Raw genomic sequence first — 144179 nt, 5'->3', positions numbered from 1 at the left:
TATTGCTGTTATTAAAGAGATTCATGGGGTTGTTTGTTTCGTTTCCCTGGCCTGCATGTATTCTGACGCACTGATCAGGAAGATGAATAGTAGTCCAAATGTCAGACTTGCCTTGCTTAGGTTTTGTGCTGTAAATACCTCGTTTTAGGTTCTTTTCCACATCATTGACATCTCCATCATGTCGCTAGGCTACCTCCCGATCCCGCAGTTTTTTTTTTAGCCGCCCATTCCCGCCCGCAGCAAAGTTCAAACCGCTCGCTCCCGCGAGATTTGCGTTGGGTCCCGCGGGACCCGGCGGGACTCAATCCCAATGCAGCCCTCTACTGTGCTGGTTCGTCGTATATACACTGAGTGTTTCCCTGCTGTGTGCTTCTGTCAAGTCAAACCTAGTTAGTCAAGTCTGTCTTGTTTCCCCCTCGGGGTAATTTTTGTTGTCTGTTTTGTTTTATTTTATTATCATTAAAAGCCCATCAACTCTGCACCTGAAGTCCTCGCTTCATCCCTCACCCACAAACCTGACACTAGTAAACTATCAGTATACCTGTAAGTTCACTTGTAGTATAGTTGCAGTACAAATGAAAAACTTAGTTGTAAACTAGTTTTGTACTCAAAGTTTACTACTGTTACACTTAAAGAATACTTATACACTAAATACACTTATACTTATATACACTAATGAGTGGGTCAATTTAGTCCCAATTAGTATACTTCTAGTACATTGATATTAGTATACTTATTACATAAAGAATAGTTACAATAACTTGAACTTTACTCAAGTATCCTCTATAAAACTTGAAGTATACTTATTTTGTGTAAAGGGATGCAAGAGCTAATCCATTAAAGGATTTAAAGACCTACTGGTCTTTATGCAAATGTTTTAAAGCAACACTTTAAAATAAATTCTGTTGCAAACTGGAAGCCATTGCAAATAAATTGAAACCAGATTAATGTGCTCTTGTTTCCCCTCTTTCTTTTCCCTTCCTTCCCATGTTATAATATCTTTAGAATTTGCCATGCTGTTTTTTCTCACGGACGTAACAGCAAAGTTTGGGACCACCCCGCATCTTAAACAGATTGTCATCGGACGGTGTTATGAATATGTAACCCTGGTTAATCCCCACCCCAGGTAAGATGTATAAGCATTTTGCAAACTAATATTGCTTATTTAAAATGTCTAAATAGGAAAATGTAATAAAATATTGTTTCATGAAGTCTGTATCATATGATTTCATTGATATTTGCTGAGACAGTTCAGCTCTGGCATCTGGCTCATTACTTTCACATTCATTAGCTAATATTGCATTAAGTCCTTGAAAAATGTAATTATAAATTGGAGAAATTTTCTCTCTAACAGGTATAATTGTGAGGAGATATGGCAGGAGTTTGAAAAGGCTGTGGTTAGAAGATCACCCTGCGATGTGAGAGTTAAAGATTACCAAAAAATGTTCCGGGCCATCACTCAGATTTTACCATGTGGCAAGGTGATTTCTTTTAAGTGTTTTTACATAAGAAACTAAACAACAGTATAGGAAGTTATTTTAAAGATGTATTCAATCTTTAGATTGACCCTTTAAAGCTAAGAATAAAACTGAGCTCAGAAGTTGGCTCAAGCAAATAGTGTGAATGGGCTTTGTATTTTAAGTAAAGAAATAAAGCAAAACAACAACAAAAACAAGCCTGTAAGGAAATAGACACAGTATGGTACATGTTGCACAAAGCTGGTTTCAGTGGCTAGGTGAATTTAGTTTGAGCAATCTTAGTTTTTTGGTGCTCAATAAATTGGATTGGTTTAAGCGGTGTTCGTTACGATGGTAACTTGCGTTACATGTCTAACCTGCTCCAGAACAGATTATTCTGGGTCAAGGAATTTTGTTGTTATCTCTGAATTATATTATTAATTTAATATCCTTAATGCATTACACAAAAGCAATAATAAATAGTATATTAAATTAATTTAAAATATAATTTTAACTTGAATACATATAAATTAAAGCTTTAGAAATATATATATATATATATATATATATATATATATATATATATATATATATATATATATATATATATATATATATATATATATATATATATATATATATATATATATATATATATACTGTAAAAAAAAAATCCCGTAAAAAAAACTGTAAATCTCTGGCAGCAAAGTTTCCAGACGGATTCCGTTAAATTACAGCAAATAACCATTTCACAAAATGACATGCAAAAACTAGCCGGGTTAAAACCAGACCATTCTCAGTTGTAACTGAGTTATGGTCTGGCAAAGCGTCTTAGACAAATCATTTCCAGAGGGCGTCACCAACGGATGTCGCGGATAGACCTAAAACCAATCAGAGCGATGAAGGAGATGACGTATGCAGAGCGGCGGGAGTGTTGTTCTTTGCTCGGTTTTTAACAAAAAGGAAACGTTCAAATCGCTTAAAACAGACGCGATAGCTGATTCGAACGAGTGATGTTCGACGGTGGCATCCATCTTTGTAATGTAGGCTACAAAATCTGCTTCAAAATCCCAGCGCTGTCGTCATCGTGTAAAGCCCGCCCCAACGTTTCTGATTGGTGCCGCGATTTCGACGGATTGGAAATGGGCTTGAATGAGCTCTTTGCCAGACTAACTTTCAGAGCAAATCTAAATTTGCCGGAAGTTGTCTGGGTTTTCCCAGGCTATGCAAAAACCGTAAAAATACAGAGTTTACTTTACAGTCAAAATTTATTAAATTACAGTATATTACTGTTGATTATGGCTCATTAAACCGTGGAAAAACGGATAAAGGATGTCAAATTACATTAAAAAGACATTTAACTTTCAGGTTAAACTGTAAATTTAGGGTTTTATAAAGTTATTTTATATAATAATGGTGTCTTTCTACAGTAATTTTCTTTTAATATATAGTTTTTCTGTGTAAAATAACAATGAAATTATGTATAAAAATTCAATAAGTACATACATTTAATACAAATGTTTGTAAATTTAGTTTTAATTTTTATTTGTACAGATCCAATTTCACAACTTTGACCAATCTCTAATTAAGTACTTAATAATATAAAATTTACAGTCAATTTCTGTTGAATTAACTAAATGTATGAGTATAGAATACCTGCACATTTACAGTATTAGTAATTGAACAAACACTGAACATCAAGATAAGTGATTGATAGGAAATAGAAGCTTAGTATAATTTAGAACATGTAAAAATATCCACATTAAAAAGCAATTGCTGTATAGCTTTATACTCATAACGTATTATTTCAAACATTTACAATTACATTTTATCCAAAGTGACTTACCAATTAAGATAACAATAGTAGCAACAAGTGCAGTGACAAGTCCCAGTTAGTCTAGCACAGTACACATAGCAAGTTTTTTTTTTTTTAAACAAAGATTTAGTATTATTGGGTCAAGTGTTTACGAAAAAGATGGATCTTTAGCGGTTTCTTGAAAATGTGTTGAGTTGCGCCGGTCATTCCACCTGCAGGAAACAGGAAACAGTCCAGGTCTTTAGTGGTCGTCAGTGAAAGTGGTTTTGTGTCTCTTTGGGATGATGGCACCACAAGGCGCCGTTCACTTGCACAACACAAGCTTCTGGAGGACACATAGATCTAAAGTAGTGAGTTTCCGTATAGGGCTACCTTTAAAGACCACTCTTGCTGCAGCATCTGGATCAGTTGCAGAGGTTTGACTGATGCTGGAAGGCCTGCCAAGAGAGCATTACAATAGTCTGGATAGAACAAGAGCTTAGACCAGGAGTTGTGTAGCTCCGATAGGAAGGGCCTGATGATGTATAAGGCAAATCACAGCAAGTATGGTTTGGCTGAAACCATAAGCAGTTCTGTCTTGGCAAGGTTGAGTTGAAGGTGAAGGTCATTCATCCAGCAAGAATTTTCCATCAGCTAGGCCGAGAGGCTAGCAGCAACCGTCAGATCATCTGGCTGGAATGAAAGCTAGAGATATGTGTCATTAAGATAGTAGTGATAGGAAAATCCATGTTTATAAATGACAGAGCCTAGTTATAAAAAAAACAAAAACTATAGATGGGTGGAATCTAACACAATCATGGTCTTACTGTAGCAAAACCAAACCTTGTGCACACTTTTAGTGCAATCATATGGAATCAGAAGACTCGGTCATTACGATTTTTTTTAAAGTTAATTCTTCCCATACCTGATTGAGTTAACATTACGAAAATTAGCAATGGTTTAACTAGTAACTACAAAGAAAAAAACACGGTAGGCCTATTTTTAGTAAAACTGTGGTTAGTAAAATGATAATAAATTTGCCAAAAATGTGGTTACTACAATTTTACTAAAATAAAATCAAGGATGTTTTTTAAGAGAAGAGTTTTCAGCTTTCAGACAGTGTTTCAAAATGTCCCGCCATTTAAGAGATTGATTGACTGACTATCACTACGAAGATTTTATACACAATTGGACGGACTTTGATACGCATAACAAGTCTACTAAAGCTTGTTTTAGGTCTTTAGAGATGTGGGTTCAACTGATCTTTTTTAAAACAGATGGAAAATTAAAAGAAGCATGCAGCAGTGTTTTGCCCTCATCGATGCCAGTTATGACTGAACATTTAAGAATGCTAACGTTAGCTTGGAAACTTGGTATCGTTCATATGTAGTATGAGACTCTTACCTCAGCCGGTGATCGGTTGTTGGCATGATGTCCGCTGTGACGAGCCAGGCTCACTGAAAAAGTGCGCGTTATTTCCGAATGGACTGACTGACACCCGGACTATAACTCATGTGTTCAGCGCTCCTGCTCACGGCTGCTCCTGAGTCCTGACGAATACGATTATAGCTTTGAACCACTGTGATCACACTTCAGGAGAGTAGACTGAATTCAAATCTCCCGCTTGCCCTGACAACAGATCCAAACTTGACAGATATGACCAGCTAACCGTTGTGGGCGGGACTAAGCAACGGAAAAGTAATGGTGGATAATTTGAATCTGCGCCATCGCACGCAGATTCTGTTTTTGTGTAAATTAAAGGCCAAAACGCATAAAACGGTATTAGTTGAAAACGGTGTCGAGTAAACAGCCCCTTAGACGAAACCAAACAAAAGAACAGAATAAAAATCAGGGCTTAAATACATGGGAAACGTAATCAAGGTGAAAAGAAACAGGTGTGTACTAATTAACAGCCAGGGAAACTAACTGGGAACTCAGACAGGCAAAACAGGGACCGAAAACAAAACTAAAACAGACTATACGTGATACATAAACACACAGAAGCCATTGGCACATGAGGCTATGCTTAGTGTTTGTCATTGGCATGTGCCATTGGATAGTGGCATTCACTGTATAATGACAAAATGGCAAAATTCTGTAAAAAAATACAGGCTGTTACCTGTAAATTTACCTCTTTTTTTTTACAGTGTATGTATATATATATATATATATATAATTTTTATTTTTTGTTATTCAAGTTTAGTTCAGTACACTTTATTGCCCCCAAGGGGAAATTTGTCTTGAACTCATGGCGCCCACATGCTCATACACTGTCATTTAATCCCTCCATGCAAAATGTAATACATTCAACGGTCTAACACATACTTATCAAAATACCAAAACGGCTAAACCACAACACAATTTTAAAATGCAAGCATCATAGAAAAATCATCAGCATCATACAAGCATAATAAGAAGTGATTTCATATTATTTAAAAGTCTGATTGAAGTAAGTACAAAAGATTTCTTGAAACGATTGTACCTACACACTGGCAACCTATATAGTCCAACCTATATAACAACTCATATTCTGGGCATAAGGTTTGGATAGTATCTTGGTAACTTCCTTAATGAAGGACTGCTCATATAGTGACTCCAGAGATTTGTATTATTTTTTCCCCATAATCTTCATAGCCATCTTTACCATGCGGGCAAGTTTAGCTTTAGATTGAACTGTAATGTTGCCAAACCATACAGTATATTTTTAACATATTATACTTTCAATTACAGCCTGGTAAAATAAATACATAACTTTTTTGTTGTTTACACAGACTGTTTTCAAAAACTTTCACTTTGAAACCTGTTTTCAAAAGTTTGCTTTTCAGGCACCCAAAATGCTGTTTTTGTGTAAAATAAAGGCCAAAACGCATAAAACGGTATTAGTTGAAAACGGTGTCGAGTAAACAGCCCCTTAGACGAAACCAGACAAAAGAACAGAATTAAAATCAGGGCTTAAATACATGGGAAACGTAATCAAGGTGAAAAGAAACAGGTGTGTACTAATTAACAGCCAGGGAAACTAACTGGGAACTCAGACAGGCAAAACAGGGACCGAAAACAAAACTAAAACAGACTATACGTGATACATAACACACAGAAGCCATTGGCACATGAGGCTATGCTTAGTGTTTGTCATTGGCATGTGCCATTGGATAGTGGCATGGTATATATATATATATTTTTTTTTTTGCGAACGTTGAAAAGCTTCTCCTCACGGTTGGATGGAAACTCAGCTAATGAAATGGAGAAAGAAGACTATTTCAAGACAGTTTTGAAAAAATACAGTACGATGACTACTATACCACAGACCAACATCATTCACGAGAGGGTGCAGTTTCATCAACATCAGAGACAGATTAGTTGTAGGAATTACCTGTCAAAAAGATTACAACTAATTAACTCTTTCCCCGCCAGTGTTTAAAAAAAAAAAAAAAGTTCCCAGCGTTTTTGATCATTTTCACAAAGATTTCATGGCCCCCAGAATATTTTGTTGTATGAATATCTGAACATGCAATATATCAACCCGTTGTACATTCTAGCTTTATATGCAGTCTTTTTTTAATCAACACTTGAATATGGGTAAGTTTCATAAAAAAAAAAAAAAAAAAAAAAACTTTTTGAGCAGAAAGCTGAGAAAATAAAATTTTTGTCAAAGACTACGTCTGGATGGGATTTAGAAAGATTATCTAAACATAGATGGAGTAAATCGAGTCCATCAACACCCCTAATGCTTACACAGTCCTGTAACTCATCCTGGGCCCACATTTCATTCAGTAACATTAGGCAATTTTGATTTATGTGCTGTTTAATGTTGATGATCACGTTATTTTACATATGCATATGATTACATATGAGATCGCTTGTTTCTGCATCTTCTTCGCATGTGTTTTGATCAGGAGTTTCAGTAGTCTTTCAGAAGAATAGCGCCCCCTAGCATATAACAGTGAAAACACGGAAACCCGTAAAATTCTTATCCCTGAAAGAATTAAAGATCTCACACTGGACGTTGCAGTACAAATGGTGAGAAAAGCAGAGAAACTAACTAAACTAACTAACAACTAAAAGGAGCGCTTATGACATTGGACAATGAGATTTGGATAATGTACCAATCAGATGCAAGAGACTTTTACTCAGACCAGGGCCGGCGCTAGCCATTTGGGTGCCACAAATGCTTGGTGGTGCCCCCCCCCCACTCCCAACCACCCACTCACCCAAGGAATAACAAGCATTCAGAATTTCTTAGTTAGGTTCTCTTTACTTCCAAAATAACTGCTGCACAAATAAATCATTTTACAATAACAATGGCACCAAATATGAAAATAAATAAATAATATAAAGGTTAAAATTATAAATACCAAAAACCACCACAATTACTAAAAACACAGATTTGGAACATGAATGATATATGTGTGTACTGTGCATAATTATTTTGTATATATATATAAATACACATTTGCATGTATGTATTTAAGAAATTTTTGTTATTTATATATAAAATATTTAAATTTATATATAATATAAATTATATATAATTATATACATGCAAATATTTCTTAAATATATACATGCATATGTGTGTGTATTTATATATACAAAATAATTATACACAGTACACACACATATATCATGTAGACACAAACTTTTATTTTGGATGCGATTAATCTTTTCCCAGCCCTAATAATTTGACAACTCTGTGAATATGAAAATATACAAACACTGAGATTGTGTTTTTTTTTTTTCTAATTGCAGTTTCACCAACAGATGTCGCCCTTGGGCCTTGGCCTATGAACCTCTTGAAAATTATCCGCATAGAACAACAACGAAAAAACTTATCTAAGCGGTCTTCCTCTTCTTCTCAAACAAACTAACTGCATCTTAAACAGCCCAAGTTTCAAAATTCGAGAAACCCCAGGACCCTGCATGTTGAATAAAAGATTCAACATGCAGGGCTAAAAAAGCCCCGGATCATTTGCACTACTAGCGACGCCCCCCTGGACATGCATTCACAACGCAAGGGCGCCCGCGCTACAAAACTAACATTTTTATTTAAAACATTGTCTACAAGCGACGCGCGAGTATCATCCCGCTGTCTCTTCTTTTTCCTTTTTTCCGCCCCCGACTCTTGGTGCCTTTTCGAGGCCATGTCTGAGGTCGGTGTCTGCCAAATTTTACATTGATTGAGGCATAATCGAACAGACCACTGGGAGGTGGGGAAGGGGGGGCACCAGAGGGAGACTGGCAGAGGAGATTCACCTTTTTCTCGACTAATTTGGTCTAGGCCTATATTACTTTTGTATTGCTTTTGTATATTAACATGCTTTAGACATATTTTATTTGTTATTTATACTAGTAGCCTATTGTGATGATTTTTCACGACCCAGATTTTTTGGTGCCCTACGCGCAGTGCGTGAGGTGCGTGTGCGGAGCGCCGGCCCTGACTCAGACTAATGAGATTCAATGTGACAGCTGAGTATGCTCCAGGTAAAACACTTGTTGTAGACACCTTATCGCGAAGCCCACAAAGAAGCACAATGGAAACATGGTCACACTGTTCGAACAAATGCCTACTAGTGAAGAATGGAGAGTAACAAGGTCTGGTAGAGTGAGTAAACTAGTTGAGAAACTGAATTTGTAATACTGTATGTAATGTAAGTAGTGTAAGTACTGAGGTTAACAGACTGTTCAAATGTCAATGTTAGTTGTTAAAGTAAAGTGAAGTAAAACGTTAGAAAATGTGAGAAACATTACTAAATGTGTTATGTAAGTCATGCATACAGTTAAATTCTGTCAATTTTAAGAGCAACAGTTGTTTAAGTATACTGTAAGTTGAATCTTTAGAACACACAGCCTTGTGCTAATGAATGTAGAGGTTATATATACTATGTTCATTGTAATGTTTTGATACAAGTTAAAGTTTATAGCAAATTCTTAAAAAGGGGAAGATGTCAGAGTGTTGTGTATGTGACTTTAAAGGATTAGTTCACCTCAAAATGAAAATTACCTGATAATGTACTCACCCCTATGCCATCCAAGATGTTAATGTCTTTCTTTCTTCAGTGGAAAAGAAATTAAGTTTTTTGAAGAAAACATTTCAGGATTTTTCTCCACACAATCAAATCAATGCAGTTTCAAAGGACTTTGAAGAGCTTCAAGGGGCTCTGCACGATCCCAGCTGAGGAATGGGGTATTATCTAGTGAAACGATCGGTCATTTTCAAAAAAAAAAAAAAAAATGTGTATACTTTTTAACCACAATTGTTCGTCTTGTGCTGGTATGCGACGCACCAGGCATTACCTAATCACGTTGGAAAGGTCACGCTGGACGTAGGGGGAGGCCCTTTTAAGAAAAATGCTGACAAGAAGCACTTGTGTACCTGGATCGCTGTTCTTTTATTATTTTCGTCATTAAACTAAAGAAAGAGTCATTGTCTGCCTCCTTTCTTGACAACGCGCCACTAAAACTTGTGATGTGCCGATGGATTGCGTCATGTGCCACTGACATTGTTGCAGAGCATGTTGCCGTATGTTGTGGCACCTCTAATAGTAGCTGTGTATTTAAGCCCTGTGTTTTGTTCAGTTCTAATTTTCAGTTAAAATGTTCTACCCAAACAGGTAGAAACTATTAAAGTATGTAAAATATTTGCGAACGACAGTCAAGAAATTAACAGTCTTTATCGCTCACACACTGTAAAATAAAAAATGTATCATTCGTGATCAAAAATGTATCATTCGTGTTTAAAAAATGAATGACAATAATAATAAAACTATTGTGTTGTACTTTAACTTCAAACAGAACTACAGTATCTTGACCCTTGTGAAAAAAAGTGCACTTTAGTGTACTTTTATAAAGGGTACTTATACTTTAAAGGAATACACTTAAGTGTGAATTAAATGGAATGTTTTCGGTGCACTTAATGCACATTATATGTAATTGATTTCAAATGTATCACAAATTAAGTTCAAATAAAATGCAATAAGTTGACATTAAGAGTGATTTTTTGGAACAACTTAAGTGGGACTTTAATAAATGTTTATATGGACTTTGAAATATGGGAAAAGTATACTTCCAAATATACTGACAAGCAATTAATGTGAACTAGAATATACTTTAATATAATATACATGTATACTATTATATAATTAAATACATTTGTATTTACAGTTTTTAATAATAAAGTTGCAGTTTAGTATATTTCAAATTTGAATAAAAATATATCTTAATAACCTAGTTACAATCAACACAAATTCAAATTTAAACCCTCTACATTTACTGACAAAACAATCACTAAAATAAATACACAAAAACCTTTCTGTTTATGCACAAGAAAAACCCAAGAAACACTATACATAAACACAAACAGTTACAGCACTTTAACTCTCATTTAGAAAGAGTCTGGAGGACAATGAGGCTTATATGCACAATCATTTTCTCCCTCACATACAAAGGTACCTTCCATCAACCTATCCATCACAGAAAACATTCTGCATTTTTACATTTTCAGAAAACATAATCCAGTATGATTTATAAGATTGTTTCCATGTAATTTACTGGTATTACTATACTTCAAGTCAAGTCAAGTCAAGTCAAGTCAAGTCATCTTCATTTATATAGCGCTTTTAACAATGGAGATTGTTTCAAAGCAGCTTTACAGAGATAAACATACAATTTACGGTAACAGAGATTGTTTTGGCTTTATAGCGATTTTGAATAATGTTATTTCCGGCTAAAGTTGGGTTTGATTGATTCACTTCCAGCAAAATTATCATTTGTTATTACATTAGGGGCCACTAAGACGACGGCGTTCTCTCTAAACAGACTTTAAACGCGAACCTGTGACCTGATGGCATTCACATGCGCATTAAAAATTGATTCTATAGTTATATTCGTTTGAATATGTGTGCGCAGGTTTGTAATTTCCCTACAAACCATGCCTAAACAAACTACTTGTCTTGCCTATGAATTTGATACAGAATTGTATTTTATCACTTCGGTACGCGACCCGGATTTTCAACAACGCTTTATCTGTAGAGTGCAAGGGATCCTCCATAGGGAGAGGATAGTTGACACTTCAGCACTGCATTGTCATCGGGTCCAGGCGAATCTCCTTCGTCAGATCTGGATACGGCCTGGATCCGGCAGGCTGCAGGAAAACCTCGGGATAAACAAAGACACTAAAGTTAGCGTAGATGCCATTCTTCTTATGATGTAACGAGTACATCTGGATTTAAGGGAAGTGTTCCCAGTTCCGGCTGACCTAATCTATGCAGCCTAACATTGAATTATCGAAGTCTATAATGTATTATGTGTATGCTAGGTCAAAGAGATGTGTTTTTAGTCTAGCTTTGAACTGACAGAGTGTGTCTGCTTCCCGGACAATGGTAGGAAGACTGTTCCAAAGTTTTGGTGCTAAATAGGAAAAGGATCTACCGCCAGCAGTCGATTTTGATATTCTAGGTATTATCAACTGGCCGGAATTTTGAGATCGCAGTAGACGTGAAGGACTATAATGCGTTAAGAGCTCGCTCAAATACTGCGGAGCTAAACCATTTATTGCTTTGTAAGTAATCAACAATATTTTAAAATTTATACAATGTTTAATAAGCAGCCAATGCAGTGTTGACAGAACCGGGCTAATATGGTCATATTTCCTGGTTCTGGTAAGAACTCGAGCTGCTGCGTTTTGAACTAGCTGTAGTTTATTTATTAAGCGTGCAGGGCAACCACCCAGTAGAGCATTACAATAATCTAGCCTTGATGTCATGAACGGATGAACTAATTGTTCTGCATTTGTTAATGAGAGCATATGGCGTAATTTAGATATGTTTTTAAGATGGAAAAATGCGGTTTTACAGAAAATGAGAGATTTGTATCAAAGAGCACACCCAGGTTCCTAACCGACGACGAAGACTTAACAGAGCAGCCATCAAGTGTTAGACAGTATTCTAGGTTATTACGTGTGGAAGTTTTTTGTCCAATAATTAGAATCTCAGTTTTTTATTTTTTTATTTTTTTTTATTTACTTTTTCTCATATAAACATTACACTTCAATCAGATGTAACTCAGATACTGTACCGGGTATCCTCAAATAAAAAAAAACGTACACAACATACAAATATATGCCCATACAAACACCATATAGTCGTGTTTGCAGTACATCTATTCATCAGAAAAATAAACTTTTTTTTCTTTTTTTTTTACAAAACAACAAAAATGAGAAAGAACTATGTACATGTAGGGAGTAGTTTTTCTGGGCATTCTGGATATTAACTAGAGAATAAAATCAGGTCTTTGAGATGTTGCATATTTGGTCCATTTATCCCAGCACAAAGTAAATTGTTCCAGTTTATGATTTACAAATGCTGTTATCTTCTCCAATTTGTAAATGTCCATTGTAATTTCCATCCATGCGTTTAGGGTAGGGCTCTCGTGTGACAACCATTTTTTGGTAAAGCTCTTCTTTACAGCCACCAGCAATATATTCATTAAATATTTATCTCTTTTTAACCATTCTTGAGGTATATATCCAAAATATAAGGTTTTACTATCAAATGGTATTACACATTTAAAAATATATTGTAAAGCATTATGTATTCCTCTCCAATATTTCTTAATAACGGAGCAATCCCAGAAAACATGGTAATGGTTTGCATTTTGGTTTCCACAGTTTCTCCAGCATATAGAAGCATTACTACCAAGATAGGATTTCTGAGAGGGTGTAATAAAATATCTTATCAAATTTTTCCACCCAAACTCCCTCCATTTCTGTGACCTGGAGCATTTCCATTGATACCTCCATATTATTGTCCATTCTTCCTCAGATATATTTATTCCTCCTTCCTTCTCCCATTTTGTTTTAATGTAGGAAGTTGAGTGTGTTTTAAGATTTAAAAAACATTTATATATGCATGAAATAATTCTACCAAACAAATCTGAGTTGTACGCTTTTCTGAACAGTTCTATTATAACTTTCCCTGTCCCAGCCACATTCTTCATCTTCTTATTAACAAAATGTCGCATCTGTAGATATCGGCAGAAGTCTTGTGTTTCTAATGAGTATTTCTCTTTGAGTGTTTCAAAACTAGTTTTTGTGCCACCTTTTATTATATTACATAAAACTGTTAATCCTTTATCCGTCCAGTCCTTAAATCTAGTATCTAATCTAGTTGGCGTAAATTCTGAGTCGTATGCACACCATTTAAGAGGCACAATATCTTCTTTTAATTTATATTCTATTATAATCGTTTTCCATACATTAAGAGTGCATTTTACCCATGGGTTATCAATAACATTTGTGTGACCTTGTAAGTTGCTATCAGCAAGGATTGCCTGTATAGGGATGGAGGATAATTTCTCCTCTATATTTTTCCATTGGGCTTTATAGGATGGGTTGCACCAACATATCACGGCTCTCATCTGTGCCGCAAAATAATAATCTCTTAAAGAAGGTAATCCCCAACCCCCTTTTTCTTTAGCTAGCTGTAACGTTTTAAATCGAACCCTAGGCCTTTTACCCTGCCATATATATCTTGACAACATCTTTTCCCATTCATTAAATTGATTTTGGTTAATCATTATTGGTAAGGTCTGGAATAGGTATAATAATCTAGGCAAAATATTCATTATCAATATGAATGCGCGATTAAGTTACCAAATATGGTTCCTCGCCCGATAAAGGGTTAATAGATTCAATCCTTGAACTGAGGCTAAAGAAAGGAATTAGGTTCCATCTTCCTATATCTTCCTTAATTTTTTTACATATAGGTAAATAATTACATTCAAATAGTTTTGAGAGATCCTTTGGCATGTTGATGCCGAGATACTTAAAGGATTCAGTTTGCCATACCAAGGGGTATCTGTTTTTAATTTCTTTTGGTACTCTATAGTTATACGAGAGTAACTGTGTTTTACTAACATTAATCTTATATCCTGATAATTGGCCATATGTTTCAAGTGACTGCATCAGTTTTGGTAATGAATATGTTGGCTGCCCTAAGTATATCAGAATATCATCTGCATAACAAGCGAGTTTGTGTTCTGTTCCTTTAATGTTAATTCCCCTAATATCCTCATTCTGTCTGATGTATTGAGCTAATGGTTCCAAATATAGTGCGAAAAGTAATGGTGACCATGCACAGCCCTGCCTTGAACCCCTTTCTAGGGTAAAGCTATTTGATAGATATCCATTGATTTTAATCTTAGCAGTGGGTTTATCATATAGAGACTGTATAGTTTTTATAATTGTATCGTGTAATCCAAATCTGTGTAAAACTCTGTAGAGAAAAGTCCAATTAACTGAATCAAATGCTTTTTCAGCATCTATGCTTATCACTATTGCTTCCATATAATATTTTTGTATATGATTCATAATGTGTAGTGTCCTTCGTATATTATCTTGTGTCTGACGTTGTCGTATGAAACCTGTCTGATCATTATGTATCAATTTAGGTAAAAATTCTTCTAATCGTTTGGCCATGATAGAGGTAAATAATCTATAATCCACGTTAAGAACTGATATTGGTCTAAAGGATCCACATTCTAATTTATCTTTGCCTTCTTTTGGTATGGCTGATATTATCGCCTCCTTCCAGCTAGGTGGTGTTTGTGCTTTTTTCAGAACCCAGTTCAATGTAGGGAGCATTACCGGAATTAAATCATTTTTAAACTCCTTGTACCACTCCGCCGTGTAACCATCTGATCCCGGTGATTTATTTAATTTTAGTCTACTAATTGCAATCTTTAATTCATCTTCAGATATGTCAGTGGTCATCCTTCTATTTTGCTCTTCATTTAAAGTGGGTAGCTCTAATGAATTTAGGAAAGTGTCAATTTGAGTTACATTTCTCCCTGGAACTCTTGAGTATAAAGTTTTATAGAAAACCTCGAAAGATTCCTGAATTTCCTTTAACTTACTTTTTATCGCTTTTGTTCTTGGGTCTCTAATTCTATGAATTGTATTTTCTGCAGTTTTCTTCCTCAGTTTCCATGCCAATATTCTCATTGCATTAGATCCCCCTTCATAATATCTCTGTTTTAGAAACATTAGATTCTTCTTTACTTCTTGTATAGCTAAATTGTTAATCTTGTCCCTAACTTTTTTTATTTCGTCTAGTATATCGTTCGCTAAACTTAATTTATGTCTTTTTTCTAGTTCTCTTAAATTATTATGTAGTTCATCTAATGTTTTATTTCTCCTTTTTTTCTTATATGAAGATATTGCTATGATTTTACCTCTTAAGACAGCCTTCAAAGTATCCCATAAGATAGGAGGTGAAACCTCACCATTGTCATTAAATTCTAGATAGAGATTAATTTCTTTTTTAATTTGTTCTTTAAAACAAGGATCATTAAATAGACTCGAGTTTAATTTCCATGTATTGTTTTTTGGTGGTAGGTCAAAAACAATGGATAAATCTATTGGTGCATGGTCACTTATATCTATTGACCCGATTCCACAGGAATGTATCTTATCTTTATCTCTTCCAAATGTTATAAAATAGTCTATTCTGGTATATAGAGAATGGGGGGCAGAGTAATAAGTATAGTCTCTTCTGTTAGGAAAGAAATCTCTCCATATATCAATTAGACCAACATCTTCAAAAAGTGCATTAACTTTCTTATGTAGAGACCCCTTGTCATAGTTGTTTCCACTAGAGGAGTCTAATTTTGGCTTTAAATGTATATTTAAATCTCCGCCACAAATCAGAAAACCTTTTGTTTCCATTGTCATGATACTAGTAATTCTCTGGAAGAAGCTAATATCACTTCCTGGGGGCGCATATATATTTAATAGAGTAACTAGATTATCATAAATTTTGCCCTTTACTAGGATATATCTGCCCTCCTTGTCTCCCATTTCAGATATTTTTTCAAAATTTAGTTTGTTTGAAATAAGAATAGCGACTCCCCTTCTATGTCCTGATTTATATGAAGAGAAAAATACATCAGAGAAGCCCATTCTCCTCAGTTTTTCATGCTCTTTATCATTCAGATGTGTTTCCTGTAAATACACTATATGCGCTTGTTCTTTCTTCATTTTAGATAAAATCTTACTTCGTTTAATTGGATTCAACATCCCGTTGACATTAAAGGAAATTATTTTAACTTTGTCCCTAACCATATGTATCTAAAAGCAATGTATTAACCAACTCCGCTAAACAGAACTTAATTAATCTACTCCCTGAATAAACAAGAACAATAAAACATACATAACAAAACAATGAGAAACAATGATATGATTCCAAGGTTGGGGTCTCTAATAGATGACCCTGAACTGAGCTAGATGGAACTTCTAGCTGTGGGGGAAAATCTCTCTCCCATGTGGGTCGAGGGCCCCCATTGCAGCATTCACCAAAATAAATGGAAAGTTCAGTGTACATTTCACCAAAAAAGCTTGTATATTCCTCCCTTCTATATATTTTCATTTAAATTGGGGAGAGGGATGTCCACAACATAAATAATAAATGACTTGAGAAAAAAACTAAAATTAGGCAATGGAAAAATTTACATTACCGCATATCTCTCAAAGTGAATATTGCACCATATTTTCCAGGTTTACTTAGCTCACCAGAAGTTTGAAATTAGTCCAAACTTAAAGCTCTTCTGGAGGGGACAGGGGCCTTCTTCTGAAACCTTGCAGTCTCTCCCTTATATTCTTCTCTCGCTCTTCTTCCGCTCCCTGTTGTCTCGGGCCTCTAACCATTTCCCAGGCGGTACGGGATAGCTGCTCCGCTAGACTCTCCCTCGGCGTGATTACACTGATGGGAAGTCCCCTATCTTTCATGTCTGCGGTTGCCTCCTCTGCCGACTGGTACAGTCGCGTCCCGTCATCATAAAACACGCGTAGTTTGGCGGGGAACGGGGTCTGAAACCGGATCTGTTTCTGTTTTAATACTCGTTTAGCTTCAGAGTATTCCTTGCGTTTCTGAAGAATTACCGGGGGGTAATCTTGGTCAAAGTATATTGGTCTCTCATTCAAAAACACCTTCTTTTTTGCCCAGGCTTTGCGCAGAATCTCTTCTTTAATTTTGTAGCGGTGGAATTTGATTATAATTGACCGTGGTTTATCTCCCCCGTTGGCGGAGGGTTTTGGGGCGAGCGCGCGGTGAGCTCTCTCGATGCCAAGTTCCGTAGTCGGAGGGATCTCCAGTGTATCTCGTAGTAACTTTTCCACAAACATCGCCGTTGACGTGCCCTCTGATCCTTCGGGAACATTGTAGAGCCTTATGTTCTCCCTTCTAGATCTCCCTTCTAGGTCGAGTAATTTATTTTCTTGTTGATTGATGACTTTTATCATCTTGCTCATCACCTGCTCCACATTTTGAACGCGATCTTCTACTTTTCCGATTCGCGTTTCTGCCTCCGCCAATTTTTGATTAACACTGGTGATTTCTGAGATAATTTCGGTTAGTTGTTGTTTTGTGTCTTTGCGAAAGTCCCTTATCTCCTCCAGAACTTTTGTTAAACTTGCCGCCTCATTCGGTTGAAGGCTCTCGTTAGCTTCGCCATCTTGTACCTGCGTAGAAGAGCTGTTCCCTGCGTTTTCTTCGTTCACAGTTTCTCCAGCGGTGCATTTTTTGTTTCCATCTCTTCTTCCCATTCTTGCCCCACTTTTCGAGCTAAACAGAATTTAAAAAAAGTTATATCTGATAATTTTACGGGGCAGTTAATCGGTTTTCCCGGAGGAGCTGTTGTTTAGGCTGCCATTCAGAGTGATGACGTCACCGGAACCAGAATCTCTGTTTTTTCAGAATTTAGTAGTAGGAAATTACTAGTCATCCAATTTTTTATATCGGCTATGCATTACGTTAATTTTGTGAATTGGTAAGTTTCGTCAGGGTGTGAAGAAATATAGAGCTGAGTATCATCAGCATAACAGTGAAAACTAATTCCATGTTCCCTAATGATATCTCCTAAGGGTAGCATGTACAGAGTGAACAGCAACGGTCCTAGTACTGAGCCTTGTGGTACGCCATACTGAACTTGTGATCGAAAAGACATATCTTCATTTATTGCTACAAACTGATAACGGTCAGATAAGTATGATTTAAACCATGCTCCACTAATGCCAACATAATTTTCGAGTCTATTTAAAAGAATGTTGTGGTCAATAGTATCAAATGCAGCACTAAGATCAAGTAACACTAATAGAGAGATACAACCACGATCGGATGATAAGAGCAAATCATTTGTGACTCTGATGAGAGCTGTCTCGGTACTATGGTACGGTTTGAATCCTGACTGAAAATCCTCGCAGATATCCTTTCTTTCTAGAAAGGAACACAGTTGTGAGGATACTGCTTTTTCTAATATCTTTGATAGAAAAGGCAGATTCGAGATCGGCCTGTAATTGACTAATTTTGTATGATCAAGTTGCGGTTTTTTAACAAGCGGTTTTATCATAGCCAGCTTAAATGTTTTTGGTACGTATCCTAGAGACAAAGACGAATTAATGATAGTAAGAAGAGGATCTATGACCTCTGGAAGCATCTCTTTCAGTAGCTTAGTCGGTATAGGGTCTAACATACATGTTGTCGATTTAGATGATTTAACAAGTTTAGAAAATTCGTCCTCTCCTATGGCAACAAATGAATCAAATTTGAATCAAAACTTGTGGGGTCATTTGGTCCCCATAACATAGGGATCACCAGTACACACATAATTTTAGAAGCAAACACACAGTACCTCACACAGACACAACAACCCATGAATTAATACAAACAAAATGTAAAGAAAATCCATGTACAACACTAAGATTCAAAACTCTGGGTAATGCTTTACAAAAAGGTATTATTAGTTAACTACTTCAGTTAACATGAACTAAGAATAAATAATACTTTAAGCATTTGTTACATCTTAGTTAATGTTAATTTCAACATTTAATAATGCATTATTATATTCAAAAGTTGTGTATTGAAATTAGTTAATGCACTTTGAACTAACATGAACAATGACTATACATTGTATTAACTAACTTTAACAAACTATATTTGTATTAACTAATATTAACAAAGATGAATAAATACTGTGAGTTTTTTTTCTTCTCATTGTTAGATCATGTTGGCTAATAAATGAACTAATGTTAACAAATGAGACCTAATTGTAAAGTGTTACCGAACCTTGTTACTTATAAGCTCTTAAACCTTTCCTTGCACCAACATTAAACAGGACCAAAATGTTTCTTCTAAAATCTTACTCCAGCATTACAGTGAATGTAAGTTTGACTAAAAACAAAAAACAAAACAAAAACTGAGGAAATCCAAAGGCACAAAAACAAGAAAACCAAAATCGTTTGTCACCAATTTTTTTTTAGTTGTTGGAAAGTGCTGTTTGTCAATGTCCCAGCAGCATCTCTCCACAGTATATGTGAATGGAAATGTTCAAAAGAGGCAGGAAAGTCAGAAAAAATACCTTGAGGAAAGAAAAAGAGAAAAACAGAAGGAAAACAATTGTTTATAAAACAGATCCAGTCCATTATTATAATTGGCTCAATCGAATGAAAGCGATATACAGATGCACTCCAAAGTTTATACAGCTTGCTGTATCTGCAAAATGTTAATAATTTCAGCAATAAGAGGGATCACAAAAAATGTGTATGTTCTCTTTTTATTTAGTACTACCTTGATGAAGCAGTTTATTCTGCAAGGTGTACGTAAACGTTTGACCGCTACTGCATCACCTAACTGATGAATTACTTCAGTCATCAGGGCCACATCGTAGTAGAAAGCTGGGAAAGGTTCCTTCTCATTTCCCTCAAACACCAGGATTCCATTGACCACACCATCTTCACTGACACTGAGCTTAAAGTGATTAAAAATAGAGAACATTTTCATTCCTACTTTACAGGAAATTAAACATAACGTTATCAATTACACAAATATAGATAAATAACCCAAGACCCATGCAAATTGAGAAAGATAATCTTCAATTTTTCCTCATCTTGCCTTCTAAGGTTAAGCTTACCACATGCATATCTTCATGAAGGATGTTCCTGTATTTACCACGGTTGACACAACAATGCTGCTGCCTTCTTCCTTTGGTTTGTTACCTGTAAAATATATGATGATTAGAGGGAGATCTGTAGCCGGACTGCCCTCAAAAAGAGCTTCTCTAGAACTCACAGCTCCCTGTTCTCTTACGAGAGGTTCTCTCGTATTGCGTAAGTTTAGCTTACGCTACGGGTAAAGTTCATCTTTGCTCGAGATACTGAAGCCAAAATTATCCTTAATTTTGTATATATTGTCAACGCAGTGCAGCAGCTGCAGACCTAGAGCAGGCTGCCTAGCGTGCTCATTGGCTGCCTTGCGGCAACTGCAGCAGCCTACCAGTGAGCCTGGCATGACGTCACGCCCAATGGTGTGACGTGGGCTGTGACCACTACGCGTCACAGCCCGCGCGAAGGGGTGTGGCTTAGCGTATAAATACGGGGCTCAGAGGCTGCTTCCCTGATTTTTCATCTCTTCAGCGAAGCGCTTCATTTTCGCTGGATCCGAGAGAAGCCGCCGCCGTTGAAACCAGCGACTGCAAGCAGAGGAAAGCGCCTGAGGAAGCCGGTCGACTTCTCGCCGCCTTCAGCCTTCCGTGCCAGCAACGCTATCCGGCGACAATATCCTTTACTGCTCTTGTCTGTTTCTGTGTACTGTGTGTGCTCGCCGCCGCGACACACACTTCTACTAAAAGAGCGCGAGCGTTCTTTTAAGAATGCCTCGCACGTCCTGTGGCTCGTGCCGAGCCCCGCTCAGCGCCGGAGACCGCCACGTGATTTGCGCTCTCTGCCTGGGCCAGGACCACGCAGCCCTCGCACTTTCGTCGGGAGGCTGCGTCCACTGCGAAGAGCTGTCCATGGCGACCCTGCGGGCTCGTCTGGAACTCTTCAACGCTGAAGCTGTCACTCCGCCCTCCATTTCACCGCGCAAGAAGAAGCGCCGTGCTCAGAGGATGCCGGAGCCCGACGCGGAAGACAAACACTCGCCGGACAGGCTCCCTCGAGTGTCTCTCTCGCCTTCCCCTCCCCCCCTCACCGACGCGCAGATGCCGGCTTCCGCTCGCACTGCCGTTGCTTCAGAGGACGAGGCGGACAGGGGCGCCGCGGGCGACAGCTGTTCCATCCTGGCCTCGGACAGCGAGGAATGGCCTGGATCTCTCCACTCCTCCTCTGCTTCCATCCAGGAGTCCGGACGGACACGTTCGGGTGTGGATGCCGAGCTGATGCGTCTCCTGGTGAAGGCCGTCGACCGCCTCGGCCTCGAGTGGTCACCGCCCAAGGAGCCCGCGCTTAACCGCCTGGACGGCTGTTTTCTTCAGCGCCGCCATCAGCCACCGGCTTCAAGGCCTGCTCCTTTTCTGCCGGAGCTCCACGCCGAACTCTCTAAATCGTGGAATGCACCTTTCTCCGCGAGGCTCCACTCCAGTTTCTCCGCGATGCTCTCCCACGTGGACGGCGCCGCCGAGAGGGGGTATGTTTCCATTCCCCAAGTGGAAGAAGCGGTAGCAGCGCACCTTTGCCCGCCCTCCTCTGGATGGCGCTCAAAGTCTGCGCTCCCCTCAAAAGCCTGCAGGACCACGTCAGCTCTCGTCGGCCGCGCCTTTTCCGCCGCCGGACAAGCTGCTTCCGCCCTGCACTCTATGGCCGTTCTGCAGATCCTGCAAGCTGACCTCCTCCGTGAATGGGACGAGAAGGGCTCGGATCTAGCTGTGATCGCCGATCTAAGGAGCGCGACGGACCTTTCCCTCCGCGCCACGAAGACCGCAGCCCAGGCCATCGGCAGATCCATGGCTGCGCTAACCGTCACAGAGAGGCACCTCTGGTTGACGCTCGCAGACATGAGGAAGTCTGAGCGCGCCACCTTCCTCAACGCGCCGCTCTTCGGCCCAGCGGTCAACGGCATTGTGGATCGCTTCTCCGAAGTACAGAAGACCTCGCAGGCCATGAATTTGTTTCTGCCATGACGCTCTAGCTCAGCCACAGGCCGCTCACGTGACAAGCCGCCTGCTAGAAGCTCCACTCAGCGTCCAGCCAAGCCTGCCGCTTCGCAACGTCGACAGGGCGGCCGCCCTAGATCGCGCTCGGACAGCCGCCGCAGGCCGCCTGCCCCGTGGGGACCCCGGCCAAGGATTGCGTTGAAGCCCGAGCAAGCGAAGCCCTCCTAACATCAGGGGAGAAAAGACGGGTGAGTCCCGCTGCTGCCGGACCACCGTCAAAACGCCATGCCTTGTCAGTCCCCCCACAGAGGGCTACTGCAGGAGATTATTTAGCAGCCAACGAGCCGGTTATAATGCCTTCTCGCCTGCACACAAACGCCGTTTTTACGGCGACCCACAGAGATCCCATAAAGAGTGTAATTTCTGTTTATCCGGCTTACGCCGCTGGTGTTTTAAGTGTAGGAAATGTGCCCACGCCCCAGTGTTCACCCCTACACACAGGCACTCAAGCACCCACTCTCATAAAGCTGGCAAATGCCGCTCGAGTGTTAGATGTAAACATCGCGCCCGCGAACTCGCGCTCGCGTCCATCTCATGCCCGTTCTGTCACACGGCCATTTCATCCTCAAGTCAGTCAGGTTATGAGTGTAAGTCACGTGCCCGCTCACAAGCGCTCACTCTTACTAACAGACACACTGTCTCCGGCGCTGCTCGAGCGTCACAGAATGTTCATGGCACGCTCCCCGTTCACGGTAACCGGGTTGCCTCATGTAAAACAGCCAGCTGTTGCTGTCAGCGAGCCGCCGCATACAGACACCCATATGAGTCAGGCTGCGATTGTAAGTCACGTGCCCGCCCCAGCGCGCTCACGCTTGCCAATAAATGCCTCGCCTCCGGCGCCGCTCACTCGCTACAAAGCTCTCAGAAAACGTTCCCCGCTCAAAGTAACCGGGACGTCACATACGAAACAGCGTGCCATCGCTGCCAGCGAGCCGCCGTGTCTAAACACTCATACCGGTCAGACTGTGAATGTATGCTACGAGCCCGCTCACGAGAGCTCGCGTGTACTATCAGTCGCACCGCCTCAAGCGCCGCTCGCGCTTCAGAAAGCCATTGTAAAACGCTCCCCATTCAATGTAATCGGGTCGTTATGTGCGAACCAGCCCAAAGCGGCTGTCAGCGAGCCGCTTCGTCCAAGCACCAAGGGCGCGCGCGTGGGGCCCACGTCTCCGTTTCAGTTCCCAAAGCCCACAGTGTCCGGCGATCGGAACCCGGAGGCCATTCTCCCCCTATCCACACATGCACAAGCATGGGAAGCCATTCCAGGGGTTTCAGAGTGGGTGCTGAGCACAATAAGACAGGGCTATGCACTACAGTTCGCTCGCCGTCCCCCGCGTTTTGACGCTCGGACCGAGTCGACAGTGAGCGCGAAAGTAGCACATCTACTCCGCGCAGAAATAGCCAAACTGCTGTGCAAAGGAGCTATAGAACCGGTGCCACCTTCTCTGAGCGAGTCAGACTTTTACAGCCGTTATTTTCTCGTACCGAAGAAGGACGGAGGCCTGAGGCCTATATTAGATCTGAAATTTTTGAACAAAGCTCTCATGAGATCGTTCAAAATGATTACAACCAGGCAGATCCTCGCGCAAATTCGCCCGAGGGACTGGTTTATATCTCTCGATCTGAAAGACGCATATTTTCAGATACAGATTATACCCCGTCACCGGCCATTCTTGAGATTCGCCTTCGACGGCCAGGTATATCAGTACACTGTCCTGTCCTCCCGTACATTTACGAAGTGCATGGACGCGGCGCTCGCCCCCCTCAGATGTCAGGGTGTGTGAATTCTGAACTATTTGGACGATTGGCTGATTCTAGCACAGTCAGAGATAGAGATCGTATCTCACAGAACTATGCTTCTCAGTCACTTGGAAAGATTGGGTCTTACGGTCAATTGGACCAAGAGCTCAATGCGGCCCAGCCAGTCAATCTCCTGGTTCCTCACGAATCGTGATTACAGAAACATAACAACATTTTTCAAACTCTAGTGAAGTAGTCATCGTGACGTACTAGTATTTCTGTCTCATCCACATTAAACAAAGTCCATATATTTCACGCATGATTAAATGTTTTTTCAGCTTTTTCATTTCTGTTCAAGTTAAAAAAAACTAATTGTGTTGTTAGACTCTGTAAGTTCACAAAACTTGACTCATTCACCTAACTAAAAGTCAATAATTTTTATAGTGTAGTGTAGTCTAATTTAAATTAAATGTTTTTAACTGAATTTAAATGCAAATTAATTTTGTTTAGATTTGTTTAACTTTGCTTGCAATTAATGCAATTAAATCTGTGTTTAATTGAATTAGAACAACATGATGATATTAAAAGTATTCTGTACACATGTAAAGTACAATACATTACTATTACATTTAGAACTCCTCTCATAAATGACATTTTATTGTCAAATATTATGTAGAAAACTGACACTTTTATTTGAGTTTATAGAGCAGGAGCTGGTGATTAAAAATTTCAACAATAAGTTGTACTGGAGTATACTGTATAAGCAAATGTATTGCAGTTTAGAGGAAAAATACATTGCAAGTGCATTAATGCACACTGTATATATTATAGACTAAACACATTTAAAATACATTAACCAACAAAATTTGGACAACACACTTGAGTTTAAATTAAAATCCATTATTTTCCATGTTTTCCATTAAAATTATTATTTTATTTAGTATATTAGTCAATACATCATAACTGTACTTATTTAAAACACTATAAAATCATAATGATTTAAAATGTATGTTTAAATAAAACTTAATTACACATGTTACAATTACAATTTAAAAAGTGCACTTAAGTGTGTTTAGAAATATTGTCATGAAAGTGTACTTTAAGTAAAATTTAATTCGATATTTCAAAGTGCATTTTTAAAAGGTGCACTTAAGTGTGTTTAGAAATATTGCCGTGAAAGTGTATTCCCTTTAAGTACACTTAAGTGGTCTTTAATTTTAATTATATTATATTATCTTCAAGTGCACTTTTCAAAAAGTATACTTTTATGATTTGAAGCACACAAAAAGTATGCTTTCAATACAAATAAGCACACTTCTTTTTCATAAGGGGAAGTACAGATTGTAGTACATAATGGCAGAACTTACACTGTTCCATATCGCGATTAGATCAAAGCACTTAATAAAAATAAAAATTACTATTCACAATCTTCAGATGGATCCGTTGCTCCTCGAAATGAATTTAAACCAGCACTTCTGAGGTAAATTTCCCAGGATTATTCCTCACAGCCTCGCAAAACGACGTAAAGTACTGTAATCTGATTAAACTTGGTGTGTTTTATCGAGTTGATGTGGGCATTGACACATTTGCATGGATCGCCTCAGATCATTTGCGTTTGAATTGCGCGCGCTCTCCGTGGGCGTGATCACATTAAAAGATAATGAGCTATAATGAGCTGAAATGAGAACGACTGACACCTCTCTCTTTTCATATAAATTACATGAACAGAATATTTGTTATTTTTTATGAATTAGATCATTTAAAAATACACACTTAAATGATTATAAATATATATAGCTCATGCCTGGCTGAATAGTATTCGCTGAGTTTTGTTTAAGTTTAGAGAGGTGCTCCAAAAAAAAAAAGCCAGAAAGCACACCCTGTTTATTTTCTTTATTTTACAAAAGCACAATGTTTTATTTCGATTGTAAGTGGACACATAAAAAAGAAGACATTTAACAGTTTATTTTGTCATATTTCTTAAGTCTGTATGATCAAAAATGACGGAGTATTTTAAGTCTATTTTGCTGCTATGTGAAAAAAATTGAGCCGGCGCGTTTGCCTACCCCAGAGGTTTAACACCCATTCAGAGATAATGCTCAAAACAGAGTCAGCTTTCTGAGCCTGTAGCATATCGTCACTATACACACCCAGGCATGTCACGCTGGAAAAGGCAGAAAACGCAGAATTTGAGGCTAAAACCAGAACCCGCACCAGAAGAAACAGACTGTGCAGAAGTAGGATGTGATTCGGCCACTCAGTTTGCGTTGAAGTAGAAACAAAATGGACATGCTTGATCTCCAAGTCATTGGAAATGTTGCTCTCCCTGTCAGGTCGATGAGACATCGCATCAGCATTGGCGTGTTTGGGTGCATGTTGGTGCTCAATGGTCCAGTCATAGATGTCGACAGTGTTGTGCCTGAACGCGTTCATTGAACGATAGTTCATGAACTCGTTCATATTTTTGGCGAACGCGAACTGAACGTACTGTATTTCTGCCTGATGACCGATACTGTGAACTCGTTCATACTGATGTCTGTGAACGCACGCTCTCTCAGTTTAACTTCATTCAATAGGGTGCCAGATTTCTATAGCACCTTCCAGACGAAAACCCGGCTAAAACACACCGTAAACAGGCCTTAATATGTAGCGGAAAAAAACACCCAATCTGGCAACACCAGCCACCAGTGTCGCACCGCCGCATGCGTCATCAAAACAAAAAGCAGCATGTAGTCGACAAAGCAGCGAGGAGGCGTCATATGATCATTTAAATGAGTTTTATGACAAGGTCGGTGACGATGGGAAAAATTTTACATTTCTGTGCAAACTTTGCCCGCCGATAAAATAATTGCTGTCTGTGGTTGTATATGGGCTGTGGCAATAATTAAAAAAAAAAAAAAGCTCACAGCAACATATGGAGAAAAAAAAGAACTATGAACTAGTTCATTTTTGGAACTGTGAACTTAGTTCAAAATTGTGAAGTATGAACTAGTTCATTTTAAAATTTGTGAACTGAACTTTGAACTAGTTCATGTAGAAAGTGAACTTTCCCAACACTGGATGTCGATCTCCAGAGTCCACCTTGCTCTGTGCCCTGTTGGATCACCATCTAAAACCATTCGTCTCAGACTAAGCAAGGGCTTGACCCATGAGATACTGACGGAAGCAACGAATGGACCAAACAATAGCTCACAACTGCCTGTCATATGTTGACCACCGTTTCTCAGTAGGTGTCAAGATGTGACTGCCATAAGCGATGACACTTTCTTTGTTGTCAACATTCATCTGGGACAGAACACTTCCGATAGCTGTGTTGGAAGCGTCTGTGAAGATCAAAAACTCCTTTGAAAAGTCTGGGTAGGAAAGAATTGGAGCATTGGTAAGTGCATGTCGCAAAGAATTGAAAGCTTCCTGTTCTAACTCAGTCCAAACAAACAACTTCGCTTTCTGAGTTAGAGCATGCAGGGGCTGTGACATTTGAGCGAATGAAACGCCTGTAATATGAACACAGGCCTGAGAAGGCTCGAACTTCTGTAAGATTTGCTGGAGTAGGCCATTCCTTAACCTTCTGAATGTTTTTAACATCAGGCTGAAGACCGGCAGAAGACAGAATATGGCCCAGAAATGTCACTTGCTGTTGGGCAAAAGAACATTTAGCTGGTTTCAGCTTCAAGTTTGCTGCTTTCAAACGCTGGAAGACCTCTCTCAAGTGTTGAATGTGCTCTGCAAAATTCTTGCTAGACGATGATATCGTCTAAATAGACAAGACATGTTTTCCAGGACAGACCCTGCAACACTAGCTGCATCAAATGTTGAAAGGTGGGCAGAGCATTGACAAGACCCAGTGGCATCACTGTAAACTGATATAAAGAACGACCAGTAGTGAAGGCTGTTTTTGGTTTGTCTGCCTCATTAAGCTGCACTTGCCAATATCCGGATGAAAGATCCATGGTACTGAATATATAGGAACCTCTAAGTGCATCCAAGGTGTCATCTGTTCTGGGTAAAGGATGGGCACCCCATTTAATCCCACCGGTCACAATTGTGACCGCATCTTTTTTCTTATTTCTGGAAGCTCTAAAAATTTTGTTATTGACTTTGGGCAAGAAATTCAACTTTTAAATGAAAAAATAGATTGTCTTGATTAAAATCTATTAACCCTCTGGGGTCGGCTATCGCGCCGGCGTGACGAGCTCACTTTTTTCCTTATCAGTGCAAAAGAGATTCAAATTACTCTGTTGATTTTGATCTTACATATAAGTGTTGTACATCATTAGATCCTGTTAAGTGTTTATTTTTTTGTGGATACTCACAATAAAAACAAAGTGTTCTGCTTTTTGTCAAATAAAGAAAAATAAACATGATGCGAATTTTGCCTTCTCTCTGTCAGTGAAGTTCATTCTGAAACGCGTCCAAAAATGAACTGTAACTCAGTGAATACTTGTCACACAGGCACGAAAGATTTTTCGTTATGAAGCTGAAATTCCCTTCTTTTAAATGAAGTAATTTATATAAAAAACAAATATTCTCAGTTTATGTAATCTGTATGAAAAGAGAGAGATGTCAGTCTTTTTCCTTTCAGCTAATTATAGCTTATTACGTGTTAATGTGACCACGCCCACGGAGAGCGTGCGATATTCAAATGCAAATGTTGAGGCAAGCCATGCCAACGCCCACATCAGCTGGATAAAACATCCAGTTTAATAAGAATCTTGTACTTTACCTCGTCTTGCAGCGCTGTGAGGAATAATACTATCGTAATAATAATCCTGGAAAAGTTACATCAGAAGTGCTGGTAGTTTCATTTCGAGGAGCACGGATTCAGCTCAGGGCTGGACTGCCCATCGGGCATACCGGGCATTTTCCCGGTGGGCCGACGTGCTTTGTGGGCCAATACATCTCATACTTTAAATTATTTTATTTTTTTTGGTCTGAAAGGCCTATAAAACTCGCACATCGGCGGCCCTTTGCGTTTAGTTTTGCTTAATTGGCGGGGCTGGGGTCTTTGTGCCGGTGTAATGCATTGGATAATGCACAGCGTAGGCTTTTTTTCTCTCTCACAGACCGGCACATGAAACACGTAGATCAGCGGCCCATTGGTTATTTCCTTGATTGACACTGGGCTGGTCCAATCACATCTTTAAACACCTCCCCCTTTGAGCTCTGAGTGAGCGAGCAGTGTCAGTGTGTATCTGTCAAAATACTCAGAGCGATGGAGAAGAAACGCAAGGAATGTGCAGAGAAATAGCGTGAAAAAAATAAAAAACTTCAAAGGCCCTTCAAGTGGCTGATGAGGATAGTGAGGAGGATAAGGAGAGAGATGAGTGAGTGTAAAGAACTGTGGTAAGCAGAACTAGGCTACTTTCACAACACTTAGGCTATGTAGGAACCCACTACCCAGTTACGCATTATTTCCACCTCTGCATATTTGACGATTACGCATTTTATTAGAATTGTAATGAGACGAGTTTGTAAACCATGTTTTTCGCCAAAATAAAAGATCGATCTTTCAAGTACAGAAATTAGTACGAAACTAATTATGAAAGTTGCTTTTATTTTTCAGTGCATTTGTTTTACAACATATGGCTAAGTATATATATAAAAAAGAAACTGAAATATCCGTGTAATACTTGTTTGTGGGTGTTCTCGGGGCTTTAATCCAAAGATAACTTTAGGAATATAGCAATAAAACCCTCGGACATGGACGAGTTCTTCTTTAGCCTCTTTTCTCCCTTTATTAACTCTTTCTCTTCCGCTCTTCTCTCTGTACCCCCGTCATAATAAAAATCCTCACAACAACATCCACTTTAACACAATACTGCTGAATTAACATTGAAATATTCAAATATAACATCAGCATTAATCTTTTAATATAATGTGCTACACTTTTAACTCTTACACTAGGACAACTGACAGACACCTCATGCACGGGAAGTACAGGACTTCTCATTGGTTCCATCCAAGAATCCATCCAAGTCCATTCATAACTATGTTTGGAAACCTTAAAATGTAAACTAAAACGCATTAATTTCATTTTTGTTCAGAGAAAAAAGTACTCTCAGTGTCAGCTATTGGTATGTATGGAAGAAAAATAATGACAAATGTATTTGAAACAAAAAAGCATGTTGAATTGCACTAGTTGAAAAATGAATCCATTGCATTAACAATGTTAGAGCATATCATTGTCGTAAAACTTGACATAAAGCTTCTTGAGATTTTCATTTCTGTAGTCCAAATGATGCCGCATACAGGGCCGCATTAAGAGTTCACTGGGCCCCGGGGCTATGAGTTACTGCAGGGCCCCCCCCCCACCACTTTAGGTCACCAACTACATGAGCTAAATGTTATATCATTATACGAGTCATTTTATCTATCTATGATATAGCCTACTTCACAGTCAAGTTATATTACTTTAATATGATTTTTATTATATAAAAATGTAATGCCACAATTTCATAATTCTTGTGACCAATTTTTTTAATATCACAATAAATAATAGTAGTTTAAGAAAATAATCTCAAGCTTACTGATGACAAGAGTCACAAATAACAATAGAACAAACAAAGGCACATAAGAAATCGACCTACTTGAAAAACTTAAAGCACTGAAAAATATTATATTGTAAAAAGTAATCAAATATACAATAGCCTACATAGTTTTCACTATAAATTCAACATTCATTGTTATTTATTTTACAAAAGTGATTCAGTCAAGAGCAGTAAATTACTTTCTTTCTTATGTTTGATTAACATTATTGACACAAATGGCGACAGCAGCTTTATTAGTAGCTACTGTCACTTTAAGACCTCAGGGTCGGAACTCAAGTGCGCTGTGCAAAACCGTCTCAAGTTCACCATGGTCTCAAAACGAGCATTTACTAAATTAATTCTCTCCCGCTGCTTACTGTGCCTGAGCAGTTTAAAATAATTTGTATCTAAACCACAATTAAAAACGCGTTTAAATTATAAACTTACATATGATGGCGCAGCAAAATTTACATATTTCTACCAGATATATTATCGCCAGCCCTTTAGGCGAATATAGAGTTAGATCAAACACAAAAAGCAATGTCCATCAAGTTAATAATCAAACTTACCGAAAATTGGTGGGGTCGATGATGTCTTAAGAATAGTTTAGAATGAAGTGAAGAGTGGAGGCGATTGATAGGTTGAGGCTAAATTCTAATAAGGCGCAGGCAGCCATGATTGGTAGATCAAATCAAAACGTGACGTTTCAATTCACCATGCCCTGCTGCCCACGGGGGTTTGATTGACAGGCGACCTGACCAATCATAACGCCGAATACGCAATTTTGTCCGACAACAAAGCTGTCAGTAGATTAACGTCGGTGGACTTGAACGTGAAAACGGTATTGTTTAAATTACTTAAATGACAATATTTGAAAGTTGAGACTTTGTTTCATATCAACAGTAAGCTGCTCTGAGCCCTCTCTTATATGTCAGTGCGTAGTCACTCAGTGTAACGTTAGTCTTTGCCCCGCGATGTATTTTTCACTGCGTGAGTGAGAACATGATGTGCGTGACTCGTGTGAGCCGCCTGGCTTGTCACACAGTAACTAAAAAAGGCGGGTCTTTCTTTGCGAACGGTCACTATAATATTAATGATAATGATTCCATGATAATGCATATACGGCAAAGCCCCACTAAATAACAGGGCTAATTTGTGGGGGGCGTGGTAAGGCTTTGGAAATCAGATGGCTAGTAGTCAATCTGCACCACAGCCAATCACGGGCCCCCTCCTTGCTCGGGCCCCGGGGCTTTAGCCCCGCCTAGCCCTATTGTTAATGCGGCCGTGGCCGCATAGCATCTGATTTCCTCTCTGGTGGTAGTTTTGTGAGACCCATTCCTTGAAGGCATTTCTCATTCAAACGGACCTTTCCTGAAACACAGTATCAATGAGCATTTGATATCATTGTCGTAAAACTTGACATAAAGCTTCTTGAGGTTTTCATTTCTGTAAATTTCTCCCCTCAAATAAAACAGGACAGAAGTGGTTGAAAGTGAACAAAAGAGACCAGGTGTAAACCAAAATGCGTCTCCTTCATCTTCTTGTGATCAGATCAACTAAAACGCATTTACCAGGTGGAAACAGGGCCTGAGAATTATAGATCGATTGTTTGAGTACAGCAATAAGCAATACAATCAATTGCATCACAGGTGGACCCCACATCAGTGCATGTGAGCGAAGCGGAGCGGTGTGACGCTCACGGCACAAGCAAACGCTCCACTCACAAAACGCTCACGCTCACCTGTAAGTCACCTTTATTTATATAGCGCTTTTTACAATACAGATTGTATCAAAGCAGCTTCACAGTGATAACATGAAAATAATACAACAAGTTTGTTTCTAGAAGAAAATTGCGTCATCGTCCATCTGAAGTAAGGCAGATCAATAATATTGTTGAATATTAAATGTCCCCAACTAAGCAAGCCAAAAGCCAAGGTAAGCCAGTAAGTGTTATACATCATTCGATCCTGTTAAGTGTCTATTTTTTGTGTATACTTACAATAAAAACAAAGTGTTGTGCTTTTTGTCAAATAAAGAAAAATAAACATGATGCGAATTTTGCCTTTTCTCTGTCAGTGAAGTCCATTCTGAAACGCGTCCGCAAATGAACTGTAACTCAGTCAATACTTGTCACAGAGACACGAAAGATTTCTCTTTATGAAGCTGAAATTCTCTTCTTTTAAATTAAGTCATTTATATAAAAATATTATATACAAATATTCTCAATTTATGTAATCTGTATGAAAAGAGAGAGATGTCAGTCTTTCAGCTCATTATAGCGTATTACGTTTTAATGTGACCACGCCCACTGAGAGCGCACGCTATTCAAACGCAAATGTTGAGGCAAGCCATGAAAACGCCCACATCAGCTATATATATATATATGTGTGTGTGTATGTATGTTTATATATATATATATATATATATATATATACATATATATATTTATATATAGTCCTTGCATTCTTTCTTGTGTGACACACCTGAATGAAAGGCTCATTATTATGCGGGTCTTTGTCTTCTCAGGTGTGAACCACCTAATTATTCATGAGGGGGTTGGGCCGTTCACACCCCCACGCATATTGCCTTTCCAAACAAAAAAATGTTTTTTACAATTTAAAACAATCTATTGTTTTATGTGAATGATTAGGCAGGATGATTTTCAGACCAATTTGAAGCAAAAACTCTAGGCGACAACATCCATTAGTCAAAAGTCTTGTGGACAGATATTTAGTATGTGTTTTGTGGCCTTATTTCAGAAACTTTAATTTTTAGTTTTTTCAATAACCATGCATAAACAATATTCTCTCAAAAATACAAACATGTACATACATGTTGCTTACATATTATGGTAACCCTGTTTGTGGTAAATAGAGTGTTATTTCACCTGTGCCATTAATATGTTTATAAGCAACTGAAAAAAGCACAAATGTCGTGGCATGTCATAACATCTCAAGGACCCCAAAAACACCTTAGACCCAACGGGCCAATGCAGTGTTGACAGAACCGGGCTAATATGGTCTTACTTTCTGGTTCTGGTAAGAACTCTAGCTGCTGCGTTTTGGACCAGCTGTAGTTTGTTTATTAAGCGTGCAGGGCAACCACTCATGAATACCATTTAAAAATAGATTTAAATAGCATTACAATAATCTAGCTGTCACATTCACCTCCTTCATCTGTGTCTTCACTACACTTCCCAGCATTCCCGGTCGTCATCATCACCTGCACCTGCGCCTCATCATCCTCATCATGATCACCATCACCTGTGTCCCATCACCAGCATGGACTATAAAACACTCACTCTCCCTGCAGTCACTGTCTGGTCTCGTCATTTCATGGCTAACAGACTTCCCGATCACCTACCTGTTCATTACCTGCTTCCCATCCGTCAAAGACCTGTCTACCTGAACCGATCCACCGTCAAGTCACCTGCAAGAGAGAGAGAAAGAGAGGAAAGGACATTAACCTCAGCTAAGCTTCCATTATGTTTCTATGTCATTGGTTTCTCACCTGTTATCTCCGACTACGATCCTTCTGCACAAATAAAGCAGTAAAACTTACCATCTTGTCTGATTCGTCTGTGATCCCTGACAGAAGACCAGACCTAAAAAAGTGACAGAATGACCGACCTCAACAATATGAGCTGGGAGCTCGCTGGAGAGATTGCGGCGTTGGCTCTGGATAGCCGCGATCTCTTCACCTTCTCCGCGGGGTTTGTTCCTCTGGCTGCCTCCAGCCCTCTAAACGATGAGACCATCATGGCGTGCTATCGGCTGGGGGTTGAAACCGTGGACCCGAGGGAACTCCCAGACATCTCCGGCCTGGATTGGAGAGAGGCACTCTCCCGATGTCTGGAGAGCTTCCTCCCGTGGCATATCATGACCACCTGCCCAGACCCTTCACTGCTCGTCCAGCCAGAGAGCGTCCAGCCAGAGACCGTCCAGCCAGAGACCGTCCAACCAGAGACCGTCCAGCCAGAGACCGTCCGTTCAAAGCCCCCTTCACCGCTGGTTCCGCCCAGCTCAAAACCTTCGCCACTGGTTCCGTCCAGCAAAAAGCCCTCACCGCTGGTTCCGTCCAGTCCAGCCAAGCCCTCACCGCTGGTTCCGTCCAGTCCAGCCAAGCCTGCACCGCTGGTTCCGTCCAGCCCAGCCAAGCCTGCACCGATGGTTCCGTCCAGCCAACCCGAGCCAGAGCCCGCTGACCCTGCGCCAGAGCCCGTTGATCCAGAGCCCGCTGATCCTGCGCCAGAGCCCGCTGATCCTGCGCCAGAGCCCGCTGATCCTGCGCCAGAGCCCACTGATCCTGCGCCAGAGCCCGCTGATCCTGCGCCAGAGCCCGCTGATCCTGCGCCAGAGCCCGCTGATCCTGCGCCAGCTCAAAGCCCTCTTCACAGCTGGTCCTGCCCAGCTCAAAGCCCTCTTCACAGCTGGTCCTGCCCAGCTCAAAGCCCTCTTCACAGCTGGTCCTGCCCAGCTCAAAGCCCTCTTCACAGCTGGTCCTGCCCAGCTCAAAGCCCTCTTCACAGCTGGTCCTGCCCAGCTCAAAGCCCTCTTCACAGCTGGTCCTGCCCAGCTCAAAGCCCTTTTCGCCGCTGGTTCCATCCAGTTCAGAGCTTCCTTCGCCGCTGGTCCCGTCCAGCACAGAGACTGTTCACGTCAAACCTGCCGAACAAGAGGCTGTTCCCGTTCCTGAACCGGTGTCAGTTCTCCCCAAGAAAATTATGGGGGGGGGGGGCTATCCGTCACCGCCATGGCCGCCCGAAGGGTCCTCACCGCCATGGCCGCCCGAAGGGTCTTCACCGCCATGGCTGCCCGAAGGGTCCTCACCGCCATGGCCGCCCGAAGGGTCTTCACCGCCATGGCCGCCCGAAGGGTCCTCACCGCCATGGCCGCCCGAAGGGTCCTCAACGCCGTGGTCGCCCGAAGGGTCCTCACTGTCGTGCTCACGCCCACAGCCTGCTCCGCCCTGGATGCCCGAGGGTCCAACAGCTCCGCCATGGACGCCCAAAGGGTTCGTCTGCTCCGCAGTGGCCACGCCCATGTCCTGCTCCGCCCTGGACGCCCGAGGGTTCGTCTGCTCCGCAGTGGCCACGCCCACGTCCTGCTCCGCCCTGGCCACGCCCATGTCCTGCTCCGCCCTGGCCACGCCCACGTCCTGCTCTGCCCTGGCCATGCCTAGGTCCTGCTCCACCCTGGCCGCCTGCACATCCTACTCCACCACGGCCACCTGCTCCGCCTGGACCATCCTGGAGTCCGTCCAGTTGCACCCGGTCCACCTTCCCGTCACGGACTCCAGGATGCCCACCCCCCAGTTATGTTACATTCACCTCCTTCATCTGTGTCTTCACTACACTTCCCAGCATTCCCGGTCGTCATCATCACCTGCACCTGCGCCTCATCATCCTCATCATGATCACCATCACCTGTGTCCCATCACCAGCATGGACTATAAAACACTCACTCTCCCTGCAGTCACTGTCTGGTCTCGTCATTTCATGGCTCACAGACTTCCCGATCACCTACCTGTTCATTACCTGCTTCCCATCCGTCAAAGACCTGTCTACCTGAACCGATCCACCGTCAAGTCACCTGCAAGAGAGAGAGAAAGAGAGGAAAGGACATTAACCTCAGCTAAGCTTCCTTTATGTTTCCATGTCATTGGTTTCTCACCTGTTATCTCCGACTACGATCCTTCTGCACAAATAAAGCAGTAAAACTTACCATCTTGTCTGATTCTTCTGTGATCCCTGACACTAGCCTTGATGTCATGAACGCATTACCTAATTGTTCTGCGTTTTTCATTGAGAGCATATGCAAGATATTTTTTAGATGAAAAAATGCGGTTTTACAGATACTAGACACGTGATTTTCAAATGAAAGATTTGTATCAAAGAGCACACCCAGGTTCCTAACCGACGACGAGGACATGACAGAGTAGCCATCAAGTGTTAGACAGTATTCTAGGTTATTACGTGAGGAAGTTTTTTGTCCAATAATTAGAATCTTTATTTTTTCAGAATTAAGTAGTAGGAAATTGCTAGTCATCCAGTTTTTTTTTTATATCTGCTATGCATTCTGTTAATTTTGTGAATTGGTAAGTTTCGTCAGAGCGTGAAGTAATATAGAGCTGAGCATCATCAGCATAACAGTGAAAACTAATGCCATGCTTCCTAATGATATCTCCTAAGGGCAGCATGTACAGAGTGAACAGCAATGGTCCTAGTACTGAGCCTTGTGGTACACCATACTGAACTTTTGATTCATAAGACATCTCTTCATTTACTGCTACAAACTGATAAGAGTCAGATAAGTATGATTTAAACCATGCTAGTGCAATTCCACTAATGCCTACATAATTTTCGAGTCTATTTAAAAGAACGTTGTGTTCGATAGTGTCAAGTGCAGCACTAAGATCGAGTAACACTAATAGAGAGATACAACCACGATTAGATGATAAGAGCAAATCATTTGTGACTCTAATGAGAGCTGTCTCAGTACTATGGTACGGTCTAAATCCTGATTGAAAATCCTTGCAGATATCATTTCTTTCTTAAAAGGAACATAGTTGTGAAGATACTACCTTTTCTAGTATCTTTGACAGAAAAGGTAGATTCGAGACCAGTCTGTAATTGACTAATTCTGTAGGATCAAGTTGTGGTTTTTTAACAAGCGGTTTGATCAAAGCCAACGTAAAAGTTTTTGGTACGTATCCTAATGACAAAGATGAATTAATAATATTAAGAAGAGAATCTATGACCTCTGGAAGCGTCTCTTTCAGTACCTTAGTCGGTATAAGGTCTATCATACATGTTGTCGATTTAGATGATTTAACGAGTTTAGAAAATTCATCCTCTCCTATAGTAATGAATGAATCGAATTTTTTGTCAGGGAGACTACATGCAATACTGTAGTAGACGGATGCATAGTTATAAATTTTTCCTGATATTATCAATCTTGTAAGTAAAGAAGTTCATAAAGTCATTACTGCTGTGCTGCTTGGAAACGTCTGGGGTTGACGCTTTATTTTTCGTCATTTTAGCCATTGTTTCAAATAAATACCTAGGGTTTTGTTTATTTTCTTCTAATACGATTGAAAAATAAGCAGATCTAGCAGCTTTTAAGGCCTCTCTGTATGCAATTGATTTCCTATTATCACTGTAAAGCCACTTTGGAACAATCTACATTGTTAAAAGCGCTTTATAAATGAAGATGACTTGACTTGAATCGTGCTCTCTTCCCATAAAATGCGAAATACCTCTAGTTTTGTTTTCTTCAAGTTGTGCTGAGATGTCATCCCTCTGCTGCAGAATTTCAACTGTATCAACATTGATTCCATGTGATAATATTAGATCTAGAGTATGAAACAATGAGTAGGTCCTGACACGTGTTGTCTAACTCCAATTGAGTTAAGAATGTCTTAAAATGCCAATCCCAATGCATCTTTTTCGTTATCTACATGTATATTAAAATCACCAACAATTAGTGCTTTATCTGCAGCCAGTACTAACTCTAATTTAAATAATTTGCTGACTTTCTATCAAAGTCTGTATGGTGCCCTGGTGGCCTGTATACAGTAGCCAGCACAAATCTGAAACTTGATTTATCATTTACACTAAATATTGTTACATTAAGCACCAACACTTCAAAATAATTATATTTGAAACTAGACTTCTTAGTAATTCTGAAAATATGACTATAAATTACAGCAACACCTTCCCCTTTGCCTTTCAGACGAGGTTCATGTTTATAACCGTAATCTCTGGGGGTGGACTCATTTAAAGTAATGTAGTTGTTTGGTTTTAACCAGGTTTCTGTCAAACACAGCACATCTAGGTTATATTCTGTAATCATATCATTAACAATAAGTGCTTTTGAAGTAAGGGATCGAATTTGTTGAACATCAATTACATTTGTACCCTTAGATGGGTTTGGAAGTTTTTTGTATTTCCTAATTCGGGGAACAGACACAGTCTCTTTATGATGATATCTAGGTGAAAGAGTCTCTACAGTGGGTACTCAACCAGAATAATACTTTTACCGCCGCCGCTCCCGCGGCGGTAAAATTCTGGTGTGTATTTGTTGCCTTTTACCGCTAAGAGGCGCTACAATTACAGACTTTGAAAAGTGTCAGTTTATTCTCTCTATTGCGTAATCTGCCGCAGTGCCGCTGCTCATTCAGAGCCATTGAAAGCTGGTAACAGATGATTTCAAGTGAAACTTGTAGTTAAACGAATTCATAATCACAATAGGCCTACTGAAATTAAATTGAATAAAGTGAAAACATTTCAACATAAAACATTGCAACCGAAACATATTAGGCTATCAATGAGGGTTTGGAAGAGCATAAGACAGTATTTAACAGCGTTCAGACGATAGCTCAGCGGTTAACGCAACAACATGAGCCGCACTACGCTTCAAACGATCTGAGATCGAATCTCAATGGAGCCAATTTGCTGTTGGCCGAATTCGTTTATGTTTTACCGTTCTTGATGCTTCAATAGGTAACTGTTTATTAGCGAGTTCATTAACTGTTTACTTATGTAAAGTCAAGAGTTTTGTTTAAATTATCAATGGCACATTACACATAAATTTGCTACATTCCAGTAGAGCCGCTGCACGACAAAACTGATGAGGGAAGATTAGCTGATCGCGTCAGAAAATGAAAATAATGAAGCTTGTCTTTAATCTGCTAAATTATTGTTTTGTGAATCATTCACGAAATTGAGGTGATAGACAGTGATACCCGGCCATAGCAACGGAAGAAATTTTTCAAACCAGATCCATAAATTGAACAAATCAGAAAAGACTGATTTTGTTGACTTGGCTACACAAAATAACAGACTAACTAAATAGTATTGCTTTCAATATAAAAACAAATGAAAATGTAAAAGAACACTAAAATTAATTAAGTTTGAAACCCCATCGCACATTTTTAAGGTTTAAATAAAGTGGGACAGTTTATTTGTTTAAAACAGCTGGTTGCATTGAGTTTAGAGTTTATTTCCTTTGCGATGCAAAATAAGAAACACAGAATCTTATTCTTGCAACATTTTAAATTTGTATTGCCAAATAAATTGCAGCTTAATTAAACAATTAAAACAGTACAAAACGAACAAAACGACATAAATTAAGAACATGCGTTTTTCTTTGCCTCTCTCTTGCGCTGGATCTCTTTTTAGCAAAGTTTATTTTGTCTCCCTCCAAAAAAAAAAAAAAACTGTAACAAATGATTTTGCCTTTGTTGCTTCAAAGACACAGCATGCCTTGTTGAATTCACTTACAATAAAACGAGGTTGAGTTAAAGAGCTCTTTATCTGCTTCGTTTCGTCAACAGTTAATGTTTAGATAATGCCAGATTGTTGACAATCATACACACTGCTTCAAACATTCTAAAACTCTATAAAAACAGTTGAAACAACTGGATTGAACACTTTAATTTAAATTTTGTGTGAAAAACTTTAAATACAAAAAATACACTATATTTATAATTAAATAAGATATAGGGCCTACATTTGGACACATCGAGAGATTTATCCTTAAAAGAATTTAGCCTTTGCCTGCTCATTGGGCTGGCTATCCGACATCTCCATATGAAAGACGAACATTAACACCTATTGTGCACGCACGATAAAGCCACTGTCCCTCCAAACCCCCACAGGCTCTCTGAATCTGAGACTGACTTAAAACAAGAAGTCGCAATTCACACTTAAACCGCTATTAGACATTAGCATTAGGCTATTAAAGTGTTGATAATGAAGGAATTAAATAATGTGAGCTACATGTAGTGATATTTCTGTCATGAAACTTTATTACTAAATATTTAATTTCAATAATTCATTCAATTTCAATAAGTTTTTCTTTTTTATTCAAATAAATCTCGAACCACAGTGCTTCGTTGTGCTGCTGTTAAACTAAATAACATTTATAGAATAATTATGAACTTAAATGAAACAATAGCGCAACATTTCGACAAATAAATTATTTGATTTGTTTTTACATTTTAATTCAGGGCGATTTAGCCTATTTAATTAGAGCGAGATTTTCCCCTTGCCTTGTCCTTTCCTCATTTTTAAGCGCTCACATAGTTAAACATGTTTAAGTAGATCCTCTGTACCTCTCAGTTTCAGATGGATTACATAATCAGATAACATTTATTAAATATTTAGACATTTAAAGGCTTTAGACATGAGCTGAGGCAAGTGGCTTTCGGTTCAGTTTTGTGACGAGCAGTTCCCGGAGACAGAGACGACTGCTAAAATGTTGTTAGCCTAATATGAATAAAAGTTTACTAGAAGCCTATTAAGTTATTTTAGCTGTTATGAGAAAAATAAATCCAAGTGAACGCGCCGCCGCGTTTGTCGAACACTAATTCAACATGCCAGAATAAAACCCGACTTTAGAACAATAGCGACACCCGACGTGATGTGCCAAAACTATAAACTTCAATATTTCATTCAAAATAATCTCAAAACGCTTTGTGACATTTTGAAAAGCCGTGGGCCTACATTAAGGCCACTGGAACCACGAACGTAGGCTACTGTAACTGAAACGCTGGTTTTGATTTTATTGTTTGTCGTTTAAACGTGCCTGTTGCATATCTTTATTTTATATATTTTATATGGTCTATTGGTGAAGTAGCCTAAGCCTATTAGCACTGATTACTGCGGAGGAAGGGGGTGGGGGGTTAAAATAATTCAGCAGAAGCAGGGATGATTAGACCAGAAGGAAATCCCCGTCCCCCCTGGCAAATCACACCTTGCTTAAAACCATGTTTTTAAAAACTCAATGTAGGGAATCCAAAAAATAGGCTTTATAGGCCTAGGCTATATATATATATATATATATATATATATATATATATATATATATATTTTTTTTTTTTTTTTTTTTTTTACAGAACTGCTTTTGAAATTACGATTGGTAGATGTTAAGTCATTCTGTTGGATACTATTTGTTCCAGTGTAAAATGGAAATGCATGGCAATTTTCTTTTATAATATAAGCAAAAACTAGGCCTATATGGTGCATAACAGAGTTTTAGAACTAGACAAATCTCTCTGCATTAATAATAGGATATAAAATGCATTAATAGGGTAATATAAAATTGACAAAAGTCCTTGTTTGTGCGGGATTTGAACCCGTGTTATCTAAATGATTGAATCGTGAATTCTTCCACTCGGCCATGAATTTACTCACTGTGAAATGCCCAAACGTTTGTTTCTCCAGTGTGTTCGCTCACATGAGCGAGAAAACGTTTTATCGTTAGCATAAAACACCTTTTACTGTTTTAAAAGATGATATCTTATCTGTATGACCAAAAATTACGGAGTAGGATAGCTTCTATCCTAGAAAGTTCTTTTAGCTGTTATGAGAAAAAATAATTTCAAGTGAAAGCGCCGCCGTGTTTGTTGAACTCTATTTCAACATGCCAGACTTTAGAATAATGCGTAGCGCCACTCGGCGTGATGTGCCAAAACACTTAATTATAAACTTCAATATTTCATTCAAAAACATCTCAAAACGCTTTGTGACATTTTGAAAAGCCATGAATGTATTAAGGCCACTGGAACCAGGATCGTAACTGAAACGCGCTGCATGTTATCTCTCAATACAGGAGCAGAAGCGCCGGTTCAGATTTTATTGTTTGTTGTTTAAACGTGCGTGTTGCATATTTTATATATATATAATATATATATATATTTGATATGGTCTATTGGTGAATTAGGCAAAGCATTGATTACTGGGGGGAAATCCCCCACCAGCATATAGCACCTTGTTACACAATGTTTTTAAAAACGTAGCCTATGGAACCCCATGAAGTTTTTTTTTTTTTTTCTGTTTTTTTTTAACAGAACTGCTTTTGAAATTACGATTGGAATTATTATACAGATTGATATAAATTCAGTCAATCTTGTGGATAATATTTGTTCCTTTGTGTAAAATGGAAAAATGCATGGAATTGTATTTTATAAGTAGGCTACTGTGTTTGGACAGGATTTGAACCCGTGTCATCTAAATTATTGAAACCTAAGTTCTACCACTCGACCACAACTTTTCTCACTGAGAATTTCCCAGAAGTTCGGTAGTTCAGCAGTCAGTGCGCGCACACGAGAGAAGCGCTCTTCTTCAATCCTCTCATTCCTCAATAGTTTAGCGTCATTGCACCTAATTGCGAGAGAGGCCTATTTTAACTTTTGATTCATAAAATGTTCTGCTCTAAAAGTTTGTTATATTCTGTTTAAATGTAGCCTACTTTTACTTTACGTTTTGCTTTCGTTTAATTTAACTGAATCTGTTAGCCTATAGGTTAAACTATTTATTTATATATATATATTTTTTTTTGTTCTAAAGGTTTGTTCTATTCTCTTTCGTTTGTTTATTTTTATTTTATTTTTTACATATTCAATCAGTCTCAACTATTTCATCCTTACTGTTAATTGACATTAGCCCGTTTCAAAATGCAGTAATTGCGGCTGTTTTGCTAAATGCCCCTTTGCGCCACCTGGCGGTCATTTCGCAAAGGACTTTGAAATGCGACTAGTTTATTTTTGCCGCGGTGGATTTGCCGCGGCACGAGTCGCGGCGGTAATAGGCATTCTGGTTGAGTACCTACTGTATGTGATGGGATTTATCTGACCTTAGTGACGTGAGACAGCTAGCAGACGGTCGGTTTAGCCAGTCTGTCTGCTTCCTGACCTGAGTCCCATTTCATGTTTGAGCTCTAAGACTATGTGCCATATTACTAGAGAGAAGAGCAGCAACATCCCAGGAGGGATGAATACCGTCTTTTTTCAACAGGTCAGGTCTGCCCTGAAAACCTTTTCAATTGTCTATGAATTCTATATTATTTTGCGGACACCACTTAGACAGCCACCATTAAGTGAGGACAGTCTACTAAGTATCTCATCACTCCGGCGAACAGGAAGGGAGCCAGAGCAAATTACAGTGCCTGACATTGTACTTGCGAGTTCATACACCTCTTTAACGTTAATTTTAGTGATCTCCGAATGGCGAAGTCGAACATCATTAGTGCCGACGTGAATAATAATCTTAGAGAATTTACGAATAGCATTATCCAGCACTTTTAAATTTGCTTTGATGTCAGGCGCTTCTGGCTCCCGGCAAACATGTGACTATGATGGCTGGTGTCTCTATTTTCACGTTCCGTGTAATAGAATCGCTAATAACTAGGGCACATTCAGCAGGATTCACAGTGGGTGTTTCACTGAGTGGGGAGAATCTATTTGTTATGGTAATCGAAACAGAAGTGCGGTGTTTTGTCCCGCGACTACAGCGTCTCACCGTCACCCAATTGCCCTGCTGCACGGGCTCTACTACAGCTGGGACCGAACAATGTACAGTGTTCACTAAGCTAGTCGCATGCAAAGCAGGATCTAAAGCCCTTTTACTCTTACAATTAACCTCAATTAAAGTTTGGATGCATGTCTCTAGTTCTGAAATCTTCTCCGTCAGCCTGACTATCTCCCTGGATTTATCACATGTAAATCCTGTGCTGACAGAAAAGGCTATACTATACATGTTACATGAAGTGCAAGTGACAATAAGAGGAGAAGATGACATGACTCACCGTGTTTGTTGACTGATCCTACTCACCACAGTTGTTGATGGATTTGTAAAAGGCGCGAGCGCGCAAGCGCAATAAATAAATAAATAAAGAGTGCACGGATGGCACGCTAACAGGCTAGCGAATTACTAGTGTGTTGTGCTAGCAACAATTTAGATAGAAGCTAGCGATGTCAGGTTAATATGTGATGTTGAGTAAGTTACATTTAGCAGTATAAACAGCAGGGAATGATAGTTAATAATGATTCAAAACAGAGAGATATACGAAGCTTACAGACACTTTCCAACTCTGCAGAAGCAGCAACAGCAAGGCAGACAGGAGCAGATCCCATTACAGTAATACAGTAATAACATTATTGCTTTATTTAACATTATACATTATAACATTATTACTGTCTTAACTGAAATACTTCTGCTAATCAGTTGTGGGCCCCTATTACCTAAAACTGGGTCTATTAATGCAGATTGTCTGTCGTTCTCACTACTTTGAGGAAAGATTAAGCATGGAGCAAGATTTGTTTTACCAACGTTTATGTTTCATCAGTCATTCACGCTAGAGCTCGGCTAAGGTATACACTGTTATTGATACAGTTTCCACATGTTCACCGCAATAAATTAGAAAAATAATCGGTAAATAAATAAGTACAAGTAAAATAATCGGTTTGTTGATGGACATGCACTTGTTAATGCTGATGGTTAGGAATAACGTTTGCAACATCTCATAATGTACCTCAAACTGAGTAGTGAATCACTGAGAAACGTCCTGCTCAAGTTGTCCTTGGGATGAAGGTTCGGGTTGAATAACTAGTTCTTTCAATGTTTCATTATTGGACTCACGCTCATGTAACGGGGTACTCTTATTTTGGCGAGCGGTCTACTTTTTGCACGTGCTGTGAATGCAGCAGAGAGAGACGAAGAAGCGCGGGTGTGATGAGTGTGTGACTGACACAGAAGGGAGTGCAGTGTCGCGATTGTGAAGCTTGTTCGAAAAAGTTCTTTCAATTAAAGATTATCGAGGCTTAAGTAGGGTAAAGAACGACAGCAGACAGCACTAAGTGAAAGTGTGAGCAGTGACCCATGTTTGATTTAGCAGAAGACAGTTTTGTTCCAGTGGTATGTGTTGGCTGTGAGAATGACGCGGTGACATATTGTGAAGACCACGAAAGCTGTGAGTATGTTTAAAGTGCAAACCCCGTTTGATTGTTGCCATCCAGAGACTTGTTACATGTCTTTTTGCAGTTTTTTCTGCACTTCTCGTGTTTTGATCGACAAGTGTCATCGAGTTAAAGGTATTGTAGGTAGGAATTTTATAAAAAAAACTTTTTTCCAAATTTGTTTAAACTTTCTGTATATATCAATGCATAATTAAAATGTAAGTACTCTGAAAAAGAAAGTATAAAAATCGAGTGTCTATAGACCTCTCATGACTGTTTTAAAGACAGCTCATTATTTCCATTCACTCCACCCCCTCCCTTCTGGGCTCCTTCCAAAGCCACGCCCCAAAAACACATGAACGCGCGACTCCGACCGCTGAGCTGAAGACGCATTATTTACCTGAGACGAGCGGAGAGGAAGGAGCGCAGTGCATGTAGTGACATCATGTCAGAATCACATGTAATAAAAAAATCTAACTTTATCATTATGAAGATAAACAAATAAGATGTATTTTAGTACTCACTATCAAGCTAGCATATTGATATTGGTAAAGTTTAAAATATATATTTATTGATTCGCTACTAGTTATCTATAAGGCAAAGCTAAAAACAGGTTGCATGATACACGTTTTTCCATTGCCATCATTTACACTGTGATGAAGATGAATTTCGTGTAACATTCATAACATATATGGTGTTCTGCATGTAAGAGTTTCCATGATGAAAGCATTGTTGACTCTGATGAGGACTACACTCCAGAGACAAATACTGCATCGTCAGCTCGAGGACAGATCCGGGGTCGAGGGCGAAGCAGAGGAGGTCGTCACAAGGCGTCACTTTTCAGCCCCTTGAGGTCTCTCAGAGGCACGGAACCTAGGAATCTAGGTTCCGGCGTATATCGGCGTGGCTTTCTCGCCATCGCTGGAAAGCCACGCCGATATTGACATGCGTTTTATTTCGTTGTTTATCCAAAGAGTTTTTGTTCATTACCTTTTCTAGTAACGTTACTGTCTTCCTTTTTTTGCCTGGTTTGCCTTCGCGAACTGCATATGTGAATTTTGATTGGTCTTTCTCTGCCATTGTTTTGCTATTCCTAGGTTCCGTGCCTCTTGAATTCCTCAAATCAAACGGGTACGCGCAAGTGGGCAGGTCCTGTGTGGCAAAAGGGTGGTTGCCATGACTTGCGAGAGAGTGACAGTCGCCTAAGCCAATCCTTTGTTTCGTCCCGAATGGAAATAATGAGCTGTGTTTAGTGCAGATTAAACGGTCTAGAGTCACTCGATTTTTATACTCTTTTTATCAGAGTACTTACATTTTAATTATGCATTGATATATACAGAAAGTTTAAACAAATTTGGAAAAAAGTTTTTTATAAAATTCCTACCTACAATACCTTTAATGGCTCAATGGGACTGTTCACGTGTAATTGAGTTTCCCGCACGAGTCAGAGCTCGTGAGAGTGAGCTCGCTGTAGCAGCTAGTATGCAGTACGCACTTAATGAAGAGACATAACTTTTCCGCTGATTCAAGAGTGGAGATTGTCGTTACCCTGCCATTCAAGTGACATCTCAGTTTGATTCATCTTCAAGTTGATTTTCTTTTTGAGACAGTTTATCTGTGAAACGGTTGAGACAAAGTTGAGTGTATTTTTGAACTTGCACACTTCAATAAGGGATATTCAGTTTATTGCAACGCACCCCACGTCCAGACAACGCACTCTAATTCATCGTTCTATGAACTGGTATTTTCCTTTATTTTTCAGTGACTGAACTGATAAACGGTGAACTGTGAGTAAACATTTAAAAGTGCTTATTCAGAGGTGAGGTTTGATGGTATGTTTATGTTTGTTGTTTTCAAATGTGATTGTTTGAGGGTGATCTTTTGAAAAAGGTGATAATTTGTGGGTATACAAATTGACACTGAAAATTATCTCATTTTGAAGTTCCATAAGGGATTTGTTATACCACAAGTGAAAAGAGTTTTACAACTTCAGTGTTGAAAGTGTTGGTGTGAATTCAAAAGACAACACAAAGACTGTACATGTATTTTATTTTATTCTTTATTTAGACATAAGAAAAATAAATCTAAAAGAATAAATTCTGTTTTAATTGTTTTTGCACTTGTTTACAATATTTTCATTGAGAGATGTTAGGGAGTGGGGGAAGTCTCACTTACTTTATTAGATCTGGGGAGGGAGGAGCATAACACACTGTGTTCTAACATATGCAATTTCTCTTCAGGAAGCCACCGTGTGAAATTATCATACCTGAAGCCTAGTCAAGTCAAGTCATCTTCATTTATATAGCGCTTTTAACAATGGAGATTGTTTCAAAGCAGCTTTACAGAGATAAACATACAATTTACGCTAACAGAGATTGTTTTGGCTTTATAGCGATTTTTGAGTAATGTTATTTCCAGCTAAAGTTAGTTGTGATTGATTCACTTCCAGCAAAATTATCATTTGGTATTACATTAGGGGCCACTAAGACGACGGCGTTCTCTCTAAACAGACTTTAAACGCGAACCTGTGATCTGATGGCGTTCACATGCGTTCACATGCGCATTAAAAATTGATTCTATAGTTATATTCGTTTGAATATATGTGCGCAGGTTTGTAATTTCCCTACAAAACCAGAAACAAAGACACTAAAGTTAGCGTAGATGCCATTCTTCTTATGATGTAACGAGTACATCAGGATTTAAGGGAAGTGTTCCCAGTTCCGGCGGACCTAATCTATGCAGCCTAACATTGAATTATAGAAGTCTATAATGTATTATGTGTATGCTAGGTCAAAGAGATGTGTTTTTAGTCTAGCTTTGAACTGACAGAGTGTGTCTGCTTGTCAAGCCTACCCTTGTCAATCTTTAGATTTCTCACACAATAAAGAAACCACATACACACATTAGCGTGTAACGAGGCTAAAACGTTTGGGGAGCGAGGACCAAGATCCTTTCGTTGTCCAAACTTCCAAAGCAGCCATAATCCATTTCCCCTACACGACGGGCTAAATACCCTGTTACAAAAGTGGCGTCACGAACAGGATCGAATTAGGCACATTTAAGTAGTCACACGTCTCCAGGCCCATAAGTAGTTTTGTCAAGTAAGAAGATGTCTGAGCTGGAGGAACTAAAAAGAGAGATGGCAGAGATGCAGAGGAGGTTTGCTGAGCAGGCAGGGGCACTTGACCAAGCCAGGGCAGAGCAGAGAGAAGCCCTATCCTTAGCAAAGGTGGTAATTGAGAGCCAAACCTCTGCACAAATGACCCCAGCTGCCATTTATATCCCTCGAGACCGGAAGCTCCCTGATTTCACTGGTTGCATGGCAAAACCAGGAGAGCTGAGTGTTGAAGAATGGGTAGCATCGATGAAGTCTGCATTTCAAGTCATGAGGGTGCCCACTGAGGATCGGGTAGAGCTGGTGAAACAGCACCCAAAGGATGAGGCCAAAGCCACAGTGAAGTTCATGATGGACGAGAAAGAGGAGTCTGTTGACAACATCTTCACTGTTCTCCTTGACACTTATGGGGATAAAGTGCCCATTGGTACAAGGCTGAAAGACTTCTATGACCGTGCTCAGAATGAAGGAGAAACAATACGCTCCTATGCATATGACCTTCGGGAAAGACTGAATCGTGTTCAGCGCCGAGAGCCAGCTAGAGTGGCAGATGCTGAAAATGTTCTGAAAGAGCAACTGGTGTTAGGCCTAAAAGATGACTTCTTGCGTCGAGAGATGAAGCGCAGAATTGAGTTTCATGGAGTTGATTCAAGCGGCAATTACCTGGTCAGAAGAGGAGGAAGCACAGCCTTCTAGTAATGCCAGGCCCAGTACTCATGCCAGAGGGGTAGTGAATGCTGCTGCAGCACAGGATGCTCCCTCCACTCTGTCTTTAGAGAAATTGCATGAGGCGATCCAGAAAATAGCTGCTCGTCAAGAGGAACTATATCAAGCAGTCTACGGGAAAGAGAGAAATAAACCACAGCAAAGCCATCCAAAGAGTCAACCTTTAAAAGACAGTGAAGGGCGTTATATTTGTTATTCATGTGGTGAACCCGGACATACCAGTCGTTATTTTCCGCAAGGTGGCAAGTTAAGAAGGGGACCAGTTCCACCACAGCATACAGTGGAGTCAGTTGAGGCTCCCGAAACAGACACTGGAGGTGCAGTGCAGACTAGGCACACACACACACATATACACTCACCTAAAGGATTATTAGGAACACCATACTAATACTGTGTTTGACCCCCTTTCGCCTTCAGAACTGCCTTAATTCTACGTGGCATTGATTCAACAAGGTGCTAAAAGCATTCTTTAGAAATGTTGGCCCATATTGATAGGATAGCATTTGTGGGATGCACATCCAGGGCACGAAGCTCCCGTTCCACCACATTCCAAAGATGCTCTATTGGGTTGAGATCTGGTGACTGTGGGGGCCATTTCAGTACAGTGAACTCATTGTCATGTTCAAGAAACCAATTTGAAATGATTCGAGCTTTGTGACATGGTGCATTATCCTGCTGGAAGTAGCCATCAGAGGATGGGTACATGGTGGCCATAAAGGGATGGACATGGTCAGAAACAATGCTCAGGTATGCCGTGGCATTTAAACGATGCCCAATTGGCACTAAGGCTGCAATTCCCCCACACCATTACACCATCACCAACTGTCATGATTCTGCCATCAGGTCTGTGAGTTCTAGTATTTTGGCAGGATCATGACAGACCCATGTTCTGTGTGCAAGCACATGGCCTTGTGTTTTGGTCATGTGCTTGTGTTGTCTCGTCTCGTTACCCCGCCCCCTTGTTATCCTGATTCTGTCATTAGTGTTTCACCCGTGTCACCTGTTATGTTTGATTAGTCTTCCTATTTAATCCCCTTGTGTTTGCTGTCTTGTGTCGGTTCATTGTTATACGTTGATCGTGAGTACCCTGTGTACATCTAGTCATTGTTAGCATCGCTTGAAGTCTTGTTTGTTTTCTTGTTCAGTTGTTTCCCAGTTTAGTCTAGTCAGTGTGGTATTCTGTGTTCCATCTGTTTTGCCCCCTCGTGGGTTTTACTTTCTGTTTTGTTGTCATTAAACCGTGTCTTATTTTATACTGTCTGCGTTTGGGTTCATCTCCGTGTCTCACCGTGACAGAATGAACCGACCCATTCTGAACCCAGCGGACAGTATGTCATCCCCACGAAGACAACAATCAGCTGACCAGGAACTATGGTGGCAGTCAGCTATCAACGACAGCAAGTTGGGCAAGCTTCCTTTCCCTCCCCAGGGAGAGAGGTCCCTGAGAGGATATGCTCAGGCCGTGGAGGCAAAGAGAAATTTTTTACCGGAGAGCCTGGTTAACCGCTACCTCATCGCGGGTCTCAAAGTTCCTCCACCTCTGGCGGAACGGGAGAGGCTGGCCCACCGCCCGTTCCGGGACATGGTGGACTGCTTGGTTCGTCGGGAGTCACAGGGTCCCATGGTGTCGTCACCTCCTGCCTGTCTGCCGGTGATCCCGGAGGATCTGAGGTTAGGCTTCGTGAGGCTTGGAGAACAGACTCGTCCCAGTTCGACTCCCGAGGCGTCATCGGCTCCGCGAATCAGGAGGAAGAAGAGGAGGAGACCTGCGTCTGCCCAGCCAGAGCCAGTTCACGTCCCGTCTGTCCAGCTAGAGACTGTTCACGCCCCGTCTGTCCAGCTAGAGACTGTTCACGCCCCGTCTGCCTTCCTGAGCTGGGACTATCTGGAGCGTCTGGCTCGGATCTTAGAGAGGCCGGTGTTCGGTGTTTCGGAGCTGAACCCAGTGCCTGTTCCAGAGCCCGCCACGGCAAACGCTGTTCCAGAGCCCGCCACGGCAAGCGCTGTTCCAGAGCCCGCCACGGCAAGCGCTGTTCCAGAGCCCGCCACGGCAAGCGCTGTTCCAGAGCCCGCCACGGCAAGCGCTGTTCCAGAGCCCGCCACGGCAAGCGCTGTTCCAGAGCCCGCCACGGCAAGCGCTGTTCCAGAGCCCGCCACGGCAAGCGCTGTTCCAGAGCCCGTCGCCGTGAGCGCGGCACCCAGTCCTGTCCCGTCACCAACCATGTTCCCCGTCAGAAGTCCCCGGACTGTCTCCTCGTGTGTCCCTGTCTCTACTGCCCCCGGACTCCCGTTTGTTTCCCCCGTCATGGTTCAACCTAGGACTGTTTCTCCGTCTACTCACACCACTCCACCCAAGTCCGTTCGGGTCCCCCGTCCTAAGCCCACACCCTGTAGTTCCAAGATCACCGTCCCGCCCACCCACCCTGGATTCTCGCTCAAAGACTCTGTTGTCCCTCCGCCTCCCCTTCCTTGTTTATTTTTTCTGATGTTTCACCCCAACCCGGTCATTGTTCACGCTTGTATGCCCCTGTTATTATTTGTCATGTTTTGTTGGGTCTGGTCTATGTCTCTGTCAGTCTTGTCCCGCGTTTAATGTCTCCTTGGGGAGCGTCTGGTAGCCGCTCTTTAAGGAGGGGGTACTGTCATGATTCTGCCATCAGGTCTGTGAGTTCTAGTATTTTGGCAGGATCATGACAGACCCATGTTCTGTGTGCAAGCACATGGCCTTGTGTTTTGGTCATGTGCTTGTGTTGTCTCGTCTCGTTACCCCGCCCCCTTGTTATCCTGATTCTGTCATTAGTGTTTCACCCGTGTCACCTGTTATGTTTGATTAGTCTTCCTATTTAATCCCCTTGTGTTTGCTGTCTTGTGTCGGTTCATTGTTATACGTTGATCGTGAGTACCCTGTGTACATCTAGTCATTGTTAGCATCGCTTGAAGTCTTGTTTGTTTTCTTGTTCAGTTGTTTCCCAGTTTAGTCTAGTCAGTGTGGTATTCTGTGTTCCATCTGTTTTGCCCCCTCGTGGGTTTTACTTTCTGTTTTGTTGTCATTAAACCGTGTCTTATTTTATACTGTCTGCGTTTGGGTTCATCTCCGTGTCTCACCGTGACACCAGCAGCCTGCACAGTGGTAACAAGGCATGATGGATCCATGTTCTCATTCTGTTTACGCCAAATTCTGACTCTACCATCTGAATGTCTTAACAGAAATCGAGACTCATCAGACAAGGCAACATTTTTCCAGTCTTCAACTGTCCAATTTTGGTGAGCTCTTGCAAATTGTAGCCTTTTTTTCCTATTTGTAGTGGAGATGAGTGGTACCCGGTGGGGTCTTCTGCTGTTTAGCCCATCCGCCTCAAGGTTATGCGTGTTGTGGCTTTACAAATGCTTTGCTGCATACCTCGGTTGTAACGAGTGGTTATTTCAGTCAAAGTTGCTCTTCTATCAGCTTGAATCAGTCGGCCCATTCTCCTCTGACCTCTAGCATCAACAAGGCATTTTCGCCCACAGGACTGCTGCATACTGGATGCCCAGAACAAGAACAACCCTCCGTAGGTTAGACCGGTCCAAGCACTTCAGATGCGCACTTTGATATGGGACGCAGCTGTAGTTAGCAACAATTTGTTAATATTGTGACAATAGACCTACATTTTGTTACTTTAATTTTCAAAATAACCAGTGATGGAGTGTAAGGAACTACATACTTCGTTAAGTATTCACGTACAAATGTGAAGTAGCCTACTTTTTTCCCTCACAGGACATTAACACTACACATTGTTTTACATTAAACTACAGAAAAGTATATAGTTTAAATGTATCAACCTTGCAAACACTCAGAGACCATTACAAAAATAAACAATGTCCAGAGCCATGAATTCTCTTTTATTTACACATTTAAAGTTGCATAAAATAATGAAATAATAAATAATAAAGAAATAATGTACAGAAATGATTTTTTTTTTCCTTTTAAAAAATAAATAAGTGAAAAAAAGTTAAACAAGAATATACTGTATATATATATATATATATATATATATACGTATATATATATATATATATATATATAAATAAATTCTCAATCATTCTTTCAACAATAGAAAACAGCCTATCCATCCTCTTTCTACTCTCCTCGCCTCTGCAGTCCCATGTCTTCTCTAATCAAGTCCCAAAACTCGTCCTCTCCGTCTCGCCTTCTTTGTGGTGCTGATGCTGATGCTGGTGCTGGTGCTGATGCTGGTGCGGCTGGCTCCTCCTCTTCTTGGTCGCACACTGCTGAACTCGGCCCTGGTCTGTCCTGGATTGAGGACAGGGCGGTTGGTGGAGTGGCTCTGTCCCAACCCCTCATCCATGAGGACACACCAGGGCCAGGTTTCAGCAGTGGGTTTCCCACTCACACCCTCACCTGTCCCAGGACACTTGCAGTCCTAAGGCAGAGCAAATAAAGCATGCCTGTTAACAACAACAACAACAACAACAACGAGACAATACATTTAAACAAAGATCTGTCAAACTTTCTTACTTTATATATATTTTGTCCTGCATGGGAGTCACCTTCCCCAGCAGGTCCATTTTCTCCAGAATTCTCCTAAAACAAAACAAAAGGAAGCCACTTATGAAAAATATTAAGACAGGAGTGCAACCTTAACATTACAAAATATGACACATCAGGATAGGAATACAAAATACTTCAGAAATCATATTTCTGGATACTCAAATTTAGTTAAAACCTTTGTAGACATAGCTTGCATGACAGCACTACAAAAACACATAAAAGTGAAACCCCATTGCCATTTATATAATTTTTTATAATAGGCTACACAAGTAAGACAGACTAGTGCAAATATTACAAATAGGTTGTTGTCTTGTGCTGGTCATTTTCAGACCGCAATTGAATAAATTGAGCTGTCTGTTCCTTGTTCCCTGAAACAATTATTAAACTAATATTAGCACAAGTTTTGCCTCAAACCACATGACAAATGAAGCCACGCAATGGTGACAAATGAGTTAAGATGAATAAGAAAGAAAAACTTGTGGCTTTTAACTCTTTTTGAGTAAATGAAAACATAATACTTACATTTAAATGTGCACTTGCCGTCCACCACCGAACTCTCGGCCGCCCCTTTTTTAAAAATAAAAATGCTGTCGTCACCAGTGCAATGACTTATGGGGTAGGATAGGCCGCTTAGGATCCATTTATATATCCTCTCTTTCACGGGGAAACGAAGGGTGCATTTGGCGTCACTTTTGAATCAGGGTAGCCTTCGTCGCGCCGCAATGACGCATTTGAATGAATCGGTTTAATCTCAATGTTTCGTTCATTGACAGTGACTTGCTGCCACCTACTGGCGGTTTCAATTACACATTTAAAGTATCTTTTCTTGTTTTAAATCATTTTAAATATTCAATATTGCAAAGATTAATTTTGTTGAGACTGATTTCATTTGATTGGTTACAGCCCTATTGTGTCTTATTTTTAGGGGCCAAGCACTGAAAGTGCATAGGCACCTATTGAAATCATTGACTTTCTTATTCTTCTTCTTCATCTATGGCAGCCCATAGAACTGCTTCGCGGAAAAGTTATGAAATTTGGCACACTGATAGAGGACAGTCTGAACAGTCTCTAACTCAATCCCTCTAGGGCCACCAACTGTCCAAAGTTTTACTCATGTTTATACTAATAACTTTTGAACCATTAGGGCTTCAAAATTCCACAATTTTCCATCATGCAAATCTTTACACCATTTAGAATTTTTTTAACCCTCTGGGGTCTGAGGTGTTTTCTGGGTCCTGGAGGTGTTCTGACATGCTCTGACATTTGTGCTTTTTCTGATACTTGTGACATTTTCATGGCTAAAGTCTTATTACACTGTATTCAGAACAAACTCTGCTACAGTAATGTTAGCAGCATGTATGTAAAAGTTTTTAGTTTTGAGATAATGACGTTTATGCGTGGTTTGTGAAAAAACTAAAAAACATGGTCACTGAAATAAGGTCATGAAACCCATACTGATTATTTCTTCATAAGACTTTTGAAAATTGTATCACGTGGCCTAGAATATTTGCTTCAAAACTATGTAAAAATCATCCTGACTACTCCTTCAGATAAGACAATATATTGATTTAAAATTTGTAAGACATGTTTTGTATCTTTATATGGGGAGGCGTTAACCGCCCATTAATATTGAGTGTTTCACACCTGAGAAAGACAAAGACCATCCCCTAATGGCCCTATTAGGTGATATCATTATGAGGAGCCTTGCACAAAGAATGAGGAAAGACTTAAAAAAGAATGGCTTTTAGATTGTTTGGATTTATTTACAACACAACATAATCCAAAGATACACAACAAATGACAAAAAGCACATTAGTAAACACACTGATCTAAAGACAGAGACTTGGTCAGTCACACACCTTTGTGCCATTCCTAAAACATAGTAGGCTACATACCTGTCATCTCCAAGGTGTTTGATTTTTCACTTTACCATGTTCATGTACAGAGACTCATGTGAATGTTTAACCCTCTGGGGACCAGAAACGCGCCCGCGCGTTTTGCTCGTTTTTTTTTTTAGCAATGCAAAATAAACTCAAACTGCTCTGTTAATTTTGATCTTTCATGTTCGTGTTATACATCAATCGATCCTGTTCAGTTTCTATTTTTTTTCTGTATACTCACAATAAAAATAAAGTGTTTTGCTTTTTGCCAAATAATGAAAAATGAACATGATGCGAGTTCTTCACTCTCTCTGTCAGCGAACTCCAATTTGAAACGCGTTCGGAAATTATCTGTAACTCCACGAAAATTCAGTCAAACAGGCAAACATACCCACGGGCATAAAGCTAGAGATCGCATCTTTTAAATGAAGTCATTTATATTAAAAACAAATATTCTCAGCTTATGTAATCTGTATGAAAATAGAGCGATTTCAGTCGAGCTCATTACGAGCTCATTCACTTTAATTCGTTCACCCCTACTCCCGGAGCGCGCTATTCACAAGATAATGTGTTAAGCCATCTATGGAAAACAGGTAAACGCCCCCAAGCAAATGCATTAAAGGCTTCAAGTTTCATCATTCAGTTCACCTGCGCGTTAGGAAGATGGCACGATACACCGGTGTAGAAGCTCTTCAGCTCGTCCTGGATACTAGCGACGAAAAATCCACATTTTCATCAGAAGAAGAGCGCGACTCTGATGACGACCGTTTGATCGAGCCGTGGATAGAATTTCGTATGAGTAAGTATTTAGTCTTACTTCCATTAGTTGACAAGCAGTCTTACTTCCATTAGTTGACAAGCTATTCAATATAAACATGTAGCTTACATATTATAGTGGGTGGACTATTTTCCACTTGCCATCCAGAGTATTGACATTTGATATATTCAACACGATCTAATGAAAGTGCATATCTATACCATGAATTTAATATCTCGTGTTAAAGAGAAAAATGTTTTTTTTTTTTTTTTAGTGCATGCTACGTGTAATAAACTACGCTAAGTGTAAACCCGTTAGGAAATTTGTATGTGTAAATGATATGTTTAGATCATTGTGTATGAAAGCTAGAATGTAGAAGTTATTTTAGAAAATAGGCCTACTAGATGTTTAGATTATATTTTGACTAGTTTAAATGCTGCCTCATTATTATCATTGACGATGCATGCTCGCAAATTAATGCTCCCAGTTAACGACTTGCGCAAATGTGTTTTGTTTGCGGTGTGCCTCTCCGGCAATGGCCCATTGACACGCATATTTATTGCACTCGCCTAAAATTATTTACATCAGTTATTCATTATAGACTAATGCTGCTATGGTTATATTTATGTAATAATATTCCTCAACTTAAAAAAAAAAAAAGGAATGTAGTTATCACTACCTCCGCCTGCAACTCGGAGTGCGCTTAGCAACACAGTCAGAAATCAGAAAGAAAGTACATATTTACCTACAATTTTACAGATGTTAGTTCAATTTTGTTTATACTTAGTGTTAATACAATATGAGCCTGTATGACTTCACAATTGCTTTGTTTATAGCCGACTGATTATTTATTTATTTTACTCACATTAGATTTGCTTAGAGCAAATTTAGAACATTTAGTTTCTCCATATAGAGGAATTACAATAAAACAGATTGAAAAACCTTTGAATCTCCTCTCATTCTTGGTTCAGGCTGCCTCACTTGATGGGCCATTAGCCATTGGGAGAGTGTCTGTCACACCCCTGGTCTGAATCTCATTAATATTGATAGGCCATTACCACCCCCTCGCATAAACCTCTTTTGACCAAAAAACTGTCATACAAAGTATGAATTCATGTTTTGCTTTATGTGAACAATAAGGCAGGATGGTTTTCACATCATTTTGAAGCCAGAACTCGAAGCGACAACATCCATTAGTCAAAAGTCTTGTGGACACATATTTAGTATGTGTTTTGTGGTCTTATTTCAGCAACTTTCATTTTTATTTTTTTCAATAACCACGCATAAACATTATTCTCTTAAAAATACAAACATGTACATACATGTTGCTCATATATTATGCGCTATATAGAGTGAATTTACACCTTTGCCATTAACATGTTTATAAATAACTGAAAAAAGCACAAATGTTAGTGCTTGTCAAAACATCCCAAGGGCCCCAAAAACACCCTGGTCCCCTAAGGGTTAAGTCAGCAGGACTCATCAGTGGCATCTGGTCCCTCTAAAAACATTTTTTTAGAAAAAAAACACCTGTGAACATGCTGATATCAAGAGAAACTAAAGGGCTGCACGATTTTAGGAATACATTTTAGATTTTTCTGGTTAAAATTATGAAATTTACTAAACATACACTATATATATGAACACCAAGTTTGTTGTGCCTTGTAGGCATATATGTGTAGGGGGTAACACTTTAGAATACGGTTCCTTCGTTAATGAATAACTACACAGGAACAAATGAGTAACACAATATTAACAATCTAGTAACTACTATTAACTAACAAGAAATTCTGATTAACGAATTAGTAAGTAACAGCGCACAGATGAAAGTGGTAGTTCACTATTAACTAATTGATAACTACAATTTTTTTAATGCTTCCCAGAGAACTACTGAAGAAGATTAATAGTTCATGCAAAACTAATCAATAACTAATGCAGGACAAATGACTAGCACTACATTAACATTAATAACTGCTACTGTAAACAAATACACAAGGTTTATCAATATGTAATAGCATAGCAGACTTATGATTCGGGAAATAATTAGCCTACGCTCTCTCCTAGAGAACTATTTATCAACTGAATAATTTTAAAGAAATGGCTTTTTAAATGCAGTTGTCAGCACTTGTCCTGTAGTGATTCAATGCCAGTCCAGAGGAATGCCAGAAAATTGGCCAGAGTCACAGTGACGGCTGGAACATGTTGAGTTATCGGCCATCCAAATACCATATAGAGTGATTTTATTATTTAACCTATACCTCGCAAAAAAAAAGAAGATTTTATTAATGTCTCCTACCTCATATACGTGTGTGCAAATATCTTGTGAAGGATTAGAAGATTCTACACTTTAGGATTGGCTTTTCATGTAAGAATCATGATAACTAACTAGTAATGACTCAAGTGTTACTACATACTTCTAAAGGAATGACTAATTATTTGGATCCGTATTCTAAAGTGAAGATCATGGTAACTAACTAGTAATTACTCAAGTGTTACTACATACTTCTATGGGAATTACTATCTAAAACTTCACCAAAAACCTCAAAAGCTTAAAAGAATTAGTAACTCCTTTAGAAGTATGTAGTAACACTTGAGTAATTACTAGTTAGCTACCGTGATCTTCACTTTAGAATACGGATCCAAATAATTAGACATTCCTTTAGAAGTATGTAGTAACACTTGAGTCATTACTAGTTAGTTAGCATGATTCTTACAGTAGTTCTCTGGGAAGCATTAAAAAAAGTAGTTATTGATTAGTTAATAGTGAACCACTTTTATCTGTGCGCTGTTACTTACTAATTTGTTAATCAGAATTTCTTGTTAGTTAATAGTAGTTACTAGATTGTTAATATTGTGTTACTCATTTGTTCCTGTGTAGTTATTCATTAACGAAGGAACTGTATTCTAAAGTGTTACCGTGTAGGGCTATATAAAATATTAACAATAGCCTAGATAGCAGGCAGCCTATTAATCGTTAAAAAGGAAAACTTCAGTAACACTACACTAGAGAAAAATATATGGATTATCATATGTTACTTCAAACGTTTCCATACGTTACGACGTTATGAAATGAGATTGGAGTAAAAACATGAAGCCTAATGTTTGGTGCGTTTTGCTTTTCTACATCACTCATCGATCAAAAAAGGCTTTGGCGGGACAAAATTTTGCTTCAGCGCGAGTGACTCAAACTCACAGCGCGTGCAGAGAACATTTACTGAAGCGATCGAGCCTCTCCAAACTATGAAACATTATTCTTACCATATTATACATATCTACGTGTGAGCAGATATCCACAAACACAGTATTTAACAGTAAACACAGGTCTAAACATTATAATATTCACCATGAATAAACACTCATACGAGCCTACTGTTATATCGTGCTGTTTAATTGTCGTACATGTAGGCCTACCGTAAAACTTAAAATAATAGCCGAGTCCCAAATAGACGCCTGTCTCTTTTACACGCCTGGTGTGGCTGCAGGTTTGGGTAAATAAAGGCCGGTCTCAAATAGAGGCCGGGTCTGTTTTTTAGTTTCGGGTTGTATTTAATAATTTTTAATAACTAATTTTACGTAGCGCTTGCAAAAACAGATGTAAGGCTTTATCTCCGCAATGCTTTATCGTATTCAGACCAAACTTGGTACACGTCATCACAAGCATGACTTGAGGCTACCTACTGGTCCGGAGATACAATTTTTAAAAAATTTTTGGTTATAACTTCTGAACGGTTTATCCAAAAATCACAAATGGACTGATATCCAATTTTTCCATATTGACCATTTTGAATTTTGTACTAAAATGCTTTATTTTATGACCGCATTAATGTATCGTTACAAAACTTGGTATGGGTAATCGTGTAACGGGTATATATTATCTAATAATTATTTTTGGCGGACTTTTATTTTGACGGGTGGACTGGTTTTCGGTGTTCAGTGTGTGCTGCGAGAGGAGGAGAAGAAGAGCGCGGGGTATGAGAGTGTCGCACAGACAAAAAGTGAGTGTTGTGTCGTGTTCGAGAAAGCTCGTTCGATAAAGTGACTTGAACAGAAGTTGACCGGGGCTTTGGTCGAATAAAGGACGACATCAGGTGATTTTTGCGAGCTGTGTCCCGCGTTTCGTAGTTTTTTGTGTGAATTTTGATCCGTGAATCGCATTGCATTGGACTGGAGTGACGCAGTAATGTTTTGTGAAGGCAAGAGAACTGTGAGTGCATTAAAAGTACAAGTTTAGCTTGATTGGCGACGATTGAAGAGATTTTTCACATTTTTGTTAAGTTTTGGACTTTCATTTTGATTGAAAAGCACTCTTACGAACGAACGTTTCAACCGCACTGGTCACGCGCATTTGAGTGTTCTGCACGTGTCATCGCACGTGAGATGGGAATTGCGGTCTGCTTGGTGCTGAACATAGTTATTTCCGGAGGAGATTTGAGTTTAAGACTATTTGTGTTACCCTGCCATCCAACGACATCTCAGGTTGACACATCTCTGTGGGGTATCTCAGTTTGTTACATTCCTGTGATAGATTTCATCTTTGATTCATTCGCTTTTCGACTCATTTTTGATTCATTAATTTTTTTGTGGGACATTTCATTGAGCTTGAGTGATATTGCTACGAAATCTCAAGATAATTTCAACGCACGCTACGTCGAGACAACTCCTCTCAATTTTTCAATCTATTATTTTTTTTTATTATATTTTTGATCCGAGGAACTGTGAGAGTTCTGTTGAATCACAGAACCTAAGGTGAACTGAGTGAGCACATAAAAGGACATTTCACGTAAGTGCTCTTCCAGATGTGAAATTGCATTGTGTATATTGGAGTTTTTTCCCCAACGTGATTGTTTGATCATTTGAAAACTGAGAACTCATCCTAAGTGGTGTTTACAAAAGGTTTTTTTTTTTGTATTTTATTTTGGAGTGAGGTTTATCTTGGTACAAGTGAAAAGTTTAGGGCTTTTACATTGAAAGTGATTGAGAGTGAGGGTAAAGGAAAACACAAAGACCATACATTTTTTTTTTTTTTTTTTTGTCATCATTAACCCTGAATTTAACATTTGATTACAAGGAAAAAGAAAAGACACAAAGAATAAATATTGTTTGATTTTGTACTTACTTCATTGTATCTTTTTGTTTTAGAGCTGTCAAGGAGTAGGGGAGTCTCAGCTACTTTATTAGACCAGAGGAGGGAGGGGTATATTAGACTGTCTAACCCATTTTACTTTTACTTCAGGAAGCCAGTGACATTACTTAAGCTGAAGCCTACTCTCGTCGGCCTGTACATCCCAATAAAGTAGAACATAACATACACACATTTAGTGTGTAGCGAGATTAAAAGCACTGAAAGCGGGGACTAAGATCTTTTCGTTATTCAGTCTTCCGTGGCAGCACTAATACATTTTCCCCTACAAGACGGGTTAAATTCCCGTTACATAAGTAGCGTCACGAACAGGATCATACTTAGCCTAATTTTTGTTGTTGTAGTATTCTGTCCCAGGTCTGTGAGCCAAGGTTATAATCGTTAACGAAAACGAACGAAAAAACAAAAACTAGGTGGGAAAAAACATTGTCGTTAACTGAAATAAAAATAAAAACGAGGGATTACAAAAAAACGATAACTAACTAAAACTGTAATGTGTGTTTGGCAAAACTAACTAAAATAAAATAAAATTATAGAGTAAATGTCCTTAGTTTTCGTCTTTGTCAATGTCTTGGGCCGCCGCACCGGCCGCCACATAATTGCATTTCGTTATTCATTTTAAAAAAACGCAGCGTGTTCGTTCAGCTGCATTTCCTTTCCCTGCTCTCTCTCTCACATACACGCGGCGCGCACACACACACACACAGCCCCTCCCCCTCCGTGCACACCGCGTCTCCATGAAAACGAGTGTTCGTTGAAAGCAAGTTAAAGGTTGGTATCTCGTGAACACCTTTACACAATCACACATTAAAAAGTGGCATAACAAAATATTTTAAATTCTGAATACAATTTTGTCAGTGTGTTAATGTCGACCCGAGAAGCGATTGCGGCTTCTTTAGAAAGTTTAATGCTGTTGGGTTGTCGATGTCAAAACACGATATAAGCTGTGATTCAAATTAGCTTAATAATGTTATGTCATTTTTTAACTCTTACACTGAATGTTTGCTGCTTCAATCCAGATGAGTATTGTATAGGGTAAATTTAGTATGGGTGTGAAAATTGTACAGCTGTGGGATTTGTATGGGGTGTGTATTTTGTATAGAAGATGTGTGTAACGTAGATTTTTGGTACGGCGTATGGATTTTGTAGAGGTAAAGAGATTGAGCTCCTAGCAATGTCTTGTGAGGCTCATAAATGTGTTGATACGCCGTTCATGTGTGTCTTCTTTAGTCTGTTGGCTATTTAGGTTTTTTCCTGGCACACGTCACTTACACATTTTGCACTTACTGCTGAGTCTTGTGTAGACTGTTTACATATTTGTGCTCGTACATTTTATGTAGCTACTCGTGTTATTGTTGAATACATATTTCTAAAATTGTATGATGTTTTTGTTGAGTTATTATCACACAATACTTTTTTCGGACCTTTTTGAATCTTGCCCCTGACAAATAACCAAAATTACAAAAAAAGACTAAAACTAACACTAAAACTAATAAAAACTAAACTAAAACTAAGCATTTTCAAAAAATAAAAAATAAACTAAACTAGCAAACCCACTTTAAAAACTAATTAAAACTAAACTGAATTTGAAAACAAAAAGTCAAAACGAAATAAAAATAAAAACTAATGAAAAATGCAAAACTATAATAACCTTGCTGTGAGCAAGAAGAAAAATGGCAGAACTGGAAGAACTGAAGAAGGAGTTCGCTGAGATGCAGAAGAGGTTAGCGGAGCAAGCTGGGGCATTGGATCATGCCAGAACAGAACAGCGAGAAGCCCTGTCACTGGCCAGAGCAGTAATGGAGCAGCAAGCATCCACTCGTGCAACCCCAGCAACAATCTATATCCCAAGAGATCATAAACCGATTTCACTGGAATCGCAAAACCTGGAGAAGGAAGAGTGGATTGTCTCTATGAAGTCAGCCTTTCGAGTCATGAAGGTGCCAGAGGAAGATCAGGTGGAGCTGATAAAGCAGCACTTAAAAGGAGAGGCTAAAGATACTGTGAGGTTCATGATGGAAAAAGTGGATAACAGGGTGGAGTCCATTTTTCAGCTGCTCCAGGAAATCTATGGGGACAAGGTACCTATTGGCACAAGGTTGAAAGACTTTTATGATCGAAAACAAGCACCTGGTGAGACCATACGCGCCTATGCTTACGATTTAAGAGAAAAGCTCCACAAGGTGAAACGCAGAGAGCCTAAGCGAGTTCCAGATGAAGAGAGTGTTTTGAAAGAGCAGTTAGTCCTTGGACTGAGGGATGATTTCCTAAGAAGAGAGATGAAACGGAGGGTCAAGGAAGAGCAACGCTTGACTTTTGCACAGCTGATGCAGGACGCCATCACATGGTCTGAGGAAGAGGAAGCACAACCTGAAGGTAACTTGAAGACCCCTGTGCGTGCGAGAGTAGCAGTTCACACTACAGTTGCGACTGGTGACAATCCATCCTCACTGACATTAGAAAAGTTGCACGAGGCAATAGAGAAGATAGCTGCACGGCAGGAAGAATTGTACAGAATTGTCCATAGTCAAGGGAGAGTTGATCCCCAGCCTGATGTTATGAGAAGACAACCTCTGAGAAACAGTGAAGGGCAATATATCTGTTACACATGTGGTCAACCAGGTCACAACAGTCGACGTTGTAGACCGTATAAGGAGCTGGGTAACCGGGGCACGGCGTCATCACCAATGGCCGAAGTTTCTGAGGTGTTAAAAGGAGCTTCGTCGGGTGACAATGCAAGCACCAGTGGGCCTTCCGTAATCCGGAGCCATGCAGCTGACTGGAATGCAGATATAGCACCAGAAACACTAAGGGATAGTGCTTTTGGAGACTGTTTGACAGTGGATGTGAAAATAGCAGGGGTGCCTGCCAAATGCTTGTTGGACACAGGTTCAGAGGTTACCACCATCTCAGAGTCTCACTTTAAACATCATTTCGGAGGACAAGAAATACATCTGTCATCTGCTAACTGGGTGCGCCTCACTGCTGCAAACGGACTAGACATTCCTGTCCTTGGATGTCTACAGGCAGACATAGAGTGCATGGGAAAGCTGCTTCCAGGGAAGTGTGTTTTCGTGCTAACAGACTCGAACCCCGATGTGAAGGAGATGAAGGGATTGGCTGGAATTGTGGGGATGAATGTGCTTAGTGAATTGAAAAACCTTGTGCTGTCTGGAAAGGATTTGGATAAGGAAAGCAAAGTGAGTCAACGTGCAGATGCTAATGTCAGACGAGTGATAGCAAAAGTAAAAAAAAAATGATGAAAGACTCTTGGGCTCAGAGGGCAGGATAGGATTTGTTAAGGTGTCTGGGAAGCAAGTTGTGATAATCCCACCCTTAAGTGAGAAGATTGTGGAAGGCCACTGCAGTATCCCTCATCAAGTGAAGCATCAAGTGTTGGAGTGCACAGGTTCTGTTACCCTTCCAAAAGGATTGTTAGTAGCCAATGTGCTTGCAAGCCCAGAAAAAGGGAAAGTTCCGGTGCGAGTGTTAAATCTCTGTTAAGAAACCATCAGGTTGATGCCGAGATCCAGGATTGCAGTTGTGTCCAAGCCTCAAAAAGTAGTCCCAAAGCAAATGGTGGAATTCGAAGAGGATGATGATGAGTTGCGTGTTAAACGACATGTACAGTGCAGCATTAAGAGTGAGAGCCAGCCCGAACAACTGTCAGTTCCAGTTCAGATGAATCAGGATGGACTGTCTGAGATGCAACGGGAGGAGCTAAATGCTCTGCTGACACGTTACAGTGATGTTTTCTCCAAGAGTGACACAGACCATGGATACACAACAACAGTGACGCATAGCATACCTACTGGAGATGCTCAGCCAATAAAACAGCGCCATCGACGAGTCCCACCTCATGTTTTTCAGGAGTTTAAGAGACATTTGCAGGATCTTGTCAGTCAAGGTGTGCTATTTGGCAGTTGGTAGTGCCTGAGTCTTTACGGGAGAAAGTGTATAAGGGAGTCCATGAACATGGAGGGCATTTCGGTAGCAGGAGTACATTAGAGCAGATGCGACAGAGTTATTATTGGCCCACCATGGCCAATGACGTACAAACATGGGTAACCCAGTGTCGAAGATGTACCCTAGCTAAGGATGTATTCCCCAAGATTCGTGCTCCTATGACCTGCACCAACGTAACTGCACCTCTAGAAGTTCTTGCCATGGACTACACTGTGCTTGAGAGATCAGCAGGGGGTTACGAAAATGTTCTAGTGCTTACGGACATGTTTACAAGATTTACTGTGGCGGTCCCGACAAAAAATCAGACAGCACTTACCACCGCCAAAGCTCTCGTACGACACTGGTTTGTCTGCTATGGGTGTCCCGCCCGATTGCACTCGGATCAAGGCAGATGTTTCGAGGCAAACGTAATCAAGGAGCTCTGTAAATTGTATGGAATCAGCAAGAGTCGTACCAGTCCTTATCATCCGCAAGGGAACGCGCAGTGCGAAAGGTTCAATCGCACGATGCACGACATGCTGCGAACATTACCTGCGGAAAAGAAGAAGGATTGGAAAACTTACCTGCCTGAACTTGTGATGGCCTACAATAGCCACGTTCATTCATCGACCGGTTACTCCCCATTTTATTTAATGTTTGGACGGGATGCAAGACTGCCCATGAATGTCCTAGGAGGAAAAGACCTATCTGATGATGAGGCGGATGATCTTGATGAGTGGGTAAAGAATGACGCAGTAATGTTTTGTGAAGGCAAGAGAACTGTGAGTGCATTAAAAGTACAAGTTTAGCTTGATTGGCGACGATTGAAGAGATTTTTCACATTTTTGTTAAGTTTTGGACTTTCATTTTGATTGAGAAGCACTCTTACGAACGAACGTTTCAACCGCACTGGTCACGCGCATTTGAGTGTTCTGCACGTGTCATCGCACGTGAGATGGGAATTGCGGTCTGCAGTTGGTGCTGAACATAGTTATTTTCGGAGGAGATTTGAGTTTAAGACTATTTGTGTTACCCTGCCATCCAACGACATCTCAGGTTGACACATCTCTGTGGGGTATCTCAGTTTGTTACATTCCTGTGATAGATTTCATCTTTGATTCATTCGCTTTTCGACTCATTTTTGATTCATTAATTTTTTTGTGGGACATTTCATTGAGCTTGAGTGATATTGCTACGAAATCTCAAGATAATTTCAACGCACGCTACGTCGAGACAACTCCTCTCAATTTTTCAATCTATTATTTTTTTTTTATTATATTTTTGATCCGAGGAACTGTGAGAGTTCTGTTGAATCACAGAACCTAAGGTGAACTGAGTGAGCACATAAAAGGACATTTCACGTAAGTGCTCTTCCAGATGTGAAATTGCATTGTGTATATTGGAGTTCTCTTACGAGAGGTTCTCTCGTATTGCGTAAGCTAGCTTACGCTGCGGGAAAGATTTATCTTTTCTGAGAAATTGAAGCCAAAAATTATCCTATAATTTTGTATCCATTGTCAACGCAGTTCAGCTGCAGCAGACCATGAGCAGGCTAGCTAGCAGCTCATTGGCTCGCTCACAGGGAACTGCTTAAGCCTATGAGGAGACACGAATGAACTCTCGGCCAATGAGAGTCTGACCTGCTCTCATTGCGTCAGAGCCCGCCGAAACGGGCGTGGGCAGAGAGTATAAATTCGCCTCTCAGGCTGCAAACTCTGATTTTCATCTCTTCAGCGAGGCTACACGCATCTGCTGATCCTGAGAGAAGCCGCCGTCGTGGAAAAGGCACCTTCTAGCGAGCATCTGGGAGACTGAGGAAGCCGGCCGTCTTCGCCACCTTCAGCCGTCCTGCAAGCTAGCGCCATCCGACGGATTCATATCCTTTACCAAAAGCTTCTTGTTTTGTGTGTGTGTGTATCTAAAAGAGCCGAGCGTCTTTGTAAAGATGTCTCGTTTTTCCTCTTGCGGTTCTTGCCGCGCTCCCCTCGAGACTGGAGACCGCCACGTCATCTGCGCTCTCTGCCTCGGATTGGAGCACGCCGAGCTCGCCCTCGCCGATGGCGGCTGCGATCTCTGCGAGGAGATGCCGTTGTCGACCCTGCGGGCTCGACTTCAGGCCACTAAAGTTGCTTCCGCGCCGCCTTCGACTTCGCCGCGTAAGAAGAAACGCCGCTCGCAGTGGCCGCCGGAACCCCAGCCAGAAGCGTTCATCCCGCCGGAGCCTGTCGCCTCCCGCTCTCCTTCTCCGCCGCTTCCGGACATACAGTTGCCGCCGAGTGGCCGCTCTGTCGCCTCCGACGACGCCGCGGACATCAAGGAGACATGTTCGCTTCTCGCTTCAGACAGTGAGGAATGGTCCGGTTCTCACGCCTCTTCGGCCCGAGAATCCTCTGGGACCCGCGCTGGAATTGAGGAGGAATTAGTGCGCCTCCTCTCACAGGCCGTCGAACGCCTCGGGCTCGATTGGTCTCCTCCCCCCGAGCAGACCATCAACCGTATGGACGGCAGCTATTTCCGCCAGCGCTCGACTCCCGTCACTAAACGGGCCGCACCCTTCTTGCCCGAACTGCACGCGGAACTCACAAAGTCCTGGAATGCCCCGCTCTCTGCCAGAACTCGCTCCGACTCTTCCGCCCCGCTTCGCGTTGTGGACGGAGCCGCAGAAAAGGGCTATCTTTCCATTCCCCCTGTAGAGGACCTGGTCGCCGCACATCTGTGCCCGCCCTCCACGAGATGGCGCTCATCACCTGTGCTTCCCTCTAAAGCCTGCAGAGCGACTTCAAGCTTCCACGCCCGCGCTTACTCAGCCGCCGGCCAAGCAGCCTCTGCACTTCACTCCATGACCGTCCTCCAGATTCTACAGGGTGATTTACTGCGTGAGTGGGACGAGAGGGGAAAAAATCCCCCCTCAGTCGCGGATTTGAGGAGCGCCACGGACATTGCCCTTCGCGCTACAAAGTCTGCTGCTCAAGCCCTGGGGAAATGTATGGCCGCCATTTGCGTGTCTGAAAGACATTTGTGGCTCACGCTCGCCGACATGGGAGATTCCGAGCACGCCGCTTTTCTCAACGCCCCGCTCTCTCCATCCGGCCTCTTCGGATCTGCTGTCACGGGTATCGTTGACCGTTTCTCCGAAGTGCAGAAAGCCTCCCAGGCCATGAATCTTTTTCTGCCTCGTCGCGCTAGCTCCTCTGCAGGCCGCTCACGTGACCAGCCTCCTGCACGAGCCCCACCCCAGCGCCCAGCTCAGCACAGTCAGACTTCTCAGCGACGCCAGGGCGGCCGCCCTCGTTCTTGCTCTGACCGCCGCCACAGACCGCCGCCTCCCCGTGGGCCTCGGTCCAGGATCACGCTGAAACCTGATCACTCAAAGTCTGCCTAGCACAGCTGAGAAAAAGACGGCGCTCTCGAGGCCGGACCGCCGTCAAAGTTTCGCCCTCTGTTAGTCCCCGCTCACGCGGCTACTACAGCAGTGTACCCCGCCATTACCAAGCCGGTTCCCTTTCCCGCTTGCATGAGCACAAACGCCGTTATCACGGCGACCCAGAGAAATCTCAAAAAGAGCATTAAAGCCTCACGTGTAGAAAATGTGCCCACAACACTGTGTTCACTCATACACAAAAGCATTTCAGTTCCCGTGTGTCTCACAGAGCCCACTCTCATAAAGCGGTTCCAACCCGCTCGAGTTTCAGAGTACATAAGCGCGCCCACGAGCCCGTGTGCGCGTCCCACCTCTGCTCACTCTGTTACACGGCCCTTAACCTGTTAACTGTCACCCCCCCTTTTTTTAATAGACATGAAAATGCACATTTCGAACATAAATGGTTGTAATTCAAGAATGCTTTGGAATATAGACGTAAGATTGGTCTTGTTTTAAAGAAGACATTTGGCAGATTTATGTAGAAGTGAAATAAATTAAGAAAGTGAAACAGAAAAAAAGTTATAGAAGTTTGAGTTTATGGAAATGTACAATGTAAAAAAATTAATTATTCATATTTTATATAAAATATATATTTTCAAAACCTGGGCTACTCTAAAACTGCAGAAAAATCAAAGCCAAAAATCTGAACAAGTTGTGTTTCAAATTTTAGGTTGATATCTCAAAAAATGTGCTTTCAGTAAGATTTTGTTTGGGCGCAGTACCAAACTTTTTCACTAGGTCACAGCCAGACTCCATTACTGCCCATATAAGGGCGCCTCCATTTCCAAATGTGTTTTGAGTGATATGAACCATTATTTCCACAATTTTCATACAATTTATGAAGTAGAGATCCTATTCAGAAGTAGTATGGGAAGTTTGGCAGATTTTGATATGAATTCAACCTCTAATAAACACATACAAAGAACACGCATGTGCGTCATAGCTCGCTGCCACATCACAAATGGTGAATTTATTATTTTTTTCTTTATATTTAAAACATTTTCAGACCTTTTTTTCTAAAATAATTGAATGGATGCTATCTTTTGAACTCTTGGCATGAAAACAAACTAGGTTTCTACAATTGTTTTCATGATTTTTCATGTTCATTGCTATTTCAAAATAAAGGTCTGAACACGCCTTAGGAGTATGAAAATATTCTTGTCGCAAATTGATAAATTACGGCTCCTCTGTAATTTATTTTGAAAATCAATCACCAAATATGGAAACTAGAGATTGTAAGCTTTCAAATGATATATAGTTTGTCAATATTACTTAAGGTTTTTACTAAGATATTATTGTTTTAAAAATATAATGGCAAACGTCCCACCTGTGGGACGGTGACAGTTAAGTAAACTCATCTCTGAGTGTAAGTCCCGCTGTCATAAACACAATGAGCGCGCCCGCGCGGCCCGCTGTGTGCAGCAACGGGGACCATGTAGCCATTCACCCCTTATCGTTACGCTTCAAAGCGTGGGAAGCTATTCCGGGAATTTCCCAGTGGGTGCTAAACACAATAAGGCTAGGCTATCGCTTACAGTTTCACCGCCGCCCTCCACGTTTCCGAGCGCGGCTAGAAACTATTGTGAACCCAGAAGCAGTGACTCTGCTCCGTTCAGAGATAGCAAAACTATTGTGCAAAAGGGCTATAGAGAGAGTCCCTCTATCTATGAGCGAGTCGGGGTTTTACTGCCGTTATTTTCTGGTTCCAAAGAAAGACGGCGGCCTCAGACCAATCTTAGACCTCAGATTTCTGAACAAAGTTCTCATGAAGAGACCGTTCAAAATGCTCACTATCAGAAAACTCCTCGCGCATGTGCGCCAGGGGGACTGGTTCATTTCACTAGATCTGAAAGATGCCTACTTTCAGATTCAGATAAATCCCCTTCACAGGCCATTCTTACGTTTCGCCTTCGAAGGCCAGGTTTATCAATACACCGTCCTCCCGTTCGGCCTATCCCTAGCACCCCGCACGTTTACGAAGTGCATGGATGCGGCGCTCGCCCCCCTGCGGAGTCAGGGGCTGCAAATACTGAACTATTTGGACGACTGGCTGATTTTGGCACAATCACAGAGGGAGCTACTGTCTCATCGTACAGTTCTCCTCGACCATCTGAAAAGTTTGGGCCTCTCTGTCAACTGGACAAAGAGCGCACTTCAACCCAGTCAGACTATCTCCTTCTTGGGTATAGAGCTAGACTCGGTCTCAATGACGGCTCGTCTGTCTACACAGCGCGCGCGCCGTGTTCAGCGTCTTGCCGCATCTTTTCAGATGAACAGACTCACACCTCTGAAAACTTTTCAGAAGGCGCTGGGTTACATGGCCTCAGCCTCCGCAGTGCTCCAGCTGGGGTTACTGCGCATGCGCCCGCTTCAGTTCTGGTTGAAGAGCCGTGTGTCTCACCGCGCGTGGACCACGGGCCGCCAGCTGATAAAGGTAACGCAGACCTGTATCACAGCTCTGCAGCCATGGACCATGACAGAATGGTTTCAGCGGGGCGTTTCCATGGGGACCTTTTCTCGCCGAAAAGTCATTTCGACAGACGCGTCCAACACGGGTTGGGGTGCGGTCTGCGAGGGCTCACCGGCCTTCGGCCCCTGGTCAGCTCAGGAGAGTCTCCTCCACATAAACTGTTTGGAGATGCTGGCGGTCGAGAACGCGCTCACGCGCTTTCTGCCGCGCATTCACGGTCACCATGTGCTGATCCGTTCGGACAATATGACCGTGGTCTCCTATTTAAACCGTCAGGGCGGAGTCAGATCCAGAAATCTCTTCCGGCTGACAGAACGCATCCTAGTTTGGTCCCAGTGTCACCTGCTCTCGCTCAGAGCAACGCACGTGCCGGGCCATCTGAACGACGGTCCAGACAGCCTGTCCAGGAACCCCATTCCCCCCGGCGAATGGTCCCTGCACACTCTTACAGTCCAAAAGCTGTGGCGAATATTCGGCAGAGCAGAGGTGGACCTCTTCGCCTCAGAAGAAAACACCCACTGCCCAATATTTTTCTCGCCCGCTTTATGCATTCCCTCCGGTTCCTCTGCTACCGCAGGTGCTTCAGAGAATCAGGGAAACACGCCACTCGGTGCTCCTCATAGCCCCGCGTTGGGAGGGTCAGACTTGGTTTCCGGAGCTCACTCAGCTGTCACAGACAGCCCCGTGGCCCATTCCAGTCAGAACAGATCTCCTCTCCCAAGCTCGCGGCACGATCTGGCATCCCCACCCAGAGCGCTGGGTGCTTCATGCGTGGGTGATCAACGACTACCCGTTGCTTTGCCAGAAGGAGTGTTAAACACGATCATGCAGGCTAGAGCGGCTTCTACTAGAAGGCTCTATGCGTCTAAATGGTCTGTGTTCTCTAAGTGGTGCACCGACAGAAACGTGGACCCACGGTCATGCGAGGTTCCTTCCTTGCTAGTTTTTCTCCAAGAGATGCTGGACAAGGGCAGGTCCCCATCCACTCTCAAGGTGTATGTGGCAGCCGTCGCGGCGTTCGCTGAACCCCGGCGCGGCCAGTCACTGGGCAAAGATGGCTTAGTCATCCGCTTCCTCAGGGGAGCTAGAAGGATGAACCCCTCACGCCCCCCGTCGGTGCCGATTTGGGACCTTTCCATAGTTCTCGAAGCTATGAAAGCCCCCCCATTCGAACCGTTAAACACCGTGGATCTCAAATACCTTTCGCTCAAAACCATTTTTCTGCTCGCGCTCGCGTCAGTGAAGCGTGTGGGAGACCTTCACGCGCTGTCCAGTAGCGCTTCCTGTCTGGAGTTTGGGCCCAATGACTCCTTAGTCGTTCTCAAACCTAGACATGGTTATGTCCCAAAAGCGATTGGTACCCCGTTCAGGGCACAAGTTATTTCCCTATCGGCTCTGCCTGCATCCGATAGCGAATCTGACGCTAATCTCCTGTGTCCGGTCAGGGCCCTGAGATTATACTTTACTCGCACTGCTCCGGTCAGACGAGCTGAGCAGCTCTTTGTTTCGTTCGGTGGGCGCACCAAGGGGTTGGCCGCCTCGAAACAGACTCTGTCCAGATGGATAGTTGATGCCATTGCAGCCGCATATGCGTCAAAAGACCTGCCATGCCCTCTGGGCATCAGGGCCCATTCCACTAGAGGCATGGCCTCATCGTGGGCTTGGTCCAGCGGAATTTCCATTCATGATATTTGTGTGGCAGCGGGATGGGCTTCCCCCTCCACCTTTATCAGATTTTACAATCTGGAAGTTCCCGCCTTGCAGGCTAAACTACTAGCAGTCTAGTATGTTACAGCTCTTCTGGTTGAGCTGCACTATAGGGAGTTATTCACTCAGACCGGTCTCGCTCTGTCCCTCCCTGTCATGTGCTTATGTACTTCACAATCCCCGGCCCGCTCCGCTGGCCTTTGTCACATGTACATATTTTATTCCCACTCATAAGGGTTCCCCGGGGTCCCCCCTGGGACTCATAGTGGATGCTTAGCACGCACGGCGTTGACCAGGTGTTCCCGCAGCGTAAGCTAGCTTACGCAATACGAGAGAACCTCTCGTAAGAGAACGAATCGGTTACCTAACGTAACCTCGGTTCTCTCTAGATGAGGGAACGAGTATTGCGTTCCTGGCCGTGCTTGTGCTACTAGCGTTCTCGCTTCATTCTATGAAAACCAGAGTTTGCAGCCTGAGAGGCGAATTTATACTCTCTGGCCACGCCCGTTTCGGCGGGCTCTGACGCAATGAGAGCAGGTCAGACTCTCATTGGCCGAGAGTTCATTCGTGTCTCCTCATAGGCTTAAGCAGTTCCCTGTGAGCGAGCCAATGAGCTGCTAGCTAGCCTGCTCATGGTCTGCTGCAGCTGAACTGCGTTGACAATGGATACAAAATTATAGGATCATTTTTGGCTTCAATTTCTCAGAAAAGATGAATCTTTCCCGCAGCGTAAGCTAGCTTACGCAATACTCGTTCCCTCATCTAGAGAGAACCGAGGTTACGTTAGGTAACCGATTCGTTTTTTCCCCAATGAAAACTGATAACTCATCCTAAGTGGTGTTTACAAAAGGTTTTTGTTTGTATTTTATTTTGGAGTGAGGTTTATCTTGGTACAAGTGAAAAGTTTAGGGCTTTTACATTGAAAGTGATTGAGAGTGAGGGTAAAGGAAAACACAAAGACCATACTTTTCATTTTTTATTTTTTTTTTGTCATCATTAACCCTCAATTTAACATTTGATTACAAGGAAGAAGAAAAGACACAAAGAATAAATATTGTTTGATTTTGTACTTACTTCATTGTATCTTTTTGTTTTAGAGCTGTCAAGGAGTAGGGGCGTCTCAGCTACTTTATTAGACCTAGAGGAGGGAGGGGTATATTAGACTGTCTAACCCATTTTACTTTTACTTCAGGAAGCCAGTGACATTACTTAAGCTGAAGCCTACTCTCGTCGGTCTGTACATCCCAATAAAGTAGAACATAACATACACACATTTAGTGTGTAGCGAGATTAAAAGCACTGAAAGCAGGGACTAAGATCTTTTCGTTATTCAGTCTTCCGTGGCAGCACTAATACATTTTCCCCTACAAGACGGGTTAAATTCCCGTTACAATCGGCACGATGCTCTGAAAGAGTCTAAGAAGTTTCGGATCAGCGCCACCAAGTGGTGAAAAAAAATATTTACATGCTTATAACTTTGGATTTGGTTGACTTTTTTTTCACAGGAATCAACTCCTTAAATTCCTGACTCCTTGCCGAGTCTAAACATACCAAACATTCTAGGTTCTGCCTTATGGTTAGCACAATGTTGTAAATTAGCGCTTAAAAAACATTTGCCAATATCTTCGGAACCGTTAGACCGATCGACACGAAACCACCGTTGGAAGTTTGGAAACATAGGTCGTTGGATAAATGTTACAGCCCATTTTTACAGCCAAATTTTGATAGTAAGTGGCAAAAAAATCCAAACAAAATCGCCCATGGGTCATTTTTTATGCTCTCATACATATAAATGTCTATAACTCCAAAACAAAATTAGATATTTTCACCAAATTTGTATGGGCTCACAAAAAGTGGTAGGATCCCCTTATAGATCACACTTGGTGGCACTATAATAGAACAAAACAAGGAAATTGCCTTTAATTACAATATAATATCATGATATTAAATGCAACACTTTATGAATGCATTGGTGTACCGTTACACAACTCGTTATGTGTCTTGATAATCCATTAAATCATATTTTTAGTTACTGTATATGATTTTTCAGCCATTTTGCCTAAAATCACATTTAAATGTCTTTAATTTCTCATTGTTGCGTTGGTCTGACACTTCCAGCCATGTTGGCATATCTTATTGTCTTCTTTGTGCTTGGCCCCATAATTGCTACTTGCAGCTACAGGTGGAACTTGAAAAATTAGAATATTGTGCAAAAGTTCATTTATTTCAGTAATTCAACTTGAAAGGTGAAACTAATATTATATTTATTATATTATATCTATATTATATATAGACTCATTACCTGCAAAGTAAGATATTTAAGTTATAATTTTATTCGTTATAATTTTGATGATTATGGCTTACAGCTTATGAAAACCTTTTCATCATATTCTAATTTTGAATTTGGTGTTTTCATAAGCTGTAAGCCATTATCATCAAAATTATAACAAATAAAGGAGTCTATATAATATATTAATATAAAAATATTAATAATAAGTTGAATTACTGAAATAAATGAACTTTTGCACGATATTGCAATTTTTTTGAGTTTCACCTGTATATTCAGGGTCCAAGGGCGAAGGCCCTATTTTTTTTCCTAAGGATTATTATAAAAAAATTTGGTCAAACTTTCGGACACTTTTGGGGCCCTTAACATGCTTGAAAACTCTTGAAACTTTGCACACAGGTCAGAACCCCCGGCCACCAGGGCCGGGCTGAATCTGGTACCCGGGCATGGCAGGAGGGCTCAACAGCGCCCCCTTGAACTGGGTCTGAAAACTTGGTCCATATATCAAACACGCTTGCATGAATTAGTATGAAACTCGTTACACATATAGGCTGCGTTTACACTTGGCATTAACATGCGATCACCGTTATCCGATCAAGCAGATCGGATCATTAGCCAATCAGGACATGGTGCGTTTATATTTGTTCACATTAAGCAGCCTCTGTATCTGGATAACGGATCGGATTTCTGTTTCCCGCATAATATTGAAATCAGGTCTGTGGCACGACACCAGATTAATAGTAAAGATGATACAAATTAAACAACATCCCAATTGCTTTCACTCACTCACTTTACTTTCATATGCAATCTCCATTAATTAGATCAAATTATATTTTTTGAAAGAAGGAATACTTCCAGAGTTGATCTTACAAAAATAACTGGGTTGATCATGTTAAACAAGTCACATCATCGATAATCTGGGTTTAAGGTTGCGTGCAATGACTATATTGACAGAAATGGGAGATTGATAAACATGCTGAAACAATAAAAACATTCAACATTTAAAACATTAAAAAAATTCCGATTCCGATTATTCCTCTGGCAAGTGCAGCTCTTCATTAAGATCTCATGACTGACTGTGAGTGTACAGGCGATCGCCTCGTTCAGATAATGTTGCACAATTAAAATGAAAAATGACACACATAAATAAACTTTAAAGATTAACGTTTATTGTTCAAATAAGTTTAATTTCGTGTCTAAACTGCGTCTGGCCATTATTTTCTGACAGTCACGCGGGAAGACTGGGCGGGGATTTAAATTACGTTCACCTGTGAATGCAGACACGGTGGCTGGATTGCGTTTACATTACACTGAGATCCGATCACAATGCGTCCTCGACTACCTCCGAACCGGGACACGCTGATCGGATAACATTCCGATCAGATGTGCATTTACACTTGTCTTTTCAATGTGTATGTGGACAACATCCAGATACAGGTCGCATGTTAGTGCCAAGTGTAAACGCAGCCTAAGTTATACACCGGTAGCCCAACAGGAAGTCAGCTATTTAAGGTTGTTAGGAAAAAGCATGCACTGGAATTTGAAATGCTCCTCCTAGGGAATTCATCCCATCACCACCAAACTCTTTCAAACTCGTTCAAACTCTGTCATTTGTGATATCTCAAATGGTATGGCCGTGGCGAATTTATGACGAGAAAAGAAAAACCGGAAGTGTGTTATAACTTCTGCATACATTAACTGATCTTGATGAAACTTTATCAGTGTGTTCGTTGTAGGAGGCCGATCACATGTATGTGACTATTGTGAGTCAAAGTTATAGCGCCACCAACTGGGAGCAGGAAGTGTGAAACTTTCAAAATGCTTTGAAATCACCCTCTTATTTTTACCCGATTTGCTTAAAACTTTATCTGTATAATAACACACGGCAGATGTAGACCTGTGAAAGGATTATTGATATCTTAAATACTGATGCAACGCATTAAACTTTAATATTATTTTTGTATACTTTTGAGAATCTTAGCATGCTTGAAATTGCATGAAACTCGACAGACACATCACATTTATTAGCCATTAGCCATGTGCAAAGTTTTAGAAACGGGCATGGTGTAGGGGCTCAGTAGTGCCACCTTTTGACAAAAGTGGGGGTGTAGTTTTACCTACAGTCGCAAAATTCGGTACTTGCTGTTTATGGAACTGTTGTACAAAAATCAATGTCACAATCAGGAAACAGCACTCGTCATGTGAGGTTCCTTAACTGTATCATGTTAAAAATATAAAAACTCCATATTTAAAAAAAATTTATAGGCAGTATGTTGTTAACTGAGTTTCTTTTTTGTGTGCTGCACTCATTTGTTTACATTTCTCCTTGAGAGGCTGCATGAGCTTCAACAGCGCAACCTTGTTACCACCAATAATACATTTATTATCCACTATCGATCGCAACTTACAATAAATGTAATAAAATCAGAATAATCTCTCGTTTTAGTGATTCCCAAGTAATTTTTTTGTCATTGACGTGCAGGCTACTTGTCTGGTCGGGCAAGTAAAATTCTCTTTTTCTTGTCCCTTCAAAAAAAATAAAAAAATAATTACAATTATATATATATATATATATATATATATATATATATATATATAATTATTATTATTAGTAGTAAAAAAAAATTTGACATGATAAAAAAACTAATTAAATTTATTTATTTATTTTTGTGTTTAAAATGTTTATTCTTCTGGTTCAACTTAACAGGCATTTGATCTCTCTCTCTCTCTCTCTCTCTCTCTCTCTCTCTCTCTCTCTCTCTCTCTCTCTCTCTCTCTCTCTCTCTCTCTCTCTCTCTCTCTCTCTCTCTCTTTCTGTGTGTGTGTGTGTGGGAGGGGGGGATTCAGTTGTCAATTACACTCTGACAAGAGTTTAACCCTTCCATTGCTGTGTGCATTGGCCTGCATTGAAGGATAACTGTATTAGGCCTTGTCTCTTCTTAACAAGTTTGATTTAACAAAGTCATTGAACCAGTTTATTTGTAGTGCACTTACAACATAGTTTTAAATTATTAGTTTAATAAGTAGATTAATAAAAATACAAAAAAGACCTTGAGATAAAAACTGTCCTCATGCAAAAGATAACTTCGCACTCATTTTAAAGTGACCTATGACATTCAATGACATGAAATTCATCTAAATTTAAACGATCTCATGGATGTGGCTGTTGTGGTTCACGGTCATAGTGGCTTCAGCTGCTTCAGTATATGTGGTGTATTCAGATGACTTTGATGTGGTTCTTTTACATTTATCATGTTTTAGATTCATATTGCCCGTCGTGCACAGTTACCCTAAAGGCACCGGGGTGGCGGTGCCACCGGCTTGGGCCCGTCATCGCTGCTCACAGCTATATTTATAATTGAATTTGATTAAATGTATGAAATTGACAAAAAGAGGATGTATGCATATAATTAGGTAAAAAAAATGGCTTTATAAAGGTAAACATGCCCATATAAGGTAATAATCAATTGAAACATATTGGAAAAAATAATTTCTGTCACTGCTGTGAACTGACAACCACACAGAGTATGAAGAATATCAAAAACTTTAGGAGTCGGCTGTCCATGACAGTCCTAAACCTGGCAACACAATAAATACACTCAGCAAAATATCGTCTAATAATCGTTATCGAGAAAATCCCAGAAAATATCGAGATCATTTTTTTTGTCAATATCGCAAACCCATAATCAAATGCACGTAAAAAACTAATTTTCGCATATAAAGAGCGGGGTACAACACATTAGCTACCTTACCTATTTATCTAATTTATTATGGTAGACCTATAGCTCACCTTTTGCTGCACAATGTTTGAGTAGCACATCCTCGTGCTTTCTGCCAATGTGCCGCTTTAGATTCCAATATGAATCTTTGCTAACTCGCACTGTCTTTCAATTTCACACACTCCCTTTCAATTTCTTCTCCCTGCTCGTTCTTAACTTTTACTGTGCATTTATGTGTAAGGCTTGCAACTTCACTAAAACAATATTTGAACTCCATGATCTATTGCTCCACTCGTGCTTAGCTATTTTACAGACTGTCTCGAACTAGCAAATCACTAAGGGACTGTTCGTTATTTATTTAAGGGGCCACCGGAGGAGATTTGAAATCTGTAGTCAAAAAAGACTTGACCCTCCCTTCGCCAGCAATAATTTTTTCTATGACCCTCCAAAATGATTGTGAAAAAAGGCATGACCCTCCCCGATAATTTATGAATTAGCCAACTTTTGTACTGGTTTTGGCAAAGATGTTATAGCCATTCCACGATAAACGACTAAACTCCTGCTTTCTCATCTTGCGGCTGTAACGATAGACCAAACCTACAATTCGGTTCGTTTCACGATTTTTGATTTGAAAAAAATAAAAATAATTTAAAAAAAAACATGTTTTCGGTGCTGATGCCGTGGTGACGCGTTCATGTAAAATGTAAGGGTGGCGCTGCCAATACAGTATCTTAAAGCTGCCACAAAGAACCGGCAAAAGTAATGATTATGAATAATTTCAAGGGGACATTTTAATTCTTTATTAATAAACAAGTCTTTGTCAGTGTGGCTGCAAATATAAAGGTGATGATGCTGACTCGCGATCTTCGCAGTAGTGAACTCGCCAGAGAGAAATGCACATTTAAGGATTACAGAAGCAGAGTCTGTAGTCTGTTTTCTTTCGTTTTGAATTATTCTGTAAATAGACATGTCAAGCTTTCTATATATTTATCTGTAAAAGTTTTAAAGTCACTTTCAGAGCGGTCATGTCCGTAACGGAGAACTGTCACATCAGTAAAAAAAAATTTCCCTCATAAATGCGAACACGAAAAAAATAAAAATAATATTTTGTGTTATTAACAGTCTCAAACCAGGACAATTCGATGATTGTTGTGGTTATGTCTTATTTCGACATATGTGTGCTGCATGCAACAATCAAGATGTGCATTTGTAAATCCAGCTATATTTGCTTCTTATTAATTAAATCCAGGTAATTGGTTGATGAAAAATTGATTAAAATTAAGATACAATTTATACAAAACGAAATTCACTTTAAAGAAAGGCTTTCTACAAAACAACACTTAATGAAGTGGTCAAAATCATGTCTGGCCATGTCTCCCGATATATTGCGTATAGGCTATACTTTTCATAATAAACATAGATGAAAAAAAAACATTATAATAAATATGAAACTAAATGCGCTTATTATGGCTACAACACATAGGCTACAGACTCTATTTGTACATATTGCTGCACATTCATTTAATTCAGAATTTTGCACACAAGTTGAAAGGCATTTGTTTGTGCATAGTAAAACATATCTGCAACATTTATCAAGTTCACTGATAATTGTGCCAGGCCCGGCGTTATGGGTCACTTTTCAACAGGCCCACCCAAAACTTTTCTTCAAAAATGTTTTGTCAAGAATTATAAAAAAATCGCCAATAAGCTCGTAATTTATGCTAAAATAGTCTAAATGTTTAGTTTTAAAAACAATTTTAAAAAGCTGGTTATGTCTATTTTGATGTTTCTGCGCAAGTTCAGCAGACAGTGTTCGGATTTGTTCCGATCAGAGCATGTGAGCGGAGAGCGCATTTCTGAATATTCCGCTCTGCTCACTCATTCCGCAGGGTAGCTCGCTCAACCCAGATTGGCCTGCTGGTTCGAACTTCGAAGATATGTGGAATAAGGCCTCCGACTATTTTTTTCCCCTAGTCGACTAGTTGTTCATTTAAGCCATTAGCGGGCAATCGCCCCTTTATATTAATTTAATTAGGCTACTTAAAAAGGGCAGGCTATATATAGCCTACTATGGAAGCTTGTTTCCGCCATAGAATAAAACATTTTAAAAGATAATTGCGACTTTATCTCACAATTGTGAGTTTACATCTCACAATTCTGACTTTATTTCTCAGAATTGCGTGAAATAAAGCCGCGATTGCGTGTTATAAAGTCAGAATTGCGTGAAATAAAGTCGCAATTGCTTCTTTTTTTATTTCTTTTTTACCCCAGAATAGTTAATATCTCACAATTCAATTCTGACTTTGTAACACGCAATTGCGACTTTATATCATGCAATTCTGCCTTTATATCTCCCAATTGCGTATTATAAAGTCAGAATTGCGAGATATAAACATGCAATTCTGTGAAAAAAAGTCAGAATTTCAAGCTATATTTCTCGCACTTTCACGCAATTTTGACTTAATAACATACAGTTGCGACTTTAGGCCTATATCAGACAATTCTGACTTTATAGCTAAACTGCGATTGCCACTTTATATCACGTAATTCTGAGATAAAAAGTCAGAATTGTGAGATTAAAAAATCGCAATTACATGTTTTATTTTTCACTCTGTGGCGGAAACATGCTCCAGTTGTCGTGCAATGCAAGTGATCGTGCCGGCGCCTTATTACATTGTCTGCTATATATTTGCTTCTTATTTATTAAATACAGGCAATTGGTTGATAAAACATTGATCAAAATTAAGATACAATTTATACAAAACGAAAATCTTTTAAAAAAATGTCTTTCTACAAAACAAAACTCAAGTGGTCAAAATAATGTTTTACCCACTCCATGTCTCCAGAAATATTGCAGCTTCAGGCAAATAATTGTGAAAATAAGTGTGAAAATAATTTCCAGTAAAGGACAATGTTGCAACAGTCGTTGTTTAGGTATCTTAAACGAGCACGTACAGTCTCTGAGTCATCGCTGCAACCAGGAGATGAAGGAGAGCTGAGATCCACATCACCTAGCACATCTTCGTCTCTGCCACCCGCTATAGTGCGACTGTCGCAGCTAGCGCGACCAGCGCTGTTGCCAGGAGGGCGCCAGCGCCTCTGCCTATCACATGAGTCCTAATAAATGCAATTTCAACTATTTCTGAAGTGCTTCTTTTATAAAGAACACCGCTTTTTCTTTTATCGGGAAACGCAGCCCTGCAGGTATGATGCGTAATGGAGATTCCAAAAGCGCTCTTCTTTTGGTCAGAACCAAGGAGAGCGATCACGGATAGGTCCGTCCTGACTCCACATGCACCGAAACTTTTTAACAATGCAACAAAATATTTAAAGAGCATCAAGCTATTAAAATCTATATTATGTATAGCCTAGGTACAGATATATTAGTCAGTAATTTTTATTAGGTTAAACAGTGATTGGAAAACGTTTTTAATTTAAGGCCCACCCACAATTGGTCTGGCCCATCCAAACCTGGAATCCTGGCACCTTGCCTGAATTGTGCGTGCATTTATTAATCAATATGATACTAAAATCGTAATAAAGTAGTAGGCTTCCCTTTCAATAGTCCAAATTCGCGTGCTGCCATTTTCGTCTTTCTTCTATGGATTTCTTCAGCTCCTGATTGGTCAAATTCAGATAGATCGACAAATCGGCTCATTCAACCGCACAGCGCACACACCTCACGAATTCAAGCCTACAGCTCCCAAACTTTTTAGACATGTTTAAAAATTATCGTGAGGGCGAGAGGTTCGGCTCGTATCTTCCTAGCACACACGAGCCGCAACATGCGAGCACAACCGATTTCCATGCGATTTCTCCCGAGTGAAAAAAATCATCTGCGAGCTCGTAAAACAGCAAAAAATCGCACCGTGTAAGCCCGCCTTAAGGGAATATATAAACAGACGTTTCAGTATTAAATGCATTTTCTGAGAATTTATATTTCAAGTTTTGACTGCAAATGTCACGTCCACAACGCTGGAATTGCCCAATTTTAAAGAATTTATCCTCAACAAGTTTTTTTGGTGTAGGTCTACGTATTTTATTATGTTAAGTTCAAATAATACGAATAAAAATTACTTAATTTAAAAATGTGGTAGCCCTATGTCCAACACATCACACTCCACTGTTATTGTGGCAATTTCAGTAGATTTGCTCACTAACATTGTTGTGGAAACACAATAAGAATGGAAACTAAAATAGTATCGTGCTACAGCGCACATCAGCTGCAGTTCTGGCGCCTCAGTCCCATTACTGTAAAACTCGACGTACATTCACATCACATGTTAATGCAGCGGTAGAGTTACTCTCACAGGACACTGCACTTATTCGCAATCCCAAAAGTTCATTATTTGCTCGTGCTTTAAAGCTTTGCCGGGTAAACATTTCATTGCCGTTCTGTTCTAATGCACTTTTTCTGAGCGCGTAGCCTACTGAAGCGCGCCCGCACTGTCAGACAGTGCCAAACTGGATTTTTGTTGGGTCAGACCCATCTGATAGCGATGGGGGGCCGAGACCGAGAGAGCTGTAGCTACATGGAAAGAAATATGCACCAAACAAGCCACTTTGAAATTTAGCTGTTTTGATGAATACAAAAGTTGGGTGACCCTCCCCTATAGATTAAAAAAAGTTGGATGACCCTCCCCTCAACAAAGAATAAAAAGTCATGACCCTCATCATTTTTACATTGTATACCAACGAGTGTTCAAGTTGTGATTATAATAATTTTGTAGTGAAATTCTTGGATGACACAGCGATAATTAGTCTTCTGTTTGAGAATACTGATATGTCAGTTTACTTCTCAGAGGTATCAAGGTTTTTAGAGTGGTGTGATCTAAATAATCTTATTTCTATCATGACAACTCTCTGGATATTTTTTAGCATGGTAATGGATATGACAATGTTAATGTATTTGGTCTTGGCGAAATACACTCACCGGCCACTTTATTAGGTACCCCATGCTAGTAACGGGTTGGACCCCCTTTGGCCTTCAGAACTGCCTCAATTCTTCGTGGCATAGATTCAACAAGGTGCTGGAAGCATTCCTCAGGGAGTTTGGTCCATATTGACATGATGGCATCACACAGTTGCCGCAGATTTGTCGGCTGCACATCCATGATGCGAATCTCCCGTTCCACCACATCCCAAAGATGCTCTATTGGGTTGAGATCTGGTGACTGTGGAGGCCATTTTAGTACAGTGAACTCATTGTCATGTTCAAGAAACCAATTTGAAATGATTAGAGCTTTGTGACATGGTGGAAGTAGCCATCAGAGGATGGGTACATGGTGGCCATAAAGGGATGGACATGGTCAGAAACAATGCTCAGGTAGGCCGTGGCATTTAAACGATGCCCAATTGGCACTAAGGGGCCTAAAGTGTGCCAGGAAAACATCCCCCACACCATTACACCACCACCACCAGCCTGCACAGTGGCAACAAGGCATGATGGTTCCATGTTCTCATTCTGTTTACGCCAAATTCTGACTCTAACATCTGAATGTCTCAACAGAAATCGAGACTCATCAGACCAGGCAACATTTTTCCAGTCTTCAACTGTTCAATTTTGGTGAGCTCTTGCAAATTGTAGCCTCTTTTTCCTATTTGTAGTGGAGATGAGTGGTACCCGGTGGAGTCTTCTGCTGTTGTAGCCCATCCGCCTCAAGGTTGTGCGTGTTGTGGCTTCACAAATGCTTTGCTGCATACCTCGGTTGTAACGAGTGGTTATTTCAGTCACTGTTGCCCTTCTATCAGCTCGAACCAGTCTGGCCATTCTCCTCTGACCTCTGGCATCAACAAGGCATTTCCGCCCACAGAACTGCCGCTCACTGGATGTTTTTTCTTTTTCGGACCATTCTCTGTAAACCCTAGAGATGGTTGTGCGTGAAAATCCCAGTAGATTAGCAGTTTCTGAAATACTCAGACCAGCCCTTCTGGCACCAACAATCATGCCACGTTCAAAGTCACTCAAATCACCTTTCTTCCCCATACTGATGCTCAGTTTGAACTGCAGGAGATTGTCTTGACCATGTCTACATGCCTAAATGCACTGAGTTGCCGCCATGTGATTGGCTGCTTAGAAATTAAGTGTTAACGAGCAGTTGGACAGGTGTACCTAATAAAGTGGCCGGTGAGTGTAGATCTATGCTGTAGTGTAGACTACGCTGTAGTGTAGATCCCTGTAGTGGCCCAATAGATACGCTCCTGCTGAATTGCTGCTGCTGTTGATTATTGCTGCTGCTCCTGCAGAGCAAGTACAGGAACTTGCTTCTTATGGTCCATAGTATACTTTTGGGGAACCATCAAAATAAACTGTTAGCAGATATTAGACAGGCAGTCTACAAGTACTCTAATGACTGATAGTTGAGATGTAGTTGCAAAGTTAATTACAGGTAGTAGAATGTCTAAAGTGGTATATTGAATAAAAGTATTACCCATATCAAAATATTTACAAAGACTGTGATTAATTGACATGATCTATCTTGGATTTGATTGCTTTGGTTTTAAGAAGCTTCGATCATTTTAAAGTTGCTCTTCTGGAGTAAGACGAGAGACCTCATGCACAGCTATGTAGCCATCACAGGACACTTCTGGACATTAGAAGACACACTGGTGGGATTCATGTTCAACGATCTGATCTGGTGTGGACAGCAGGAGAGAGACAGAGGTACAATCAAAAGATGGTACAATTACTGATTTTCTGATGTTAGACGGACAGAGAACAGATTATGCTGAACACATTTTATATTCCTGTTCCTAGTTGTAAATCATTTATAGGCTACTAAAGTCCTTTTTCTCTGTGTCTGCCCTAAGGTTTTGACTACCAGTCCTGTCCAGAATGGTCAACCTGTTTGAACCATCCTGTGTACTCACTATGGAAGCAAGCTTCTCAGAATGTAAGTTTTGTTCAATACATTTTTGTTATGAATGGGCATTCAGGCAGGTAAGGAAACAGGCAGAGAAAAGGATCCACATGCATTTAGGGTTTAATAATAATCCGAAATAGAAATTAGGAAACACGGAACGAGAGCATAAACAGCAAACTTTTATACAAACAAACATAATAAAAAAGTAAATCCAAGCTAAACTGATAAATCTAGACACAGGCAGGGAAGGCAAACAAAACTGACAACAAGCACACGCAACATCTATAAAAGGACAACACCAGACAAAAAAACACGAGAAACACTGGGGTAGTCATACACAATGGGTGATTGGCAAGCAATACACACCTGGGAACTAATCAACAAGAAAAACTATAAAGGACTACAAAACATGGTGCAAAACAGGAAATAACATAGAAGTCCACACAAGACCAGGGGAACACAAGACAGGAATCATAACAGAGCCTCACGTTTAAGGAGAAGATTTCAGATGCTCCTCAACAAACAGGCATATACAGGGACGTGCACAGACATTTTGAGGGGCAGGGGCTCAAGTGAAAAAAAGGGCACTTCTCATAATTATGTATTTTTTTAAACTTTTTTTTAACATAAAAGTATATATATTAACACAACCCTGACTTCCTTTTTAAAAATTTAATTAAAAAAGTTAATTAATTTTATCTTCCTCAAACTCACGCAATTGTTTCATTTTCAAAAGATGTCTACAAAATACTCAGTTCACACAGAAACCATGGTCTCCTTAGTATTCACTAGGTTTATGGAGCAGCAAAGGAAACCATGCCACAAATGTGCATGTTTTATGCTACTAGTTTCAATCAAGAATATATTTGATACACCTGATGGTGACATGGACTTAGTTTCACATTTGAGGGAGGACTGTATCATCATCAAATAAAACCTTCAAAATCCACATTTAGATGGAGTTTGTTTTAAACTTACTATCCTCCATCTGTTTGCATCTGTAGATTTCTTCTAAATTCACCAATTTAGATTTCTAAATTTCAGGGGGAAAGACTCTTGATGTATGGAAGTCATTAACTGGGGACGTTCTGTGGTGATATGCTTTAGTTATGGGAGAGAGAGGGAGCGCTTCAGAACTCCTGACCTGATATTTAGATACACTATTCAATAAATATATTTGTTTGACAGGGAAGCTGTGCGCAAACAGGAATATATATTATTTTTCAAAAATAAAAAAAAAGCACCCCAGAAAAAAGGTCTATGTGTGCACGTGCCTGGGCATATAAGTCTAGGTGGGATGTGGAGCGGAGGTGGAACAGGGGGAGGGATGGAGGGCCAGGCCAGTGTGGTGGAAGTGGAGACTGAGAAGTATCAGAGAGTCAGGGCAGAGCAAGGAGGGTAGGTGGCCAGGGTGGAGCTAACAGGACTGAAGACCATCTCAGCAGAGCCGAAGTCCACTACGGCGGAGCAGATGACCACCACAGCCAAGCACATGGGACTGAAGACCACCACAGCAGAATAGACGGGACTGATAACCACCACGGCAGATCAGGCGGGGCTTGAAGCAACCACAATGTAGCAGAAGCCCACCAAGGTGGAGCAGAAGGGACTGTAACAGAGAAGTTAGAAATGTCCTCTGTGGCCATCACAGGGAACACACAGGGTTCAGAGAGGGTCTCCTTGGGCATACAGTACAAGCAGAGAGTTCATAGATGGCCCCCATGGCAGTGTCAGGGTAGGCAGCGAGTTCAGGGACGACCTCCTTTGTTGTGTCAGAGCAGACAGGAATTTCAGGGACGACCTCCGTGATAGTGTCAAGGCAGACAGGAAGTTCAGGGACGACCTCCGTGATCGTGTCAGGGCAGACAGGAAGTTCATGTACAACCTCCATGGTTGTGTCCGTGTCAGAGAAGGGAGTTTAGGAACGACATCTGTGGTCATGTCAGGGCAAAAAGAGAGTTCACAAGTGTACGCCGCCACCCCTGGAGGTTTTGTAGCAAACGCCGCCACCTAGGGAGGACCTGGAGAAGCATGTGCCGCCCAAATACACAAGATAGCAACTGCCATTACAGGAAGTGCATCTGATGGTGGAAGAACCTCAGAGACCCCCGGCCTCGGGCCACCAGTGCTGGACTCGGGGATGATGTTGCTGGTCTGCCATCTGCGCACTGACATCACCGGTGGTTCCCACACACTGGAAGCCAGTTTCAGACACCTAGGGACTACCTTGGTAGCTTCCAGTGCAACGTTCAGACTAGGGTGACTGCTGGTGTGGTCAGTCGTTCTGTTACAGATGGGCATTCAGGCAGACAAGGAAATGGGCAGAAAAGGGGATCCACATGCAGCTAAATAATAATCCAAAAGAGAAACTAGGAAACACGGAACGAGAGCATGAACACCAAACAATCAAGATAAAAGTAAATTCAGGCAAAACTAAATCCAGACATGGGCAAGGAAGGCAGACATGGGCAAGGACACTCATGTCAAAGAAACTGACAACAAGCACACAAGTAACATCCATAGAAGGACAATACCAGACAAAGAACATGAGAAAAACTGGGGTAGTTATGCACAAGGGGTGATTGACAAACAAGACACACCTGGGACTACAATCAGGAACTAATCAACATGAAAAACTACAAAGGACTACAAAAAGTAAACTCAAGACCAGGGGAACACAAGACAGTAATCATAACCATATCATTTAAAATAGGGGTTCTCAGACGTTTTATAATACAGCACAATTTTAAAATGTACCTTATTTTCCGTAAAATAAGTCAAATATGTTGCACCGGGTCACACTTAAGTTGTTGAGAAAAAAACCCACAGAGAACGGAGATCCGCAAATTACCAGCCCCCACTCCACAAACATGATAAATGTCCCTCAAGGATCATCGTTGGACAGGCGTGGCTTAGTCCGCTCTTATAGGATTAATTTCTCGTCAAAAGTATTGCGGTCACAGATCAAAAGATAAGCGTGAATCAAAAATAAAAAAAACACATGTAAAAATATATTGCACAAACTGAAAAAAAAGATTTCAGAATGACCAGAATAGCAAACAGCATGGTCACGGATCAAAAAAAAAAAGCACATTCAACCTTAATAAGAATCTTGTACTTTACCTCGTCTTGCTGCGCTGTGAGGAATAATACTATCGTAATAATCCTGGAAAAGTTACCTCAGAAGTGCTGGTAGTTTCATTTCAAGGAGCGGATCCAGCTGATGTAGTAAGTTTATTCTTAAGAGCTTTGTTCTAATCGCGTTATTGAATAGTGTCTGTAAACTGCATAAAGACTGTTTAAATATGTATTGCGTGTCTGTGTGTGAATAAATGAATGGCACAGACGCGCGCGCGATGTTGTTTACTACAGTGTTCATTCACTCTCGCTCCTACATTAGTAAACGTTATTTTTACATGAACACATCCAAACTACACTCACCTAAAGGATTATTAGGAACACCATACTAATACTGTGTTTGACCCCCTTTCGCCTTCAGAACTGCCTTAATTCTACGTGGCATTGATTCAACAAGGTGCTGAAAGCATTCTTTAGAAATGTTGGCCCATATTGATAGGATAGCATCTTGCAGTTGATGGAGATTTGTGGGATGCACATCCAGGGCACGAAGCTCCCTTTCGACCACATCCCAAAGATGCTCTATTGGGTTGAGATTTGGTGACTGGGGGGGCCATTTTAGTACAGTGAACTCATTGTCATGTTCAAGAAACTAATTTGAAATGATTCGAGCTTTGTGACATGGTGCATTATCCTGCTGGAAGTAGCCATCAGAGGATGGGTACATGGTGGCCATAAAGGGATGAACATGGTCAGAAACAAACGATGCCCAATTGGCACTAAGGCGCCTAAAGTGTGCCAGGAAAACATCCCCCACACCATTACACCACCACCAGCAGCCTGCTCAGTGGTAACAAGGCATGATGGATCCATGTTCTCATTCTGTTTACGCCAAATTCTGACTCTACCATCTGAATGTCTCAACAGAAATCGAGACTCATCAGACCAGGCAACATTTTTCCAGTCTTCAACTGTCCAATTTTGGTGAGCTCTTGCAAATTGTAGCCTCTTTTTCCTATTTGTAGTGGAGATGAGTGGTACCCGGTGGGGTCTTCTGCTGTTGTAGCCCATCTGCCTCAAGGTTGTGCGTGTTGTGGCTTCACAAATGCTTTGCTGCATACCTCGGTTGTAACTAGTGTTGCTTTCGTCAACGAAAATTATGACTAAATATCGTCGCCAACGAACCTTTATCACGTGACGAAAACGAGACGAGACGCAACGTAAATGCTGGTCATGTGACGATGACTTTAATTAAATGTATAATGCAATATTGTTGACGAATAAAAACGAGACTAAATGTGGTTTACAAAATAAAAACTATGCTAAAATGTCTCTTCAGTTTCGTTGACCAAAACGAGACGAGACGAAATGTTATTTAACGTTATTTTGTCTCGTTTACTTGCATTACTATTAAAATGCAGCATTTCTGTTTCCTGTGTCACTTCAGGGGCTGCATCAGATTGCACTGCGTAGACGCAGGCGCCTTCACATCCTCAAGCCCCACTCGCGGCATTATTTAGAAGATCCAGCTGCGTGAGTTACGGCTGTTTCACACATACTCCGTGTGTAGTGCGTATGCGGTGCGTGTTGCGGTGTGTATGCAGGAGCAGCACGCGCTATTGTGCTTTCACATGTGCTGCGCTTGCAGTGCGCAACTGATCTACGGCTGTACCACAATCACAACCTTTATTCTCTATTTTTTATTTCAAATCAATATTTTTATGCACACACGCTCCTGGAGCGCATTGCCGGACCGCATCCGCGTGTGGTGTGAGCGCTCTAACCAGGCTCTAACCTATTAACATGGGTGCGGGGAAAAATACGCAGTGCAAACAAAGCATGTGTGAAACAGGCGTCAGCATAAACGACAACAAACAAAGTTAAGTCTGACACAGAGAAAGGGATTCGTCTTTGGGAGAAAAAGAAGAAATGACTTGGAAAAACGTCCCGGGTTACGTATGTAACCCTAGTTCCCCGAAGGGACGGACGCTGCGTGAAATCGCAGTGGGAACGCCCTCCAGCGTGACGCGTCTGAAGCATGAATGAAATCAGTCAATGGAGAGATGGAGCGTCATAGCGAGTGACGTCATCGACCAGGAAGCTATAAATATCCCCTGAGCACACAATACGCCAGCTTAAAAGTTACTGAAGCAAGCGACCCAAGGGGACGCCGGGAGAATGGCAGGAGACGCAGCGTCCGTCCCTTCGGGGAACTAGGGTTACATACGTAACCCGGGACGTTCCCCTTCAGGGACTACTGCTGCGTAAAATCGCAGTGGGAACGCAATACCCACATCCCCATACGACCAAATCCCCGTCGTGTGTCATTAGGAGACACAAACCGACGAGAGAACCTGAGCCCCGGGAGCGGAGCTAAGATCAAGGGAATAAAATCTAACGAAAGTGTGCGGTGAGGACCAGCCTGCCGCATCACAAACGTCTTGAAGAGAAGCTCCTGAAAGAAGAGCTGTAGAGGCAGCCATACTCCTGGTGGAATGAGCCCTTACAGCCAAAGGTGAAGGCTGATGGGCCGAACCGTAAGCAAGCGAGATGGCCTCGACCACCCACTTGCTCATCTTTTGCTTAGATGCAGGACACCCTTTCTTAGGTGACCCAAAACAGACAAACAGCTGTTCCGATCTCCTCCACAGGGCAGCTCTGTGGACATAAACATCTAAAGCCCTAACGGGGCACAGCAAATTAAGTTTCTTCTGGTCTGACGTCAGAAAAGGCGAAGGACAGAAAGCCTGCAGAACTATAGGTCTAACAAAAGTAGTTGGCACCTTAGGAACATAACCTGGTCTCGGACAGAGAAAGGCCTTAACCATACCAGGAGCAAATTCCAGGCACGAGGGAGCCACCGAAAGTGCTTGAATATCTCCAATTCTTTTTAGAGACGAGATAGCGAGAAGAAGGATAGTCTTTAGTGTAAGAAACTTTTCCGAAACTTCCTCGATGGGCTCGAAAGGAGCTAGGGAGAGACCTTCTAAGACGATGGCCAGATCCCAAGCTGGTACCCTCGTGCGAACTGCAGGCCTCAGCCTCAAGGCGCCACGAAGGAAGCGAGATATAAGTGGTTGTCTCCCGAGGGAACCTCCGCTTGAAGGGGCATGGTAAGCAGCTAAGGCCGCCACATACATCTTTAGTGTGGAGTGGGATAACCCTGTGGAGAGACGGTCCTGCAGGAAATCCAGCACTGTACCGACCGGGCAGTTAACTGGGTCCTGCTGGCACTCTCCACACCAAGAGGTGAAAAGTTTCCACCTCGCGGCATATAACTTCCTCGTGGCGGGAGCTCTGGATTGGAGGATGGTCTCAACGACCTCAGTCGAGAGACCAGCATCTATGAGCTGGGCCCCCTCAGAGGCCAAGCCCACAGCCTCCATAGTTCTGGGCGGGGGTGAAGGATCGACCCACTCGCCTGAGAGAGTAGATCTCTCCTGATCAGTATCTCCAGGGGAGAGCCGTAGAGGAGAGAAACTAGGTCCGCAAACCATACTCGAGCCGGCCAGAACGGGGCTACTAGCAGAAGACTGAGCCCGTCCCGGCGAACCCTCTCCAGAACTCCCGGGAGCAGAGCGATCAGGGGAAATGCGTACAAACGTGACCTCGGCCACGGATGTACCATCGCGTCCAACCCCAGCGGGGCTGGATGGCTGAGAGAGAACCACAGTGGACAGTGTGATGTTTCTCGGGACGCAAATAGGTCTACCTCGGCACGACCGAAATGATCCCATAGGAGCTCCACCACCTCGGGGTGAAGACTCCATTCCCCGGGCCTCGGCCCCTGCCTCGACAGGATGTCTGCCCCCTGATTTAAATACCCCGGGAGATAAATAGCTCTCAGAGAAAGAATTTTCCCCTGGGACCATAGAAGGATCTGACGTGCCAGTTTGTAAAGTGGGCGAGAACGCAGACCCCCCTGATGGTTGATATAAGAGACCACCGATGTGTTGTCTGTCCGGACAAGAACATGGTGGCCCCTTAGGTGTGGGAGGAAATGTTTCAGGGCCTGAAACACTGCCAACATCTCTAGACAATTTATGTGCCATAGACGGTGATGGTCCTCCCACAGACCCTGAGCTGGGCGACCACTCATGATCGCCCCCCAACCCGTGAGAGAGGCATCTGTCGTTAGCATAACGCGACGACAAGGAGCTCCCAACACAGGGCCTTGGGACAGAAACCAAGGATCTTTCCACATAACCAGGGCGCGATGACACCGTCGCGAACTCATGATCATGCGAAGCGGATTTCCCCTCGGGGAGAATCCCTTGGTTCTGAGCCACCACTGTAATGGTCTCATGTGCAGGAGGCCAAAAGGTATCACGTTGGACGCAGCTGCCATGAGACCTAACAGTCTCTGGAACTGTTTTACAGTGGATGACCGGCCTAGCTTGACTTGATCTACTGCGGCGAGAATCGAAGCAACACGAGCAGGTGACAATTGTGCCTGCATCGTGGTCGAATCCCACACTACACCGAGAAAAGTGGTTCTCTGTAATGGAGAAAGAACACTCTTCTTGGCGTTGAGCCTCAATCCCAACCTCTTGATGTGAGCAAGAACGACATCTCGATGCCGAACCGCCTGTTGTTCCGATTGAGCTAGAATTAACCAATCGTCTATATAGTTCAGAATATGGATGCCCTGCAGCCTCAGCGGGGCTATAGCTGCATCCATACACTTCGTGAACGTGCGGGGTGACAATGCTAGGCCGAACGAAAAAACCCGATATTGGTACGCTTCGCCCCCGAAAGCGAACCTCAGGAACTTCCTGTGTTGAGGGAGGATGGATACATGGAAGTAAGCGTCCTTTAGATCTATCGTGACAAACCAGTCCACGGATCTGATTTATGACACGTTCTGCTTGAGAGTGAGCATCTTGAACTTGAGCTTCCCTACAGTGCGATTTAAAATACGCAGATCTAGAATCGGACGCAACCCCCGTCTTTCTTCGGAACAATGAAGTACCGGCTGTAATAGCCTGACTCCCTGCTGGGAGGAGGAACCCGCTCTATAGCTCCTTTTTGAAGGAGAGTCATAACCTCCTGTTCCATCACCAGAGCCTGCTGCTCGGAGCCCACCACAGTGGGAAGGACCCCTCTGAACCGAGGCGGACGAGACCTGAATTGTATAGCGTAACCTCTTTCGATCGTGTGCAGGACCCATCGAGACACATTTGGAAGGTTTTTCCACTCTACCAGAAATTCTACTAAGGGTACCAGCCTCTCGGGGCTGGCCTCTAGTTGAACATTCTGCGTGACAGACACAGTGCCCTGTAACGGCGCACCGGCAGGGAACGACTGGTCTGAACACACTAGAACCCTCCTTAGAGGCGGCGAGCGTCCCTCGGGAAAGCACTCGCCGGACCCTTCTACGCCCTGTTTTGGCAGGGTTAGTAGAACGGGCCCCTGAGGGCGCCGGGAGAGACAGGGCACCCTTAAGGGAGGTGAACACAAGTCTCTCTCGGCGGGGACCCCCCTCAGAGCCCTGGCACTGAAAACGCCAGGACCTTTTCGACGCGGCCTTCCTAGCGACAATGACTGTCCTCAGATCAGCCCTGTCCCGAGAAGGCCGCGCCGGAGAGCGCTCCCGCCTCGTCCCTCCAGTTTCTCTGCGGGGGGGCACGAGACGCGACGCTCCGTTTCTGCTGCGCTCTTTTAGAAGATGTACTCGGCGGCTGGGACTGCCCTCGCTCAGTAGCCCCAGCGACACATACTTTGAGGGGAATAAATTTATGAAAAGCAGTTTTTTTCTCTTCCTGGAACCTCTCGGTGACAGAGTGAAGAGCGTCACCGAAGAGGCCCACAGGCGAAACGGGAGCATTTAAAAGGAGAGTCTTATCTTTTTCTTTCATTGAGGTCTGACTCAACCATAAGTGTCTCTCTGTGGCCACCATGGCTGCCATAGACTGGCCGATAGATTTAGCGGTCTCCCTGGTGGCCCAGAGAGTGAGATTAGCAGTCTGCCTGAGCTCATTAATCATCTCAACAGAAATTTCCCCCCCCCCTCACAAGCATCTTTAAGCAGGTCGGCCTGATAAGCCTGCATAATGGCCATAGTGTGTAAACATGCAGCCGCCTGCCCTGCCGCCGAGTAAGCCTTCCCCACTAGCACAGAAGTATTTTTTAGTGGTCTGGAGGGAAGGGCCGGTGCTTTGAGTGAAGATGACGAAGCAGGAGAGAGATATCTAGCGAGCGTCTCCTCCGCCTTCGGCATCGTCACATACCCTGAAGCTTTTGCTCCAAAAATGTTTCCATAAGCATTAGATTGGTTAGTATATATCCTGTTTGAAACTGGTCTAGCCCAGGTCTTTGACACCTCAGTGTGAAGATCTGGGAAGAATGGTAAGCACCGGTGAGAAGGCTGAGGTTGTGAAGACAGAAATCTATCATCTAGTTTGCTTTTATTTCTAGACTCCTGCCTGTCAGTTGGCCACTCGATGCTGAGCTTCTCAACAGCACGAGATAACACATCCATCAGCCCCTCTTCAGCAGTATACTGGAGTGACGAGTCTCCAGTTTCTTCTGATGCAAAACTTTCGACATCCAGCTCCTCAGAACTGGATAATCTAAGTTCCTGAACATCATGTGCCTCAACCCGGGCAGAAGTAACCGCCGCAGCGCGTGCTTCCAGAGCCGGGTGAGAGGCACTGGATCCCGCCGGAGATAGCTGAGATAGGGCGGAGCCCGTCTCAACGTCGCCGGTGAGATCCATCTGCGAACCCCAAGTCAAGCGCCGCCGCTCTGCCTCAACAGAAGCGGGACCCGAGCCTTGGGGAGCCCGCAGCAAACCACTCTCCTCGAAGAGCGATCGCCGCGAGCGCAGAGTTCTCAAGGGAAAACGCTCGCAATGCTCACAATCAGCCCCCTCGAGAGCTGACTGGGCATGCTGCATTCCCAAACAAGCAACACACAGTTGGTGTGAATCCCCACCCGTGATGTATCGCGTACAGGGGGGAACACACTTTCTGTATTGCTGCTCGCTCGTCACTTTGACACTCATATTGGTTTTTTTATATATAAATAGATATATAGTGAAAAACTCCTGTCTAGAACACTAGAAACAAACAAACACAATCGATAGATTCAGACACACACAGAGCGCTTGCTGAAGTAACAAAAAGCTGGCGTATTGTGTGCTCAGGGGATATTTATAGCTTCCTGGTCGATGACGTCACTCGCTATGACGCTCCATCTCTCCATTGACTGATTTCATTCATGCTTCAGACGCGTCACGCTGGAGGGCGTTCCCACTGCGATTTCACGCAGCGGTAGTCCCTGAAGGGGAACTTTCATTTCATCATGTGTGTAGGCTACTTCTAGCATGTTTGGTTGGTAAAATAAATATGTCGTAAATTCAAATCAGAGCGTCTTCCGTGTCTGGAATGGATGTATTCTTGAGTCTATAAGGTAGACTAAAATGTCATCAGTTTTCGTTGACTAAAACTAGACTAAAATGAGGGGCCGTTTCTCAATACCAAGTACGCAAACTTTGGACTTGCGTCCTTGGTAGTTCGGACTTGCCAAGTTCGACTCAGGAGAACGAACTCCCGAGGACGAGAGGACGCGAGTCCAGTTATTCTGCAAATGGAACAGTGCGTTCTTGATCGCGTCACTAAGCACGCTCTGGCTACTCCGGTTATCTCTTTATGTATATTTTAGGCAACAATAAAACTAAATATGCTACAACTCTGCCTCTTTTCGTCAACAATACAACGAAATATGTTATAAAACACCACTCTGCCTCTTTTCATTTAAAAATCTTAAAAATAGTAGCCTAATGGCCATGTGGCTTCACTGCATATATTTATAACAACATTAACATTTTTGTTTTCATTTTAAAAATATGAAACATTACTGATTTTTATTGACATTTAACAAACAGAGACAGGGTTGTGCAATTTTATTTTATTGTACATAGTGAAGAGAATGTTAAAATAAATATAAATATATATATATATATATTAAAGTATATAAAATAAAATTACACAACCCTGTCTCTTTTTGTTAAATGTCAGTTTTAATGATCAATAATATCTACAATGATAAATAAGGCAAACAATTCAAACATAAGTAAGCTCTCTAATAGGCTACAAAGTTAGTTAAATAGCCTATATATAAAGTAATGAAACTTCACTTTGCCCTCAGCCAAAACGATTTTTTGCCATGGAACAAACAATAGTTTAATGAGACCAAAGATCGACTTATACACAAGACGAATTATACGTCAAGTTTATCCACTAGACTAGAGACATCAGAGCCAGCGGCAAACGTCAGAAGCACTAGCCGAGGAAAAGCTGTTCCAGTCGGGGTTGATGAGCCTTGAACACCCGCGGTGAACGCCTGGATGTCACAACTCCGAAAACGTCAGATACATTTTTCAAATAGGCGCTATCTTTATAAATAAACCACAGATTTGAGCTTTAAACAACCACATTCTCGCCTGAAACACTCTTAAAATTACATTTCATGACACAATAACAGTAGTATTTTGATATTACGCGGGTTTTCTCCTCTGCTATTGACGCTTGCTGGTTGGTGCGAGATGCATTCTGGGATACCTGGCTGTCTCAAGTCCACACAAGTCACCTCTCGATGCATCCTCGGTAAACGGGGCGGATCAAGAACACATCCAGGGATTTGAACTGGACTTGGCTAGATGTGAACTTTGAATTGGAACAGTACTTGGGCAGTGACTGATGACGTTTCACAAGTCCACAAGAACACAAGTACAGACAAGAACGCATATTGAGAAACGGCCCAGGAGATTGTCTTGACCAGGACCACACCCCTAAATGCATTGAAGCAACTGCCATGTCATTGGTTGATTAGATAATTGCATTAATGAGAAATTGAACAGGTGTTCCTAATAATCCTTTAGGTGAGTGTATATTTCTATAGCCTACTGAGATGTGTTCTAATCGCGATATAGAATAGTCTCTGTAATGACAACATTTCGTTGACTAGTTTTGGATAGATTATAAAGTTTTTACTCTAAAATAGACATCAAATAAGCTTTTGTTAGACAGTTTCTGCTCATATGTTAAATATATAGTATGTTTTGTCAAAAATAAACTAATCAACTGTTATAGTGTTTGTTCCAATGCAAGCTATTTAAAAATAATGAATCCTTAACTTTGAAATATGTTTGATAAAATGTATTGGCCTACTTTAAAAAATAATACTTTATAAGAGATTTATGGAAAAAGACAATTTTCTTTTCAAGATGTTTCCAACTCTAACTTTGAACCAATTCCATAGAATGGCCCATATAACCTATTTGAACAGGATTTGTTTCCAGGTATGACTAAAAATGTGCTTTTGACTTTCATTTATATTTTGATTTTATATATATATATATATATATATATATATATATATATATATATGTGTGTGTGTGTGTGTGTGTGTATGTATATATGTATATATATTGTCCTCGCATTCTTTCTTGTGTGACACACCTGAATGAAAGTCTCATTATGCGTCTTTGTCTTCTCAGGTGAGAACCACCTAATTATTCATGAGGGGTTGGGCCGTTTGCATATTGCCTTTCCAAACAAAAAAATGTTTTTCACAATTTAAAACAATCTATTGTTTTATGTGAATGATTAGGCAGGATGATTTTCAGATCATTTTGAACCAAAACCTCTAGGCGACAACATCCATTAGTCAAAAGTCTTGTGGACACATATTTAGTATGTGTTTTGTGGCCTTATTTCAGAAATTGTTTTTTTCAATAACCATGCATAAACAATATTTTCTCAAAAATACAAACATGTACATACATGTTGCTCACATATTATGGTAGCCCTGTTTGTGGTAAATAGAGTGTAATTTCACCTGTCCCATTAATATGGTTATAAGCAACTGAAAAAAGCACAAATGTCAGGGCATGTCAAAACATCTCAAGGACCCCAAAAACACCTTAGACCCCTAAGGTTCTGGGGTCGGCTATCGCGCCGGCGCGATTGTCTCTCTTTTTTTCTTATCAGTGCAAAAGAGACTCAAATAACTCTGCCGATTTTTGTGATACAGGCAAGTGTTATACATCATTCAAAACTGTTAAATGTCTACTTTTATTTGTGTACACTAATAATAAAAACAAAATGTTGTGTTTTTCGTAAAATAAAGAAAATAAACATGATGCGCGTTCTGTCGTCTCTCTCAATGTGAAGTTCATTCTGAAACGCGACAGAAAATGATCTTTAACTCAGCAAATACTTGCCACCCACACGTGAGAGTTATGTCTTTACAGATTTAAGTCTCCATTTTTAAATGATGTAAATCATACCAAAAACAAATATTCTCTGTTTAAGTAATCCGTATGAAAGCAACGACATGTACAGTTTCTTCAGCCCGAGCTCATTGACTCTAATGTGACCACGCGCGCGAGCTGTTCAAATTCAAATGATCCACGTGAAGGAACGCAAACGCCCTCATCACCTCTAAACAAAGAATCAGTGACTTCAGTCCTGCTCTGCTTTTCGTCGAGTTTGGAAGTGTTTGGTCTGTGCACCTTGGACCTCAGAAGAATTAGAAGAACACGATTTGATTATGAGAACGATTTTTAAGGTAAGACACATAATAAGCGTCTTATGGTTGTATATACTTTACATTGTAGCTACTAGTTAAACTGGTGCCAGACTAAAATGTTATGAAATGAGATTGGAGTGAATATACATGTACACACAAGAATGTTTTTATCTTCGATAATTAAACAAAGCATGATATAAAGTATGCTTATTCTTCAATGGTGAATATTATAATGTTTAGACCCGTGTTTACTGTTAAATACTGTGTTTGTGGATATCTGCTCAAACGTAGATATGTATAATGTAACAATATTGTTTCATAGTTTGGAGCGTCTCGATCGCTTCAGTAAATGTTATCTGCACGCGCTGAGTTTGAGTCACTCGCGCTGTGGGTTTGAAAAGCAAAACACGCCAAACATTAGGCTTCATGTTTTTACTCCAATCTCATTTCATAACGAATGGAAACGTTTGAAGTAACATATGATAATCCATATATTTTTGTCTAGTGTAGTCTTACTGAAGTGTTCCTTTTTAATGATACATAGGCTGCCTGCTATCTATCGGTTATTATTTTATGCAGCCCTATACATAGGCTATAACAATGCACAACAAACTTGGTGTTTTTATATATATTTAATAATAATTTTAACCAGAAAAATCTAAAATGTATTCCCAAAATCTTGCAGCCCTATAGTTTCTCTTGATATCAGCATGTTCACATGTGTTTATTTTTTTTTATTTTATTTTTTTACAGGGACCAGATGCCCCACTGATGAGTCCTGCTGACTTCAACATTCACAGGAGACTCTGTTCCATGAACATGTTTAAGTGAAAAATCAAACACCTTGGAAATGACAGGTATGTACTATGTTTCAGGAATGGCACAAAGTTGTGTGACTGTTCAGGCCTCTGTCTTTAGATTTGTCCTTTGTTGTGTATCTTTGGATTATGTTGTGTTGTAAATAAATCAAAACAATCTAAAAGCCATTCTTTTTTAAATCTCATTCTTTGTGCAAGGCTCCTCATAATGATAGGGCCTGATAGCACCTAATAGGGCCATTAGGGGAGGGTCTTTGTCTTTCTCAGGTGTCAAACCCATCAATATTAATGGCTGGTTAACGCCTCCCCGCATAAAGCTTTCTTACACAAAACACGTCATACAAATTTTAAAAGACTTTATTGACTTATCTGAATGCGTAATCAGGATGATTTTCACATAGTTTTGAAGCAAATATTCTAGGCTATGTGATACAATTTTCAAAAGTCTTGTGAAGAAATAATTAGTATGGGTTTCATGACCTTATTTCAGTGACAATGTTTTTTTGTTATTTCACAAACCACGCATAAACGTCATTATCTCAAAACTAAAAACTTTTACATACATGCTGCTGACATATTACTGTAGCAGAGTTTGTGCTGAATACAGTGTAATCAGACTCTAGCCATGAAAATGTCACAAGTATCAGAAAAAAGCATAAATGTCAGAGCATGTCAGAACACCTCCAGGGCCCAGAAAACACCTCAGACCCCAGAGGGTTAAACTGGATGTTTTATCCAGCTGATGTGGGCATTTTCATGGCTTGCCTCAACATTTGCGTTTGAATAACGCGCGCTCTCAGTGGGCGTGGTCAAATTAAAACGTAATACGCTATAATGAGCTGAAAGAAAAAAGAGAGGAAAAATCTCTCTCTTTTCATACAGATTACATAAACTGAGAATATTTGTTTTTTTATATAAATTACTTCATTTAAAAGAAGAGAATTTCCGCTTCATAACGAAAAATTGGAGCTCGTCGCGCCGGCGCGATAGTCGACCCCAGAGGGTTAATGTTCTGAAGCGATGAGAATACTTTTTGTGCGCAAAAATAAACAAAAACAAAATAACGACTTTATTCAACAATTTCTTCTCTTCCTTGTCAGTCTCCAATGCTGTTTTTTTGCACAAAAAGTATTCTCATCGCTTCATAACATTAAGGTTGACCCACTGTAGTCACATGGACTAATTTAACAATGTCTTTACTACCTTTCTGGGCACAGGGATGTGCTACAGAGTCCCTGAACATGCTCATATTCTAGGTGATGCTACAGAGTCCCCTCTACACATTCATGAATTAACCTTTGCTAAGCCATAATAAGAGATAACTGATGAGTGTGTAAAAGATCATGAAAATGAAAGATACGTTTACACGACAACGATGTACTAAAAACGTAAAATATTTTTTTCTTTTTACAGATGACAACATTATCAAAACAATCCCTGTTCACATGGATCCGTGAAAACGACTAATAACGCTGTATTAAGCATAACAGACAAATAGTTGGCGATGTTACTTTGTAAAGAAAGGCTAGCACATGCGCATATATGCATTCTTTTATTACAGCGCACACGAGCCGAACACGCATGTCTATAGACACAAATTACATAATCTATAATTTTTTGGTCTGATTTTCATTCTAAGGATGTTAATCTTGATAATACTATATTATTACTTTGTCTTCCGGGTAAATTGATCTTCACAAAGCCAGAACCATTCACTGTTATCCCAATTTTAGAATGTTCTCCTCCTCTGATATAAAATCCCTTTTTACTTCCTTTAATAAAATGCCAAAACCTTTCAACACAAAGTCTTCGAAAACATATCATCCTTGAGTCTGTTGTAAAAACCTTTAATTTTTCATGATGACAGAATGTTTAATTGTGTTGATTTGTGTAATTCTTATAACCCCTTGTAATGAATTCCATGTGCCCCCCCCCCCCCCCCCCCCTCCCTTATTTCTTATATATGTATACTTTCATTTGCAAAAAAAGCCTATAGACTAAACACTATACAATAATATGCATGTACATGATGTCACATTTTCACGTTTTTGTAGTTTACATGGATAGATGATAAGGGTCTCGTTTTCAAAAACTTGCACTTTGACACCCGTTTTCAAAAGTTTGCATTTTCAGGCCACCAAAACGTTGTTGTGTAAATTAACGGCCAAAGCGTATAAAAAGTCTTCCGTTTTTAGTTGAAAATGGTGTCTAGTAAACGGGCCCTAAAGCATGACAAGTACCTCAAAAAGACATGACTAAACATAAAAAGGATAATAATGTTTAATGTGTTGCCGTGGCAACAGTAATTAAGAGATTAAAAATAATTTGAAATCTGTACTTTATTGCCATTATTATAAAAAATAAAGCAATTTAGTGAAAGAGGAAAAAGGGATATTTCAAAAATACGCTACTTCCTTCTGGCGCTACAACCGTGACCCACAACCACATCAATGTGATCAGCCGACAAAGCCAAACATTTGTGTCCAATCTGAAGTAAATCACATGATGCACACAGATGATATAGGCCACTTCTTGTTTCATTTTTCTCTCTTTATCGTGTCGCCATAGTAACACCGTTTGAGATATCAAAAATATCTTCGCAATTTAGCATCTTCAATGTCTTGGCATGATTTTACCGAAGTTTGGTGCCACTTACATAAAACAGCTTGCCATTTTCAAACAATCCAAAATGGCTGACTTCCATGAATACGCCACATTTACTGCAGCAGCTGGTGCCACTATGACCGTAAACAACAGCAGTCACATCCATGAGATCATTTAAATTTATGATGTCATAGGATGTAATAGGTCACTTTAAAATGAGTGAGAAATTATCATTTGCAGCTCAAAATTTTGTAATTACATAAGTATTTATGTTAAGTTTTTTGTTATATATTTTTATTAACATTATTAAAGGGGTGGTTCAGGATTTTGGACATCGGACCTAATTTCCAAGTTAGCCTGGGTGTTATTTATCAGTGGAGACAGTTTTAAAAAAATTTCATCCAGTCCTTCCAGTTGCATAGTTCGCCAGTGCTAGGCTAGCGCGAGTCAACGGTAACTGTTATCCTGCCATTAAAAACAGTTTTACCCACTCCACAGTATACCAAAAGCAAATAAATTATAACGCCAGACTATCGATGTAAATGTCTGTTGAGAGAATATTGTTAGAAATCAAAGTACTCTTGCATCTCAATGATCGCATTACATTTACAGGAACTAGTTTCTCAGCAGCGGCGGAATTTTACTTTAGTCCGGTTAGTAGTACTGCGCCAAAAAGTAAACACAGAACAGAAGCGCACTACAGTCGGGACTACCTGTACTACCTCTCTCTACCTCTCTCTCTCACTACCTCTCTCGGTGCCTAGGTAACTTAATATCACTCCACCGCTGCTGTAGACTGTGCTAATAAATACAGGGAACAAAGTATAACTATTGCAATGCGATGAAAGGGTAGTTTGATTTCTAACATTATTCTCTCAACAGACATTTACATCGATCGTTATAATTTATTTGCTTTTGGTGTACTGTGGAGTGGGTAAAACTGTTTTTAATGGCAGGCTAGCAGTTACCGTTGACTTACGCTAGCCTAGCACCGGCGAACTATGCAACTGGAAGGACTGTATACAATTTTTTTGAAAACTGTCTTCACTGATAAATAACACCCAGGCTAACTTGGAAATGAGGCCCGATGTCCAAAATCCTGAGTGCAGTGTCAGAACAAATAAACTGGGTCTTGTATTTGGTAATTTAAACTCAGAAAAAGACAAGGTCTAAGGCTGCGTTTACACTGGGGGAAAAAATCAGATCTTTTACACACATCTGACACAGATCAGAATTTGTTACACGTGTAAACACAAAAATCAGCACGAGATTGATTTTTTCGCATCCGATCTGAGCCACTTCCAAATGTAGTTTTAAATCAGATACATATCCGATATCTGGATCATCCAACCTACGTCTAAACACGCATATCCGATTCCCCTTTGAATTCCTAGCCACCACAAGGCGAGGACGACACGTTTATTCACAAAGATAGCTTTTTAATGTTGTATTATGAGGCAGACGTGCCTGTATGCGCTCGCTCACAGCTTTTTATTGAGGTGGGAACTTTATATTTATCTTTGTAAGGAAAAGAAATTGCGCGAACACAGAAACATCCAGGAGCTGTTTTCAACCTCTGCCTGTGACTTTTATAAATAAAACAGCTTCACTACTAAAAGCTACATTATTTTGCTCAGCAATAAGGTGATAACTTCTTTTAACTATTAGGTTACTCACTCGTACGCACGCTCTCTCTCTGGTTAATTCTTTCGAATTCATAAAAAAAGTATATACATGGCTACTTTATTTCACTTCAGAATTCTAGATCTGATCTGTAAATAAACAAAAATTATTTCCGCACTATATATCTGTTCCATCAGATTTTGCGCTGCAAAACATTAATGAGTCATGACAGCAGTTATCTTGTCCATTGTTACGGATGGTGTTGGCAGAAGAAGAAGGTGAGGCACAAAGGTTCCAATACAAAGTACTTTTACTTTCAATGACTTACTGAACGGGTATACAGGCAGGATAACACAACACACACTTTACATAAACGTGAACCGACCAAGACAGACTGAACACAAGCAAACTAAATACAAGTCCAAATGAACACTAACGAGGTGAAGACAGGTGACACAGATGATGATGACGATGAACAGGTGGATGATTGAGGGAGTGAATTCAGGTGTGGAGACAAGAGGATGCTGGGAAGTGTAGTGAAGATGACGAAGACAGAATGGTGCAGACGATGACTGTGACATAACTCTCCCCTCCCGGTAGGCGTGACCTCACGCCGTGGAACAACAGGGGTGGGGGGGTGGGCGCCCTGAAGCCTGATCACAGGAGCGGGAAGCCTTCAGGGCGGAGCAGGACGTGGGCGTGGCCAGGGCGGAGCAGGACGTGGGCGTGGCCAGGGCGGAGCAGGACGCGGGCGCGGCCAGGGCGGAGCAGGACGCGGGCGCGGCCAGGGCAGAGCAGGACATGGCCAGGGCGGAGCAGGACGTGGGCGTGGCCAGGGCGGAGCTGTCGGACCCTCGGGCGTCCAGGGCGGTGGTGACCCTTCGGGTGGCCATGGTGGTGAGAATCCTTCGGGTGGCCAAGGCGGTGAGGACCCTTCGGGCGGCCATGGCGGAGAAACCCCTTCGGGCGGCCATGGCGGAGAAACCCCTTCGGGCGGCCATGGCGGAGAATCCCCTTCGGGCGGCCATGGCGGAGAATCCCCTTCGGGCGGCCATGGCAGAGAATCCCCTTCAGGCGGCCATGGCATAGAATCCCCTTCGGGCGGCCATGGCGGAGACGCACCTTAGGGCGGCCATGGCGGTGAGGACCCTTCGGGCGGCCATGGCGGAGAATCCCCTTCGGGCGGCCATGGCGGAGAATCCCCTTCGGGCGGCCATGGCGGAGACGCACCTTCGGGTGGCCTATACCCCCCCCCCCCCCCCCCCCCCCCAAAATTTTCTTGGGGGGATTGCCAGGCTCAGGGACGTGCTCCAGGACAGGCTTGGAAGGACTGGACGGGACCAGCGGAGAAGGCTCGGGAGGACTGGACGGGACCAGCGGAGAAGGCTCTGTAGGGCTGACTTGAAGCTCTGGCTCGGCAGGCGTGACGTGAAGCTCTGGCTGGACGTGGCTGACGTGAAGCTCTGGCTGGACGTGGCTGGACGGAACCAGCGGTGCAGGCCCGGCTGGGCTGGACGGAACCAGCGGTGCAGGCTCGGCTGGGCTGGACGGAACCAGCGGTGCAGGCTCGGCTGGGCTGGACGGAACCAGCGGTGCAGGCTCGGCTGGGCTGGACGGAACCAGCGGTGAGGGCTCGGCTGGGCTGGACGGAACCAGCGGCGCGGGCTCGGCTGGGCTGGACGGAACCAGTGGTTTGGGAAACTCGGGGCTGAGTTCATGGGCTGTAGCTGATGTTCGTGTAGCCCACACATACAGGATCGCCGCAGACATTACAATCAGCGCAGTGTCCTCTTGGATGTACTCACGTACGGTGTGCTCAGTCTCTAACGGGCAGGCGACGGGCTCAGGCTCTGGCCGGCAGGCGACGGGCTCAGGCTCTGGCGGGCAGGCGACGGGCTCAGGCTCTGGCGGGCAGGCGACGGGCTCAGGCTCTGGCGGGCAGGCTGGATGGGACCAGTGGTGAAGGGGTATCTGGGCTGGACGGGACCAGCGGTGAAGAAGGCTTTGAGCTGGGCAGGACCAGCAGTGAAGAAGGCTTTGAGCTGGGCAGGACCAGCGGTGAAGAGGGCTTTGAGCTGGGCGGAACCAGCGGAGAAGAGGGCTTCGAGCTGGGCGGAACCAGCGGTGAAGAGGTCTTCGAGCTGGGCGGAACCAGCGGTGAAATGGGCTTCGAGCTGGGCGGAACCAGCGGTGAAGCGGGCTTTGAGCTGGGCGGAACCGGCGGTGAAGAGGGCTTTGAGCTGGGCGGAACCAGCGGTGAAGAGGGCTTTGAGCTGGGCGGAACCAGCGGTGAAGAGGGCTTTGAGCTGGGCGGAACCAGCCCTGGATCGAAGAGGAGCCAGAGTGGAGAGTGGTGTCGGGACTCCTCTCGACCACCGCCACTACTGCGGCCTCCACGGATCCCACGAAATCTGGCCAGACGGGTTCCCCTCAAATGAACGTCCATGGGTATAGGCTGGGAGATTTTGGCTCTCCTCGGCCAGGACGACCATTCTTACCCTATCGTCCATTTTAGGGCGGGCGGTTCTTCTGTTACGGATGGTGTTGGCAGAAGAAGAAGGTGAGGCACAAAGGTTCCAATACAAAGTACTTTTACTTTCAATGACTTACTGAACGGGTATACAGGCAGGATAACACAACACAAACTTTACATAAACGAGAACCAAGACAGACTGAACACAAGCAAACTAAATACAAGTCCAAATGAACACTAACGAGGTGAAGACAGGTGACACAGATGATGATGACGATGAACTCATGATGAATTCAGGTGTGGAGACAAGAGGATGCTGGGAAGTGTAGTGAAGATGACGAAGACAAAATGGTGCAGACGATGACTGTGACATCCATGCTACCACCCGACATGAATTATATAAATAATTTTAAATAGCACGGCCATTCAAAACCAGGGTCTACCATGTGCATAGTAAAAGATCACCGAAAATTATTTTGGGTGGGAATTAATGTAAACACAGATATCGGATACCAGTCCTGTCTAAAGTGAATGTAAACAGACGGGCCAAATAATCGGATATGGTCAAAAGATCAGATCTGTTCATTAAGACTTGCAGTGTAAATGCAGCATAAGAGATTTTTCATCCTTTAATGCAGGCAGACAGACAGACACAGAAAGACACAGAGAGAGAGAGAGAGAGAGAGAGAGTGAGTTTTAAGCTGCTTTTAATTCACAAAGACTTATAAAAACAATGCATATTATATTACACAAGAAACATTACTTAAAATGTATGGAGGACATATACATAAATAGGCTATATAAAATAATTAATTTCAATTTATAACATTAAATCTTAACCACTCTCTTCATTTGGTTGACATAAAATACTTTCAGTACCCCAAAAAGAAAAAAAAAGAGCCAGTATCATTTACTATTTCATAAGACTTATACTTTTTACCAAAGCTTTAAACATATGCAAAGGACAATTCCTCCATTGAGAAGTGTTTTATTCTTCCTTGTCAACCAAATTGCCATTTTACTAAACAAGAAATTAATTAACACATTTTTTTTCCCTGTTTGAGACACTGGGCCCTATTTTAACGATCTGAAACGCAAGTATCAAGCACGAAGCGCAAGTAACTTTGTGGGGGGGTCTTGGGCGCTGTTGCTATTTTACCGGCGGGATAAATGACTCTTGCGCCCGACGCAAGTTTAAAAGGGGTTGGTCTGAAATAGCTTCATTATTCATAGGTGTGGTTTGGGCGTAACGTGAAATAAACCAATCAGAGCATCATCCATCATCCACCCTTTAAGAGCAGGTGCGCATGTTGCATGGCGGATTGCTATTATAACGGCGGATTTACCAGGCGCGCGCCAGGAGCGGTTCACAGCCGAGGAGACCGACGTTCTTGTCAGGACCGTGAAAGACAGAGAAGTGATGTTGAATGGGGATGGGAGAAACCCACCCAAATCACCGTCGGTTAAACAGGCGTGGGAGGAAAAAAAGTAAAAAAAATTTACATCTTCATGGACACCACAATGATTTCCCTCATGTGTTAATATTTTTCCTTGTTATAATGTATGATTTGCAAAAATAAAAACTGCTGCATCTGTGTTGATGAGAGAATCAAAGTGTATGCGAGTGGTGCACCCGCTATGGCCAAGCATGCGCGCTTAAAATAGCATAATGAACAAAGCGCAATGCGCCACTGACTTTAGACTAGGTTTTTTCTGGTCAGTGGCGGAATTGTTTTCTGGAACTGCAAAATAGCACTAGGGAATGTTTGCGCCGAAACATGCCTCCTTTTTGCGCCGACCTGCCCAGGGAGCGCAAGTTCATTTCCTAGTTTACCGACTTGCGTCTGTGGAGGGAAAAGCCCGCTTTGCGCGGGTGCAAAATAGGAATGATACATGCGTCAGTGTACAAAGTCATTTGCGCCGGGTGCAAGATAGGGCCCACTGTATTTTGGTCCAAAAACACAAACCATTTGTAAAGAGAAAACCAAAACTATGACTCAATTATCCTAACACACAAAAATGTCCTTTAGCCTTGAACAACCAATAAATATATGAACAACCATTCCTGAAACCCCACAAAAAGAACACTCTTCTCCTTGCAAAGGATTAAAATTTGCCTTATGTCTATTTGTTGCTATTATCCATATGTGAAATCTGCCATTATAAGTCTCCATTCGTTTTTTCGGTAGCACTTTAGAATACGGTTCCTTCGTTAATGAATAACTACACAAGAACCAATGAGTAACACAATATTAACAATCTAGTAACTATTATTAACTAACAAGAAACTCTGATTAACGAACTAGTAAGTAATAGCGCACAGATGAAAGTGGTAGTTCAATATTAACTAATCAATAACTACTATTTTTTTAATGCTTCCCAGAGAACTACTGAAAAAGTTTATTAACAATCTAGTAACTACTATTAATTAAAAATAAACTCTGATTAACGAATTAGTAAGTAACAGCGCACAGATGAAAGTGGTACTTCACTATTAACTTATCAATAACTACTATTTTTTTTAATGCTTCCCAGAGAACTACTGAAAAAGTTTCATAATTCATGCAAAACTAATCAATAACCAATGCAGGACAAATGACTAGCACTACATTAACATTTTAACTGCTACTGTAAACTACTGTAAATGAATACACAAGGTTGTTTACATTATCAATATGTCATAGCATAGCAGACTTATGATTTGGGAAAGCTGTTAATAATTGGCCTATGGTGTCTATTTATCAACTGAATAATTTTAAAGAAATGGATTTTTAAATGCAGTTTTCCGGCATTCCTCTGGACTGGCATTGAATCACTAGAGTCATAGTGAGTACTGGAGCATATTGAGTCATCAGCCAAATATCATATACAGTTATTTTATTACTTAGCCTACCTCCCAAAAAAATCTCCTAGCTCATATATATATATGTGTGTGTGTGTCTGTGTGTCTGTGTGTGTGCATATCTTGTGAGTGATTAGAAGATTCTACACTTTATTGGCTTTTCATTAGTAACTACTGTAAGAATCATGGTAACAAACTTGTAATGACTCAAGTGTTACTACATACTTCTATGGGAATTACTAATTATTTGGATCCGTATTCTAAAGTGAAGATCATGGGAACTAACTAGTAATGACTATGTTACTACATACTTCTAAAGAAATTTTCTAAAAGTATATTTAAAAGTTCACCAAATATCTCAAACGCTTGAAATGACTTTTGTGTTTGGTTGCACAAATCATGACTAGATCATGTAGTAACACTTGGGTCATTACTAGTTAGTTCCCATGATCTTCACTTTAGAATACGGATCCAAATAATTAGTAATTCCCATAGAAGTATGAAGTACCACTTTCATCTGTGCGCTATTACTTACTAATTTGTTAATCAGAGTTTCTTTTTAGTTAATAGTAGTTACTAGATTGTTAATAAACTTTTTCAGTAGTTCTCTGGGAAGCATTAAAAAATAGTAGTTATTGATTAGTTAATAGTGAACTACCACTTTCATCTGTGCGCTATTACTTACTAGTTCGTTAATCAGGGTTTCTTGTATAGAAATGATAGAAATGTATCTTGTAATAATAGTTACTAGATTGTTAATATTGTGTTACTCATTGGTTCTTGTGTAGTTATTCATTAACGAAGGAACCGTATTCTAAAGTGTTACCGTTTTTTCAATTGGTTTCTTATATAAGGACCTCCAACTACCTTTTGGAGAGGTTCCTGACTCAACAAATTCAGCCCAGTTAGTCTCTGGGAGTTCTTTGAATGCACTTATATTAAGAGATTTTACACAAACACAATTAAGAGCTTTCTTAAAAATAGTGTTAAAAAGACCAAGTTCAGCCGAGCTAAAAGAGAGCAGACTTACTTCAACCTCCTGCCAATCTCCTACATCACAGCCACACTGATCTTGGGGAATGCATTCTCAGATATTTCAACATTTAGTGGCAAATCAGGAAAATAAACTTGAATTTCAGCTAACAATTTTTGCACAGTTCAAACAGAACCGATACCAATCTTTTTATGGACAGTTTTTCTGAGGTAATCCCTTGGTCATTTGACCTAAGATGGCAAATCTTATGTATTCCTGCTCTCACCAAGCTTGCGCACAGTCTGTGACTCCAGTGTGATATTGGATCCCATTGACGGAGATCCCATTGACGGAGTGTCCCAGAATCCTCTCTTTTAACAATAATAATCTGCCAAGCATTGAATATGGAGGCATAAAAGGAAGAGAGTCCACTAAGATCCATCTCCTTTAAATTCATTAAAAAGAGAAGTCTGTCCAAATTCAACCATCCCACTCGATTCAATAAGGCACAAGCCACTCTTATCCAGTTCTGAGACAGATGATAGAGTAATCTTTGAGCAGTTTGCAGTCTAAAAGTAGTACTTTTAAACCTTATATCCATACGACCTTGACCTCCTTCATGTACCTGCAGATGGCCAATGTTGTCCAGACCAGATAAAAAATAAACAAACATCTCCTCCAACAAAATTTTCTACCACAGAAACCGAAAATTCTCGGGCCAGCAGTATGTGTCCAAATTTCAATCTTAACCGTTCTATTTCATCAGAAACGATCTTAAAACAGGGTGTAAAATAAAAGAACTTGTGTAAAAGTGTTAAATACAGAACTTGTCCTTTAAAATTTATAATACAGAATTTTATCGCTTCGGCGTAGCCACGTGAACCGGAATTATCCCGACAAATATTATCTGTACAGAGGTAAAGGGAAGGAGGTCTTCACAGGGGAGGGACTAGTTGACACTTCAGGACTGCATTGTCTTCACGTCCAGACGCAGGTCCTTCATCAGATCTGGATCTGGCAGACTGCGGTAAACCTCGGGATAAACAGAGAGACTAATATTAGTGTAGATGCCATTATTCTTATGATGTAACGAGTACATCAAGATTTATGGGAAGTGTTCCCGGTTCCGGCTGACCTAATCTATGCAGCCTAACATTGAATTATAGAAGTCTTTAGTGTGTTATGTGTATGCTAGGTCAAAGATATGTGTTTTTAGTCTAGCTTTGAACTGACAGTGTGTCTGCTTCCCGGACAATGTTAGGAAGACTGTTCCAAAGTTTTGGTGCTAAATAGGAAAAGGATCTACCGCCAGCAGTCGATTTTGATATTCTAATTATTATTAACTGGACGGAATTTTGAGATCGCAATAGACGTGAAGGACTATAATGTGTTAAGAGCTCGCTCAAGTACTGCGGAGCTAAACCATTTAGTGCTTTGTAAGTAATCAGCAATATTTTAAAATGTATACGATGTTTAATAGGGAGCCAATGCAGGGTCTCCGGCGAGCCCTCATCTCCGTGTTCACCCGTTAACGTAGCGGCCCTGGAAGCATTCGCCCCCTCTGAGGAGGGTCTCAGAGCAATCAGTTCGGCTATTCCCTGCCGGTTCGCTGCTTCATCGAATTGGCTGCTTGAGTAACATCAGAGACCAGTCTCGAGTTCCCTTTTTATATTTCACTCCTGTCCACAGTGGTAGGCCCCGAGCAGACTCTGGTTATGGAAACGAGGTTAAGGCTTAGTGGGGGAAAGCGGCCATAGAACGTATTCCTTACCCAGAGTCCGGGTTTACAGCTGGTATTTTATCGTTCCTAAAAAGGATGAGGGGTTGCGTCCAATTCTAGATTTGTGCGCTGAGGCAAATTGACCTATGGCTAAGCCACGCCCCCAAACGCGATGAGCCAATCACAGTGTGCATAGCTAACCCAATACACTCGGACATTCTCTGCTTCTACGTCCATTGAAATGCATTGCAGTTAGTCAGTTTTCATTCGTTTTTATATGTTTTTTCTTGTCATTTTAAGTTTAAAATTGTCAAACGGTGTGCATGGGGTAGTGATGTATGTCTCGAGACCGGTCTTGGTCTCGAGACCGGTCTCGAGACCACTTTTACGTGGTCTCGGTCTTGTCACGGCCTCGACGGTCTTTGGTCTCGGTCTTGTCTTGGTCTCGGACCTCTCGGTCTTGTCTAGGTCTCGCTGTCTCAGACCGACATAGTGGTCAGGGGATTGAGCAATACAATACTACAATATCCACGACGATATCCGCAACGGATTGAAGCACGCGTCCGAGTGAAGCCTTGTTTATACTCGACGCGTCCGCAAGAGCGCGAAGTGCGCGCGGCAAAAATGACGTCATTGCGGTGTGGGCGGTCGTGCGCGTTGGGTGCGCAAGACCCCATTTCGCCTGGCGGTGTGCACGGCACTTTTTGTAACATCGCGCGCTGCGCCGCATCCGAAGATGAACGACGTCGAGCCGAATCTGGCCGAACTGGTATGTCTGTACCACCATGTTTATGATCCTTCTATACACAGAGACATTTGCATTGATGGGCGACCATAAAAGCCTCTCATTTTGTGAATAGGAACACATTTACATTAAGCACCCAGTTTGCACTTGTATAAAGTAACTGCTTACATTTACAAAATAAGCCTACAATAGCAGAAGTAAGCCCTGCTGATGAAATTAAGGTTTAAACACTCTTCAATAAGGCTTCAGTTGTTTACTAGTTTACATGCAGTGAAAGTACAATAAACCTACTGCATTTATTACTCTTTTTATATGAATCAGAAATGAATAAACTACTAATAAATGGCAAACTACTTCTTCACTGCTGATTCCTGGTGGTTTAGAGGAGAATTACTCCGAGTCGCCCCCTGTCGTTTCACAGAATAGCACAACGGCGAGCGCGTCAAGTATAAACGCCTCGTCCATATGGAGAGGTGCGCGCGCAGTCAGCGGAGACTCGCGCTCGTGCGGACGCGTCGAGTATAAACAAGGCTTGAAGACAGTGCGGTGCGCGTGAGCCACGCGAGAAAACACTGTATCCGCGCCACTGATCGCAGCGGCAACGAGCACTTTGATCACTTGATTTAAAAAACACATATCATCAGGGTGCGATTTGTGAAAAAAAACAGAGGGGGGGATGTTTTGAAAAAGTTTTATTCATAAAAATAAATCATGAGAACATGAACTTCATCACTGCATTTGCAGGAATTGTAAAATCTTTTTTCTTATTAACTCATGAAGTAGCCTAACGCAATATGTTTTACTCTAATAGCTTATCATGTACAGTTTTTGATATATTAATATTTAGTAAAACACATATCAGTGACATGATGGGTTTTACCTTCATTCAGGAGATTTTGGGTAACTGCACAACTGACAGATGACTTTGAGCGCACCGCCACAACGGTGTGTGTGTGTGTGTGTGTGTGTAACCATAGCGACAAAAACGACCAACTTTCCTGCACTTAAGCCTATAATTTAGTTTTTAAAAATATAATTATGTATTTAAAAGTTGCAGAATGGATTCATTTGGAGACTTCGAAATCAGCAGAGATAGGCAGGCAAATGCAAAACAACATTTGACAAGTTATTGCTTAGCTTCAACACTAATGTTTTTTTTTCCCCTCCGGTCTCGACTTGGTCTCGGTCTTAGTCTCGACTTGGTCTTGGTCTCGACTTGGTCTGTCTTGGTCTTGGTCTTGGTCTTGGTCTTGTCTTGGTCTCGATACCATCTGGTCTTGGTAGTGTCTTGGTCTCGGTTTAGGCGGTCTCGACTACAAGTCTAGCATGGGGTACATGCAACTCCGGCACTAGGTATCCCGAGAGGCTGGGCGACAGTGTGTATTTCTTACCCTTTCCCAAGCCACATCTCAACCGAGATAAGTGTCTGCCGGTGTCTGGATTAAGTTATGCGGTAGACCACAACACCAACTAAACGTGGTTAAATTAAACAAGAATTAAACAAGGATGTCTACATCTGTTCTAAGTCAACAACGTATTTGAACGTTATCTTTAACATCTCTAACGTAACGTTAGGCTAACGTTAGCCTAACATTAGAAAACGTTAACGTTAGCTTCTAGCTGCGTTGTACATTGTGTCACTTAGCTTCATTAACATATCTGTAAATAACCAAGATAACAAATGTTAGCAATGTTGTGCTGAATGATTCATGTAAATACTGCAGTGCATGAACAATGCTGATCCTCTATCTTGTTGTCTGAGATGGTGATGGCAACGAGATGCGGTTTATCACGTTTACACTGTGACCTGTAAATTTTTGCCTGGAGCTGAAGCTTTTCATCGACCTTCTCAACAATAAAATTATTAATATAACCCTCCAATGCATAGTTAAGGCCCTTTTGGTGACTTCGAGATGATATATAATCTTTCTGTCTCCAAAAATCATCAATTGCCTCTTGTGAAATGTCTCCTACTGTGACAGCTGCCATAGCGCCTGTCACCGAATGTTGACTGTTTGTCCGAGTGAGTGGAGGGGGCGTGGCTTAGCCATAGGTCAATTGTGACACAAACAGATCCGAGGACTGGTTTGTCACAGTAGATCTTTAGGACGCATACTGCCATATTCCATCCTTCTTCAACTCAGGAAGTTCCTCAGGTAGCTTTCGGGGGCAAAGCGTCCCAGTATCAGGTTCTTCGTTTCGGCCTAGTCTTGTCACCCCATATTCTGCCTCAATGTGGAGCAGATGACGGTTCGGTATCGAGATGCCCTCCTCGCCCACATGAAAGAATGGGGGTTAAGGCTGAATGCAAAGAAAAGCTTTTTCAGGTGTGGTGTGGGATTCGACGACAATGCAGGCACGTCTATCTCCTGCTCTAATCGGTTCGATCCTCACAGCCGTGAGCAAGATAAAGCTAGGCCAGTCACTCACTGTCAAACAGTTTCGAGACTTTTGGGGGATTTGCTGCCTTTCACCGCTAAGTGGCGCTACAATCACAGACTTTGATTCAGAGGGCTGCGATTCGATGCTAAAGCGATTATCGATGATCAATTATCTGAATCTTTTTGTGTGTGTGTGTGTGTGACTATAAATACTTTGCTTTAAAAGTACCAAGTAATGACCCATAAAGAATTAACGTACAATATATTTTATTAACATTGCAAAGAACCAACAGGAAAATAAATGTGTGTCTGAACTAGCAGCATACTTGTAGTAAATTAATAAATATAACAATAACAAATTATAACAAACTTCAGCATATTCTGAATCTCTGACATAAAATGGACTTCAAACAAGCATCCCCTTTTTATCAGTATTGTCTCAGTCCCACTTATCTTTACTGTTTTGCAGAAACCAAAATATCATATTACTATCCCCTATTCCACACGTCAGCTTTTAACGAGGAGGGTGTTTGGATTTCGCGCTCAGCCATTGAGTCTCTGTTATGTGCACGCCACAGACGGTCCGGGCACTGCACTTCCGCGCTTCAGAGTTCCGTCTTTTGCGTTCCGTCAATATTACGTTATTATAAATATATAAATAAAAAAATATATATATATTTTTTGAAAATCGATTTTTGACATTTGTGAATCGATTCAGAATCGTCCACGTCCGCATCGCAATGCATCTAAGAATCGATTTTTCCCCCACCCCTAATCAATAGGTTATGTGTCTTAAAATTTGTGTTCTTTTAATTTGTAGTAGATTTATTAACTGAAACATGGCACTGAAATGAATTAAACTAAATGATCATAAAAATTAAAACATTATCAGGACTTGCTAACCGATGTTAGTCGGACTCAGCAGCATTTGTGTTTTTGCATTCTTTGTGATATTAAGAATGAAATTGCCTACAGTAGGTTGTTATGATCAGTCAAGTCAAATCAAGTCACCTTCATTTATAAAGCGCTTTTAACAGTATGGATTGCTTCAAAGCAGCTTTGCAGTTATAATATGATATACTGACTATATAATGTTTCACTTCCGTTGCGAAGATCAGTAGTTATTAACCCTCTGGGGTCTAAGGTGTTTTTGGGGTCCTTGAGATGTTTTGACATGCCCTGACATTTGTGCTTTTTTCAGTTGCTTATAAACATATTAATGGCAAAGGTGTAATTACACTCTATTTAGCACAAACAGGGCTACGATAATATGTGAGCAACATGTATGTACATGTTTGTATTTTTGAGAGAATAATGTTTATGCATGGTTATTGATAAAACTACAAATTAAAGTTTCTGAAATAAGGCCACAAAACACATCCTAAATATGTGTCCACAAGACTTTTTGGAGAAAGAGTTTTTGCTTCAAAATGATCTGAAAATCATCCTGCCTAATCATTCACATAAAACAATACATTGATTTAAACTTTGTAAAAAAGTTTGGAATTGTTTGGAAAGGCAATATGTGTGGGGGCGTGAATGATCATAAATAATGCTCTGATTCACATATGAGAAGACAATGACCCACATAATGAGCTGCATAATGAGCCTTTCATTCAGGTGTGTCACTGGGTACCACAAGAAAGAATGTGAGGACTTATTTTGTATGCATGCAAATTGTATAATATCCAAGGTAAACATTTCTAGTAACTATGCAGTTAATTCTCATACTGTATTTTCAGAAAGTTTTGGAACATACCCTCTCCCCAAATGTGTCACTAATAAAAAACAATAATAAATAATTTAATGAGAAGGCTTTTATTGACCTATTAAGATGTTGCTTACATCTACCTTGTAAATATATATATTTGCTATTTTATTAACAACAACACAACAATTACAATTTTAACAATATTTCAAGTGTAATCTTACTTTGTAAAAGTATACATTTTATCACACATATTTAAAGTTAAGGATTCATTAGTTTGAATATTGGAACAAACACTATAAAAACATCTTAGTTGATAATTCAATATACTTTATTTTTGACAAAACATCCCATAATATATATTTAAAGGGGTCATATAATGCCATTTTTGTACAAGCTAATATGATTCTTTAGGGTCTAAATTATAAGTTTGTAATATACTTTAATTAAAAATTCTCATTAGTATTGTAAGAAAACACTTATTTTACCTGGTCAAAAACAGCTGTTTTCAGCATGCCGTTTCAGTGTATATGACTTTAAATGATCATGAGCTTTGCTGACTCCGCCTCTCTGTTCTATGCGTCACCAGAGCCGGCTCTGGCGTACACCGTTTGTAACACAATAACACAATAACCATAACGCGTTGTTCAGTATAAACGTGGGATTATGCATTATATTGAGAACGTCATACTTAAGCCGCGTTTCCACCGCAATTGCCCGGAACAATTTGTCCCAGGAACTTTTTTCCCAGGAACTTTTTTTGCCCCAGACCGGTAGCTTTCTGCGTTTACATCGCGGTCTAAAGTACCGGGTAAACTGCGCGCGACTGCTCATTGCTTGCTTGTGACAGACAGTAGACTGTAAAAGACAGTAATCAGTTTTGAGCGCCACATTTATAATAAATATGGAAGAGATTCACACTGTGCTGCAGTTGTTTGAGATGTATTGGTTTACTAACCAGGTAATTAACAAAACGGCAGAAAAGAGACGAGCACTGATACTAAAACGTGTTCAGAAAGCTCGTAATGCTAACGTTAGATCTAAAATTAGACAGCGTATGTTATCAGCTATTGCGGACATTGACCGTGAGAAGGCTGGGACGAACGCGCAGAAAATTTCTCTTCCGCAAATACGCTTAATAAAGCCTGAATCTCGTCGTCGGTCCAGCTGCCTTTTTTTATTTTTATTAAATTCCATATTTGCAGACAGACAACTCTTACTGCATGGAACTTCATTACTGCATGAAGCCACGAACTGCAATAGATTCTAAAAATTCCGGTTAAAATAAAATGCTGCGCGGAGTTATCCATTCATAATGCGGCGTGTACACAACCAATCAGCATGTTCAGCGCACAAGCCCCACCCGCGAAAGTTCCTGAACTTTGAAAAAGTACTACCTCGCGAGCAGGGACTTTCGGAGGGGGAAATATCTACCCGGAACTTCATTTAGACCCTGGTTCCTGCGGTGTAAACACACCGAGTACCAGCCCAAAGTTCCTAGTTCCTGGGTAAAGTTCCTGCGGTGGAAACGCGGCTATAGAAAACATGCCGTAATGTACCCTGAGTGTAAACCTTAGACGCATTCATTGTGAAGCATGCAGCTAGCGATTTACAAGGATTAATATAAATAGTAATATAAAGTTTAATAAAACGTTACACTCACTTCAGTTCTTTTGGAGGTTCAGCAGGAACACGAATATCTGCTACCGATCCTTTCTTCAGGAGCTGCTTCTTAGCAAAACCAGCTTTATCCTGATCCTCGTTTATAAAGCAGTCTGGTGAGAAATGATTCGCGCAAACATGAGAGCATTGACGTTGCTCGTGGGGAATATTCCCTTCGAAAACAAACTCAGCCACTGCGTCTTCAGCGGTTCGGATTTAGGAACATTAAAATGACTGCTGTGTTCGTTATTACACCCAAGAACAGAACACCACAATCGCTTAGACGCCATTCTGCTCATAGACAGTGCTCCAGCATATCAACAATGACCGCGCCGGTCCGCGCTGACTATGATTGACAGCTAGCGAGGGCGGGTCTGTGTTGAAACGCGGCTGTCGCGGCTGTCAATCAACAATCGTGGGAGGGGCGTCCGTTTTATTTACGTCACAAAAACGAACGGCTCAATTTAAGACAGGGGAAAACATATAAGGAGATTAAAACAAAACCACTGGATGGATTTTTATCATTATATGATGGTTGTGTACAGACACTGCCAACACACATTTCAGTACAATCAACTTGTAAAAGTGCATGTACCATTATATGACCCCTTTAACATATGAGCAGAAATTGGCGAATAAAAGCTTATTTGATGTGACAGTAGTCTTTTTTACAGTAAAAACTTAATAATCTATCCAAAACTAATCAACGAAATCGTCTAAACATTCATATTCCGTCTGTAACATATTGTTTTTATGATATATTAGCATATAAATGTTAAATTGCAGTTTAATACGTTACTTATACGGCACAGATGCAAGCTGTTCTGTAGTAAACAACAGCATGCATATGTGCAGTTCATTCATTCACACACACACATACGTGATTCATATTTAAACAGTCTTTTTGCAGTTTACAGACACTATTGCATATCGCGATTAGAACAAAGCACTTAAGAATAAAGAACTTACTATTCCACCTCAGCTGGATCCGTTGCTCCTCGAAATGAAACTAAACCGGCACCTCTGAGGTAAATTTTTACAGGATTATTATTACGATAGTATTATTCCTCACAGCGTCGTAAAGTACATGACTCTGATTAAACTTGATGTGTTTTATCGAGTTGATGTTGGCGTTAACACATTTGCATCTTGCCTCAGATTATTTGCGTTTGAATAGCGCGCACTCTCCATGGGCGTGGTCACATTAGCACTTAATGAGCTATAATGAGCTGAAATGAGAACGACTGACATCTCTCTCTTTTCACACAGATAACATAAACTGAGAATATTTGTTTTTTATATAAATTACTTAATTTAAAAGAAGATAATTCAAGCTTTATGCCTGTGTGCCTGTATGCCTGTGTGACTGAGTATTCGCTGAGTTACAGTTCATTTTCGGAATGGACTTCACATTTAAGAGAAATGGCAGAACGCACATCATGTTTATTTTTCTTTATCTGGCACAACACTTTGTTTTTATTGTGAGTATACACACAAAAAAATAGACACTTAACAGGATCGAATGATGTATAACACTTATATGTAAGATCAAAATCAACAGAGTATTTTGAGTCTCTTTTGCCCTGATGAGAAAAAAAGCGAGCTGGTATCACCGGCGCGACCGCCGACCCCAGGGGGTTAACTTGGGGGCCACTAGCACGACACCATTCTAACATAAAAACTCTTAATGCGCTCCGGCTGCCCATCCGCACAAAACAGTGCCTGGTGTCTCGAAAACGCACCCATAGGTATGCGCGTTTAAATATATACGGCGCAGGCGTGTAGTCCTTCTTCACAAATCAACCCTCAACAAAATACTTGTCTGGTCTTAAAAATGTATAATACAGAAATTTTTGTCGCGTCTGCGTAGCCACGCGAACCGGAATTATCCCGACAACGTTTTATCTGTACAGAGGTAAAGGGAGGGAGGCCTTCACAGGGGAGAGACTACTTGACACTTCAGGACTGCGTTGTCGTCGTGTCCAGGTGCTGGTCCTTCATCAGATCTGGATACGGCCTGGATCCGTCGGACTGCGGTAAACCTCGGGATAAACAGAGAGACTAATATTAGCGTAGATGCCATCCTTCTTATGATGTACCTAGTACATCAGGATTTATGGGAAGTGTTCCCGGTTCCGGCTGATCTAAACCATGCAGCCTGATATTGAATTATAGAAGTTTATAATGTGTTACGTGTATGCTAGGTCAAAGAGATGTGTTTTTAGTCTAGATTTGAACTGACAGACAGTGTCTGCTTCCCGAACAATGTTAGGAAGATGGTTCCAAAGTTTTGGTGCTAAATAGGAAAAGGATCTACCACCAGCAGTCGATTTTGATATTCTACGTATTATCAACTGGCCGGAATTTTGAGATCACCATAGTTGTGAAGGACTATAATGTGTTAAGAGCTCGCTCAAATACTGGGGAGCATTTAGTGCTTTGTAAGTAATCAGCAACATTTTAAAATTTATACGATGTTTAATAGGAGCCAATGCAGTGTTGACAGAACCGGGCTAATATGGTCATACTTCCTGGTTGTGGTAAGAATTCTAGCGGCTGCATTTTGGACCAGCTGTAGTTTATTTATTAACCCTCTGGGGACGGCAAACGCACCGGTGCGTTTTGGCAGATTTTTTTCACATAGCAGAAAAATAGACTTAAACTACTCCATCATTTCTGGTCATACAGAGTTAAGACATATTAAAAAATAAACTGTTAAATGTCTACTTTTTTATGTGCCCACCTACAATCTAAATAAAATATTGTGCTTTTGTAAAATAAAGAAAATAAACAGGGTGTGCGTTCTGCCTCTCCATGTCCGTGAACTTTTTTTCTGGAGCATGTCTCTAAACTTAAACAAAACTCAGCGAATACTATTCACCCAGACATGAGCAATATATGTTTATGATCATTTAAGTTTGTACTTTTAAATTATCTAATTTAAAACTAAAATAAATATTCTCTGTTTATGTAATCTATATAAAAAGAGAGAGGTGTCAGCCGTTCTCATTATCGTTCTCGCATCTCATTATTCCGCTAATGTGACACGCCCATGGAGAGCGCGCGCTATTCAAACGCTAATGATCTGAAGCAACACATTGAGACGTGTAAACGCCCACATAAACTCGGTAAACACACTATATTTAGTCAGATTAATGTACTGTCGTCTTGCGCGGCTGTGAGGAATAATCCTGGGACATTTACCTACCTCAGAACAAGTGCTGGTTTATTTTCACTTCGAGGAGCGAGCTGAGCTGTAAGTGTTTTTATTTTTGTGCTTTGTTCTAATCGCGATATATAATAGCGTTAGTGTCTGTAAACGCAAAATAGCCTACTGTTTAAATTTGAATCATGTTTCTGTGTGTGTGTGTGACTAGTTTTGGATAGATTATAAAGTTTTAACTCTAAAATAGACATCAAATAAGCTTTTGTTAGCAGTTTCTGCTCATATGTTAAATATATAGTATGTTTTGTCAATAAACTAATCAACTAAGAATAGTGCTTGTTCCAATGCAAGCTATATCAAAATAATGAATCCTTAACTTTGAAATATGTATGATAAAATGTATTGGCCTACTAAGACATTTATGGAAAAAGACAATTTTCTTTTCAAGATGTTTCCAACTCTAACTTTGAACCAATTCTGTAGAATGGCCCATATAACCTATTTGAACAGGATTTGTTTCCAGGTATGACTAAAAATGTGCTTTTCACTTTCATTTATATTTTGATTTTATATATATATATATATATATATATATATGTGTGTGTGTGTGTGTGTGTGTGTTTATATTGTCCTTGCATTCTTTCTTGTGTGACACACCTGAATGAAAGGCTCATTAATATGCAGGTCGTCTTTGTCTTCTCAACCACCTAATTATTCACAATGGGGTTGGGCCGTTCACGCCCATACACATATTGCCTTGGCTAACAAAAAATGTTTTTCACAATTTAAAAGAATCTATTGTGTTATGTGAATGATTAGACAGGATGATTTTCAGATCATTTTGAAGCAAAAACTCTAGGCCACAACTTCCATTAGTCAAAAGTCTTGTGGACACATATTTAGTATGTGTTTTGTGGCTTTATTTCAGAAACTTTAATTTTTTGTTTTTTTCAATAACCATGCTTAAACTATATTCTCTCAAAAATATAAACATGTACATACATGTTGCTCACATATTATGGTAGCCCTGTTTGTGCTAAATAGAGTGTAATTTCACCTGTGCCATTAATATGTTTATAAGCAACTGAAAAAAGCACAAACGTCAGGGCATGTCAAAACATCTCAAGGACCCCCAAAACACCTTTGTCCCCAGAGGGTTAAACGTGCAGGGCAACCACCCAGTAGAGCATTACAATAATCTAGCCTTGATATCATGAACACATGAACTTATTGTTCTGCATTTTTAATTGAGAGCATATGACGTAATTTAGATATATTTTTAAAATGAAAAAATGCGGTTTTACAGATACTAGACACGTGACTTTCAAATGAAAGATTGGTATCAAAGAGCACACCCAGGTTCCTAACCGATGACGAGGACTTGACAGAGCAGCCATCAAGTGTTAGACAGTATTCTAGGTTATTACATGAGGATGTTTTTTGTCCAATAATTAGAATCTTTGTTTTTTCAGAATTAAGTAGTAGGAAATTGCTAGTCATCCAGTTTTTTATATCAGCTATGCATTCCGTTAATTTTGTGGATTGGTAAGTTTCATAGCATGTAGCATGTACAGAGTGAACAGCAACGGTCCTAGTATTGAGCCTTGTAGTACACCATACTGAACTTTTTACAGATAAGACATCTCTTCATTTACTGCTACAAACTGATAACGGTCAGATAAGTATGATTTAAACCATGCTAGTGCAATTCCACTAATTCCAACATGATTTTCGAGTCTATTTAAAAGAATGTTGTGGTCGATAGTGTCAAATGCAGCACTAAGATCGAGTAACACTAATAGAGAGTTTCAGACACAGATGTCTCTCCGTGGCCACCATCGCTGGCATCGACCTTCCAATCGAGGCAGCGGTCTGCCCCTGATTTAAATCCTTCAGCAGGTCGGTTTGGTATGCCTGTAACACAGACATTGTGTGTAAGGCAGCCCCAGTCTGACCTGCTGCCGCGTATGCCCTGCCATTCAAGCGAGATGTCATCTTGAGTGGCTTGGAAGGCAGGGCCGGAGCTTTTAGTGCTGATGCCTCTCCAGAAGTTCGTGAACTACTCATCAATTGGGGGCATCGACACATACCCATGCTCATGCATCCCCTCAACATCAGTGTAGTTTGCTCGCTGCTGACCATGGATGCGTGCAGAATATGGGTTCTTCCATGCCTTCTTGATCTCAGTATGCAGAGATGGGAGCTGGGGAGTTATGGCCAGAATGGAACTGCTCATCCAGCCTGCCCCAAACGGCTCCTTCCTTCACACATTCCCACGGCAGCTGAAGCGCGCTCCATAACACCCAACAGCTCATCATACGCGGGGCAGGGAGGCTGTGAGGGTTCAGGTTGTACCTCTTCTTCACCCTCATCAGCCATCTCCTGCTCTCTCAGGCTAGGTGCCAGCAGAGCACTTGCTGCTTTACCAGAGGATGTAAGAGATAACACATACTCGTCCAGCAGCTCACCCTCGCGAGATTCTGACGGGCGTGAGAGAAAAACACCTCTCTAAAACTCATCAGCGAGCTCTATCTGGGAACCCCATGATCCCAGTCTCCGCAGTGCCTCAGCACGAGCGGGACCCGAACCACTGGGCCCAGATGCCTGTCCCCCTTACCTCGAGAAGAGAGCCAGACGAGAGCAGAGTAGAGGAAAAAAAGAGGAAAACTCTTACATTCTGCACAATCAGATCTCTCAAGAGCTGATCATGCGTGCTTTTCGCCCAAACAGTAAAAGCACAAGTTGTGTGTGTCATCTAGTGTCAGAAACCTCAGACACGGATCCACACACTTCTTGAAACGCTTATCACTTGCCATAATTGTTCTTACCTTTCTCAGGTGATTGCAAATCAGACAAAACAGTCCCTGAAGATGAAGAAAAATAATAGAAAATTTTTACTTTAACTAATTCAAGCGTTCCGCTCTCACACCCCACGCCACACCCTCAAAACACACGAGAGAGAGAGAGAGAGAGAGAGAGAGAGAGAGAGAGAGAGAGAGAGAGAGAGAGAGAGAGAGAGAGAGAGAGAGAGAGAGAGAGAGAGAGAGAGAGAGAGAGAGAGAGAGAGAGAGAGAGAGAGAGAGAGACTGAGGTAATGATGGGGAGGGGAAGGACAGACAGAGAGAGAAAGAGTGATATTTTGATAATTTAACAACATTTTAAACAAAAACAAAATCTAAACTGTGACAGATAGTAGTCTTTGATAATGTCTAAATATACATGCAATGTAGTGTGGAATAAAAACAAATTTACACTTAGATTGTACTTTAAAACACTGTTCACATGAACGGATTTATCCAACCCCGTTTAAAAATAAGCCTAATATATTAAAACTAATATAGTATAACCACAAGATGGCAGGATAATCTTGTGGTTATACTATATTAGTTTTAATTTCTTGTCCTCACAAAGATAGCACTATCCTGCTTATTTTGCAGTTACACATGATTGAAAAAGAAACTCAATTTTGTTTTGTTTTTCGTTAGCAAGGGGCGCAAGGGGCGCCTTCCTGTCCACAGATAGCACTATCCTGCTTATTTTGCAGTTACACATGATTGAAAAAGAAACTCAATTTTGTTTTGTTTTTCGTTAGCAAGGGGCGCAAGGGGCGCCTTCCTGTCCACAGTGACCCTAAGCACCCCTCCAATGCCTGTAGGTTTTTTGTCTACTCCGGTGGCAAAGACCTATAGAGCTGCGGGGCAGGCTGCCACCTCACTGCATGTTATTGCCATCCTTCAAGGTGCTCAATGACATGCAGTAGGGCTGATTCAGGGCTCATCCAAGAGCTACCTGCCGTCACCGACCTCGCTCTACGAGCGACGAAGGTGACCGCACGCTCCCTGGGTCAGGTGATGTCCACATGCGTGGGCAGACATCTCTGGCTTAATCTGGTTGATATGCGCGAGGCTGAGAACTGTTGCGCAGAGGCCTCGACCGCACCGCCGAAGAGGCCAGCCTGGGATATGGGGGAGGAAGGACCCTTTCTCAGAGACGGGGCACCCTATGGGACCCTCGTCCCGATCTTTGGAACCTCCACGTGTGGGTCCTGGACAGGACAAGGCAGGTATGAGTACCCTACCACCAGTGGTGGTGGCTACCATCACTTCCGCTAGAGCATTGTTCACGAGACATGCCTACGCGTTGGAGTGGAACCTCTTCGTCAACTGGTGGTCTTCTCACCGAGAAGACCCCTGAAAATGCCCGATCAGTGTCGTGCTTTCCTTCCTGCAAGATGGGTTGGAGCGAAGGCTGTCTCCCTCCACCCTGAAAGTCTATGTTGCCGCTATCCCCGCACATCACGACGCAGTTGAGGGTAAGTCCGTGGGAAAGCGCGACCTGATCATCAGGTTCCTGAGAGGAGCGAGGAGACTGAATCGTCCTCGCCCTCCTCTCGTTCCCTCTTGGGACCTCTCAGTGGTTCTAACTGCCCTGCAGAGTGCTCCCTTGAGCCTCTGCAATCAGTGGAGCTTAAGTTCCTGTCAGTTAAGACAGCGCTCCTGGTTGCATGGCCTCCATTAGGAGGGTAGGGGAGCTGCACGCATTTTCCGTTGACGAAGCGTGCCTGGAATTCGGGCCGGCCTATTCTCACGTGATCCTGATATCCCGGCCTGTATATGTGCCCAATGTTCCCACCACTCCCTTTCGAGATCAGGTGGTGAACCTGCAAGCGCTGCCCCTGGAGGAGGCAGACCCGGCCTTGGCACTGCTCTGTCCAGTACGCGTCCCCCACCTTCGGGCAGGCACTGATTGCATATTTCCTCTGAGATATGATTCCCAGTGTACCTTGGTATTCCTGTGTTAAGTAGGAGTCCTTCGTCCATGCTAGTCTCACGACAGGGAGCTCAGACTTACACAGGGCACTGGAAGACAGCCGAGGTGGCGTGATTGGACTGGGAACCCCATTTCGTCGTCATTCGACGTAACTCAAAGTGACAACGAAAGGGAACGTCTCGGTTACGGATTTAACCCTCGTTCCCTGAGTAGGGAACGGAGACGTTACGTCTCCCTGCCACTTCCGCTGTACCGCTGGAACAGCCAAGTTCAGTCTTGGCTCCGAAGCGAAGAAACATATCTGCATGTTGCGGCGTCCTTCCTTTTATACCCACGCGGTGGGGCGGAGTTACGCCATGCAAATTCCGCAGACCCATGGCATTTCCTTGTCATTGGCTCGTTTTATTTCTTTTGAAGATGAGAAGCGAATCCCATTTCGTCATTCGACGTAACGTCTCCGTTCCCTACTCAGGGAACGAGGGTTACATCTGTAACCGAGACTTCTTTATATGGAAAATAAGGGACACTCAAAATATTGTACTGTACCACACAGTGTATGTCATTTCAGTATCTGCAGTTAAGTATGTGTATGGTTCTCAGACATAAACACATTAGTTTTGCTTAACCAACCCTATCCAAGAAAGGTGGTGGGTTACAGCCAATCTTGGACCTGCGAGTTTTGAATCGGGCCCTTCACAAGCTCCCGTTCAAAATGCTAACACAGAACCGCATCTTCAGGTGCATCCGTCCCGAAAATTGGTTTGCAGCGATCGACCTGAAGGATGTGTACTTTCATGTCTCGATTCTCCCTTGACACAGACCATTCCTACGCTTTGCATTCGAGGGACGGGCATATCAGTACAAAGTCCTCCCCTTCAGGCTGGCCCTGTCATCCCGCATCTTCAGGAAGGTAGCGGAGGTGGCCCTTGTTCCCCTGAGAGAACGTGGCATTCGCATCCTCAACTATCTCGATGACTGGCTCAGTCTGACTCAGTCGCGAGATCAGTTGTGCGAGCACAGGGACATGGTGCTCAGTCACCTCAGCCAGTTGGGCCTTCTGGTCAACTGGGAAAAGAGCAAACTCGTCCCCGTGGAGAGGATCTCTTTTTTCGGCATGGAGCTGGACTCGGTCAGCCAGACAGCACGCCTCACAGAGGAACGTGCTTGGTCAGTGTTAAACTGCTTGAATTTGTTCAAAGGCAGGACAGCAGATCTGCTGAAACTCTTTCAGAGGCTCCTGGGGCATTTGGCATCTGCAGCCACAATAACGCCACTCGGATTGCTTCATATGAGGCCGCTTCAGCACTGGCATCACGGCCGGGTCTCGAAATGGGCGTGGCAAGGTGGCATGCTCCGTGTGAAAATCACCCAGGCCTTCCGCCAAACCTTCAGCTTGTGGTCGGGCCCCTTCGTTTCTACGGGCAGCAGTTGCCCTAGAACAAGTGTCCAGGCATGCTGTTGTTGAGGAGCAGGTCTTGCTAGTTGCTCCATATTCTAGGTTCCCAGAACTCATGCTCCTCACGATAAGCCCTCCCTAGCGCATTCTTCTGAGGAAGGACTTTTTTTTCTCTTAGAGACGGGACACCCTATGGCACCAGCGTCCAGACCTCTGGAATCTCAATTTCTGGCCTCTAGACAGGACGCGGAGGACTTAGGTGATGTACCCCAAGCGGTGGTAGACACCATCACTTCCGCAAGAGCCCCCTCTACAAGGCGCCTATATGCGTTGAAATGGAACCTGTTTGTCGAATTGTGTTCTTCTCACCAGGAAGACCCCCGGAGATGCCCGATCAAAGTTGTGCTTTCCTTCCTGCAAGATGGGTTGGAGTGAAGGCTGTCTACCCGCACATCACAAAAGGGTGCAAGAAGGTTTAATCCTCCTCGCTCTCACCCCGTACCCTCTTGGGATCTCTCACTTGTGCTAACAGCACTTAAAGGAGCACTTCACCCATTTCAACATTAATCTTTATTGAAAGTGGGTCATATATGTAGTCGAAATGTAAAAGAAATTTTGAATTCGGTGCCCTCTTGACCGAGAAAAGACAGAAAATAACTTTTGGGCGCATTTGTATGTAAGACAACAACTCCCACAATGCACCACATTGCACAGCTCCGCAAGCCACTCCCACTAATCCAGAACAGCAGCGCAAATATCACAAATCACTCTTCCGTCTACAAGGCTAACGTTAGCTGCCACCAGAGTTAGAAATTCATTTCACACAAAATGTATAGTTAGTTGGCTGTGGCGAGCAGGACGAGGGCGAGGGACGTGAGAGGACTGCGCTAGGCCGGTGACGCGAGTGATAATGAACGACACCTGTGAGACGCACCGGTCTCTCTCGTGTCTCTCACCGAGGAGCGGACGCATAAAACGAGGAGCGACGACAGTCCAGATCGATTGAGGAACAGTCCTGATTTTATGTTGTGTTTTGTTTCTGTTGTGTGTGGCCAACAGTGAGGGACTGCTGGCTTATACTTTTGTTTTGTATTTGTTTATTTTACTATTAAAATGTTTAAATGTTTGCCGGTTCCCGCCTCCTTCCCACAACAACGAACCCCGTTACATTGGCAAACTCATTAGCGAATTACTCCTCGTTTGTATTTCTTTCTATATGGTGAATTATTGCATGATACCTGAATGTTCAGTCAGAACATGCGGTGCGAAATTAGGATGGTTCATGTCACAACACAAACGTCCGTGTGCTCGTCTGATTCAGAGATTTCGTCCAGGAGAAATTGCCATCGTTGAAATTCTCTGCAGCAAACGGACTCTATCTGTGTCCGTTGCGCACACGAGAGCACAGGCACCAGCAGTCCGCCCAGCTCGAGCCAGTCCGGGCTCCTCGTCCGCGACAGGCAGCCGCCTCCTGTTCCTCCATCAGCCTCAGCTGCTCTTCACTATATTGCGGCTCGTAAAGATAGCCACGAACAGCGGATTCGAGCAGCAGAATTTCAAAATCCTCTTCTTCCATATCATGTTTAGTTTCTTCCGTCATTGTCGTAGCTTCCCATCTCCACAGCGCTTGTTAGCTTAGTTTCCAAACAAGATGGCTGATATTGCTTTCTGTATCTGCAAGTGAAGTCCCACCCACTGATCTGTTTATAGGTCTGTAGCGTGAGTGGGTCCCACACCCTGAATAAATGATGAGCTTGTGTTTGTAGTCTACACTTTTCAATGAAATGTGACTTCCTGCTTATTGTGACGCAAAATGACGATTTTTACGTCACAATAAGCAGGAAGTAAAACACTTAAATCCTTATTTCTCCCATCTCAGGGAAAAATAAATGAAAAATCCACGATCATTATAATATATGACTGGGTTTCTAACAATACAAAGCTTAATGCAAATGGGTGAAGTGTCCCTATAAGAGAGCCCCTTTTGAACCACTGCAGTCAGCTGAGTTTAATAACCTGTCCATGAAGACAGTACTCCTGACTGTGCTGGCTTCTATCAAGAGAGTGGGGGACCTGCTTGCATTTTCGGTCGACGAATCGCGCCTGGAATTTGGCCCTGCTAACTCTCATGTGCCCAAGTTTCCTACCACTCCCTTCAAGGACCAGGTGGTGAACCTGCAAGCGCTACCCCCGGAGGAGTTAAGAGCCCACTCTACTAGGGGTGTAGCCTCTTCCTGGGCATTGGCACAAGGCGCCTCGCTGACAGATATTTATAGACCTTCTGGCTGGGCGACACCCAACACGTTTGCTAGTTTCTATAGCCTTCATGTGGCAAGCAGGACGTGGCTTAGGGCCGTGAGAGAACAGCGCGAGGCCGGTGACGTGATTGATGATGAGCGTCACCTGCGTGCTGCACCGGTCTCGTATCTCTCACGGAGGAGCTTCGGAAGCATAAAAGGAGGAGCGACGGCGGTGAAGGACAAGAGATGATCAGGCCTGGACTATTTATGTTATGTTTTGTTTATATGTGGCGACAGTTGTCCGTGAGGGGCTCCCGCCTTTACTTTTGTTTTGTAGATGGTTTATTTTTTTATTATTAAAGTGTGTTTAAACGTTCACCGGTTCCCACCTCCTTCCCAAAAAAACTAACCGTGTTACAAGAAGTATCTCATGTATCTAAAAAAAAGAGAAACTTTATTATTTGTATATGTCTATAGTTCTTCCAGAAAGACTTGAGAGATAAAATGATGTAACAAAAGCATATATTTATTAACAGCCCAGCAAGCAAATATTTATAAAGTTCTTTGGCGTAGGCCCCGTCCTTATCGCGCAATCCGAGGGTAGCTGAATCTGCATTTCCTGCTTGAAGACGAAGGCAGGGGCGCAGCCGACCCCCTGGGAGGTATGGGAAGGGACCATCCTGGTGGTGGTGGAGAGGATAGAGGGGAAGGGACCATCCTGGTGGGGGTGGGGAGAATGGAGGGGAAGGGACCATCCTGGTGGAGGTGGGGTTGGATGGAGGTAATTGTTTGCGTCAGCATCTGCGAACTCAGACATGTGTAAATACCGATCTTTTATACTGCAAGTATTAGAACATGATTGGTTAGATGTGAAGGTAATAAGTGATGTAACGATTGAGTCTTCCTGGCAGAACTTATGCTAAAGCACTCATTTCTGAGAAGCTGTACAGCTTGAAAGTCCTTGTAATGTTTCAAATGTAAACTTCATGTCAATCTTGAAATTAAAGGGTTAGTTCACCCAAAAATGAAAATTCTGTCAGTAATTACTCACCCTCATGTTGTTCCAACCCCGTAAGACTTTCGTTGATCTTCGGAACACAAATTAAGATATTTTTGATTAAATCTGAGAGCTGGATCACTCCTCCTTCTTAAGGGATCGAAACTGGCCGGCCCAAAAGTTATGAAAGACATCGTTAAAATAGTCCGAGTGACTACAGTGGCTCAAGCTTAAGTTTATCAAGCGACGAGAATACTTTTCGTGCGCAAAAAAACAAACAAAAATAACGACTTTATTCAACTATTCATTTCCTTCCCTGTGGGCCTCGAGTGAGTTCACGTAGTGTGATATTGCGCAAAGCTTCTGTGTTGCACATCACACGTAGGCTCACTATTGGCCGACGCTGGTAAAAGAACTAAGGAAACTAAGAGCTTATATGCACAGACAGAGTAATTAAAGGAACTACAAACAGGTGAGGAACTAATGAATAACCATGGAAACTAGCAATTACAGACAACTCAAGCAAAATGGAACATGGCAATGAGTGAAAACGAAACCAAAACAGAAACAAAAAGAGACCATTACACTCACAAATCCCAAATGTTGCCATAGTTGCATGTATTTGGATGCTAAACTATTTATTATATAAACAAGGCTTCGTACTTCACTTGTGTCCCCATATCCAATATCCACGTAAAACAGTGGCCTTCTAATAGTTTATCAAAATCGAATGAAGCTGTGCTAATGCATTTCATTGGTTTGAATCTGTCTTTACAGTTTGCAATGGCAGCATGCGGAAATATTACAGTCTTGCTAAATGGATCAATTCATCATGCTTACAACAAAAAAAGGTGTGTATGTTTATTTTTCTAGCTATAATGTGCAATGTGATAATATGCTTATGCCCCTTTAAACTTTAAAATAATTTGATTTCTGCAGTTTAAGATGTTCTTAGTAAAAATTGAGCTTCTTTAAATAATCATAATGGTCATGAACTGAATTGCTAGTTGTGAACAACATAAACCTGAAAAAAACCCAAAATGTTTTAGTAACCTAATAAGAATTCTAATGGGCTGTTTCTATACAATATATATAATTTCTGAGATCACAGCAAAGCTTTTGTGCAAACTTTTGGAGACAAGGATCACAGATATATAGCTTTATAAAGCTTTATATAAGATTTACATCTTGTCTGATCCCAGGCTATGCCTTTACTCCATCTACCTTGTAAACTTATATACTTAAAAGAAAATTTAGGGTTCAGTACAAGTCGACAGCACTTGTAATGTTGACCATAACTAAATATTTCCACTTCTATTTTCCTCATCCTTTTCTTTGGAAAAAACAAAAACCAGGGTGACAGTGTAGCACTTACAATGGAAGTTTCAGAACACTTTTAAAAAATAAATGTACTTTATTGGCATATATGGTTCCATGAACATCCACGGAAGCATTCCATTGCACAAATGAGTTCTTTATAGTAAAAAAAGGTTCTTTAGATTATTTTGATTTAAGGGAAAGGTTCTGTGGGAACCTCAAAATGGCTCTTCAATGTCATCACTTATGCTACACTAATGAGTAATGTTAACTCATTAGTAACAATATACATGTAAGTGTGATTTTATTGTGGGGAAAAAATAATTTATTAACCCTTTTAAAAGTAAAGGTATTACATTTAAACTTTGTTGCCTTGACAACATAGTCATAAACTATAAAAATTATGATTTTAACAGTTTTACAGCTTAAATAATTTATTTGTTTATTTTAAACAGATAAATTAATATAAGTGCTTTTATAAAATTATAAGCTTCACAAGAGGCCTAATCATAACCTTGATTTTTGCTTTGAAAAAAAAACTTTCAAAAGTATATATGCCCAGTGTTTCATGAAGGTCTGTAATGTAATTTTGTTATATGATGATTATGAGACATCTTATATTACAGAGAGAGAGAGAGAGAGAGAGACTCAAGCTTCATTATTGTTCTTTTAAAATCAGGAACATATGAAATAGTGCCTCACTTCAGCCATTGAACTAGCAATTCCCAATCCTGGTCCTGTAGTACCAGCAACACTGCATATTTTTCATGTCTCTCTTATCTACATATTTGAGGGCTGTGTTCTTAATTGTCCCCTAAACAGTAATTTGTAGTGATGTCCTAAACCATAGTGGACATTATCGAGTGCTCTCATTCAATCCTGGAATGCAATTTCAAACACAGCTGAGGTCTTGGAGTCTTTACTAACGAGCTAATGTGTTGAATCAGGAGTGTTTGGGAGACATCTAAAATGTGCAGAGCTGGGGGCACTCCAGTGTAGGGTTGCACCACCCATTTGTAATTTCTTACTTAAATTGGAACACTGTCAATAGAGGCTTAGTAACAACTAGCTAGTTTGTTACTAACTCAGTACTTTATTCGGTGATATATGTTCTTGAGGCAGAACGTAGCTAGTAAATATAATATGAGCGAGTATCAGCCCTGAAATGCATGCACAGAAGTTCTGTTGAAATGCTGTGATTTTCATTTTATCCATCCATCTAACTTTTGCCTTACATAACTAACGGTAAAAATAAGTTGAATTAAATATGATAGCATTTAAACATGATTATAATTGGTATTTTATATGGCAGAAGCTATTTACACTAAGTGAAAATAGCACATTTTATTAGCGATAGATGCTATTTACACTAAGTGCAAATAGTGATATATTCTATTTACACTAAGTGCAAATAGCAATAGCTTCTATTTACACTAAGTGAAAATATAAGTATTTTCTTAATGATATGCTATTTACACTAAGTGAAAATAGTGTAAATAGAATCTATAGCTATGTAAAAATAACAGTATTTTCTTTGGAATAAATGTAAATAGTTAAATATGATTTGCACCTCAGTATTTTAGTAATTTAAATTTTTAATTTTAACAGTATGCAATAATAACATATTGAGTGTAAATGAATGTATTTATTAAATAAATGCCTCCTTATTGGTACAATAAAGCCCCCCCCCCCCCCCCTCCCCACTCCCCCCTCCATCCTCCCTCATCCCTTTCTAGCCCAAAGGGACATTGATGGGTGGAGTTAGTGTAAATAGCCAATGCTAACAAGGCAGGCTATTTGCACTTAGTGTAAATAGACACTCCGAATTTATATATAGCATAAATAACATTCAGAAACTGTATTTGCAATGAATAAGGATCAAGAAATAAATACTGATACAAAAAAAAACATAAGAAATTACATTTATTTATTGTGTAGCAAACTAGCTCTATGAAATACTAATAATCAATCATAACTTGTTATAATTGATTATGAATATTTGGATCAGTTAATCGGGTTAACTTGATGTAGCTACATTAACATTACAACCAATTACTCGGTTCATCCCGTGAATACTCAAATGGTTATTAATTAATTAATAGAAATGAACATTTCCGGGGCATGGGAAATCTCTTTCTTACTAAGTACTACTAAGAGCAAGTAGTCAAGATCTATGATTAGTGACTCCAGATATGAGCTTGAGACACGGACAACTTTACGTGTGATATGAAAAAGACTTTATTAACTAGACTAAACATTTAAACTACTTTTAACATACACATACATACATGCATACAGTTTACCAAGGGAAAGAGAGCTGAAGCAGAATACAAGAAAGCAAGAAGTTATAGCATTGTTTAATGTTCAGCAGATCAACAGCCTGAGAAAACCATCAGTTTAGTTCTAACACGCCCTTCTTAAAAAGGGGTAAGGATACGTAATGTATCAAATAATGAGACTAAGTTTGATACTTGCATGTCTCGTCCATTTGAATTAAACTGTCCTGATGCAATTTGTTGAGGCTCCAGTTGATCTTTGCTGATGTGGTCTTGATGAGAGAGAACCAGTGGAAGTCAGAGGATCTTTGGTGAATGGAAAGACAAGGCTGTAGCCTGGCGCAAGCTTGAGAGCCCTTGAGGGACTTTTAGTTCAGCATCATCTTCACGTTAGGACTTCTCAAGAAGGACCAAGAGAGTCAGAGAGCAAGAGGCTAAGAGCGCAAACGGGCTCAGAGCAAGAGCAAGAGGACAAGAGACAAGAGGACAAGCCAGGAGCTAAGAGAGTTTTTAAAGCATGAAGATGTCACACCCTCTGGAGGTGTGTGAGCCAATCAAAAGCCATCCCTTTGGAGGGAATTTTTACGACCCATTGTCTTCTAGCAGGGCATTTGAATGTTTAATTTCATTGGGTGTTTACGAAAAGAATCCACAAGATTCTTATAATACTAATGCGTCATAAAGTTAGCAAAATGAAATGTAAATTAACAAATGGGGGACGAAGATTGGAGTTTATAGAGACTAAACATGCTACACATAATTATGGAAAATTATGAGATGGAAAATTAGATACTTATTATATAAATGTTAATACATTTATCACATGGTTATTTAAATAGAATATATAGGATTAAAAGGGTTCATTTCTTCTTCTCAGCAAGAATTAAGAGAGTGTCACAACTCTCTGGAAATTCCGTTGGGTTGTAAAGCTTGTTATCAGTCTTAATGTGTCCTGTAACAGGACACAAGGTTCTGCCAGTGGGTAGGCTTCATTTGTGGGGGACGTTTCATAGAAATTTGTTGGAAGAGTGAGTTTGTTGGATTTATTAATGCAGTACAGTCAGTCTGTTATTTTATTCCAACCTTTACTCCTGATCAATGGCTTCTGCAAATATTTAGTTTATACGTAGAGTTACATTTCAATTAAGTTTAAAGCTGCAGTCCGCAGTTTTTCCTCTTTGTCGCCATCTCTGTTCGAAATCTGCAATTGCACTTATTCGCAGAATTATCAACTTTACGTGAGTTGTAGTTCGACACTGCACAGCGCGGATGAACACAATGTTTGAGGAGAGTGTGCAGCTGTCAGTCACCATGCCGGTGTGGATACTGGCATTCAGAATCACAGATTATACTTTTTGGAAGTATGACCAACATAAGATTTTTCACCGGAAAATGTCATCTGAACAAGTGAGTCACATCCACTTTTGTTCTGGTTCTGACATTGCAGTAAATCGCGCTGATTAAATCTAAAAATCGCCTATCATATCATGCAAAACTGTGCAAATTATACTTTGTTCTCAAATTCGCCTTTGGCTAAGCCACACCATAGAATGTAGATTGACCAATCACAGCGCAGCCAAGAACGAGCTCCCACAGAGGTCTGACACTTTTTCACAGCGCTCCATTGACTTTAACACAGGCGTCTCATATTTTTGGTCTCGGCAGGCTATTACCGTCGTAGTTTTATCAAAAATATGGTTAAACGTTGTGCCTGGGGCATTTGTAACACAGATACATGTTTCCCAGAGAGGTTGGAGGGGGGTGTCCATTTTTTTCCCTTCCCAAACCGAAGTCAAATCCTGACAATAAATACAACGTTATACTTGCGTAGTCTGTTTGCTATGTGGTGGTTCACAGTGACCGGAATGCTTTTGTCTCTATTTGGATGCCTTGTTGTTCCTTGCGTTTCACCTGTATGTCGTAAATATAGCCTTCGAACGTATATTGCAGCCCCTTTTGCCTACTTCTATCAGACACTTTATTTGCTGCTTTATAAAAGTTTGATAAAATTTCAGTAGGAAGAGCTGTCACAGCATACTAAGCAGCCATGTTGATACCAGAGCCCAGATGAAGTTTGTTTGTCGGACATAGCAACAGTAACTAAGGGGGGCGGGGCTTAGCCAAAGGCGAATTGTTAATGTTAACAACATCAGCATTGCGTGACTACATGTAATGTCCTTCCGATATGTATCCTTGTTTTCGCATGGGTCCGGTTGCAGTCTCTTTTTTTTCTGTAGCCACTCCGAAGTCCGAACGAAGTCTTTTGCATTTTACAATGGGTGAATCTGTTGTCACTGGTGATTGTCGTTTGAACCTTTCTGGATCCGCCATCAAATTGATTAGTTTAATTATATCAAGTGCTGTGAGAAAAGGCTATAAATCTCCACCTCCAACATCCTCACACGCAATATAGCCCACTAGCCGAGACTCCTTCTTCATGTGTACAGATGTGACGTAATGACGCAAAGACATGCTGGAATCTCCCACGGAAATCCACCAGTACCACTGGAATTAAAAACATTATCACAAGCTTACCGCTTTGAATCGAGCTAAGGCAAGCAGATAGTTTTGAACACTGGCTGGTTATGTATTTTCTCAAATATGTATTTTGGATAATCTTTAACCCCAAAAAAGCTAAGGACAGCAGCTTTAATGGTACAACACAAAAATATTGAGTAGTGTGTAAGTTGTAACTAAGTGTCCATTTACATAAAAACTAGGCTAAGTTGTAACATAGCATGTAACTAAGTTGCATAGCAGGTGCAACCGGCCCCAGGACCTGGATTGGGAACCACTGAACTAATACTGTGATATATATCATAAGTATCACGCAATTTATTTAATGAAAACCATTTTGGACTAGATAAAACATTGATTGCATTTCAGCCTAAACAGCATGTGGAAAAATAATGTTGTTTTTTTTTTTTTTCTCGTTTGACATTGAGTATGCATTATAAACATATAAGCATATTTTTAAGTGTCTATTTCTCAGCATGTTTGGCAGTGTGGAACTGGACAATCTAAACCCAAGGATGGTCAGCCATGTTTACATTAAAGTTGTCTACAACCTGGAGGGACCCTTTGTGTAAGAGAGTACATTTCTTCTTGTTCACAATGTGATACACTTACACTTTATTAATATACATATTAATATTTAAACACTTTCTCTTCCACAATGTGGTCACGTCATGCATTTTTGCTCATCAGATAGCTATCCGATTTGTTAAAACTGTTCCATTTACACATGGCAACATAAATGTGTCTCTGCAGTATTAATATAAAGCCGTTCTTCAATTCCCAAGCTGTATGCAAATTATACAGGGTTCACGTCAGTGAAACCAATGGATAGCTGCATTTTATTTATCATTAGCTAATTTTCAGATCAAAGACCACAATAGGAGAGCAAAACAACAAAATATAATTTAGTCTCACTATACTTTTAATGAAGATAATTGTGTGTTGAGCTTCAGGATGCAGCGCCAAACTTTCATTTGCGGCAGTTTTGCTTTCTGAAAACATACTCATGTTCCAGCCAACATTTCCATGTGGGTATTTGATGGGCTGTCACTTGGGCCCTGCATGGGCAAATGGGCTCCAGAGAAATTTGTCCGTCGGCTCCACATGAGCCCCATGTATGTTAGTCCATAGGGGCCATGATGGGTCCAGAGTGGGCTCTAAGTGGGGCCCATTTAGATGTTCATTATATGGGCTCACTTGGGGGCTAAATGGGTGCTAAAATTGGGGCCTAGGTGGGCTAGACAAAAAAACTTTATGGGGCCCCCATTGGTATATCATTTAATCGATCCATAATTGGCCCAATTATATATTTTTTTTTTTGTGGGAACACAGTGGTGACAATTGGGCCCCATTTATTAATTTAATTAATATTAATTAATAAAGTGCGTCCAGTGGGTCAAATAATGAGCTACTATACAAAATTCACTTTTAAACCACCTGTACCTACGGTGGCCAAGTAGTGCACCCTGCAGCCTGAGTGAGGCCAGAGCTGCATTTACGCATTTGGTTAACGTACGGGGTGATAGAGCTAGACCGAATGGAAGCATCCGATATTGGTATTCTTTTCCCCTGAAAGAAAACCTCAGGAACTTCCTGTGTTGAGGGAGGATAGAGACATGGAAGTACGCGTCTTTTAGATCTATCATGAGAAACCAGTCCTTGGATCTGATTTCAGTCATGATCTGCTTCACATCAAGTCAAGTCAAGTCAAGTCAAGTCATCTTCATTTATATAGCGCTTTTAACAATGGAGATTGTTTCAAAGCAGCTTTACAGAGATAAACATACAATTTACGGTAACAGAGATTGTTTTGGCTTTTTGAATGTTATTTCCAGCTAAAGTTAGTTTTGATTGATTCACTTCCAGCAAAATTATCATTTGTTATTACATTAGGGGCCACTAAGACGACGGCGTTCTCTCTAAACCGACTTTAAACGCGAACCTGTGACCTGATGGCATTCACATGCGTTCACATGCGCATTAAAAATTGATTCTATAGTTATATTCATTTGAATATATGTGCGCAGGTTTGTAATTTCCCTACAAACCATGCCTAAACAAACTACTTGTCTTGCCTATACATTTGATAAAGAATTTTGTTTTATTTTATCACTTCGGGGTACGCGAACCGGATTTTCAACAACGCTTTATCTGTAGAGTGGGAAAGGGATCCTCCATAGGGAGAGGATAGTTGACACTTCAGCACTGCATTGTCATCGGGTCCAGGCGAATCTTCTTCGTCAGATCTGGATACGGCCTGGATCCAGCAGACTGCGGGAAAACCTGGGGATAAACAAAGACACTAAAGTTAGCGTAGATGCCATTCTTCTTCTTCTATATATATATAGTGTATTTAGTAAATTTCATAATTTTAACCAGAAAAATCTCAAATGTATTCCCAAAATCGTGCAGCCCTATAGTTTCTCTTGATATCAGCATGTTCACAGGTGTTTTTTTTCTAAAAAAATATTTTTAAAGGGACCAGATGCCACTAATGAGTCCTGCTGTCTTAACATGAGTCTCTGTACATGAACATGGTAAAGTGAAAAATCAAACACCTTGGAGATGACAGGTCTGTAGCCTACTATGTTTTAGGAATGGCACAAAGGTGTGTGACTGACCAAGTCTCTGTCTTTAGATCAGTGTGTTTACTAATGTGCTTTTTTGTCATTTGTTGTGTATCTTTGGATTATGTTGTGTTGTAAATAAATCCAAACAATCTAAAAGCCATTCTTTTTTAAGTCTCTCCTCATTCTTTGTGCAAGGCTCCTCATAATGATATCACCTAATAGGGCCATTAGGGGAGGGTCTTTGTCTTTCGCAGGTGTCAAACCCATCAATATTAATGGGTGGTTAACGCCTCCCAGCATAAAGCTTTCTTACACAAAACAGGTCTTACAAATTTTAAATCAATATATTGTCTTATCTGAATGAGTAGTCAGGATGATTTTCACATAGTTTTGAAGCAAATATTCTAGGCTATGTGATACAAATTTCAAAAGTCTTGTGAAGAAATAATTAGTATGGGTTTCATGACCTTATTTCAGTGACAATGTTTTTTTTGTTTTTTCACAAACCACGCATAAACGTCATTATCTCAAAACTAAAAACTTTTACATACATGCTTCTGACATATTACTGTAGCAGAGTTTGTGCTGAATACAGTGTAATCATACTCTAGCCATGAAAATGTCACAAGTATCAAAAAAAAGCATAAATGTCAGAGCATGTCAGAACACCTCTAGGGCCAAGAAAACACCTCAGACCCCAGAGGGTTAACGCATTATAGTTCTTCACGTCTAATGCGATCTCAAAATTCTGGCCAGTTGATAATACCTAGAATATCAAAATCAACTGCGAGCGGTAGATCATTTTCCTATTTAGCACCTAAACTTTGGAACAGTCTCCCTAACATTGTCCGGGAAGCAGGCACACTCTGTCAGTTTAAATCTAGACTAAAAACACATCTCTTTTACCTGGCATTCACATAGAAAATTATACATTTCTATTATTCAAATCAGTTAAATGATTATTAGGCTGCATAGATTAGGTAAGCCGGAACTGGAGACACTTCCTACAACACCCGATCCATAAGAAGAATGGCATCTACGCTAATTTTAGTCTTTCTGTTTATTCTGAGGTTTCCTGAAGTCAGCCGGATCCGGGCCGTATTCAGATCAGACGGTGAACCTGCGCTGGACACAACCACAACGCATCCCTGAAATGCCAGCCTCATCAGCCCTGTGAAGGCCTCATGGACACCTCTACAAACTCGTCTCCATACCTGCGTGATGACTCCGACCTCCAACCAGATGGAACTGGATAAATATTGTGAATGTTCTGATCCAATCTGACTTCTGACCTGTAATGTTGCCTGAATCATAATCATACACTGTTCGTTCGTTGGCCAGAGGAGAACAGGCCCCCGACTGAGCCTGGATTCTCCCAAGGTTTTTTTTCCTTCATTCTGTCACCTGATGGAGTTTTGGTTCCTTGCCACTGCTGCCTTGGCTTTTTGCTTGCTTAGTTGGGGACATTTAATATTCAACGTTGTCATTGATCTGCCTTACTTCAGGTGGACGATGACGCAATTTTCTTCTAGAAACAAACTTGTATTATTTTCATGTTATCACTGTGAAGCTGCTTTGATACAATCTGTATTGTAAAAAGCGCTATAAAAATAAAGGTGACTTGACTCGACTCTGGAAGCATATCTTTCAGTAGTTTAGTCGGTATAGACTCTAACATACATGTTGTCGATTTAGATGACAGTTGCATAGTTATAATGTTCTCCCTGATAGTATCAATCTTGTAAGTAAAGAAGTTCATAAAGTCATTACTGCTGTGCTGCTTGGAAACGTCTAGGCTTGAAGCTTTATTTTTTGTTAGTTTAGCCACTGTTTCAAATAAATACCTAGGGTTTTGTTTATTTTCTTCTAATAGGGTTGAAAAATAAGCAGATCTAGCAGTTTTTAAGGCATCTCTGTATGCAATATTGTAACTCTCTTTCCATGAAATGTGAAATATTTATTTTTTTCCATTTTTCTGGCTGCTCTCTTAAGGGCCTGAGTGTGCTCGTTGTACCATGGCGTTGGACTATTTTCTTTAATCTTCTTTAATGGAGCAACTGTGTCTAAAGTGCCGGTGGCGCCAAAGAAAAGAAAATAGCAAAACCAAACAAAGTCTAACTTTTAAATAACCTCTAAATCTAACTTAGAAAAATTAAGAAAGAAAAGAAAAAGTCTTCAGCGTCTGTGACGCTAACTGATCTACACTCACTACTCAAAAAAACAAAAGTACATGACATTCTTACCTGTCCGCCTCTTCCAGGCCTAGTAACATACAGTGTGAACACTGTACGAATATGTTACTTACAAAGGGAAAGAAACGAATACAAGAATGACTTTAAACATGCTCTCGAACAGTTCTCCTCTGGCCAACGAATGAACAGTTTTTGATTATGATTCAGGTAGAATTACAGGTCAGAAGTCAGATTGGATCAGAACATTCAGAATCCGGATCCGGTGGACTACATCATGCGCTGAGCTCATGTCTAGGCGCAGGTCCACCATCTGATCTCCATATGGCCCGGATCCGGCTGACTACAGTCAACCTCGGAATAAACAGAAAGACTAACATTAGCATAAATTACATTCTTCTTATGATGTAACGAGTACATCAGGTGTTATAGGAAGTGTTCCTGGTTCCAGCTGACCTAGTTTATGCAGCCTAATAATCATTTAACTGATTTGAATAATAGAAATGTTTAATGTTCTATGTGTATGCCAGGTTAGTCTAGATTTAAACTGACAGAGTATGTCTGCTTCTAGAACAATGCTAGGAAGACTATTCCAAAGTTTAGGTGTTAAATAGGAAAAGGATCTACCGGCTGCAGTTAATTTTGATATTCTAGGTATTATCAACTGGCCAGAATTTTGAGATCGCAATAGACGTGAAGAACTATAATGCGTTAACCCTCTGGGGTCTGAGGTGTTTTCTTGGCCCTGGAGGTGTTCTGATATGCTCTGACATTTATGCTTTTTTCTGATACTTGTGACATTTTCATTGCTAGAGTATGATTACACTGTATTCAGCACAAACTCTGCTACGGTAATATGTCAGAAGCATGTATGTAAAAGTTTTTAGTTTTGAGATAATGACGTTTATGCGTGGTTTGTGAAAAAACTAAAAAACATTGTCACTGAAATAAGGTCAACTGACAGAGTATGTCTGCTTCTAGAACAATCCTAGGAAGACTATTCCAAAGTTTAGGTGTTAAATAGGAAAAGGATCTACCGGCTGCAGTTAATTTTGATATTCTAGGTATTATCAACTGGCCAGAATTTTGAGATCTCAATAGGCGTGAAGGACTATAATGCGTTAAGAGCTCGCTCAACTACTGGGGAGCTAAACCATTTAGTGCTTTGTAAGTAATCAGCAATATTTCTTTAATTTATACAATGTTTAATATGGAGCCAATGCAGTGTTGAAAGAACCAGGCTAATATGGTCATACTTCATGGTTCAGGTAAGAACTCTAGCTGCTGCGTTTTGGATCAACTGGACTTTGTTTATTATGCGTGCAGGGCAATAACCCAGTAGAGCATTACAATAACCTAGCCTTGAGGTCATGAACTCATAAACGAACTGTTCCACATTTTTCATTGAAAGCATATGTAATAATTTAGATATATTTTTAGGATATCTCTACAAATTGATAACGGTCAGATAAGTATGATTTAAACCATGCTAATGCAATTCCACTAATGCCAGCATAATTTTCGAGTCTGTTTAAAAGAATGTTGTGGTCGATGGTTGCAGCACTAAGATCCAGTAACACTAATAGAGAGATACAACCATGATCAGATGATAAAAGCAAATCATTTGTAACTCTAATGAGAGCAGTCTCAGTACTATGATACAATGTAAATCCTGACTGGAAATATTTGCAGATACCATTTTACCATTGATTTAGATGACTTAACGAGTTTAAACAATTCTTCCTCTCCTATTGCAATGA

General features: G+C 41.2%; 1 long non-coding RNA gene across 1 annotated transcript; it reads left to right on the top strand.

Annotated features, from left to right (window-relative positions):
* Positions 1–85763: 85763 nt before the first annotated feature.
* Positions 85764–138222, top strand: LOC130070375 (uncharacterized). Its single transcript, XR_008803876.1, has 3 exons — positions 85764–85848; positions 132328–132401; positions 138136–138222. It is a non-coding gene; the product is annotated as an uncharacterized LOC130070375 (long non-coding RNA).
* The last annotated feature ends 5957 nt before the right edge of the window (positions 138223–144179 follow it).

This window comes from Rhinichthys klamathensis, unplaced genomic scaffold, assembly GCF_029890125.1.
Source record: "Rhinichthys klamathensis goyatoka isolate OS25496 unplaced genomic scaffold, OSU_Roscu_1.1 h1tg000404l_1, whole genome shotgun sequence".
NCBI classification, from domain to species: Eukaryota; Metazoa; Chordata; class Actinopteri; order Cypriniformes; family Leuciscidae; genus Rhinichthys; species Rhinichthys klamathensis.
This window is presented reverse-complemented; position numbering and strand designations above follow the sequence as displayed.